Here is a 125,096-nt window from a genome sequence, read left to right on the forward strand (position 1 = left end):
GCTGGGTAGAGAACGGGCATGGCTCTGCCTGTGTACTGGGCGATTTAACAAAGGCACTATTCCCCTCATACCTGCTTTGATACTCCTAGTGCCCCTGAGAGGTAGGCATAGTCCCCATTCCACAGGCAGGACACTGAGGCTCAAAAGGCTTAATTAAGTTACTTGCATAAATCTGATCCCACAGCCTAAGTTCTCTCTATTATATTACTCTGCTCGGAAACCTTCCACCTTCACAGCCTGAGGACTGACACGGGTTACTGGGTAGTTGATTTGATGTATGAAAGGTACTGTGAGTTGATAGCGTGGCCCCTAAATGTCGTGAGGAGGCCAAATACAGATTTGGTTTTTATTCTCAGCTATTTCTAAACCAAAAGAAATCACCAGCAGGGCTCTTTAAAAAAAATTAAAATGAAGAGAGGCTGATATTGCCGTACATAATAAATGTTATCAGAATTGAAATATTCATTGCTTTAGATATTGCTGAGGAAGATGAAGTAGAAAAGATGTCATAAAGCATCTCAGAGCTGTTAAGCATGTATTTGCTTAACCAGTTATTCGTGCTTTCTTCTGGTAGTTCCCAGAGATCAACGTGAGAGACTATTTTCCTGCTCTAGAACTAAATTGCTAATGACCCAGGGGGCTTTGGGCTCTCTCTGGGAAAGCAGCACAACTTAATTGTGCTTGAGTGTCTTTTAGCTTCTCCCGAGCCATCTCCTGCTGAGACAGGACAGTGACCTAGATCGGCCCAGCTGCTTGGCTTGCTAGAATGGCAGTGCTGGCCCCAGGTGGCCCCAAACGTTTTTATTCTTGTGAGCAAGTTTTAAATGTGATGGATTAGACACACAACATTTATCACAGGACTCTCCCAGCCTGCCCCAGACTAGTTTACTCTTAGTTCCTGCGTGTTTGTGTGTCATCTGTGTGCATGTTATGTGTATATATATGCCTGTCGGGAACTCCTTTCCATTAAGAACTGTTCATTGTGCTTATTTCAGATTGAAGAAGAGCTGGCTGCCCTTCAGAAGGAACGCAGCGAGAGAATAAAGTACCTATTGGAAAGGCAAGAGCGAGAGATTGAAACTTTTGACATGGAGAGCCTCAGAATGGGATTTGGGAATTTGGTTACATTAGATTTTCCTAAGGAGGACTATAGATGAGATTAAATTTTTTTGCCATTTACAAAAAAAAAAAGAAAGAAAGAAAGAAAGAAAGAAAACAAAAAAATTCAGACCCTGCAAAACCACATTCCCCATTTTAACGGGCGTTGCTCTCACTCTCTCTCTCTCTTACTCTTACTGACATCGTGTCGGACTAGTGCCTGTTTATTCTTACTCCATCAGGGGCCCCTTTCCTCCCCCCTCCCGTGTCAATTTTCAGTGCTGGCTGAAACCTGGCCATCTCTTCTATTCATAGTACACGTCACAGTATCGATGTGATTCAAAATGTTTCAGTGAAAACTTTGGAGACAGTTTTAACAAAACCAATAAACCAACGACAACAAAAAAGTGGATGTATATTGCTTTAAGCAATCACTCATTACCACCAATCTGTGAAAGTAAAGCAAAAAATAATAATAATAATAATAAATGCCAAGGGGGAGAGAGACACAATATCCGCAGCCTTACACCTTAACTAGCTGCTGCATTATTTTATTTTATTTTATTTTTTTGGTATTTATTCATCAGGAATTAAAAAAAACAAAGTTTTATTAAAGATTGAAAATTTGATACATTTTACAGAAACTAATTGTGATGTACATATCAGTGGTGACATATTAATACTTTTTTGGGGAATGGGGGGTGGGTGGGGTGAAGAGATCTTGTGATTTTTAAGAACCTGCTGGCAAGAGTTTAACTTGTCTTGAGCATATTCTGATTGTATCATAATCATTTTCTGCTGTTGCAGAGGATGTGAATACACTTAAGGAGCTCACAGAATCCCAGTAGCACAAATTGGGCTTTGGCAAATCGTGTATTTTGTGTATAGAAGGAATTTAAGGAGAGGTATTACTTATTTTCATATTGTATTTTAACTGTTTCTCTGATCAAATTTTTTTACTCCCTCCTCCCAGTCCTCCCCACCTCCCTCCTTTTCCAATTCAGTATTTGGAGTTCAACACTGTCTCTCAATCAGATCATCTTGATCTTTTTTCTTTATTTCCCTGCCCCTCCCTAAGTCCCATATCTTGGTCATAAATATTGCATTATTCACACTTTCAAACTGTGTATTTTCTTACAATAAAAAATGATGAAAAAAAAAAGGCTTTACTTCTTTTGCATGCACTTTAAAAAACAAAACATTTTTCAGGTTCCAAGGAAGAGCATGGTAACTGTCAGAGCTTTTAATTATATTTGTAAATAAAAGTGTTCATCACATTGCCTTGCTGTGTTATTGTAGCAGGAAGTTTCCCTTCTAGGTTCATCAGCTCCTAAAGCAGAGGGAGAGCTGCCCTCCAGAAGCTGTTCTCCATGGCCCCTCAAGAAGAACCATTCAAGATTTTCAGGTAAAGCCATGTCTTCCAAGTTCTTCTCCAGGGCTGAAGATGGGGTTGCACTGTCTGAAGTGGTCAACTGCACCTTTTTACCCTTAAGAATAGAAGAAGGCACATGTGTGCACATGCACGTGCACACACACACGTGCACACACGTGCACCCACAATGCGCCAGTCCTAGGACCATGTATTGCTGAGAGAAGTGAGGCACCTTAAAGAAAAGCAGGCTATGAAGTAGACATTATAACCAAATATTTGAAATGATCGTACTGTAATAGTAGATTCCCCCACCCCTCTAGTCAGCTTTTACTAGAATAACTTTATATACATGACAATGAGGTAGTAAAATCTGTAACTTCTAGGAAACGGTTTTGGGGTCAAGACAATCTCAGTAAGATCTCATTCTCTTAGGGTTCTGAGTCCTAGTCATTGAAAATTAATCTCTAGCATGATGACTTGAAGACCACAGTTGAATTCTGCAGGATATTCAGTCATCACAGACAAGTGTGATGAGTCATGTTCACTGTGACAGACTAACCCAGAGAGGTATACTCCGGAACTCACAAAATGATTATCAACATGGGCTAACCCCAACCGTAAAGGCTTTAATAATTAACACCCAGTTTCCTGAGCCGCTTAGGTCATTAAAGTTTCCATATTAGGTACATCAGAAAGTAATATTGGAAAGGACTCATAATTATCCACGAAAAATAGGTAACCTTTATTGCATTATGTTTACCATGTGATAGAAGTCTACACTAAGCATTTTGTAGATGAGGAAATAAGCTCAGATCAGGGTAAATGCAGGGAGTGGAGTCTGAATCGAGAGCTGTCCAATTTCTGAACCCACACACCTAAGAATAGTCACACTGCCACTCAAAAGGACATTAAATCAGTAAGAAAAACTTCTTGTTTATTTCATCCACTTCTGTCTGTAGTGAAAACTGTCTAGCTAGCTTGTGTAAAGTCCTTATGTTTGTGAGGTTATAGGTGCTGATCTTTATAAAAGTTCCCTCTCCACAAGTTTGTCAGTGATGTGTCCAAGGTAGAGTTATCAGAAGGAATGTGGGTCTGTGCTCCTGACACCTGGTACAGACTAAGTCTTCCAACTCCCTTCTAGTACCTGAGGCAGTGAGAATAGACAGGGACCAGAATAGTAGCAAGAGAACAGGTATAAAAGAAGTACTGGGACGGGAGCAGAGAGCCATTGTCTGGTATTATTCCAGCATATACAAAACTCCCCTGAGTTAAAAGAATTGTTACAGGTTTGTCATAAATATTATAATGGCTGCTTACCTTTGATTTGCAACTATTCATTCAATGAATATTTACTGCGCACCTTATATGTCAGGTACAATGCCAGATGCTTAAGCTCTGTCAGTGTATCTCAAACAGGTAAAGACCCTCACCCTAATGAAGCTTACATTAGAGGTAGGAGGAAAATGGTAACACATAATAATTATAATTTTAAATGATCTTACATGGTAATAAGTGCTATAGATAAAGGAAAAAGGAAAGAGGAAGAGGGGTCAGAAGTGCGAGGAACAGCATACATTCAGCTCATTCATTCAGGAAATATTTATTGAGCATCTACTGTGTCTGGGGATGTAGTAGTAAGTAAGATGGATAGGGTCACTACTCTGCTTAAACTCATGGTTTAAATCTCCACTGAAAGAAGTAAATAAGCAGTGGACTAATTTAATCAACAGTGGGCAAAGACAAGCCATTACAATGCAAATGCTGGGTGCGACCAGGAGTTTAAAGGAACTGAAACAATTACAGTCATAGGGAATATCAGAGAATATTTACCAGTGATGTCTAGTTAACAGCAAAAATTTACTTACTGAATTTACCACTGACTGTAAATATTTGATTAAATATTGAAAAAAGTATTCCTGGGCAACTGGAAACGTGCCCATGTAAGAATTCGATATACCTCTCTGATTTTAATTTTTTTAAATAAATTTTGCCATAGAAATGATAAAACAAAAAAAATGTTTTGTTGTTCTAGTATGGCATAGCTGTGTGCTTTTCCTGCTGATTACAACTAAAAAGTAGACAAAAATGCAAGAGCAACTATCTGAGGATACTGAGAAATAAAAGCAGGTGGATTGTGGAGAAGCAACCTAGACAGAGGAATGAAGGCAAAATAAAACCATTCTCAGATGAAGAAAAATTAAGAGAATTCATTGCCACCAGACCTAATGTACAAGAAATGCTAAAGGAAGTTCCTCATACTGAAGGGAAATGATACTTGAAGGAAACTTGGATCTCTGGGAATGAAGGAAGAGCAACAAATGGTAAATATCTAGATAAATATAAAAAAGTTTTCCCTCTTATAGTCTTTAAAATACATTGAAATATATACATATATATATATATATATATATATATATATATATATATATATATATATATACTGTGTTGAAACCAATAAATATAACATTGTCTGGGGAAGGTTTCACTGTATGTAAATACAATCCATATGACAATTATAACTTAAAGGTTGGGGATTAAAGGACCCATATGGTTACCATGCTTCTGCATTTTACATGAAGTGATATAATTCTTATTTTAAGCAGACCATGAAAAATTAGTTATGTATATTTTTAACTCCTAGAACAACTTACCAAAAAGAAAATGCAAAGAAGTAATAGCCAAAAATCTAGGTCATGAATTAAAATATTCAAATAATCCAAAAGAAGGCAGTAAAGGGAGAACAGAGATACAAAGAAAAAGAGGGACAAACAGAAAACAAAATGGTAGACCTAAATCCCACCATATCAATAATTACATTAAATATTTACAGAGTGGATAAAAAAGGACTATACACTGCCTATGAGAGACAGACTAAATATAAAGACACATAAGTTGAAAGTACAGTCATCCCTCGGTATCTACAAGGCATTGGTTCCAGGACCCCTGTAGATACCGAAACCCATGAATGCTCAAGTCCCTTACATAAAATAGTGTAGTATTGGCATACAACCACACATCTACCCATATACTTTTTTTTTAAACATCTTTATTGGAGTATAATTGCCCCACAATGCTGTGCCAGTCTCCGCTGCACAACAAAGTGAATCGGCCACATATATACATATATCCCCATATCCCCTCCCTCTTGCATCTCCCTCCCTCCCACGCTCCCTATCCCACCCCTCTAGGTGGTCACAAAGCACCGAGCTGATCTCCCTGTGCTATGCAGCTACTTCCCACTAGCTATCTATTTTACATTTGGTAGTGTATATATGTCAGTGCTACTCTCTCACTTTGTCCCTATCCATATACTTTGAATCATTTCTAGATCACTTCTAATACCTAATGCAATGTAAATGCTATGTAAACAGTTATCAGCACATGGCAATTCAATTTTTGCTTTTTGTAACTTTATGGAATTTTTTTAAAGTATTTTCAACCTGCAGATGGTTGAATCTGCATATGCAGAACCCACAGAAATGGAAGGCTGACTGTAAATGGATGGAAAAAGTGCCATGCAAATAGTAAAGCATAAGAACACTGGAGTGCTATTTTATTTATTTATTTATTTATTTGGCTATGTCGGGTCTTCATTGTGTGCGGGCTTCTCTCTAGTTGTGGCGCACGGGCTCCAGGGCGCATGGGCTCTGTAGTTGTGGTGCGCAGGCTCCAGAGCACATGAGCTCTGTTTTGTGGCACATGGGCTCTCTCATTGAGGCGCGCAAGCTCAGTAGTTGTGGCATGCGGGCTATGTTGCCCATCGGCATGTGGGATCTTAGTTCCCCAACCAGGGATTGAACCCGGGTCCCCTGCATTGGAAGGTGGATTCTTTACCACTGGACCACCAGGGAAGTCCGTGAAGTGCTATTTGAATATCAGCTAAAATGGACTTCAAGACAAAGAGTATTATCTAAGATAAAAGACACTAATAATGAGAAAAGGAATCATTTATCAAGAAAACATAATATTAAATAGAGAAATAGACAACAAAATTATAGTAGGAGAATGTTAACTCCCCTCTCTCAGCAATTGATACTACAGACACAAAAATAAGAAAAGACACAGATCTGAACAACACTATCAACCACCTTGATTTAACTGACATTTATAAAACATTATATCCACAAGCCAGAATACACATTCTTTTCAAATATACATTATATTCACCAAGTTAGACCATATGCTGGGCCATATAAAATACTCTCTGACCGAAAAGAATTTTTTAAAAATTAATTACAACAAAATATCTAGGAATAAAATATCTAGAAATTAACACACTTCAAAATAAGCCATAGGCCAAAATGAAATCACATATGAAAATAGAAAATATTTTGAACTGAATGACAAATATATCAAATTGTGAGATGCAGATAAAGCAATCCTTGGAAACTTAAGCTTTAACTGCTTATATTAGAAATCAACAAACTAAAGTTCCACTTTAAGTAACTAGAAAAAGTTAAGCAAGGCAAACCCAAAGTATGTATAAAGAAAGAAGTACTGGGCTTCCCTGGTGGTACAGTGGTTGAGAATCTGCCTGCCAATGCAGGGACACGGGTTTGATCCCTGGTCTGGGAAAATCCCACGTGCCGTGGAGCAACTAGGCCCGTGAGCCACAACTACTGAGCCTGCGCGTCTGGAGCCTGTGCTCCACAACAAGAGAGGCCGCGATAGTGAGAGGCCCGCGCACCGTGATGAAGAGTGGCCCCCACTTGCTGCAACTAGAGAAAACGCTGGCACAGAAACGGAAGACCCAACACAAACAAAAATAAAAATAAATAAATAAAAATTTAAAAAATAAAAAAACACCATCCCTTCCCCTCTACTCTACTACCACTTCACTCCACCCTTATAAAAAGAAAAAAGAAAGAAATACTAAAGAGCATAAATCAACTAAATAGAAGATAGAGAAACTGCCCAAGCCAAAAGCTTATTCTTTGAAAAGAGCAACAAATTTGACAAATTTCTGGGCTTCCCTGGTGGCGCAGTGGTTGGGAGTCCGCCTGCCGATGCAGGGGACGCGGGTTTGTGCCCCGGTCCGGGAAGATCCCACATGCCGCGGAGCGGCTGGGCCCGTGGACCATGGCCACTGGGCCTCCGCATCCGGAGCCTGTGTTTTGTGGCAGGAGAGGCTACAGCAGTGAGAGGCCCGCGTACCGCAAAAAAAAAAAAAAAAAAAAAAAAAATTGACAAATTTCTTACTAGACTTATCAAGGAAAAAACAAATCGCCAGCATCAAGAGTGAAAAGGGGGTTATCACCACAGATCCTACAGACAATAAAAGGATAATGAGAAAAAATTATGAGTAGCTTTATGGCAACAAATTTGGCAACCTAGATGAAATAGATTTACTTCTTGAAAAATACAATTTAACCAAAATTGACACAAGGAGAGAAACTGCATAGCCCTATATCTATTTAAAAATTTTGAATTTGTCATATAAAAAATTTCCCAAACAAAAAACTCCAATTCCAGACAGTTTCACTGTTAAAGTCTAGCAACATTCAAGGAAGAAATAACACAAACCTTTGCAAAACATAAAGAAGGGAGGATCACTACCCAACTTGTTTCATGTATATGTGTAATATCAAAACCTGATGAAGACTTTACAAAAAAAGAAAACTATAGATGACTAACCCTCGTGAGTATGGACACAAAATGCTTAACACAATTTGGTAAATCAAATCTAGCAATGTTTTAAAAGATCAGTAGTACACAATGAACAAGTAAGGTTTATCTCAAAAATACAAAGTTGGTTTGACGTTTGAAAATGTAGTCAACATATTAAACGAATAAGTGGGAAGCCCATATAATCCTTTCAATAGATGCAGAAAAAGCATTTGACAAAAATTCAACATCCACTCATATTTAAAACATACAAACAAACATACCTCCCAGCAAACTAGGAATAGTAGGAGATATCCTCAAACTGATAAAGGGCATCTACAAAAACCTATAGCTAATTTCGTACTTAATAGTGAAAGACTGAAATGTTTCCACCTGAGATCAAAATCAAGGCAAAAATACCCACTTTCACCAGTTGTATTTATCATTATTCTGGAGGGCCTACCCATTAAATAAGGCAAGAAAAGGAAATAAAAGATTAGAAAAGAAGTAAAACTGTCCCTGTTTGCAGATGATATATCTGTTTACAAAGAATCTACAAAACTACTAGAGCTAATAAATGAATTTAGCAAGTTCATAGGATCCAAGGTTAATATACAAAATCAACTATTATTTTATACTAGCAGCACTCAGTGGGAAAATGAAGTTTAAAAAACTGCATTCACAGTTGTTACATTTACATGCCAGAAAGTACCTAGAAAGAAATCTAAAAGAGTTCTAAGATCTCTACACCAGGAAAAAGCAAAAACCACAAGAAGTTGCTGAAAGAAATTTAAAAGAACCTAAATACATTTTTAAAATATATACTATGTACATGGGTAGGAAGACTTAATATTGTTAAGATGTCTATTCTCCCCTAATTGATCTATAGATTCAATGCAATCCCAATAAAAATTCCAGCAAGATTTCTTGTAGAGATTGACAAACTGATCCTAAAATGTATATGTTAATACAAACAACATAGAATAACCACAGCAAATTTTAAAAAGGTGAACAAAATTTAAGGACTTAGTCTGCTTGATTTCAAGACCTGCTATAAAGCTACAGTAATCAGGGCACTTTGGTATTGGCAAAAAGTTAGACATAGATCGGGACAATACAGACAGTTCAGAAACAGATGAATACATTTGGTCAAGTGCTTTTGTTTTTGTTTTTGTTTTTAATAAATGTGCTAAGACAATTCAATGAAGAGAGGAAAATCTTTTCAACAAATGGTACTGGATCAACTGGACATCCATGTGGGGAACATTGAACACTGACCCTTATCTCACTGTCCACAAAAATTAATTCAAAATGGATGATAGACTCAAGTAAAGAATCTAAAATTATAAAACTTCTAGAAGAAAATGAGAAAATCTTTGTGAGCTTGGACTAGGCAAAAGTTTCTTAGAAAAAGTAGGAACGATGAAAGATTTTTTTTTTTACTTTTATCAAAATAAAAAATGTTTGCTCTTCAAAAGACACCATTAAGTCAAAAAGGCAAGCCACAAGCTGACCAGGAGTATATCCACAACACATTTATCAGACAAAGATTTGTATCAGGGTATATATAAGACTCTTACAGCTCATTCGTATGAAAACAAACGCAATAAGAAAGTGAGCAAAAGATATGAACACTTTCCAAAAGATGACATAGAAATGACCAGTAAGCACAATGGAAAGATGCTCAACATCAAAAGTCATCAGGGAAATGCAAACTAAAACCACAATGAGATAACACTATACATCCATTAAAATGTTAAAAAAAAATACAAGTTTTGTTGAGTATGTGGAGCAAATGAAACTCATAAAGTAAAATGGTCCACCTACTTTTGAAGACAGTTTGGCAGTTTCTTAGAAAGTTAAACACACTAAACATACAATCCAGCAATCCCACTTCTAGGTTTCTACACAAGAAATGAAAATTTCTAGGTTGACATAGAAACCTATACATGTATTCATAGCAGCTTTGTCATAGCAAAAATAACTAGAAAACCCTCAAATGTCCATCACCAGTTGAATGGATAAATTGTTACAGCCATACAATCGATAATACTCAGCAATAAAAATGAACTGTTGCTACATGCAACAACATGGATGAATCTCAAAAGCCAAGCAAGAAAAAAAAAAGGAATATGTGCTATATGATTCCACTTCTGTAAAATTCTAGAAAATGCAAACTATAGTGACAGATCAGTAGTTAACTTGTGATAGGGTGAGAAGGAGGGATGAAATACAGAGATGTAAGGAAGCTTTTGGAGGTATGGAATTGTTTAATCTTGATTTGGGTGATGGTTTCTTGGTATATACATGTGTAAAACATCAAATTATATGCTTAAATATGTGCAACACAATGTACTTTGATTATATTCCAATAAAGTTGAAAAAATAAATATTCTACTTGTTCACAGGTTAAGCAGGGAGCTTATCAAGGTAGAATCCCAGAGATGGCCCTAACAGTACTTTCAGAAATGTGATCTTAAGACGATTATAAATTTTTTAGTCCATTTGAGTTTCTTCAAGGAAAAGGTACAATTAGACCAGGGATCGGAGATAAGAGTAGGGTAAGAAATAAAAGATCTAAGATATAAATTCCTGAGTGGAAGGGACACCAGACTAAGAAGGAGGTTAGCTTTCTGATGTTTATGGTCATCAGAATTAGGGAATTGATGAATGAGCTTTAGAGAGCTCTGTTAAAACTCAGTTGTATGTGGGAATTTCCCTGGCGGTCCAGTGGTTAGGACTCCACGCTCCCAATGCAGGGGGTGTGGGTTCAATCCCTGGTCAGGGAACTAGGATCCCGCATGCCGTGGAGTTCATCCAAAAAATAGAAAACAAAACAAAAAAACTCAGTTGTATGTGAATTTTTGTAGAAGTATACATTTGGGAAAGGGGAGAAGGAACTTTTATGGCCTGGTAAATGGATATAAAGAAGTCCATGCTCCCTAAACTTGACAGCCCCTTTATGATTATTCATTCAACTGATGGTCACTGAGACTTCGTTATATGCTGGACATACGTCCGGTGCTGGAGATATTGAGCAGGACACTGGTTGTCCTTGCCTTTATAAAGGGTCCAGGCTAATAGAGGAGATAAACATCAAATTAAAAATTATACACATATACATATTTTAAAATTACAGTTTTAATGTTTCAACAGAGTGGTGCAGGAGAATCTTATGTAATCAGGGAAGGATTCCCTGAAGGTCAGTTAAGGGATACCTAAAGGGCGAATGGGATATTGTCAAAGAAAGTGGAAGAAGCTTCCAGGCACCACTTGTAAAGGACCAAATCTGGAAGCAGTCTGCCTTGTCAAGGGACTGAGAGGCAGCCAGCAAGTTTGGAGTTTAACGAGAAGACAACCGCAAGAAGCTAGAGAGGAAAATGGGGGTCAGGTCATATGGAGCCTTATAGGCCACTTAAGGATCTGATCTCCCTCCCAGAGCAGCTGCAAACTGCTGAAAGGTTTTAAGTGGACACTGGGGCTGTTTAACTTTGCACCAGTTTAAGAACAGAGGCCCTTTGCTCCCTGGCCCAGATGAGGATTTAGGCCAGTACCATCACATTTAAATATTAAAGAGATACCAATCCTGTGTTTCTGAGATCTGGTCTTAGCGTCTGTGTTAATCAGGGATTAATTCAGGGCCTCCTGAGTAATTGCCATGTTTGATATATTTTCTGCCATCAAGTCAGAATGATGAGCAGTTCCCAAGGGTCCAGACTTGTTAGAAATGCTGGGCTCTGGCAGGGCTGCTAAAGTTGCACCGTGATACAGAACAGCCTCCTGTGTCTCATCATTCTAAACCCTACTCTTTTGGTAAGCATATAGCCTTGAGGAAGGCAGGGCCATTTGTAGACATGGTTCCTGTATGTCAATCAGGTCAAGTTAATCATTTATGTGTATTAATTCACTTAATCTCAACAAAAGATCATTTTGTGGTTCTCCAACAACCCTGCGAGGTAAATAAGGCAGATTAATGATTCCCCCTCATCCATTTTTTCACATGAGGAGGCTGAGCCTCAAAGGGAATTTGTGTGCAAGTGAGTGTGGTGGTTATGAGCTGGGCTCTGAGGCCAGAGCTACATTCAGAACCAGAATCATCCACTTCCTAGCTGGGAGTCCTTGGGCAAGTTCTGGTCTCCTTCCAATTTACTAGGTGAAACAGGGTATCCCCTTGCTTCTAAGGTCATTAATGTATCTTTTCATATGTATTACTTTTATGTGAACTTCCTGTGTATACACTTCACCTTTTTGGTTGGGTGGCTGAACTTCTGTACCTGTTTTAAACAAGGAAACTAACAGATTACTAAAATTCCTCATTAATCTTTAGACTCTGTGACTAAAAAAATACTGTGGTTAGCAGATAAAAAGTCTCAAGGAAAATAGAAGTTTAGAGAAAAAGAATAAATTATTTTAAATATACATAAATATCAACTTGTCCAAATGTTTAAAGTTTGAGAAGACTGGTAAGAGGATGGAAAAGCAGGTGCTTACATATACCATTGACATGAATAAAATCAGTGTGATCTTTTTGGAGGGTGATTTGTCAGTATCATAACTGAAAATGTATATACCCTTTGACCTGATGTCAATGCTAGGAATCTACCCCACTAAATTACTCGCGAAAGAGTTTTATACATATAGAAAAATGTTTGCTGAAGCACTCTTTATAATAGCAAATAACCAGAAATAATCTAACCACAGCAGGGGACTAGTTAATTATGGAACATCTATAAAATAGATTATTTGTTCAAAATAACATGAACTGTGGTGACCTGTAATCTGAAGATATATGACATGAAGGTACATTAGTTGGGGGGAAACAGTGCAGAACAATGTATACCAGTATGCACAGCAAGACTATAATTTTTAACGGATAAATATGCAGACATATGCTGATACGAATCTTTGTATTTGCTTCTGAAAGAAAACACAAGAAACCACCGGGCTTCCCTGGTGGCGCAGTGGTTGAGAGTTCGCCTGCCGATGTAGGAGACACGGGTTCATGCCCCGGTCTGGGAAGATCCCACATGCCGCAGAGCGGCTAGGCCCGTGAGCCATGGCCACTGAGCCTGTGCGTCCGGAGCCTGTGCTCCGCAACGGGAGAGGCCCGCATACCGCAAAAAAAAAAAAAAGAAACCACCAACTGCCATGGAGGAGGCTGGAGGGTAGAAGGCATTTTCTTCCTGTACCGTTTGCCTTGTCTTAACCATGTGCATGTCTTACTTCTCCCATTTATTTTTAAGGTCAACAGGGTAGCTGTTCTCTTTATAACTTCTGTTTTACAAAATATTATTTTAAAATTGAATTTTAAAACCCCAAAGTTAAAAAAAAATTATTCTCTACCTTACTCACCCCCAGAGATTATACGAGGCAACGTTTCCAACAGTTTTTTCAGAGAAGAAAGTAACTGCAGCAAAAGGTGGGGAAAGGCCCAGCCCTGCTTACACCTGCCAGGCCTGACCAGGATGCCTCTCCATCACAGACCAGGTCAGTGAAACAGACCTTCAAATACCTTTCCTTTCGTTACATCAAATGGTATCAAAGTAATCTGCCCCTGGCTCCCCTTCCTCTCCCTTTTTTGGTACTGATTCTATATGGATCACAATCAGAACAATGAGACGTGTGGGCTATTTCTTAGTCATTGTTATGGTTTCTATACAGAACTACCAAGGGCGAAGGTTTCCAACCAGCTTCACTCTCAGGTGGAAAAGACCACTTACAAAAAGCAAAGGTGATTTTCAGGCAAGAAGTCTTGTGATTTTTTTTTTTTTAATCTCCAATTTTAATGGTTGCTCCTGCTGTAGTTTAATGGCACATGTACATGTACAAGGACGAGCCCTCTGTATGGTTCCTGAATCAAGTCCCAATTGTCACTGCTGATCAGGGAAGGGGGCTACTCACCCTCAGAGGTTGCCTCTTGACGTCCCACATTTATGAAATCCCACACCCAAAAGGACAAAATATCTGGAGGCCGGATTCAACTACACAATGTTTTTATTTTTATTCAACTATAAGCAAATAGCAGAATTAACACAACATTCAGCGAATCCAGACTGGCTTTTCTTACACTGAAGAGTGATCAATTTAACAGGCTCAGACTTTCGGATTTCTGATGACCTCTCACTCAGCCCTGCAGCTCATCTAGATGGCCAAGCTTTAACAGCAACTCTCTCCCTATTGCTTTTTTCAGTATTGCTCTTTAAAGGAGCCAGAGCAGGACACTGACACCCAATAACCAGCCTGAGATGTATCACATGGGGGGCTAGCAGACGTGCCGGCCCCTGGTTGTCTTTGTGAGAGACAGGGCCGTGAAAACACATGCCAGAAGATGCCATCACAGACTATCCTGGGCTTGGGCTCACAAAGGCAGAGGCAATCAACATTTTCTTTTTTTCAACCTCCCTTAAAGATTCTCTGATGCTCTGTTCTAATACTGCAGACCTGGTCTTTTTACCAGAATTTTTTTCTTCTTTAACGTCTGGGTTGTTATTCTTATATTAACATTTTGATGACCCCATCCTAGTACCAAAATATCCCCCACCAAAACAGAGTTCAAATGTGATCAAAACGTAAACCCCCTACAATTACAGAGGACAGGCAGAAGGAAGTCACCCTAAACCTAAATCTGACCGCTCAGGGCTCAGGCAGGGGGAAGGGGAGAAATCTACATGCATCACTAAACTGAAACACTGCTTGGGGACTCTGGGACCGTGTCCATCTCCTGGCTTTCCTCTACTTCCCAGACAGCTGCTCGTAGAGCTTGGGCACATAGTCATCCCATTCGGCCTGGTAACACGTGCCGGCCACCGGAGCCCCGAGCTCGTACTTCTTGCGGAAATTCGCCACCTTGAATTTGCCACGGTGGTCTCCAGATCGGTTGCTGAGAATGGGCTCATCACACTTCAGTGGCTTGTCCTGCTCATAAACCAGCCAGATGTAGCGGTGAAGGCCTGGAGGGGGAGGCAGGAGGGAAGATGTACACACAGCTAGGCATGTGAGAGGGAGACGTCACCCATTTTCATAGAATGCACCAACTCGGAGGGACCCAGACCACCCCATTTATGAGAGGGACCTAAGTTCAGTGCAGCTTTATTCACAATAGCCCAGAGGAGAAAGCACCCCAAATGTCCATTGATGAACGAATGGATAAACAAAATATAGTATATACGTATGATGGAATATTATTCAGCCTTGAAAAAAGAGGGAAATCCTGCCCCATGCTACCACATGGATGAGTCTTGGTATGGATCTGCGTATGGCATGGAACTTATATGGAGCTACTGAAACTTTCCTATACTGCTGATTAGAGTGTAGAAATTTTCAACCATTTTGGATTTCTATGACCCAACAATTCTACTCCTAAGTATTTACCCAAGGGAAATGGAAACATGCCCATAAAAGGACAAGAGTGTAAACAGCAGCTTTATTCATAATATCCAAACACTGGAAACACAACCCAAATGTCCAGGGAATGGCTACACAAACTGTGGTATATTCGCACAATGGAATACCACTTGGCAATGAAAAGGAACAAGCTACTACCTTGATTCCAAGAGACCAGGCGCCGAAAACAAATGCATACTGCATGACACCATTTATAAGAATACAACAACAGCAAGAGTAATCCGTAGAGAGGAGTCAGAAAATAATTAGCTCTGGGGAAATTTAACTTAAAAGATGCCTTAAGAACCTTCTGGGGTGACAAAAATATCCTACATCTTGTTTTCCATGGTGCTTACACGGATGTGTGCATTGGTCAATGTTCACTGACTAAACGCTTCTGATCTGTGTGTCTTATTATACGTAAGTTATACCTGACTAAACAAATACAAAAAAGAAAAAAGTGAGTTACTGAAGCTTTTTTTGTTAATGAGAACACAGCTCCTGCTTGAGAGAACTGCTTTATTCTCATGGGTGTATTTTGCATAATTAAACTGCCTAATGCAGTTTTATAACTGCCCCAGAGAACTTAAGAGATGCCTGGGAAAGCTGTCCCTCTCCCATCCTCTTATGAGTGCATGAGAGGGACTGGAGCCATCTGAAGCTTCTGGGCCTAAAGATAAAACACAAGGTCCCTTGTCGGGGACCTTCTTATACCTCTTCAGAGTAACTCATGGCTGGACAACATGCACAAGAGCAAGTGTTCTGCTGTGCTCCACTTCCCTTGCTTCAGGAAATGGAAACACCTGTAATGCATGACAGGCAATAACAGTGCATCTCCCACTGTTAGCCTAGGCAGCACTTACCCAACTTGGAGAGGTTCAATACAGTATTCTCTCTCTCTCTTTACATATATAATACATAACCTAAGGCAATACATAATGTGTGTGTATCTTCAATACGGTTCTTAGTAACCAAATCTTTTCAAGATACCACACTAGATTTTCTATAGAAAGATGAAATGACAAAATGCCAATTTTTTATAATTAATTTGGAAACTATGACCATTTCTGAGACCTCAAACAACCCACAGGGCAAAGGCTGAATATGGAATTTAGCTGATTTAACTGTTTAATCCACGTGTAGCTCCCCTGGGAAGTTGTTCTCAGCATTCTGCAACATTGCTTCCTTGGTATCTCTTCACCAACTTCCCTGCTTGCTAAAGGCCTGACAGCTGAGAGGCAGCGCTAAAAGAACATCCATCTAACTGGTACCCAAGGTTCTAGCCACCTGACACTACAGCAGGTCTGAGTGCCCCTGACAGGCAGTTGCCTTAGAGGGGAACCGAGTTGCCTAAAATCTCCACTAGAGGGGGCTTCCCTGGTGGCGCAGTGGTTGGGAGTCCGCCTGCCGATGCAGGGGACACGGGTTCGTGCCCCGGTCCGGGAGGATCCCACATGCCGCGGAGCGGCTTGGCCCATGAGCCATGGCCATTGAGCCTGCGTGTCCGGAGCCGGTGCTCCGCAACGGGAGAGGCCACAACAGTGAGAGGCCCGCATACCGCAAAAAAAAAAAAAAAAAAAAAAATCTCCACTAGAGTAAGGGCTCTCATAAATAAAAATAAAACTCTAAGAACCAGACTACAATTTTGTAGCACTTTTAGGCCAATCCTGATGTGCACCCAGGCTACCCTCCCATCTCCCTCCAAAAGCAGCCTTTACTGACCTGTGCCCTTGGGAGGCCCAGAGCCCACATAATCGGAGAGGACCGTGCCACTGCTGATGTCGTTGCCCTTCATGTTGACCACCAGGAAATGGTGCCATTCCCTACATGGAGGAACAGAAGACCATCAGCACCGCAGGAAGTTATTACGCACTCATGGGCGCAGCCAGCAAATGTGCAGCACGCACATGCTCCACACCAGGATGCAGTGACAGACAAGAGAGATGGCCCCACCTTCTCGGCCAGAGCAAACCTCACATGCCAGCAGAGAGGACCCGGCCACTCCCTCCCTCCTTCCGACTCTCTAGGGCAGGGGTCAGCACACTTCTTCTGTGAAGGGCCAGACAGTAAATGTTTTAGGCTTTGTGCAACACACTGTCTCTATCACAACTACTCAACTCTGCAGCTGTAGCCTGAAAGCAGCCACAGACAGGACATAAATAAATTATCATGGCTGGGTTCCAACAAAACTTTGTTTAGGGATACCAAAATCTGAATTTCATGTAATCTCCACATGTCACAAAGTATTATTTTCTTCAGTTTTTTTCCCCCATTCATTTAAAAATGTTAAAGTCATTCTCAGCTCATGGGGCTGTACAAAAACAGGTCTGGGGCAGATCTAGCTCTCGGCTATAGATTCTAGACTTTTGTTCTAGGGAGTGAAAGGGAGGGAAATGCACACTCAGGCTTAAGCATGGACGTGAACACCCCAAATCGGGTCTATTTCTGCCACCACAGCATGTCCAGTAAGGGACTTACACAGTGCAAGAAGCACTGGGTCACATGTGGGTGACTCACTGTTTCCCATCTTTCCCCAACTTGCCTGTATTTGGGGTCCTTCCTGCTGGGAGCATCCGGGTCTGTCAAGACCAAGGTATACAGTTTACCTGGATCAAGGCCATCCCATGCAATGCTGGTGGGCCGGTTCTTAACCTGTAGGAAGGAACAGATTTGGAGTTTAAGTCAGAAATGCTGAAGAAACCAATACTTTCTTTGACCTCAGATTCCTTAAAGGTCAAGCACAGTAAATTATTAATTAAAGCTCAAGTGTATCGACTCTGTTAAAGAGCGAGGATCTGACATTTAATATACATCATTTATTTTAGTCCCAACAACAATATGGGGCCAGTATCCTAGCATGTTATGAACAGAAAGACGTTGGATCAGGATTTCAACGCTCGTGCTGACTACAACCTTACATTACCTGGAATGACAGGATCTCTAGATTGGTGACCACGTTACCTGGGGCCTGCTAAAGTGAAATCTGAATTAACCAGATATTTAAAAGAGCAGAGAAAATGAGAAAACCAAGGTGGGCAGACGTGGACAGTGAGTCTGGAAAGAGAGGCTGCGAGATGGGCACTTTAAACACCCAAAACAATAAACTCTGTAAACGTCTAAACCAATAAACCATCTGAGCACTGTTTATTCGCACTGTTGCTCTGGAGGTTCGGAACCAAAAACTCGCCACGGCGTCGGGCACCTAGTTTCCCCACTTGCAGCAGCCAGGACCTGGTTAGGCCTCAGCCGTCGGCGCTCAGAAGCCAAACGGTAAAACAAGGCCGTTTACCCTTGAGCCTTCCAGCTGCAGAACGCATTTACCTTTGGGGCGGCTTCACGCTACTGGGAAGAATCTCTGAGCACTGATGCTCACCGCTGCTCACTGCTTACATAATGCGTCATATGCCCTCGGGTGGAGCTTTTACTTCCCAAATTGAGGCCTAAAATCCTGAGCACCGAGGGGAGGCTCTGGGGACGTGTGGGCGGCCACTCCCCACTCCCTCCAGGGGACGCCGCCCTCCCCGCCCCTGCGCAGCGATCTGGGCCGTTTCGAGGCCTATGCCACTGCCTCGCCTCGAAGTCCCGGGAAAACGGGTCAATTTCTTCCAAAGCCGAGCCCCGCCTGCCACGTGCCGGGTTCCCGGGGCTGGGTGGGGGGAGGAGGCGGTCAGAAGGCCTGCGGCTTGGGCACCGCGACCCCCTTCCCTCGGTTGATCCGGCGCACGGAGGTCGGAACGTCCCTCCCCACCTCCACTGGGTCCCCGCCCCTCCGACCTAAGAGACTCTAAGCCTCCAGTAGCTGAACCCCCGCCGCCCTTGGGTACCTGGGTGGGTGTCAGCACTTTGCCCAGCTCGTCAACCTCCGCCCCGCCGTATTTGACCTGCAGCGGGTGCTGCGGCCTCTCGTCCACTTCCTGCAGGCTCAAAGGCCCGGACCATTTGCTGAGGTCCACCGGCATCGCGAAGCCGAGAGGGTCGGACAGCAGGGAAAACTGCGGGAAGACTCACGCAGGGTAGCAGCCCAGCCTCCCAGCACTCTGCAAGCTATACCGAGGCAACGCAGTCACTACGGCCACGGCCAGGGAGCGCATGCGCCAGAGCCACCGCCCCGCCCTGCCCCGCTTCTCCAGTCACCGGCGAGGACGGGCCCCACTCTGCTCTCTGATTGGCCGAACCCAGTAGCGCGGGTCCTCTAGCGCTCCCGGGTCAATGCAGCAGGTTTGGCCTTTCTTTTTGCAGAGGGGGAACGTGCTGCCCGCCGCTGGCGGAGTTCCCAGGAACTGTGGCTGGGCTTGCAAGACTGTTGTTTCAAGAAGTGCAATTGAGCTACCTTTAATTTTTAAAAACTTTTTGCATGATTCTTTGCTCTACTTTCTAAATGCAGAAATGGTATGGTCTTGCTTTTCTCTTGCACTTCTTAAAACAACCTCATTACCCCGCCTCCTGGTATATTCGCGCATGCTCACTGGTTTCCGTAACGCCAGGAGAGGGCCTGGGGGAACTTTTGAGCGTTGTTCTCAACGGGTAAATATATTTGCACGTATATTTGATCTCCCTATCCCCACTTACTCTAGACAAGATTCTTGGAAAAAAATTTTTTTTGAGAAATTTTTTTTTTTTTAACTTGCAAAACAAGGAATGTTGCTCACCATCCAGTTTTAAAAGGATGAAGTCAGCCACTGCAGTCCCTGACCTACAACACACCCTGAAAGGCATACAGGACAAGAACAGGATGAGGCACTGTGTGCCTTGAGAAAAAAAAAAGGCAAAATCCTTAGATCTTATATATATTCTAGGAGAATTTTTAAATGAATCCAGATTCTTGCATCTTTCCATACTTAAAAAGATCAGTGGATCAGGATAGAAAGCCCAGAGATAAACCCACGCACATATGGCCAACTTATCTTTGATAAAGGAGGCAGGAATGTACAGTGGAGAAAGGACAGCCTCTTCAATAAGTGGTGCTGGGAAAACTGGACAGGGACATGTAAAAGTATGAGATTAGATCATTCCCTAACACCATACACAAAAATAAGCTCAAAATGGATTAAAGACCTAAATGTAAGGCCAGAAACTATCAAACTCTTAGAGGAAAACATAGGTAGAACACTCTATGACATAAATCACAGCAAGATCCTTTTGGACCCACCTCCTAGAGAAATGGAACTAAAAACAAAGATAAACAAATGGGACCTAATGAAACTTCAAAGCTTTTGCACAGCAAAGGAAACCATAAACAAGACCAAAAGACAACCCTCAGAATGGGAGAAAATATTTGCAAATGAAGCAACTGACAAAGGATTAATCTCCAAAATTTATAAACAGCTCATGCAGCTCAATAGCAAAAAAACAAACAACCCAATCCAAAAATGGGCAGAAGACTTAAATAGGCATTTCTCCAAAGAAGATATACAGACTGCCAACAAACACATGAAAGAATGCTCAACATCATTAATCATTAGAGAAATGCAAATCAAAACTACAGTGAGATATCATCTCACACCAGTCAGAATGGCCATCATCAAGAAATCTAGAAACAATAAATGCTGGAGAGGGTGTGGAGAAAAGGGAACACTCTTGCACTGCTGGTGGGAATGTGAATTGGTACAGCCACTATGGAGAACAGTATGGAGGTTCCTTAAAAAACTAAAAATAGAACTACCATATGACCCAGGAATACCACTACTAGGCATATACCCTGGGAAAACCATAATTCAAAAAGAGACATGTACCAAAATGTTCATTGCAGCTCTATTCACAATAGCCCGGAGCTGGAAACAACCTAAGTGTCCATCATCGGATGAATGGATAAAGAAGATGTGGCACATATATACAATGGAATATTACTCAGCCATAAAAAGGAACGAAACTGAGCTATTTGTAATGAGGTGGATAGACCTAGAGTCTGTCATACAGAGTGAAGTAAGTCAGAAAGAGAAAGACAAATACCGTATGCTAACACATATATATGGAATTAAAAAAAAAAAATGTCATGAAGAACCTAGGGGTAAAACGGGAATAAAGACACAGACCTACCTGAGAACGGACTTGAGGATATGGGGAGGGTGAAGGGTAAGCTGTGACAAAGCGAAAGAGAGGCATGGACATATATACACTACCAAACGTAAGGTAGATAGATAGTGGGAAGCAGCCGCAGAGCACAGGGAGATCAGCTCAGTGCTTTGTGACCGCCTGGAGGGGTGGGATAGGGAGGGTGGGAGGGAGGGAGACGCAATAGGGAAGGGATGTGGGAACAGATGTGTATGTATGACTGATTCACTTTGTTATAAAGCAGAAACTAATAAAAAATAAATTAAAAAAATAAAAAATTAAAAAAAAAAAAAAAAGCACTAAAATCATGAACTGAGATATCTGCTCCTAATGACTAGCATCAGTCTTCTACCAACATGTATGCTTGATTGCATGTACCCCTTAGCCAAAATCATATATATACTGGCCTCTCCCTCTTCCTCTTCGAAGCAGTTCCTCGGAGCTATTTGAGAGGCTGTCTCCCAGGCTGTAGTCCTCAGTAAGACACAGAATAAAACTCAACTTCCAGCTCTTGTGCTTTTTTTTGGGGGGGGGGGGTCGACAAACCATAGTTACTATTCCTACTTTGTTGACAAGTGGCTCTGCCTCAAAACTGCTCTCATTGTAGCCACCAAATGCTTTCTTTTTCTAAATATGATATGGGCACTATTTAATACTCCTTATCTAATTTGACCTTAGGAGAGCTTTTGATATTGATAACTCCCCACAAGGGAATGAAAAGTTGTCTGTTGTTTTTATTTCCTATTAGGAAATAATACAATTCATTGTAGAAAATTCATATTAAAAAATCCAAAGAAGTAAATACGAATAGCTTCTATTCCACTACTTGGACATAAACATTGTCAACAATTTGGGGTATATCTTTCCAATTTTAAAACTATGACTATAGGGGACTTCCCTGGTGGTTCAGTGGTTAAGAATCCGCCTGCCAGTGCAGGGGACACAGGTTCAATCCCTGGTCTGGGAAGATCCTACATGCCGCGGAGCAACTAAGCCCATGCACCACAACTACTGAGCCTGCACTCTAGAGCCTGTGAGCCACAACTACTGAGCCTACATGCCACAACTACTGAAGCCTGTGAGCCTAGAGCCTGTGCTCCGCAACAAGAGAAACCACTGCAATAAGAAGCCTGCACACCACAACAAAGAGTAGCCCCCACTCGCCACAACTAGAGAAAGCCCGTGCACAGCAATGAAGACCCAATGCAGCCAAAAATAAATAAGTAAAATAAATTTTTAAAAAATTATGATTATAAATACTTTATTCTGTTTATTCACCCAAAAAATTGCATTTACTCTACCATTGTAGAATATCCATATGAAAATGGATCTTCATTATTTTAATGGCCTAGTCTACTCTAGATGCACCACAATTTGTTCAACAAACTTCCTGATTTTGGACATTTATGCTATTTTGTTGTTTTTTCATTTTACAAATATCACTGAAATGAATATGTGTGTGTGTGTGTGTACACTTGATGGATAGTTTTAGGAAAATTTTATTAGACGGATTAGGTAGGTCAAAGAATATGTACTTTAGAGGGATGAATCATAGCTAGTTTACTGTCTACTTAAGTCCAGACCAGAAGCAATGCCTTCAACATGAAACACTAATATGATCGTTGGTTCTTTCCATCAATTGTTCTATAAATGCATTTTGAGAAACTTGTAACCAAAAGAGAAATAGTCCCCACCCTCGTGGAGTATATAGTCTAGCAGTGGAGAGAGGCATTCATCAAATGACATTCAACAAATAAAAAATTACAAAATGTGATCTTTCTCAGATACAAATCAGGTAGGTCCACACCTCACCCTACCTTCCCTAAAGCCCTCTGTGCCCCTCCCCCAACTGCCTCAGGATGAAGTCCAGACTCTTAAAAGAGTCCTGTAGACTTCTTCTACTTCCCTGTGTCTACCTCCTTGCATTCTTCTCTCCAAACACTGAATTTGTTTCATTTCCAACTTGTCTTTCTACCTCTGGGCCTTTGCACATGCTGTTCCCTCTTCTTGGAACACTTTTCCCTCATTCCTCTTCCCCCCACCCCTCACTGTATTCTTGTCCCAGTTCACCTTTACTCATCTTTTTTTTTTTTAATAGTCTCTTCTTTCTTTCTTTCTTTCTTTATTTTGGCTGTGTTGGGTCTTTGTTTCTGTGCCTGGGCTTCCTCTAGTTGCAGCAAGCGGTGGCCACTCTTCATTGCGGTGAGCGGGCCTCTCACTGTTGCAGCCTCTCTTGTGTAGAGCACAAGTTCCAGACACGCAGGCTCAGTATTTGTGGCTCACGGACCTAGTTGCTCTATGGCATGTGGGATCTTCCCAGACCAGGGCTCGAACCCGTGTCCCCTGCATTGGCAGGCAGACTCTCAACCACTGCGCCACCAGGGGAGCTCACCTTTACTCATCTTAAACATCACCTCCACCTTCTCCCACTCATCAAGACTGGGAAATGCCCTCATCTCTGCATCCACATTCAATTTGTCTTTTCTCTTTCTTAACATTCAGAGCATTTGGGATTATGAGTTTATCGTCTGAAACACACCACTACCCACTGGAATATACCCTCCATGAGGGTTATCTCTCTTAGTCACTGGTCTTACCCCCAGCACTTAAAATAGTGCTTGACACACTTAGTACATGATATTATCATTATCATTATTATTATATGAAAATAAGTGAATTTTTAAAAAAAACCATCTGGTTGGTTTCAGGTTCAGATCACTAAAGCTTTACTTTCTAATGAAATATCACTTTCAGAAAAGATAGACTGTTGCACCTGCAAATCCAGTATCAACAGCACCTCCTTAATTAGCGGCAGTTGGAAAAATCAGAGCACCTTTCCTCTCACTGTTTACATTAAACAGCTCTCATCAAATGCTCATGAGATGATAGATGCCATCCCACAAGCCATGTGTTAAAAAAGAAAACAACTCTTTGGTCTGATGAGATGGTTGCACCTTCATAGAAAAGTCTCAGAAGGAGACTTTTTAAAATTTGCTTTGAAGGAATTCCCTGGTGGTCCAGTGGTTAGGACTCCGCACTTTGACTGCCAAGGGCTCAAGTTCAGTCCCTGTTCGGGGAACTAAGATCCCACAAGCCGCGAGTAAATAAATAAATAAATAAATAAATAAATAACTTTGCTTTGAGCACTTCCCTGGTGGTGCTGTGGTTAAGAATCCACCTGCCAGTGCAGAGAACACGGGTTCGATCCCTGGTCCGGGAAGATACCACATGCCGTGGAGCAACTAAGCCCACGTGCCACAACTACTGAAGCTCGGGCACCTAGAGCCCCTGCTCTGCAATGAGAAGCCTGCGTACTGCAATGAAGAATAGCCCCCACTCGCCGCAACTAGAGAAAGCCTGTGCGCAGCAACGAAGACCCCACATGGCCAAAAATAAATAAATAAATAAAATTAAAAACATAAAAAAAGAAATTTGCTTTGAGCTAGCTCTGGGACTAAGCACAGATGCTCACTGGCTATTTAAGAGGTGGGAATGACTTTATGGAGTGCCTGCTAGCTGCAAAGTGCTTAACTGTGCTTATGGAGAAGGTTCTGGAGGCTCATGGAGGGACAGGGAGAGACCTCCTGGATCTTGCCATGCCTTCCTCTGTCTCTATTAGCCTGGGCTGCTCTCTCCACTGAGGAGAAGGAACTGGAACCACTTCCATTAAAACAATGGTTAGAACCAGCCAAACCATATTTACTGGGCGCCTACTGTGTTCAGGTCAGCCTGCTCCCGTAAGGACTGCTCGCATGACCAAATGCATGCCCCCTGTAGGTCTGCGCATTCCGAGGACAACTGTAACATTTACCAAGCACCCCCTGTATGTATGCCCCAATGACAACTATTAACATTTACTAAGCACCTACTGTGTGAAGGTCAGAGTGCTCCAGTGAAGACAACTTCCATTTCCTGACCATTATCACTCCCACATGCCAGGCCCTGACTGAAGGTCTTGATGCTCAGCGTTTCATTTCATCCTCACACCAACCCAATGTGGGAGGGACTGCTATTAACCCATTTCATAGTTAAATAAACTGAGGCTTGGAGAGGTAGAAGTGACAAAGCAGATGAAAGCCCACCTTCCCCCCTAGGCCAGACACAAAGTCCTTAAGCATGCTCTAGCTGGGAGTGCTGGGAATAGGTGAGGCAATCATGGTCTTTGACTCCAGAAAGCTTTCCCCCGGTGAAGGTTTATGCAGGAAATCACCATGAAAACCCCTCATGGCAGCCATGAAAATGCAGCCCACACATCTCTAACTGCAGGGAGAGAAGTTGGTCAGGGCCCCAGGTGCTGTTATCTGCTTTGAGGCCAAGACCACGCTTTGGCAGGCTGCCCCCAGCCCATGACCGAGCTTGGCAGGGTTATTAGCACAGAGCTGGGAGGCTCAGGGCTCCTACGTGGTCAGGACTGGCTTGCCTGTTTCTTTGCAACTACACCTCAGGCTAGGTTGCTTCCTTCCCTGGCTTCCGTACTCAGGCTCAGATTCTCTCCCCATTTTCTCTCACAGCCATCTCTCCTAATAAATACCTTGCACATTGAATCCCATCTTGTCATCAGCTTCTCAGATGACCAAGAGTGACGCTCCCAAGTTTAAGAGACAGTATGAGGGCCACCTGACATAGAAGCAAGCTTGGAGTGTGTGGGTGCTGGGCTTGGACCAGTGGACAGACTGGTTTTGCTAGAATGGGAGATTTAGGTAGGGGCAGATAAAACATAGCAAAAAGGCTGAATAAGCGTAAAGGGACAAGGAAGGGAATGTACTTTGATTTATTTTTTAACCTATAAAAAGTTTTTAAATGTCTTCAATATACAAGTAATCAGACACATAGCATAATCTAAGGGCACAGGAATGGAAGTCAGAATGCATTCATTTCCTAATCCATCACCTAGGATCTTATGAAACCTTGAGCAAGGAGGGCAGGCAGAAGAATGGCCTCTCAAAGATGTCCATATCCTAATTCCCAGAGTCTGTGAATATATTCTGTTACGTGACTAACGGGAATTATGATACCAGATGGAATTAAGGTTGTTAATCAGCCGACCTGAATATTGGGAGATTACCCTCAATTATCTGGGTGGGCCCAGTGTAATCACAAAGGTCCTTAAATGGGGAAGAAGGCAGGATTGTCAGAACAAGAAGGATGCCATGTGAGAAAGACTTACCCAACCATTGCTGGGTCTGCAGGTGGAGGAAGGGGCCAGGAGCCAAGGAGTGCAGGCAACCTCTAGAAGCTGGAAAACACAAGGAACCAGATTCTCCCCTAACGGCTCCTGAATGAATGTAGCCCTGCTGACACCTTGATTTTAGCCCAGTGAGACCCACTTCAGACTTCTGACCTCCAGAACCGTAAGATAACAAAATTCGTGTTGTCGTAAGCCACTACGTTTCTGGTAATTTTTTACAAGAACAATAAGAAAGTTATACAGAATATGACTTATGTTTGCTAAGCCTCAGTTTCCCCCTCTCTAAACTGGGTTTATCAATACCCCTGAAATGATCGTGGTGAGGATTAAATGAAACACAGGTGATGTGCTTCATACACAGCCTGGCACCTCCTAATGGGAAGCTATTACTATTTTTACATGTTCATTATATAAAACTTTATTCATAAATACAAACACGCAAACATAAAATTAATTAACTAATTAATTAGCAATACAACCATCTAAAAGCAATGAACATCCTGCAGTATTTCCTTCCAGACTACCTTCTATGTATATAAATGTGAATATGCATATATGATAGTTTGGATTCAGTATGAACTGGGTCAAATTATACATACATGCTGTTGTATAATTTGCCTTTCTTCACTTATGTCTATAAATAAATTACTACAGCAACATTCTTAATGGTTGTACAGGATTCTATTGTATGGATTGTTGCTTGTTTGCAAACGAAATCCTCCATATGGGAACATTTCAGATGATCTCACTATTATGCTCTAGAAACACCTCTGCAATATGTATCCTTTTACATGTACCTTCATGCACTTGTTTGCTTGTTGTTTGTTTTCTCCTGAGGCTAAAATCATAGAAGTGGGCCAAACATCATTTACATTTTAAGTTTGGGATACCATATTCCAAATCGGGCAGAGTCTCTGTGACTGACCGATTTTTAAGGCAAAAGGAGACCTAGTGATCAACAGGTTTACTCTCTCATGGTTTTCGTTTTGTTTCGGCCAATGGGGGTGGGGCGGCAGTGTTTACACTCTCATTTGTTTTTCAATGTTCCTTTCTATCTCCACAGTTTTATATTCATGCTTTCAACAATATATGTAGACTATCTGATCCCCATAAGAACACAGATCTCATTTAATAGTCTATGTTGAACATTTTCTGATGTTATACATTTCAAAAAATGTTTTTTTTAAAACAACTGCCAGTTACAATGACGTCGTGAATTATTTGATCGTGCATTTGTTGTTAGATGTTGAGACTGATTCTCATTTACCCCTTCACTGGACAGCTGAGGAAACCGAAGTTCAGAAAGGCTCAGGGACTTACCAAAGGCTGACATCCAGCTGAAAGGAGAATCTGTTTGGTCTGTGGGAAGACGTCTCTGCAGAGTCAGGCAGGGCTGGGCACCCAGGAGAGCTTCTGCCAGCCAGAGCGGAGGAGCCAGGCACACCTGCAAATGCCTCCAGAAAGCCTTGTTTTTGCCCAGAAACCAAGAAGTGCCCCAAAAATCCAGGTAAAGACTCAGCCCTGGGGGCCTTTAGGGGCTCCTGGCATATAGTAGATGCTCACTAGTCACTGCTTACTCAGAGTGCTGTCGATGTCTTAAAGGAGGTGGGAAAAGCAATTTTTAAAAAGAAAGAAAAGCAATGTTGTATTTATTGACACACATCTACTGTGAACACTTGCCTTTCTGGACTGTAAATTGTCTGTGTGTGCTTGTCTCGGTGAGGAGCTTTTGTAGGGCTGCTGTGGATAGACTCAAATGAATGAGCCTGTAAAACCACAGGCTGTTTTGTTTGTTGAGTGAGGGCAGGAAATTCATTGATGTGGCTATTCAGTGGAATGGCTTCATTCCAGTTTTACTCTTGTGCTTCTGCTAGAGAAAGTGTTTCATAAGGGAGGCCTGGACAAAGATAAATCTCCCACGTGTGGCCACAGCTTAAGTTCAGAAACTGTTGTCAAGTCCATGCCAGTCACCTGGAAGTGTGACTCCAGGGGCCCAGGCTCTGGCTCTTGGCCAAGCAGATGAACTGAGACATTTTTCTGGAAATTGATCTCCAACTGGTTTCCAGGATTCCACTTGTTAGATTTTTTTTTTATATATATTGAGGTTTTTGCTTTTACTCTACGAGAATTTCAAAGCATTTTAAAACACCCTTTACATTCCCACTGGTATCTTCTGCATAAAATATTTTTAGGAAAGAGTTAGGCAGAAAATTAATTTTTAAAACAAGCAAATTCTAGTTCTTCAAAAAATTAAAAATAGAATTACCACATGATTTAGCAATCTCACTTTTGGAGTGTAGATCCAAAGGAATTGAAAGCAGAGTCTCAAAGAGATATTTGCAAGTCATGTCTACAGCAGCATCATTCACAATAGCCAAGAGGTGGAAGCAACCCAGTGTCCCTTGACAGATGAATGAATAGACAGAATGTGGTGTATACATACAATGGAATATTATTCAGCTTTATAAATGAAATGCTGACGCAAGCTACAACATGAATGTATCTTGAGGACATTACAGTAAGTGGAATAAGCCAGAAACAAAAGGACAAATACTGTATGATTCCACTTATATGAGATATCTAAAATGGTCAAATTCACAGATGCAGAAAATAGTGTTGCCAGGAACTGGGTGGGAAGGAGGGAATGGGAAGTTGTTGTTTAATGAGTATAGAGTTTCAGTTTTGCAAGATGAAAAAGTTCTGGAGATTGGTTGCACAACAGCCTAGTATAAACACACAACAGAATATGATTCAGCCCCAAAAAAGAATAAGTGCTGATACATGCTATAATGTAGATGAACCTTGAAAACATTGGGATAAGTGAAAGAAGCGAGACACAAAACGTCAAATATTTTGTGACTCCACTTACATGAAATATCCAGGATAGGTAAATCCATAGACACAGAAGGCAGACTGGTGGTCACCATGGCCGGGAAGAGTAGGGAAGGGGAGCTTCTGCTTACTGGGCCTTGTTTGTTTTTTTTGTTTTTTTTGGCTGCGTTGGGTCTTCGTTGCTGTGCGCGGGCTTTCTCTAATTGCAGTGAGCGGGGGCTACTCTTCATTGTGGTGTGCGGGCTTCTCATTGCAGTGGCTTCTCTTGTTGCAGAGCAAGGGCTCCAGGTGCACGGGCTTCAGTAGTTGTGGCTCGCAGGCTCTAGAGCGTAGGCTCAGTAGTTGTGGCGCACAGGCTTGGTTGCTCCGCGACATGTGGGATCTTCCTGGACCAGGGTTTGAACCCGTGTCCCCTGCACTGGCAGGCGGATTCTTAACCACCGTGCCACCAGGGAAGTCCCCGGGCATGGGGTCTTATTTTGAGGTTATGAAAATGTTCCAGAACTAGATAGAGGCGGTGGTAGTGCAACATTGTGATGTATTAAACGCCACCGCATTATTCACTTTATTTATTTATTTAGTTTTGGCTGCACTGGGTCTTCGTTGCTGCACGTGGGCTTTCTCTAGTTGCAGCCAGTGGCGGCTATTCTTTGTAGCGGTGCATGGGCTTCTCATTGCGGTGGCTTCTCTTGTTGCGGAGCACGGGCTCTAAGCGCACAGGCTTCAGTAGCTGTGGCAAGTGGACTCAGTAGTTGTGGCTTGTGGGCTCTAGAGCGCAGGCTCAGTAGTTGTGGCACACAGGCTTTGTTGCTCCGCGGCATGTGGGATCTTCCTGAACCAGGGCTCAAATCCGTGTCCCCTGCACTGGCAGGCGGATTCTTAACCACTGCGCCACCAGGAAAGACCCTGCATCATTCACTTTAAAATGGTTTATTTTATGTTACATGAATCTCACTTCACTTAAAAAATAAGCAAATTATAGAAGTCACCTGCAAATATTTGTAGGCTCAGAGGTTGCTTGCAGTATTACTCTGCAAATATCACATGCCTTCAGAGACTGGGAAACAGAAATAGACAGATTAACTGGTATAAACACTGGTGTTGGTTTGCCAGCATCCATTTCTCTTTCGATTAATAGCACCCCACTCTTCCTTTGGGGAACCACCCCTCTGTCACTCTTAGTTCATGTGGTTTAGGAGGGGATGCAGGGATAGTCATGTGACCTAAGGCTGGCCAATCAAAGCATTGCATCCCTCTGGTCTAGCCATTGGTTCAGGGATGCACAGGTGAACGAAGCCAAGCCAATGAGACTCAGTTCCAGGACCTTGGGTGGAACCACTGGGAAGAGGGAATCTGTCTTCCAGCAGTGCTGCTGAGGAGAGAGAATGTCAGCCTGGAGCTGTTGGTGGTAATCTGACCACCGGGACCAAAGAGGCTGCCTGGGAAAGGAGCCAACACAGAGCAAAGTAGCTCTGAGACAGAGAGAGTCATTGTGACATGGTGACATTGACACTGTTTGACACCTGGATGAGCCAAGCATGAAGCAAGATCTACCCCTTGCACTTTTCAGATACTTGAGCCAGCTAATTCCATTTTGGACCTGTGCCAATCTAAGCTGGATGTTCTTCACTTGCAATAAAATGAATCCTAGATCAATGCAGATGATCTGCTCATTAAAAAGGAGCTAGAGGGCTTCCCTCGTGACGCATTGGTTGAGAGTCCGCCTGCTGATGCAGGGGACACGGGTTCGTGCCCCGGTCTGGGAGGATCCCACGTGCCGTGGAGCGTCTGGGCCCGTGAGCCATGGCCGCTGAGCCTGCGCGTCCGGAGCCTGTGCTCCACAACGGGAGAGGCCGCAACAGTGAGAGGCCCGCGTAACGCAGAAAAAAAAAAAAAAAAAAGGAGCTAGAAATAGAAACTAGGTCTCCCAAATTATGCTACAAGTCAGTGAAGCCTCATTCATTCAGACCTTAAGCTATCGAATTAATGACTATTCAAACTGGAATCTTTACCATCTTCACGAAAAATGGCTTGCCTGTGTCTTAAACAAGAGAAACTATAGAATGCCTGGCCTGCCCACAGCCGCTCTGAAGCCCTCATGAGTCCACCCCCTGACCCACCTGACAGGCAATGCACAGGCCTGTCAAACCACCTGTGAACTGGCCTGGTTCAAAAGGATGACCTACACCAATCAGATTCAACCTCTTGAATCTGCATAGTACATAAGGAGAAGCAGGCAGGTGTAAGTGGTAGGAACTAATGCCGAAAGGAGAAGATGCACAGAGAGTGCAGAGGGGCCGTTAAGAGCCTTGGGCAGGCTGGAAATCGGAGGCAGCAGAGAGCGTGGGTAAAGGATTTATAGTATGGAGGAGAAATGGCCGATCGGCAGTGGGGAAACAGCAGATTCACAGAGACAAACGAGCACCTGGAGAAACAGACAGCCTTCCATCTCCAGAACTGACCCGCTCCACGGAAGGGCTCCAGGTGGGTGCCAGACCACCAGCACCCTTCGAGCAAACACCCTGTTCTTTTTTGAAGATTTATTTTTTTGAAGTATAGTTGACTTACAACATTGTGTTAATTTCTGCTGTACAGCAAAGTGATTCAGACATATATATATATATTCTTTTTCATATTCTCTTCCATTATGGTTTATCATAGGATACTGAATATAGTTCCCTGTGCTATACAGTAGGACCTTGTTGTTTATCCATTCTCTATATAACAGTTTGAATCTGCTAACCCCAAATTCCCAATCCATCCCTCCCCCACTGCCCCCCTTGGCAACCACAAATCTGTTCTCTATATCTGTGAGTTTGTTTCTGTTTTGTAGATATTTGTGTCATATTTTAGATTCCATATATAATTGATATCATATGGTATTTGTCTTTCTCTTTCTGACTTACTTCACTTAGTATGATAATCTCTAGGTCCATCCACATTGCTGCAAATGGCATTATTTCATTCTTTTTTATGGCTGAGTAATATTCCATTGTATATACGTACCACATCTTCTTTACCCATTCATCTGTTGATGGACATTTAGGTTGTTTGCATGTCTTGGCTATTGTGAATAGTGCTGCTATGATCATTGAGGTGCATGCATCATTTTAAATTATAGTTTTGTCCAGATATATGCCCAGGAGTAGGATTGCTGCATCATATGGCAACTCTATTTTTAGTTTTTGAGGAACCTCCATACTGTTTTCCATAGTGGCTGCACCAATTTACATTCACACCAACAGAAACTCCTTGTTCTTGAGGTGACCTCAGCACGTCTCAGTGCCAAGAAACCCAAAGAACATGCCCACATTATTTTTATGTTAATCAGGACCTTTCAGTTGCAAGTGACTAAAACCCAGTGCAAATGGAATCTTTAAAAAAGAAAAGTAATTAGTTCCAGTACTGGGATGCCAGTGGGTAGTTGGCTTCAGAAGCATACAGATCCACAGGCTTAAGTGGTGCCCTAAGTATCTGTCTCCCTCCTGTTTCTCAACTTTGTTTGCCTCTGGGCTGGTTTCAATCCCAAGTAGATTCTCCCTTTATGTTGCCCTATGGCCATTGCGGTCAGCAGCTTCTAAGGTGGCCCCAGCAATCCCCACCTCCTGGTATTCATGGTCTTGTGTAATCCCCTCCCCTTGAGTAAGCCACTTCTAGCCAATAAAATATGGCAATGTTAATGGGATGTCACTTCTGTGATTAGGTTACATAAGATTGGGACTTACAACTTGCTAGCACGTACTCTCTATTGCCTTCTTGGCTTGCCGGCTTTCATGAAATCACCTGCCAAGTATAGAAAGACTCACATGACAAGGAACTGGCGGTTGCCCCTGGCCAACAGTCAGTGAGGATATGAGGCCCTCGGTCCAATGTCCCACAAGGAACTGAATGCTGCCAACAACCGCCAAGTGAGGTTGGAAGCAGATGGTTCCCCAGTCAAGACTCCAGATGAATGAGGTGTCCGGTTCCTGGTTAAAAACTAATGTGTGGGCTTCCTTGCTGGTCCTGTGGTTAAGCCTCCACACTTCCACTGCAGGGGCGTAGGTTAGATCCCTGGTTGGGGAACTAGGATTCCTTATGCTGCGTGGCGCAGCCAAAAAAAAAAATTAAAAAACAACAACAGCAAAAAGCAAAAAAACCTATGTGTGATTTCTCAGGCCTGACGGTAGGCAATTCAGAGGGTTTACCTGGCAGACCTCCCAGGGGAAAGCTGCCCCCTTCCTCCACATGCCAGACCTGGTGCACAGACAGCACATTGCAGTCTCTAAGGGAGTTGCAGTCCAGGACTCAGCCCCTCTGACCAGTCATGCTCTTATGCATATTATGCTCCTTCCTTCTTGGGTCCCTTTATCTGAGGTCCTGGGCAGAGGTCCTCTCCAGGCACCGCTGCCCCGGCCTCCTTATTGGGGGTGAGGGGACATGACCTTGCAGACACTTGCTCACTCTGACTCCAGACCAGGTACTTTTCCACTCCAATCCCTCCTCCCTCTACATCCTCACCCCTCCCCAAGTCCCAGGGGCTATAAACTGCTAGAGCCTTTTGTCTGGGATCCTTTCAACAGTGAGACACATATAGGGGAAAATGCAACAGGGAGAGTAGGTACTTTCTCCAGTTTCAGCCGCTTCCCTAAACCATTGCAGCAAGTGATCAACGGCTTAACTCTTTCATTTCCAGCTTGTTGCTTTATTCGGCTACTTGCACACCTGACACTTCAGCGCTCCCTCCCAGCTAGACTATGATCCTGACAAGGAGACCCCAGCTTAGGCCGACATCTTGACTGCAGTCTCTTGAGAGACCCTGAGGCAGAGCCCCTGATCCATAGAAACTGTGAGATGATGTATGTATATTGTTTTAAACTGCAGAGCTTGTGGTGATTTATTATGCAGCAATAGCTGACCAAGGATAGCCACCAACGGCTTCAGGCCTGCGTTCATTCAAGTTAGCAACCCCAGCAGAAAGAGGGGCTCCATTGCTCCACACCTCCAGCAGAAAATAGGCACTGCCTTTCACTAATCCAGACCGGTTCTGTGCCTAGTCCTAACCCCCTCGTTACCATTCTGACCAGCCTGGGTCTTCATCCACTCCCATAGCTCCATCCCAACCCTGTTTGCTTAGAGTTGGGGAGAGGCAGCTTTCCAAAGGAAAATAATTGCATCGATACCAGAAAGGAGAGAAACAGAGGCAGGAAAGCAAAAGCAAGACCTGTTTTCTACAAGTAGCAAGGAAGTAAAGCCCACACCTTCACAGAGATACTGTTAACCAGCTCAAGAGAGCAACTTGCAAGCACCGTGTCAGTAAGCACCTTGCCTGACTACACAGGTAGTACCAATTACCTCCGATACCAGCCACTTTATTAGACTCCATCTCTACTTAACAAAATTTTATTAGCTTACTAGAACTTTCCGCATGCTCCAGAAGTTAAGAAACTCAGTGGACCCTTGAACAACACGGTTTTGAACTGTGCAGGTCCACTTGCACATAGATTCTTTTCAATACATATATTGGAAAATCTTTTGGAGATTTGTGACAATTTGAAAAAACTCTCAGATGAACCATGTAGCCTAGAAACATGGAAAAAAATTAAGAAAAAGGTAAGTCATGAATGCATAAAATATATATAAATATACATATAACATACAAAATATATGTTGACTGTTTATGTTATCAGTAAGGCTTCTGGTCAACAGTAGGCTATTAAGTTTTAGAGGAGTCAACATTTATACGTGGATGTTTGACTGCATGGAGGGGTTGCCCCTAACCCCCATGTTGTTCAAGGGTCAACTGTATATTTATGAAAACACATTAACCTACCACTTATTTTGATTTCCCCAACTTGTTTGAATTAGTAAGGTTTTGCTGTAATTAACATTTGTCCAGAAGTTCAAGGCAAGTGAACAAAGAGATTAGATAACAAAAGGGTGCCCGGCCATTTCCCTGTAGTTGAGTCAAAGTCCTAGAAGGACAATGTCAGAAATACAGAAATATATATGTATATTAAAAAATAAATACATTATCTACATATATAACTTTTGTGAATTCCAGTTTGGAAAGAGAGAGAGAAATTTAAGAAAAAGAAATTTACTTTTTAAAAAAAATCTTAAAAAATCTTTTGGCCATGTCACATGACACGCGGGATCCTAGTTTCCCTGACCAAGGATCAAACCTGTGCCCCCTGCAGTGGAAGCACAGAGTCTTAACCACTGGACCGCCACGGAAGTCCCAAAAAGAAATTTACTTTTTTTTTTTTTTTTTTGTGGTACGCGGGCCTCTCACTGTTGTGGCCTCTCCCGTTGCGGAGCACAGGCTCCGGACGCGCAGGCTCAGCGGCCACGGCTCACGGGCCCAGCCGCTCCGCGGCATATGGGATCCTCCCAGACCGGGGCACGAACCCGCATCCCCTGCATCGGCAGGTGGACTCTCAACCACTGCGCCACCAGGGAGGCCCAAAAAGAAATTTACTTTTAAAATTCAAATTTACTACAGTGTAAGTAGTTTGAGGGGCTACGTGTTTGGCCTTACACACTGACATTGGACTTCTACATAACATATGGTGTACTGTTCTTCTCAGTTTCCCCTGAGACACCTTGACTATGATTGTACACTTCAATTTGCTGTCATGGGAAATAAGATGTGTATTTCACTGAAGTATCTTCCATCTCTCTAACTCAACCCCTCCTCCCACGATTAAGAGTCCAAATAACCCCCCCATATACAAAAATATATAAATGTATATATATATATAAATACATATATATATATATATATACACTATCATCCAATACCCTTTTAGACTAAGATACAGTGGTTCCCACTCTCATATTTGTGCTGAAAAAAATACCTCCAAAAAAGTTCTTTTGGGAGGATATATGTACCTGAAGGAAGGAGATGCAAGAAGTCATGGAGAGCAAAGAAACTGGTAAACATATGGGTAAATATAAATGTGCATTGATTGTAAAAAGCAATAACAGGATGTTCAGGAGGAGGATAGAGATCACGGTTAACTCTAGAGCAGCAGCATCCAATAGAAATAAAAGTTGAGGGCTTCCCTGGTGGTGCAGTGGTTAAGAATCCACCTGCCAGTGCAGGGGACACAGGTTCAAGCCCTGGCCCAGGAAGATCCCACATGCTGAGGAGCAACTAAGCCCGCAAGCCCCAACTACTGAGCCCGAGTGCCATGACTACTGAAGACCCCACGCCTAGAGCCGGTGCTCCGCAATAAGATAATCCACTGCAACGAGAAGCCCACGCACCACAATGAGTAGAGTAGCCCCTGATAGCCACAACTAGAGAAAGCCCACACGAAGCAATGAAGACCCAATGCAGCAAAAAAAAAAAAAAGGTCTCGATTTGATCACTAAAAAATAAAGGAAATAAAAGTTGAGCCACATATGTAATTTAAAATTTTTCAAGTAGTCACATTAAAAATTTTTTTCTTAAAGCAGGTGAAATTAATTTTAATAATATATTTCATTTAACCCAATGTACCCCCAAATATCACTATTTCTACCATACAAGCTGGTGTGATTGCAGGGAAAGTGAGCTTAGAAATCACTTCTCTTTTAAATCTAAAATATACAACATTAACAAAGACTGGGGGCAATGCTCAACTCACACTGTTGGAAGGACTAGAGGGTAATATAACTTTTCTAGAGGGCAATTTAGCAGGATCTATAAAAATTTCACTATGCATGATTTTTTCTCCAATAATAATACCTCTCCTGAGAATTTTTCCTGCAGGAAATCTCACGAGGTTCACAAAGCCTGAACATTGCTATGAAGCATGGGGTGTTCATTGTTTTGTAGTTTGTGATAATGAAAAAGAGGAAACAACTTCAATGCCCATTGAGTGGAGGATTAACTGGATTATGATGAATCCACACTATGGAATCATCATAACTATGGAATACCGGGTAATCTTTAAAAAGCATTAGCTGAACTTAAATGTAGTGACAGGAAGCCAGACACAGAAGGCCATATATTATATGATTCCACTTATATGAAATATCCACAATAGGCAATTCCATAGAGACAAAAAGTAGATCAGTGGTTGCCAGGAGCTGGGAGGTGTAAGGAAGGGAAATGGGAAGTGACTGCCAGTGGGTATGGGGTTTCTTTTTGAGGTGATGAGAATGATCTGGAATTAGTGGTGATGGCTGCACAAACTTGTGAATGTACAAACACCCACTGAACTGTACACCTTATTTAAAAGGGTAAAAAAACAAAAAAAAGCAAGTCGCTTACAAATATATAGTGTGTGATCTCATCTATGCTTTTAAAAAAATCTGTATGTTTACATGTTGTATATAATGCATATGTATATAAACACACAACTGGAAAGATAAACAACAGTTAACTGTGGTTTTTAAAGAGAGAAATAAAGAACTTAAGAAGATTTGTTACAGGGACTTTTACTTCCCACAGGTGGACTGAATTATTTTAAATTATATTTTTACAAATTTTCCTTTTAAGACAATTAAAATATTTCTGCTTAATGGACAAGCAGGAAGGGTTTTAAAAAACAGGAAACTAGAGTAAGCCAAATAATTAGTATGGTCCTGTTGATTCTTTGATATAAAAAATGTAGATTAAATTATAATTTTTATAATTGTAATTGTAAAATATTATGAATTATAACTTATATATTGGGTTGGCCAAAAAGTTCATTCGGGTTTTTCTGTAAGATGTTACGGAAGAACCCGAACGAACTTTTTGGCCAATCCAATAATTATAATGTTATATTTTATTATTCTATTTTATTGATATTATCTTTTATATAATTATAATATTATAATAAATTATAAAATAATAATATACATATTCTGCATGTCCCAAATGACATAATGATATTTATTCAGCTTTCTTCTTTGTCAGGTTCCATGCTAAGCCTCTCATAATGGCTTTCTCTCATATAATCTTCTCAACATATCCTAACGTAAGGGCTATAGTTATCATTCCCATCATTGCCATTTACAACAGAGGAAATAGGCTCAGAGAGATCTCATAGGGAAGCTTAGAAGCAGTGGGCTAGAGATATAATTTTTTTTTTTTTTGGCTGCACGGCTTGTGGGATCTTAGTACCCTGACCAGGGATTGAACCCGTGCCCTTGTCAGTGAAAGCACGGAGCCTTAGCCACTGGACCGCCAGGGAATTCCTGAGATATAAATCTGAGTGTGTTTGATACCAGAACCCAGGGTCTTATCCTGCAGCCAGTTAGAAAAGATTGGAATGCAGGCTGGGAAACAGAGAGCATAAGAAAGTGAATAAATGGCAGTGAGTGTCTCTCAGGCTGTACGTGGGGAATGGGGGGTAATCCGTGGTAATCCAGGCTGGGTGACATCTGGGGACCCCGGGCCTGAATTGAAGGTGCCAGCCAGGCTCTCCGTGCCTCATCGCCATGCCTCACAAAATTGAGGAAATCAAGGACTTTCTGCTTACAGCCAGGCGAAAGGACGCCAAGTCTGTCAAGATCAAGAAAAATAAGGATAATGTGAAGTTTAAAGTTCGATGCAGCAGATACATTTAACCTTGGTCATCACAGACAAAGAGAAGGCAGAGAAGCTGAAGCAGTTCCTGCTCCCAGCTTTGGCAGTGAAGAAGCTGAAATGAACCACGCATGCTGATTTGAACTGTACTAAAATTTTAAAAATTAAAAAAAAGAAGAAAGAAAGTGAAAAAGTCACTAAGGAGATAAATATTGAGGACAAGAGCAGTGAAACTTAACTGTGACTTTATATAAACTTAGATGAAGATGCCCATTTAAAGATGGTCCCCAGAAGACAGGCTGTACCCTGAAGCAGGGAAGATAAGCAACTCCTGGGGAGGCCAGATATCCCCTGGAAGGGGAGAAACTGAACTGATTGTCAAGAAGATAGTTTTGGGCAAACAAGAACCATCTTCAAGATTCTAGAGTTTTGTGAGCAAGAGATGCCAAAATAAATCCTCTCCTGAGTGCTACATTCAGTGTCGCCGTTCATTTCTGTTGGGGCCAACACTCTATTTGTTCACTTACCATTTACTGAATGTCTACCAAGCCCTGTGCTAGACTCTGAAGACAGAGACATGGATGAAACTTGTCCATACCTTCAGAGAGATTCCAGGCTGGAGCAGGAAGACAGACATGTAAAGTGAGTCTTACAATTCAGAGTGGCAAGGGTTCTGATATAAATTTCCACAGGGTGCTACAGGAATACAGGAGAAGGGTACCTGTCCCTGCTGTGTACACCAAGGAAGACTTCTTGGAAGAGGTGACCACTTGAGCCCAAAGAATTTGTGGGAATTAGCCAGGTGAAGGAGGGAGTAAAGGGCATCCCTGGCACTGGAAAGAGCAAGAACATGGGTGGGGGACATGGGGGTGTAGAAACACCATGGCTTGAGTGAAACAGTCATTGTCAGACATTGCTGGAGCTGCAGGGATGAGTGTGGGCTCCAGGAGGGCAAAGCCCACTCTCTGTTCTGTTCCCCATTGTTACTGCAGTATCCAGCATGGTGCCTGGCACACAGTCAAGGTCAGGACTCCAGTAAGGGGTGTGGGAACAGAGGGGAGGAGATGGACTCCAGGGCTGGAGTGTGTGAGTGATTGAAGGGTGTATATGTCTGAAAGGACTTTGGCAATGAACAAATCCGCTGAAAAGTGAAATTTCACATTCCTTGGGGTTTTGCCTTTTGGGAGTTTCCTATTTGTAAAAATACAGATTCATTGCTATTTGACATTGGAATTGTACAACAAAGAATGTTGCTCACCACCCGTTTCTACAAGGATTAAGTCATTAGCCACTGCAGTGATTGACCGACAGTGCACCCTGACAGGAATTCAGGATGAAAACCAGGATGGGGCCCTCTGTGCTTTAGAAAACAGGCCCCTTACGTAGTTAGGGTGTATATTCCAGGAAGAATTTTAATGAACCCAGATTCTTGCATCTTCCCATACATAGTAAAGCACTAAAATCATGAACTGAGATACCTGTTACTTGTGACTAGCAGTAACCTTTTACCGAGATGTATGCTTGACGGCACGTATTCCCTCGCCAAAATCATATGTATACTGGCCTCTCCCTCTACGTCTTTGAAGCAGTTCCTCAGAGTTACTTAGAGACTCTTTCCCAGGCTATTGTCCTCAATAAGGTCCCTGAATAAAACTGAAACACACAATTCATGTTGTGCGTTTTCTTATTTCCATCAACAGAATGGTCAGAAATACATGTTGAGAAGAAAAAGGAGGTCTAGGGTAGTTAAACCTAAAAGTAACTTACTTGTCCAGGAGTCTAACCTTCCATCTCCTTTCTATTTCCACAAATGCCCTATATCTTCTGAAGGCGCCCACCTGGAACCGCTGCCTCTCCAGAACCCAGCCAAGAATCAGGACTGCCAAGCCACAAAAAGAAAGGTCATAGAGTCCACAGCGGAGCAGGTAATTTTCTCATTTAGAGTCTCTGTATTCTTATTTTACCCAGAATTCTAATAAGTTTAGTCAACTGGGTTCCAGGGTAGAGAATGTATAAAGCAACAAATTAAAGCAGCAAATTGACAGGAGCAAGAAGCACAGTTATGTCAGTAGTTACTGATTGTTGGACATCTACTGCCTGCAGGGTACTTTACTGGCGCATGCCTCATCAAATCCACTCAATAACCCCCAGAAACGGAGGCTCCAAGAGGGGTAAATAACTTACCTAAGGACACATGGAAACATAAGCAAACCTGGCAGATAGGAGGAACCAAACCCGTGCTCAGTGCCTAATCCGAAGGAGGAATGAAAGAAACAGCAGTCTGGGGCCATTTTGTGTGTGAGATAAGCCCTTCAAGTTCCCACAGATAGCAGTGTTCAGACACAGAAGGTCATTCCTGGAATCGTCATGAGAAAAGATTGCATTGTGTCCACTGTGCTCTGTTCAGGGTAAGGGAACTATGTGCTACATTTCAGAAATATCAGATAAGTGGGTGAGTTCTGGCTTTGCCCATGAGCTGTGACCTTGAGCACACTGCTGCTTCTCCTCCTCTGATGGTGAGGGTTATTGTTTGAACCAACAATCTCTGAAATTCTTTGAGTTCCAGGCAGCTTGGACCAACTCCTATCTCTTGGAAGACCTTGGCTGTGGAACCCAGAGTCCATTCAGAGCTGAGAGTGCCACCTGGTGATTCAACCTTGTAAGTGAGATTTTTCACTTCCTCTTGTGCCCAGCCAACCCAGTCAATTCCAGTTTAGACCTGCAGGATGGTTTTTTCCCCTAACTCCTTGAAATTGCTTTTAAAATGTTGTGAATATGTGCATTTTCCTGGGAAGAGGGTACATAGATTTTCATCACAAGTTTCTTAATCCTCCCTGTCCCCAGTCCAAGTTTTTACTTCTGTCAGTAAATGTGAGCCCCAGAGCAGAAGTGATTCATTCTATAAACATGGGCTGGAGGCTGTGACTTTGTTTGGAAAGTTATTTTACCTCTCTGAGCCTCAGCTTCCTCATTTGTAAAATGTAGATAAGATTTGTACCTCCTTCTGAAGTTTGCTCAAAGAATAGGAGGAGGAATTCCATAGAAAGTGTGCCTGGCAAGAGCATTATTATATATAATGAGGAAATTTTCTCAAAGTCTTGCAAGAAGTCAGCCATTGGCTGGAAAAGCCAGGATGCAAGTAGGTACCGTGTCTCTGCCAGTTTAGCAGAGACAGGGAATTCTAGATAGGGAATGCAAAAATCTTAGAGTGGAATTAAGTTTAATGCACTTGTCTTTGAGAAATGGGATGGAACTTTTGCAAGGTGGGAGAAAGAATTGAAGCGAACAAAGATCAGATTCTGGGACCCTAAGAGGTCGGGAATTCCTGGCTACACAGCCGAAGGAGTTTGACTGAAATCTTTGGAAAAAGGAAAAATAATGGCATAAAACGCTACCTGACCACGTTCCAGGCCAGTGCCTTGGCATACTGAGAGCCCAATCAAAGTAAAGAGAGGCAGGCTTTTGTAAAATGCCAGCATCTGCTCATAGTAGAGCATCAAAGGAAGCAAGAACAATCTTTATTCCAGAAGACATGAGTGGAATGATGGTTAAGGCAGAGAGGAAACTAGAAAAGAAGTGCCCCAAGTTCTCTGAGTCCCTTAGTGGCTTAAATATCTACTGAATGTCCATCAAGTGATGAATGGATAAACACTATGTGTTATCTCCATACACTGGAATATAATTCCGCCATAAAAAGAAAGGAAGTACTGATACCTGCTACAACATGGATGAACACATTATGCTAATTGAAAACTTTATGCTAAGTGAAAGCAGCCAGTCACAACACATAGTGTTTGATTTCATTTGTATGAAATGTCCAGAATAGGCAAATCCGTAGAGACAGAAAGTAGATTAGTGTTTGCCAGGGGCTGGGTGCGGCGGGTGGAAGGAATTGAGAGTAATAGCTAAAGGGTAAGGGATTTCTTTTGGGGGTAAAAAAAGTCTAAAATTGATTGTGGTGATGGCTGACAACTCTGTGACTATACTAAACATCATTGAATTGTAGACTTTAAATGGGAGAATGAAAGTGTGGTATGTGAAACATACTTCAACAGTGATGTTGAAAAATAACTCGCATTGAACGTCACACATCTGGGTAATCACAATAGATGGATCCTCTATCATTACATAAACTTTGAAAACAAGTGTTAACGGGTATGTAATATTCCAACGGGTGCATGTTAGGTAACCAGCAAAGACTGTAGTCTCCAGAAGTTGGTGAGACTGGTTGTCCCCGGGGAAGAGGACTGAGGCCTGGGGGAGGTGGACAGATGCCTCACTTTCAAGGTATAATTGCATTACAAAAGTGCTTGGATTTTGTTTGTTTGATTTAACTTTTTATTCACAAACACCAATGAAGTATCTATGTTCTCTGTCCCATCTATGTATCATTTTTCCCCTCATTGTTTTGTCACTTTCCCATTTTTTTCTGCTTTAAAAAAATTTGTGGTAAAATACACATAACATAAAATTTACGTCTTGGGAGTCCCGTGGTGGCCTAGTGGTTAGGATTCCGTGTTTTCACTGCCATGGCCCAGGTTCAATCCCTGGTCGGGGAACTGCAAGCCATGTGGCGTGGCCAAAATAAAAAAATAAAATAAAATAAAATTTACCGCCTTAACCTTTTTTTTTTTTTTTTTTTTTTGCGGTACGCGGGCCTCTCACTGTTGTGGCCTCTCCCATTGCGGAGCACAGGCTCCGGACGTGCAGGCTCAGTGGCCATGGCTCACGGGCCCAGCTGCTCCGCAGCATGTGGGATCTTCCCAGACCGGGGCATGAACCCGTGTCCCCTGCATCGGCAGGCGGACTCTCAACCAGTGCGCCACCAGGGAAGCCCTTTTTTTTTTTTTTTTTTTTTTTTTAACCTTTTTAAGTGTATGGTTCAGTGACATTAGGTACATTCACATTGTTGTGCCACCATCACCACCATCCATCTCCAGAACTTTTCATCTTGCAAAATGGAAATGACAGATAAATTAAACATCTCCCCGTTTCTCTACCCACTCCTCACCCCCTCTACTTTCTATCTCCAGGAACTTAATTGCACTAGGTACCTCTCAAATAAGTGGTGTCATACAGTGTTTGTTCTTTTGTGACTGCTTTATTTCACTTAGCACAATGTCTGCAAGGTTCATCTGGACTTTTTAAAAAAACATTAGCATTTTATTAGTTTTCCAGTTAAAAAAACTAGTTAGTTGTCAAAAACACACAATGTCTATTTTAAATATAAAGTTAAGGGGAAAAAGCAGGAATGAAAACTGTAAAATGTCATCACAACTTTGTAAAAAAAAAAAAAAATCACACATTGGAACTCAGCAGAAAAGTTCCTGGTGATGTTAGTGATTACTTCTAGATGATTTGTGGTTACATTTTCTTTTCTTTCTTTGTTTTTTCATTATTCTAGACTAAGCATAACGTGCTCAAGTTTATAATCAGGAACACAGCAAATGCTATCTAAAAAATAGACAACTTCAGGAAAATGCTTCATCCAAGCTTTCTCGGGATACCCTGAGCTTATTAAGTTCTTCTGTCCCCATGAATTCAATCCCTTTGTGATTGCCAATCCACACGTCCCAATTTGGAGTTAGGAAGGTAACATTTATGTTGGCTGACAAATGCACTCAATAGGTGAGGGTGAGAGCAGAGAACAGGAGTTGTTTAGTTTTTTGTTTTTTCCTTTGGCCACGCAGCTTGCAGGATCTTAGTCCCCCGACCAAGGATTGAACCTGGGCCCCTGGCAGTGAGACCACAGAGTCCTAACCACTGGACCGCCAGGGAATTCCTGAGAACAGGAGTTTGATGGGAGAATGTATTCACCTGAGTCATCTGGTACAACTGGCTCCCAGCAGGTCTCCTCCTGGGTAATCCTGTTGTTTCCCACCTTGGAGTCGTCTTATGGGGGGAAAGTGGGCCGTTCCAGAGGTACTGGCTCTGGAGAGCTGACTGTGCCTATAGTTAAGTAATTTCACAGTGATAACTTGTAATTGGCTGTCGTGGAAGTATTTACACCATGGAAATTGGAGGACACTACAATCGCCCTCACTGCCACCAGCCGAGCGTCTATGGTTCCACATTCACCAGCACAGGCTGGGCTCCTTTCATCCTTTAGGATGAGTGAGCCATGCATCTCTTTTCAGCTGCTGGTTGCCCATTTCTCAGGGCACTGGATGATCACTTTCCTCATGCCTCAGTAAGCAGCATTTTATCTTCTGGGGGTGGATCTGCTTCCAAGTCCCGTGGTTCTTTGTCACTTGGAGGCACTGAACTTCAAGCTCTTGGTCTTGAGTCCAGAGAGGAGACGCTGGGCTTCGGTCAAAAATAGATTCATTTCGCAACTCTGTATTTTTCGTTTTCCCGTCTCATCCTGCCAGCTTTGTTTTTGGCCGCGCTTCGCGGGATCTTAGTTCCCCGACCCGGGATAGAACACAGGGCCCCAGCAGTGGAAGCGTGGAGTCCTAACCACTGGACCACCAGGGAAGTCCCCCAGCCAGCTTCTTTTTGGAACTTCGCCTGATTTGGAACTTTCTTGCTACAGCACCTGCACCTCAATTCTTTTCTTCTGGGCAGAAGGCAGAGGAGAGGTGAGAGAATGTGGTGTTTGGGGAAGGGTTAGCAGGCTTTCTTCTCCAGAGAAGAAGCCAGGTTGATTTTGTTGCCCCTGGTTTCTGAGGCACCAGCCTGTGGGTCCCCGACCCATCCAAGAAGGCATGAGTAGGATTTTGACATCCACCTCCTAGTAATGCTTTTTTTTTAAATTAATTTTTTATTGGAGTATAGTTGATTTACAATGTTGTGTTAGTTTCTGCCTGTACAGCAAAGTGAATCAGGTATACATACATATACATATATCCACTCTCTTCTAGACTCCATTCTCATATAGGTCATTACAGAGCACCGAATAGAGTTCTCTGTGCTGTACAGTAGGTTTCCATTATCTTTTATATATAGTAGTGAGTATATGTCAATCCCAATCTCCCTTTTTATTCCCCCTCCATAGTTCTAGTTCTTTAGCTTTATAGCACACGGTAGGCATCCCACTAGACAGACCTCTCAGTAATTCTTGAAGTGAGGGGTCCAGAGCTGGACCTGAGGGGCCAGGCTTCTATCTGAGCTGTTCCCAACTGGCCCGCCCTTTCTGAGCCCCCAGGAGGGGTTGAACGGAGAAGCACGTTGTTGCTAAGAAACCTTTCAGCGTTACCTCTAGGGAGGGGACTTGGCAAGAGGAGTAGTGGGGCGGAAATAATAGGTGGGTGGATGGCTTCAAAGACCCAGGCTGCAGGAGCGCTGGCTCTGGAGTCAGGAAGGAGCCCCACCCCATTCCTCCCGCCAAGACTGTTCAAGATGACACCGCCTCATGGGACTTCCCTGGCGGTCCAGTGGTTAAGACTCTGTGCTCCCAGTGCAGGGAGCACGGGTTCGATCCCTGGTCGGGGAACTAAGATCCTGCATGCAGCACAAGCGTGGCCAAAAGAAAAAAAAAAAAAGATGACACCCCCTTAGACCTGGGTTCAAATCCAGACTCCCCCATTTACTTGAGATGTAAATTGGCCGCTCTGAGCCATATGTCAATTGGGAAGGGTAATGAATGAATGGACACAAAGCACCTAACATAGAGTAAGTTTTTTCAATTCTTGGGAGGTGAAAAATGAAACAAAACAAAAACAGCCATGTGTAGCAGCCTGAGCTGAGAGGTGTTTGAGCCTCATGTTTAATATCTGATTGCAGGATTTAGGAGTCCTGACAGGTTCTGTCGGGGTGCATCTCAAATGACAGACCCCAAAGCGATGCTTTAAAGACTTTTGAGTCCCTTACTTTATCTTCACGGCCATCCCATGAGGTAAACACTGACTATAAGGTGCAGATAGGTGAAACTAGGGCTTTGAAAGACCCCTACCTTGCTAGAGACCCCACAGTGAACCAACCCCCAACTCACCCCCAATGTCACTGTTCTAGGTAGGGCATTTTCCACTGTCCAGAGTGGCCTGAAACACAACTGGATGTTAGGGCAGGGCACTTCCTAACAAGTCCTGTACCAGAGTCAGCAACAGCCTTCCCCAAACCAGAGAGAGTGGGTGCTTCCTGGGCCAGCTCTGTCCCACACTGAGTGGTCTGGAGGCTTCCTTTGAGCCCTGCTCAGGGAAATGCCCATGTCTGCTGGTCTGGTGACATCCAAAACATCCAGGCCGTAAAGAAAAAAATATTGCCTGCCATTCCAGTGCTACAAGGATCAAGCCGCTAGCCACTGCAGCGGCCCACAACAGTGCAACCTCTGGGGAATTCAGGATGGAGAAAAACAGGAAACATTCTGTGCTCTGGATATACAGGCCCTTAAATGGTTAAGATGCATATCTAAGGAAAAATTTCAAATGACCCCAAATTCTTGCATCTTTCCGTACATAGAAAAATGCTAAAATCATTAACTTAAGATGTCTGTTCTTTGTAGTTATCAGTAATCTTTTGATGCTTGACTACATGTTTTTCCCAGCGAAAAAGATCATATACATCCTGGATTGTACCTTACCTCTTCGAGTGGCTCCTCAGAGCTACCTGAGAGACTGTCTCTGGGGCTGGGGTCCTCAGTAAGGTCTCGAAATACAACTTAACTCACAACTTTTACATTGCACATTTTTCTTTCAAGTAGACAAGACCATGGCAGCCTTTGTGTAAGTGACAAGATTGGAACCTGGTTTGGCAGGAATTGGAGTCAGACAGACATGGGTTCCAGACCTGGCTTTACCACCAACCGACTTTGTGACCTGGAGCTTAACTTCCTAGCTGTGGGTTTCTCACTTGTAAAATGGGATTGAATGATTCTTTAGGTCCAAGGGTTGGAGGGAGGGACCATTGAGATTAAGTTTCAAAAACTGCTTTAGAAAAAGCCCCCAGCTATGCAAATATGAGGTGCTCTAATCACTGTTGTAAAATATCCTGTGGGAGGTCGATCCTTGTAGGAGTGGAGAACTGGTCAAGAGACTGTCCATTTGATTCAGCAAATATACCAGGAGGGTGTGCTCTGAGCAAGTCCCCCTGTGAGGCACCACTAGGGTCACAGAAAATTCCAGACCCTCAGCTGAAAACTTGCCACTTATTAATTTTACTTATATCTTGTTAACTTCAGGTGAGGATGTGAGGTGTTTGTCAGGAAAGCTTGAGCAGCTTCAATATCAAAACCAATCAACTTTCATTTGTCTATTTAACAAATATATATCGGGTGGTAACCGAGGTGCCGGGCACGGGGAAGACAGGACAGTGCGTCCTGGACATACTTTACTTTCCATCACCAAGTAAAAGATGAAAAACAGAAACAAAAGGGGGAGAGGAAGGAGGAAAACTTTCAGGAGCTGGCTGAAGAGGTAAAATCATTGAGCAGAAGAGGAAAAAAAGGAACTGTGCAACATCATGGCTCAGTTCATGGGTGAAACATACACTTTTAGTAGCTTCAAGAGGATTTCCTCATGGAAAACGTATTTCAGTAAGGGGCCTTTGGGCAACAGAACGAATGATTTTCTTAATAGCATTGTTTGTTTTTTCCCCAACATTTTTTTTTTTTTTTTTTTTTTTTTTGCGGTACGCGGGCTTCTCACTGTTGCGGCCTCTCCCGTCGCGGAGCACAGGCTCCGGACGCGCAGGCTCAGCGGCCATGGCTCACGGGCCCAGCCGCTCCGCGGCATGCGGGATCTTCCCAGACCGGGGCACGAACCCGCGTCCCCTGCATCGGCAGGCGGACTCTCAACCACTGCGCCACCAGGGAAGCCCTCCCCAACATTTTATGATGAGATGAGTGGGAAATTTTCAAACAGAAAAATCCAAAGAAGGGGAACACTCACATATCCACTTCCTAGAGTCTACAGTTAATATTTCACTGTATTAGTTGCAGTTTTGTTTTTTTCAAGAGGAAGTTTCTGGTAGGGCTGTTTCAAGGATCAGCTCTTCCTGAGTATATCATAACCGTATTTTCCCTAGGACAGAAGGCTGGGATGGGGGTGTGGCAGGAAGAGGGGGATTTTAGGCTGGGGGACTGTAGTTCTCTGGGAACCAGACTGGATGGGGGTGGGGGAACTAAAAAGGAAAAACAAAAAAGCTCCCGGAACCCAGTTCCGCTGCCCTGGCTCTTACTGTGTGGTCTCAGCCAGTTAACCGGAGGACCAGAGTCTCGTGGCTGCTCTTGGCTGGAAGGTCTAAGGGATCATCTTTCTCCTGCTCTAGACTTGTCTTCCTTCTGCAAAGGGTAGAGAAAGGCAGCGATGGCGGCCCTGGCGTCCGTCCGGGGCACAGGAAAACAACTAAGAATCCCTAGAACAGCTAAGCCGAGGGGACCCTGAATTCTGCCCCTTGGCAGCCGACCCCTCCGGCTCGCGACGCTCCTCCGGGTGCCGCATCCGGAGCGCCCGGGAGGTAGCAGCCGGCGGGCCGGGGCGAGGGTGCCGTCCTGTGGCAGCCGCAGGCCTTTGCCCGGCCCAGCCCGGCTGAGTGGGCTCAGGGAGGGACCAGGTTCTGTGCTCCTCCCCTGGCCTGCCCGGACCCGGCTCGGCGCGCCCCGGCGTGCGTCCTTTGCATAAAGCCCTCCTCCCCGGCCAAGGTAGAGGAAGTTGGGCTCCCGCCTGGATGGGCGGGAGGGAGCCCAGCTCCTGTTGTTTTCCGCCAGCGGGAGTGGGTGGCGGGCGCAGGGGGCGGGGTGCGCCCTCCCACCCCGGGCCGGGCGCTCGGGAGAGAGAATCGCGCTCGGAGCCCAGCGCAGGTCCCAGCCCCTGACATCGGGCTCACCCCAAGCATCCTTCCTGGGGGTTGCGGAAAGTGGAGCTACTCTGTCGTTCCGAGGACCTGGGAGGAACACTCAGTACCACCCCAGGGGCCGGAGTCCTTGGGGGCGCACACCCAGCCAAGCCGGAGCCTGCGTTTCCCGAGGGCCCCCTGCCCGCATCTGGGGCGAGATGGCCGCAGGCGTCCGGGCGTCCGAGCCCCGGGTCCTCGTCTGCCTCGGGGCGCTACTGGCCCGCTGGGTCGCCGCAGGTAAGGGACTGCGATCTGGAGGGAAAAGTTGAGTTTTGCCAGTCAACGGTGGGGAGGGAGAGCCGGGGACCGAATTCCCTCCGACTCCGCCGGATCCAGTTGTGCCGCGGCCCCGAAGTCGCCCCGGGAGGATCTTGAGTTTCCTGCTCGCAGCTTGGCTTTTTGCAGGAAGGAATTTTCCCGGACGCTTGATAGAAGGCAAGACATCCCCACCCTTGGAGTGGGCAGCCGGCGAGGCTCGAGGGGCCTGCGGAGAGGTGATGGGAAAATTGGGGAAATCGAAGATGGGAGTTTTGAAGATGGGAAAATTGAAGAGGCGTAAAATGTTTATTTTTATTTTTTTGAAGCGTCGGATGTAAATTCGCGTTCTGGTTTTACGTGCTGCGATGGTTCTCAAACTCGGGGCTCCTTTATTTTCCTCTCCTCCCCCTGCCCAAGGTTGAACTTGCACCTGTAACCTGTGGATTTCCCTGCACACTCCTGCAAGCCGACCTGTGTGGACTGTCGCAAAGTTGTGCTTTTCTCCTTCACTTAAATAACAAAACAAAACGAAACTTTTACTTTGAAATAATTTCATTCAGACTTACAGAAAACTTCCCCTACACTTGACATCGCCTCTTACACTTGACATGATTGGCGAACAGTTCATCTCTGCTCTGCCTTGTAACAATAAAGAATAGAGGGTTGCTTACAAAAACATACAGAATTTTAAAAAGATTGAAAAATTACTTTTGAATTTAATTCACCAGCGAATGCATGTGAGAGGACTCGGGTTGAGGGAAAGGAGATACAGTTTGCCAGAATACTTGCACGGTCCTATTTTCAGGGTTACCCAGTCCAGCACACCCAGCTGATCTTTTGTAGGTTCCTAGAGGAATTGCCCGCCCTACCCCGAGCTTCCTAGCAGCAAGTGCCAAAACTTCCTAATTGTGAGGCTCTCCCATGTTTTTATTTTGCTTTGTTTTTAGCAATTATTTTAAAATAGTAAAATTTCTCATGAGCTAGATTTCTCGTTTAGATGGAAAACTCTGAGGATCTGGCAGCACAGGGCCTGCTTTCCCACGTGGAACTAAGCAGTGGTTACCCATTTTCATCTAGGGCAGGTGACTTCAAATTGGTTCCCCCTCTCCCTGCTGCAGTACTTACCCCTGGCCCACTGCAGCCATGGACATGACCTGCTGGCCCCTCCAAGAATGTACTTAGTGGTCACTGTGCTGTGAGGAGGAGAAGCGGACACACGGTCTCCAACTGGCCGACCCTGAAAGTTAAAGGTGATTGTGTATTCCCTTTTCCCCAGCTGTGTGCAGTGTTTACCGCACTGTGAATATCAAGGGCCTCGGGACATCAGAACCCTGAGCTGAAATCTTTGTACTGGAATGAACTGGCTGCAGCTCACCTCACAGGGACGCTTCCTCTGCTGCCATGCCCAGTTATTTTGATGCCCAGGCCAAGTTCACCTTTGTGTACAGTGCCAGGGGGCTTGCCTCGCTTGATGTAGTTTTGGTTTTTTATTTATTTTATTTTTTAAACTTTTATTATTTTTTATTAATTTTTATTGGAGTATAGTTGCTTTACAATGTTGTGTTAGTTTCTGCTGTACAGCCAAGTGAATCAGCTATACGTATACACGTATCCACTCTTTTTTAGATTTCCTTCCCATTTAGGTCACCACAGATCATTGAGTAGAGATCCCTGTACTATACCTTTGTATTTTTGTTCTTTGTTTTTCAAGTCGGAAGTTGTCTGGGGGGAAAATGTTGTCTTTCTCCTGTCACTTAACTCTGGACAATGTTCATGCCCCCACTGTCACCTCAGGTTGTAAACCTGGGGTCATTCTTGGGGAAAGGTTGGTAGGAAAAAAAATGAATGTTTGGGTACAATGTCAACTCTGTAAATGATAATATGAAGGCAGCACTGGGAAATGGTTGTTTCTATTGCTCCTTCCTTTGGTCCGTATTCTGAATTTAAGGTTGGGGGACCTTCGGGGACCCTCTGGATACCTGGTGGATGACTTCTAGTAACACAAACTGTTACTGCGTCTTATTGTCTCACCCTTCTGGTTGGGAGACCAGAGTAAATTCCTGTGACCTGGAGCATTGAAGACCTGAATGGCAGTCCCAGCTCTCACAATGGCTTGTGTAGGACCTTAAGTAAATCACTTAATCTTTCTGAACCTCAATTTTCTCAACTGTAAAATGAGGGTGTTTAGGATGATCAAGCATGGAACTAGTGCGCCCTCAGGGACCACTCATTCCTTGTCCATGTCAGACATCACTAACTGATGACTGTAATTCTTCTCCACTGAGCCCTGACTCAGCCTGCCCTCGCCTTTAACCCAGCCCTCAGGACTGAAGGATCTCTAAGGTCACTTTCAGTGGTTAAAAAGAATGGAGTGAACAAAGCCAGGAGAAGTGAAATGCCTTAAAATGGTGTATTTTGTGGTTATGTCTTTCTACTCCTTGGAGGAGAAGACAATGTTAGCTCAAGTTCCAAGACTAAAATTTCACCAGGGCTTTTCCAAGTCTTTTTTATTCCTTTGCCAAGGAGCCGGGGAAGGGGCAGGTCTGCAGATCTCACGTTGCATCTGTAATTCTCCCGTATTTCTCTCCTCAGTGGGGATTGCCACTGAGAACTTGGGTTCCCAGGCCTAATTGTTTAAAAATAATTCTCACTTGCTTTTTAAAGTGATTGTTCAGAAGCGTTTCTTGCTGTTTCAGAATCTCTAGCATTAGGTGACATGTTCTGCCTTCCAGCAAGTGGCTTAGAATCTTTTTTTTTTTTCATCTTGCCCTGGCTTTGGGTAATGGTGTGGCCAAAATGGGGAGAGTCAGAACGTCCTGTGGCTCCAGGTTGACTGATCTTTCAGAAGGAGCCCCTTCTAACCAGACAAAAGGCCAAATACAGATAACTGTTACTCTTTCTTTTATAAAAGGGAAGGTATTCCAAAGGCAGGTAGCAGTTAATTTTTTTATAACAACCTAATTGAGATATAATTTACATACCATACACTTCACCCTTTTAAACTGTACAATTCAGGGGTGTTTCGTATATTCACAAGATTATGCAACCATTACCACTAATTCCAGAACACTAATTTATCACCACAAAGAGAAGCCCACTACTTAAGTATTAACAGTCACTCATCACTACCCGCCCCCATCCCCAGACAAGACACTTCCCCAGCCCTAGCTAATCTACTTTTTATCTCCATAGATTTGCCTATTTGGACATTTCATATAAGTGGAATCACACAATATGTTGTCTTTTACGACTGCCTTCTTTCACTTAGCATAGTGTTTTCAAGATTCATCCATGCCGTAGCATTCGGCCTTTTTATAGCCTAATAATATTCCCGTTGTATGGATATACCACATTTTATTTATCCATTCATCAGTTGATGGGCATTTGTGTTGTTTCCACCTTTTGGCTGTTATGAATAACTGTGAGCATGCATATACAAGTTTTTGTGTAGCTATGTTTTCATTTCTCTTGGATATACACCTAGGAGTGGAATTGCTGAGTCATATGATAATTTTAACCTTGTGAAGAAATGCCAAGCTCTTTACCAGTGTAGCTGCACCATTTAAAAATCCTATTAACAATGTATAATGGTTCCAGTTTCTCCACATCTTTGCCAACACTTGTTATTGTCTTTGATTTTAGCCATTCTAGTGGGCGTGAAGTGTTAGGTATCTTACCATGGTTTTGATTTGCCTTTCCCTAGTGACTAATGATGAGCATCTTTTCATGTGCTTATTGACCTTTTGTCTATCTTTTAGAGAAATGTCTATTCAAATCCTTTGACCATTTTTAAAATGTATTATTTGTCTTCCTATTGTTGAGATGTGAGAGTTCTTTATATATTCTGGATACAAATCCCTTCTCAGATGTGATTTGCAAATATTTTCTCCCAGTCTGTGGGTTGTCTTTTCACTTTTTTTTTTTTTTTTTTGTATCCAAACTGTGTTTATTGGGATGGTTTCCCATTCATCTTGATTTAGGGTGCTTTTTAAAAATTAATTAATTAATTTTTAACATCTTTATTGGAGTATAATTGCTTTACAATGGTGTGTTAGTTTCTGCTTTATAACAAAGTGAATCAGCTATACTTATACATATATCCCTATATCTCCTCCCTCAGGGCGCTTTTAATACTGCTTCCATCTAAAGGAGCATCCTTCTGTAAGCCTTGCTTTTCCTCCTGTAGGCTGGCAGAGGAGAGTGGAGCAGCCAACACACAAAACTACTGTTTGTGCATGGCTAAAGATGGTGGTGATTTTATAGCATCCTGGACATTTCACATCCATGAAGTAGGAACTGGGGCTCTGCACCAGGCGCTTCTTCTTGTGTTTCTTCTTCTCCTCTTCCAGAGAGGGATGAAGGAGATCCTTTGTGAGAAGCATGTTCTCGTGGGTAGATCGTCACCGCCAGAAAGGTCTTTTCACTTTTTTTTTTTTTTCTTCGGTACGCGGGCCTCTCACTGTTGTGGCCTCTCCCGTTGCGGAGCACAGGCTCCGGACGCGCAGGCTCGGCGGCCATGGCTCACGGACCCAGCCGCTCCGCGGCATGTGGGATCTTCCCGGACCGGGGCACGAACCCGTGTCCCCTGCATCGGCAAGCGGACTCTCAACCACTGCACCACCAGGGAAGCCCCTTTTCACTTTCTTGATGGTGTCCTTTGCAGCACAAAAGTTTTAATTTTGATGAAGTCCAGTTGATCTATTTTTCTTCTGTCACTTTACTTTTGGTATCATATCTAAGAAAACATGCTTAACCCAAAATCACAAAGATTTATTCTTTTGGGGTTTTTTTCTAAACATTTTATAGTTTTAGCTCTTACATATAGATCTATGGTCAATTTTGAGTTAATTGTTTTGGGTTTTTTTTGACCTTGCCGCTCGGCTTGCGGAATCTTAGTTCCCTGACCAGGGATTGAACCTGGGCCATGGCAGTGAAAGCGCTGAGTCCTAACTACTGGACCGCCAGGGGACTCCTGATTTTGAGTTAATTTTTGTATATGATGTGAGGTAAGGGATCCAACTTCATTCTTTTGCATATGGAAATCTGATTGTCCCAATACCACTGTTGAAGGCAGTTTATTTTGTAATGAAATATCATCTTTCACAAAACCCCAATATATTCACATACTTTGAAAACTTCTGATGTGGTGGGGAAAAGAACTGAATGGAGAAATCTAGACTCTAATCTCATGCTGCTTCCTTCTCATTGTAGGACTTTGGGCCAGCCCACTTCCCTTCTTTGCATCACACTTTTCTCATCTATTGAATGTGACAGCATGAGTAAGAGACCTCTAACAGGTTATGCCCATTATTCCTGTGCCTGTGGCCTCTTTGTATTTGGGCGCTGATTGTGGAGGGGGCTGGAAAATTGTGACACTTCTCAGCAAAACTGGCTGCATTCGCTTCTGTTTACCTGGTGACAGTCTTATGCCAAATCAATTGCCTTAGCATTTGTCAGTCTTTTTTTTTTTTTTTTTTTTTTTTTTTTTTTTTTTTTTTTTTTTTTTTTTTTTTTTGCTGTACGTGGGCCTCTCACTGTTGTGGCCTCTCCCATTGCGGAGCACAGGCTCCGGACGCCAGGCTCAACGGCCATGGCTCACGGGCCCAACCGCTCCGCGGCATGTGGGATCTTCCCAGACCGGGGCATGAACCCGTGTCCCCTGCATCGGCAGGCGGACTCTCAACCACTGCGCCACCAGGGAAGCCCTCTTTTTTTTTTTAATTAAAAAAAAAACGTTTATTCAGCTGTGCCAGGTCTTAGTTGCAGCACGCGGGATCTTTTAGTTGTGGAATGTAGGATCTAGCTCCCTGATCAGGGATCAAACCCAGGCTCCCTGCACTGGGAGCGGGAGTCTTAACTGCTGGACCACCAGGGAAGTCCCAGCATTTGTCAGTCTTGAATGAGCATCAGAATCACCTGGAGGGCTTGTTAAAATGCAAACTTCTACCTTCCACCTCCACCCCTGGTTTGTTTCTGATTTAGATGTTCTGGGTGGGACCTGATAATCTGCATTTCTAACAGTGCTGCTGCTGATCTGGGCTTTTCCTTCTGCCTGGGAACCCCAGCTTCACCTTCACCTGGCTAATTCTTTCCTGTCCATCAGATCTCAGTATGGCTTCCTGGAGGAAACTTCCCTGACAAAAACCACAGCTGGACTTCGGAGCCCCTTCTCTGAGCCGCTGTTGTGTTATTTATCACACTGCATTGTAATTGCCAGTTTATTGTCTGTTTTCTCCACTAGACTGTGAGATCCTGGTGATCTCTGTTTTGCCCACTATTAGCTCCCTAGTGCCTGGCACAGAGCATGCCCCAAAGTCCCCACTGTGAGCTTGTTCTTGCCTGGAGCTGCCGAGAGGTCTTGCACTGGACTTGAGATGGAGAGAGACAGAGAGAGCAGCAGGAAAGAGGGAACAAAGCCAAAGCCCTCTTCCTTCCCCTCTTCTGGATTGCTAGGCAAATAAAACCACTGGGGTCCTGTATCAGTTATCTATTGCCACAACAATGCTGCATAACAAACAATGACAAAATGGCAATAAGTGCTTATTGCTCAAAGGTCTGGCATGGTTGGTCAGTTGGCTCTGCTGATCTTGCCTGGGCTCACTCACATGTCTGGGCGTTCACTGAGTGGCTGAAGACTGATCTAGAATGGCCACAGCTGGGAGGATTGAGACAACTGACAACTTTTCATCCTCCCCCTGGCACCTAAGCTAGGTATGTCCTTCTCAGGTTGGTGGCAGAAAGTGAGAGTGAGCAAGCCCAATTACACCAGTGCTTTTTAAGCCTCTGCTTGAACCACATTTGCTAACACCCCATTGACCAGAGCAAGTCACATGGCCCTGCCAGAGTCAGAGTGGGAGGGCACCACAGAGTGACATGGTGAAGGGCATGGATAGTGGGGGGAGGGGGTTATTAGGGCTGTTTGCAATTGTGATCCACCACAAGTTCATTCCTGTCAGGTACTGGCCAATTATCCCGACAGGGTGGGGCTCTGTGTGTTATTGCATCTCAAAAATGCATGCCTGATTTTTAAAAAAATCTTAATGCAGAGGGACTGTGCAAAAAGGGAGATCAAGAAAGGTGGTAACAGCCTGACCTTTCCTCACTCAGGACTGGAGGCTGTTGTCATTGGAGAAGTTCACGAGAATATCACGCTGCGCTGTGGCAACGTCTTGGGACCGAGGGGCCTCATGACCTGGTACCGCAATGCTTCGGAGCCTGTCTTCCTCCTGTCCTCCAATTCCAGCCTCCCGCCAGCCCAGCCACGCTTCTCTCTGGTGAATGCCAGCTCCCTGCACATCGAGGCACTGAGCCTGCAGGATGAAGGGAATTACACCTGCTGGGAGGTCCTGAATGAGACTCGGTGGTTCCAGGTGTGGCTGCAGGTGGCCAGTAAGTGGTGGGTGGGGACTGAGACTGGCTGGCGTGGCGCTCAGAGCCTGGGACCCGAGGAGGCCTTTGGGGTCAATGGCCTGGGTTTCATTCTGGGCTCTGTTACCTGCAAGCTAAATGACCTCTCATACCTATTATTTCCTCATTTGTATAATGGAGATAAAGGGGATTCTTGCCTCATAGAATTGCTATGAGGAATAGATCCCAGTTTATCTATATAAAGTACTGTAAATGGCTCCTGCCATATTAGTTAGCTTGTTAATATCATCCTCGCTATCAGTCTCATTTTATTATGCAACAAAGTCAGAGTATAACATAATCAAGTCAGACTGACTGAGTTCCAATCCTAAGGCTAGGTCACCTTGAGTAAGTAAGTAGCTTAATATCTCTGTTTTTCAGTAGCTTTGGTTTTTCTTATTTGTTAATTGGGGACAATGCATTGCATACCTTATCAGGTATATGCTCTTACACTGTAGTGCTAAATGCAGGGCTTGGTATGAGCTACTGTTACTACTGTCTTTCCTAAATCAGTCTATCATGTCTGTCAATATATATGCATGAATTTAGAGCAAGGGTTGGCAAATCATAACCTGTGGACCATTTCTAGCCTGTTGCTATTTTTGTATGGCCTGCAAGTGACAAATTTTTTTTTACATTTTTAACGGTTGAAAAAAATCAAAAGAAGAATTATATTTGTGACATGTGAAAATTATATGAAATTCACATTTCGGTGTCCATAAATAAGGTCTTATTTGAACACAGCAACACTCATTCATTCACATGTTATCTCTGACTGCCTTTAGTGCTACAATCTCAGAGCTGAGTGGCTGTGACACTGATTGTATGTCCTGCAGGGCCTAAAATATTTACTCTCTGGCCCCTTCAGAAAAATTTGTTGGTCACTGGTTTAGAGGGATATCCACATTCTATACCCAGGGTGTGTCGTTGAGTAGAAATACCCATGTGATCACTACTGCTCCCTGATTTTCTCATCTATAAATTATATACTCATTCCTTTAGTCAATATGTATTTATTGAGAGCCCAATGCCAGGCACTATTCTAGGCCCTGGGCCACAGGAATGGACAGGTCAGAGAAGGCCTCTACCCATGTGGAGCTGACATCCTAGTAGGAGAAGACAGACAATAAGCAGGTAAACAAATGCATCAGGCAGTATCAGAGTGACAGGTGCTGTGCAGAGAATTGAGATGGGGTGATGCGATTAGATTCTCTGAAACACTTTACATTGGTGGGTCAGAGAGGAGCTTTTGGAAAGAGTGACATTGAAGCTGAATGATACGTAGGAGCCAGTCACATGAAGATGAGAGAGAGGGATCCAGGCAGAAATTGAACTAGTGCAAGATGGGTTGAACATGGTGCGTGTGTGGATGTGGAGAAGGCTGGTGTGGTGGGAACCCTGGGTGTGAGAGGGCAGGATGTGTGAGACATGGAAGGCAGGGCCAGACCATGTGGGGCCGGGTAGGACTGGTGTTATGGGTTGAACTGTGTCCCCCAGACAGATATGTTGAAATCCTAACCCTCGATACCTGTGAACGTGACCTTATTTGGAAATAGGGTCTTTGCAGATATAATCAACTTAAGATGAGGTCATTAGGGTGGGCACTAATTAAAACTGACTGGTATCCTTATAAGAAGAGGAAAATGCATGCAAAGACAGAGACACAGGGAGAATGTTGTATTGTGGCAGAAGCAGAGATTGGAGTAATGTAGCTGCAAGCAAAGGAATGCCAAAGATGGACGGCCATAACCAGCAGCCAGGGAAGAGACAAGGAAGGGTTCTCTCCTAGAGCCTTCGGAGGAGTACAGCCCTCCTAGCACCTGATTTCATACTTCTGGCCTCCAGAACAGTGGTAGAATCAGTTTCTGTTGTTTTAAGCCATCTGGTTTGACTTACTTTGTTAAGGCAGCCCTAGGACACTGATACACCTGGTCAAAAATTGGGATTTTATTCTGGGTGCAGGAGGAACTCCTGGAGCTGTAAGCAAGCAGGGATGTGGTATCATTTGAATTACACGTGGAGAATGGATGTGTGCGGTCTCAAGAAAGACTGGTAAAATAAGAAACAAGGAAACCAAAAGCAACTATACTCCAATAAAAATTAATTTAAAAAGAACTTAAAGAAACTAAAAACAAACAAACAAACAAAAAAACACACAAGGAAGCCAATCGGAGGTATAAGATATTAGTGGCCAGAGCCAGGGTAGCAGCACTGACCTTGGTGAAGATGTACAGGTTCAGAAAATATTTTGGAGGTGCACCAGCAAGATTTGCTGGTGGATTAGAAGTGGAGGATGAAGGAAAGAGAGGCTTCAAGGACACGTCTAGATTTTTGGGTGGTTTGTATGTTTCCCACCAACTCTTAAGTTTTATGGAATTTGCAAATGCAGTGTTTTTGGGTCTGGAGATGCCATGGATGAATCGCTGAATGGCCAGGAATGAATGTGGGTGTATCAAAAAATGTCACCCTATTTGGCCCAGTTCTGATTGGTTCTCACTGTGAGCCCATGGGCGGGTGCCAACAGGCCTCCCTCACTCCAGCTGTCCAACGGTAATTAATAATTCCTGCGGGAGAAGCCCCCCTGCAAGCAGCCCTTCTAGTCTTCCTGGGCACCCTGGTGGCCAGCACCCCGGGGGGTGAAAACAGCAACCAGGCCCAGGCCCTGAGCCCTGCCTTCTGCCTGGAGCCTCCCTACGTGGGTCCCTGCAGGGCCCTGTTCATCAGGTACTTCTACAATGCGAAGTCCAGGCTCTGCAAGACCTTTGCTTACAGCGGGGGCAGAGGAAGCAGAACAACTTCCTGGATAAGGATGCCTGCATCAGCACCTGTGGTGGCTGCAACAGGGCTCAGGAGAGCCGGGCAACTGTGCTCCCCTGAGATGGCAAAGTCTTAGGAGGCCCCAGGGCTGGGCTGCTGCTGCTTCTGAAAGATTTGAGCCTCCTCCTCTACTTCCTTCTCAAACCTGCCTTCCTCAGCAGGACCCTGCCTCTTTCCTCACTGCATCCTCACCTTCATACCCCTCTCCACCATTACTGCACTCCTTGGAGGGGGCAGCGATGGAATTTCTGGCATCCAGTTCTGAGCGTCAGTGGTGGCAGAGGTTTTTTCAATAAAGAGCCCCCTCCCCCCCCAAAAAAAAATTCCTTCGGGACTTCCCTGGAGGTCCAGTGGTTAAGACTGTGCTCCCAATGCATGGGGCACGGGTTCGATCCTTGGTCAGGGAACTAAGATCCCGCGTGCTGCACGGTGCGGCCAAAAATAATAATAATTCCTTCATGTCAGTCTTGTCAATAAGTATCTTTGCTTTTGACCTCAGAGGAGTCAGGTGGCATTACAACTTTTGGGGCTTTTTTTTTTTTTATTATCACTCTCTCCGGTTTATGATGATTTTATCTGACACTGACTACTTATTTTTTTTTTTTTTTTTTTTTAATTTATTTATTTATTTATTTATTTTAGGCTGTGTTGGGTTTTCATTTCTGTGCGAGGGCTTTCTCTAGTTGTGGCAAGCGGGGGCCACTCTTCATCGCGCTGCGCGGGCCTCTCACTGTCGCGGCCTCTCGTTGCGGAACACAGGCTCCAGACGCGCAGGCTCAGTAGTTGTGGCTCACGGGCCCAGCTGCTCCGTGGCATGTGGGATCTTCCCAGAGCAGGGCTCGAACCCGTGTCCCCTGCATTGGCAGGCAGATTCTCAACCACTGTGCCACCAGGGAAGCCCCACTGACTACTTATTAATCATTGGCTAAGTTTATTGGAGGATGGATTAGTTTCATTATTGCCCAGTAGGGAGATAAATGCAAGGTCTTCTTATGATGAAAGTGAATTTACATTAAAAAAAAGAAAACACTAAACTCAAATGGTGTTTTGAGCTCCCTGAGTTACAGTGGTATGATTTGTTTTAAGGAAACTTCTTCATTTGGAAACATAGGGGGTCCCTGACTGGTGTAGGACTTGTTTGTGAAAACAGAACACAGGCTGTCTTAGTCAGTTTGGGCTGCTATAACAAAAATAGCATGGGCTGGGTGGTTTAACAACAAACATTTATTCCTCACAGTTCTGGAGGCAGGGAAGTCCAAGATCAAGGTGCTGGCAGATGCAGTGTCTGGTGAGGGCCTGCTTTCTGGTTGGCAGATGTGTGTCTTCTCTCCTTGGTGGAGAACAGAGAGGGAGGAAGCAAGCTCTCTGGGGTCTCTCCTTCTAAGGGCAGTCATCCCATTCATGAGGGCTCTGCTCTCATGACCTAATCCCCTCCCGAAGGCCCCACCTCCAGATGCCATGACACTGGGGACAGGCTTCAGCATATGAATTTTGGGGGATACAAACGTTCAGTCCATAGCACAGGTGTCCTCCGGTTTCACATACACCAGGGCCCTCTGGAACGTCAGGCCTCGTTCCCATTCCACGAGAGACCCCGGGCCAACACCAGGCCCTTCTGGGCACCAGGGAGCCCCTTCTTGCTCCTCAGACAGTGGCAGAAGGGGAGGCCTTGGCATCTCAGATGGAATTCAGCCCTCATTTCTGCATGGAAGATTTCGGAAAATGGATTAGGCTTGACCCAACCACTACTTCTGGGAGGGTGGTGATGTTACTGAGTGGCTGAGGGCATACGCTCTGAGGCCCAGCTGCCCGGGTTCAAACGCAGGTCCTGCTGGCTGTTGTCTTTGTGACCTTGGGGAAGTCGCTTGAACTCCTCCAACCTTAGTTTTATCATCTGTGAATTCAGGGGTAATGGTGGAAGCTAGGCACAGATTCCCCGCACACATTCTGAGATAACACACACAGACTTCAGCATAGAGTTGGACACACGGTGTATATGCACTTGGTCCATGTTACCTCCATCAACTGGTTAAGGAGGTGATGGGATTCTTGTGGGAAAAATGCATCTCAAGTTCCCATCAGTCAGTACATCTGGGCTTTTCGAACAAGACTTGCGTGCCTCTTGCTTTTCCCATCTTTCTACTGACATGGTTGATAACTTAGTCTCTTAAGGAGAAAAGTTTGGAAATATTCTAACATGGCCTTGGAAGCTAGGGGGAAAAAATCTGAGATGTGGCAAGTTGTTATCTGTACGTGACTTTGTTTTCTTGTTTAAAAAAATTTTTTTTCTTCCAGCTTTATTGAGGTATGATTGACATACAGCACTGTATAAGTTTAAGGTGTACAGCGTAATGACTTGACTTACATACATCATGACATGATGACCACAATAAGTTTAGTGAACATCCATTGCCTCATATAGATACAAAATTAAACAGCAAACAGTTTTTTCCTGTGATGAGAACTCTTAAGATTTGCCCTCTTAACTTTTATATATGACATCCAGCAGTGTTAATTATATTTATCATGTTGTACATTACATCCCTAGTACTTATTTATCTTATAACTGGAAGCTTCTACCTTCATCCAATTTCCCCTCCTCCTACTCTTCATCTCTGATAACCGCAAATCTGATCTCTTTTTCTGAGTCTCTTTGTTTGTTTGTTTTTGAGGTATAATGGACCTACAGCATTGTTAGTTCCTGTTACACAACACAGTGATTTGATATTTCTATACTTTTCAAAATGATCACTACAATAACTCTAGTTATGACCTGGCTCCATACAGAGATATTACATAATTACTGACTATATTCCCCGCACTGGACATTTCATACCCATGACTCACTTATTTTGTAGCTGAAAGTTTGTACCTCTTAATCTCCCTCACCTTCCTCCCCTCTGGCAACCACCTGTTTGTTCTCTGTATCTATGACTCTGTTTCTGTTTTATGTTTTTTCATTTGTTTTATTTTTTAGATCCCACATATAAGTGAAATCATACACTTACGACTTTCTCCATCTGACTTATTTCACTTAGCATAATATCCTCTAGGTCCTCATATCGTCACAAATGGCAAGATTTCATTCTTTTTTTATGGCTGAATAGTATTCCATTGTATATATGTACCACATCTTCTTTATGCATTCATCCGTTGATGGACACTTAAGTTGCTTCCATATCTTGGCTATTGTAAATAATGCTGCAATGAGCATAAGGGTGCACATATTTTTTCTTTTTTTTTTTTTTTTGGCCGTGCCACATGGCATGTGGGATCTTAGTTCCCTGACCAGGGCTGGAACCCATGAACCCTGCAGTGGAAGCATGGGGTCTTAACCACTGGACCACCGGGGAAGTCTCATATCTTTTCTAATTAGTGTTTTCGTTTTCTTTGGATAAATACCCAGGAGTGGAATTGCTGGATTGTGTGATAGTTCTATTTTTAATTTTTTGAGGAATCACCATACTGTTTTCCATAGTGGCTGCACCAGTTTACATTCCAACACCAACAGTGCACAAGGGTTCCCTTTTCTCCACACCCTCTCCAACACTTGTCATTCGTTGTCTTTTTAGTAATAGCCATTCTGACAGGTGTGAGGTGATATCTCACTGTGGTTTTGATTTGCATTTCCCTCATGATCAGTGATGGTGAACATCTTTTCATGTGTCTGTTGGCCATCTGTATGTCTTCTTTGGGAAAATGTCTATTCAGTTTCTCTGCCCATTTTTTAATCTTTTTTATTTTTTTGATATGGAGGTGTATGCATTAAAGACTTAAATGTAAGACCTGAAACCATAAAACTTCTAGAAGAAAACATAGGCAATATGCTCTTTGATATCGGCCTTAGTACTTTTTTTTTTGGATATGTCTTCTTAGGCAAGGGAAACAAAAGCAAAAATAAACAAATGAGATTACATCAAACTAAAAAGCTTTTTGCACAGTGAAAGAAACTGTCAACAAAACAAAAAGGCCAACTACTGAATGGGAGAAGATAGTTGCATATGATATATCTGATAAGGGGTTAATATCCAAGATATACAAAGAACTGTAAGTGACCTTGAATGTGTGAATGGACAGAGATGCTGCAGAAACATGAAGCTGGCTGTATGAGGGCCGGGAGCTTTCTCCCTCCTTACCACCTGGATCTCTGCTTATCCATCAGTGGGCGTTTGGTGCCTCTGCCTTCTAGGGAGTGAGGTTTTCTATAGGCCTGGGGTGATACAACCTGTCTGGAATGGGCACTACAATGTGACTTTGTTATTCATCTCAGGAGTAAGAACTCTGCACTGTTCCTTGTTAATTTAATAATGCAGTTGAAGAGTCTTGGCATTGAGATTGGGACCGCTGCTCCTGAGGGTACAGAAATCCCTTAGTCCAGAGCAGTTCAGGATTGCCACAGCTGTTTATTTCACTGACTTACCTACCCATCCGCTCCTGCCTCCAAGTCAGGTGGATATGAGGTTAGAACCACTGTGTGTTTACTTGCAGAAAGCCTGGAGTGGGTGGAGTGGGTAGCACAGACCTTAACATATTCCAGTAGAATTTGTGCTTCTTTCAAGAGATGATCTCTTAGCCATTGGGGAGCTGAGTGGTACACAATGCCAGACTCTCCCTGTGTCTATTTTTCTCAGGCCTAGCAAGTGTTGAGGGAGCGTTTGAGTTGGTTGGCACATGGGCAATGAGGAAGCTGGTTTATATCAACCTCCAAGAGCCCCTTTGGATTCAGTTGGGGTTTGGAGGATGGGAGGGCTCCTGTTTAGCTAGTGATGTGGCTGCCACTCCCAACTTCCAGGAAAGGGAGTCTCAGGAAAGCCCCATGTTCCCCGACTAACTGGGCCCATCTGATTTGTACTTGTTCTGTGATGGTGATGGTGTCACTGTGCCCTATCACAACATAAGGTCCTAGGGAAAGGGGATGTTGGGCATGCTGAAGAAAGATTGCTGGCCCCGTCAGAAGATGGGATGACCTTTGCCCAAAGATGGATTACCCTGAGTCTTGCCAAGCTCATCTGAAGCAGAGATGTATGCTTGTAAGAGGCTGAGGACCTCTGGGTTTTGGTCTTCTGGACAGAATCAGTGGTCACTAGGGAGGTGGGGAGGCAATGGGGTTGTTATAGTCACTCTATGTTCCATCTCCTTCTTTTTTTTTTTTTTAATTTGGCTGCACCACACGGCTTGCAGGATCTTAGTTCCCTGACCAGGGATTGAACCTGCGTCCTCGGCAGTGAAAGCGCAGAGTCCTAACCACTGGACCACCAGGGAATTCCTTATGTTCCATCTCTAAGTGATATCAAAACACTCTGTAAGTCTCCCCAAGGATCTTGTCCCACTGTGGAACAACAGGTACACCCACTGGTTAGCAGAGGGTAGTCAGTACATTCTTAGGTCATTTTCAAATAAAAATGCTGGTGTGAAGAATAAATGTAGGAAAATAACTTTTCATCTCGTCAGAGAACCCAAGATACGAAGATGGGAATCTCCTATTTTGTGGGTCCCTGAGATGTAAATTAACTCTTTGAGACACTTGACTGGCCAACCTATAGTTATGGTGGGGAAGGAAAGAAGTGAGTTCTGATGTAAGGAATGACTACAGAGAACAGGAAGGCAGCAGCAGTAGTGGATTGTTGTAGAACAGGAATCAAACGTTTTCTGTAGAGGCCAGATGGTAAATATTCTAGTCTTTCTGAGTCAACAGGTAAAAATGAGGATATCATATAAGTACTTATATAACAAGAGATAAAACAAATTTCCACATGTTTTTTGTTGACAAAATTCAAAATATAATAATAACTGAGTATATTTTTTTTTTTTGGGGTGCGCCACGAGGCTTGCAGGATCTTAGTTCCCCAACCAGAGATTGAACCCAGGCCACTGCAGTGAAAGCGCCGAGTCCTAACCAGTGGACTGCCAGGGAATTCCTATAACCTAGTACATTTTTTTGGTAGTGCAGGCCTACTAATGAGAAGAATGGGATTCTTTGGAGGGGGAGGGATAACATTTCACTTAGTTGGGGTTCAAAGTTCGTGTTCTCTCTCATCAAATCGATTGTGGGTGTTCATATGTACATACCGTCTTAGCTTGTAGGCTGTACAAAAACAGACAGTGGGCCATTGTTTGCCGATGCATGTTCTAGAATCAATCTACAAGTATACTACTGTTAATAATGTCAGATAACATTCATAGAACATTGACCACATGTCAAACACCAGGCTAAGTGTTCTGCTTATATTTTCTCATTGGATCCTTCAATAACCTGGTGATAGAAGTTACTCCTGTTCTTTTCATTTCATAGGAAGGACAGGAGAGAGAGAATAGGAGGGAGGGACACTTGCTCAAGGTTGTCTGTCTAGAAGCGGCAGTAGAATTTACACCCAGGTCTGTCTGAATGCAGAGTCCAAGTTCATAACCACTAGGCTAAGGCATCCATCCAAGAAACTGACATGACCAAGGCCTCCATAAGATGATGAACCTTTGTAAACACGCTGTATTTTTATTTATTTGCTGTTTTATTTTTGTTTCCTCTCCTATCTGTCTGTCTCTCTGAGTGATTGCTACCATCACCCTGCAAGCAAAAAGGGCTGGTGGTTTCTGTTTAGGAATATCAGCGGGGTGGAGAGAGAGGTGGGAGGGATGGAAATGGGTACCGCCTTCTTTTTAGTCAGAGTAAGGGAAGAACCCCGGGGATTTAAGAAGATGGTGTCAGCTTTAATTAAGAAAGCAGACTCAACCCAAAAGTTTATTAAAAAGCTGTAACCTTTGAACAGTTAATTCAGAAGGCCCTTCAGGTTCTCTCATTTGATTTTTTTTTTTTTAACCCTTATGCCTACAGCGTTCTCATCCATTCCCTTTATCCAAACCCATGTTTTGCTCAGCATTGTTCTGGTCTAAAGCCCCTCCCAGGGAATTCCTTGGCGGTCCAGTGGTCAGGACTCGGTGCTGTCACTACCAAGGACGAGGGTTTGATACCTGGTCGGGGAACTAAAATCCCGCAAGTCACGTGGCGCAGTCAAAAAAAAAAAAAGCCTCATCCCAGCCAGTTTCTGGGGGTCTTACTGTTCATGACAGGCCTCTGTGGCCCTCCAGACCACAATTTGGAAGACCCAGGTGGTCCAATCTAACACAGTACCTTTGCTGGCCCAGGCGTGGCTACCAATACCACAGAGGTACCCTGTGTTTGGCTGGGTGCTTGCCAGCTGTGGACACTCCCTAGGACCTGCTGGTCCACATACCTACCCAACTAGTCAGCAACAGGCAATGGGATATTTGAGCACCTCCCAAACTACAGTATAATTTTTTCCCCAGACCCTCTGTGGGAGGTGACATGATTCCAGCAAATCATTGCAACTTTTAGGAGCCAGCCCTGACTAGACAAGCATATTGTCAAGAATATTTTCCTCAGAAACCCACAATTTCTGTCGTTATACAATGGCCCCAGAATAGGTGGAAGTAGCTTCTGTACTTTGAGGGGATCTGGCAAAGCCTTTCCTCCCCCTAATAATTTATCCCCTGGGCATATTTTTGTCCAAAATTCTACAGTCATAGTTTTATCCCTATGGCCAAGCATTGCCCTTTCTGGACTCTTCTTAAGAGGAAGTCTCTGGTGGAGGCAACACACTACAGGACTTTAGTATAAATAGGATCAAAGAGGATCTTAGATGCACTGGGTACCAATTGTGGGACGGCCTTTCTGGCACTGTTCTGAGTGCTGTACGATACTAATTCCTTTAATTGTCATGACAACCCCATAAAGTGGGTTCTAGCATCATCCCCATTTTACAGATGAGGAAATGGAGGCTTAAGGGAAGTTAAATACTTTGCCCAAAGTCACACAGCTAGTCAGTGGAGTTAAAAATTGGGACTGGAACCAATGTTTCTTGTCTTTCAGTGTGAAATTGTGCCAGGGGTCCCCAAGACCACCCCCAGCTTCACTGATTCTCTAGGAGAACTCACAGGACAATGAGGACCACGCTTCCAAGAGTCCTCTCCCAGTGCAGTCACATGGGACACACTTAATTCCTCCAGCAACAAGTTGTGGCAACACGTGTGGAATATCTACCAGGGACGCTCGTTAGAGACTCCAGCGCGCTAGGTTTTTACTGGGGCTTGTCACATAGGCATCCTCTGCCTAGCACATACCAAAATTCCAGACGCTCAGAAGGAAAGCAGGTGTTCAGCATAAGCCACACTGTTTGTATAAACAGTTTAGGCCTGGTGAACCCCACTCTTACCAGTTCTGGGAACGGTGGGAACCCCCCTGAAATGCAAGCTCCTAGTTGCCAACCCAGGCCCACCTTGCAGGCAGGCCTTTCTAAGGAAATCACTCAGGCCTGCTATGTTAACTCTTTTTTTTTCTTTTGTGGGCTCTTAGTTCCCCAACCAGGGATTGGACCCAGACCCTTGGCAGTGAAACTGCAGAATCCTAACCACTGGACCACCAGGGAAGTCCTGCTACATTAACTCTTTACGGCACAGATATCCTTTCCACTCATCCGTGTTTTTTAAAAGGGGCGATTTGCATTTTCCGTCTTCTGTAAGGATTTATCCCCTCAGTAAATCTCACGGGATTGCTCAGGAGTAAATGAAAGCATGCCTGAGGGCACTCGGCACAGTGTCTGTCACATAATATGTGGTTGATATTGTCATACTCACTGGCTGCTTCCTGATCATCTCTGTGTCTCTTAGAGCTGGTAAGGGGCTCCAGTGAACTCTTACGCCTTCCCCACCCGCTCTGTCGTTCCCAGGAGGCCCCTATCAGGTTGAGGTCAACATCTCCAGCACCGGCAGGCTCCCCAACAGCACGCTGTATGCGGCCAAGGGCTCCCGGGTGGATTTCTGCTGCAGCAGCAGCTCCTGGCCTCCGCCCATGGTTGAATGGTGGTTCCAGGCCCCGGATTCTAGCACCGAGCCCTTCGGAAACAACCTGACGGCCAGCTGCTTCACGCTGTTACTGATGTCGCAGAACCTCCAAGGGAACTACACCTGTTTGGCCACGAACATGCTCAGTGGGAGACATCGAAAGGTGACCACCGAGCTCCTGGTCTACTGTGCGTAAGCAGTGCTCCCCTCCGCCACTCCTTCACCTTGACCCTTCGTGAACTGCGTGTTTGTGCCTCCCCTTTGTATACAAAGACTTACCTGATGCACAGGTTCTAACATGCTTCTGCAGCTCCCTCGACACACACGTACACATGTCAGAGAGTGTTGCCTCTTCTGGAAGCTCACTGCTAACTAGGAGTACAGGAGAGTCCCTGTGAGTCATAGAGGGGAATTAATGCCAGGTCTAAAGTTTTTTTTTTTTTTTTTTGCGGTACGCGGGCCTCTCACTATTGTGGCCTCTCCTGTTGCAGAGCACAGGCTCCAGACGCACAGGCCCAGTGACCATGGCTCATGGGCCCAGCCGCTCTGCGGCACGTGGGATCCTCCCAGACCGGGGCACGAACCCGTGTCCCCTGCATCGGCAGGCGGACTCTCAACCACTGCGCCACCAGGGAAGCCCTAAGGTTTTTTTTTTTAATTGGGGTGAAAGTATATAACATAACATTAACCATTTTAAGATGTACAATTCAGTGGCATTGGGTCTATCCACAGTGTTGTGCAACCATCACGTTTGTCTAGTTCCAAAACATTTTCATCACCCCAAGTTGGAAACCCCATACCCGTGAAGCAGTCACTCCCATACCCTCTTCCCCCAGCCCCTGGCAACCACCAGTCTGTGTTCTATCTCTATGGATTTGCTTATTCTGGACATGTCATATAAATGGAATCACACCCTATATGACCTCTGGGGCTGGCATCTTTCCCTTAGCATCATGTTTTCAAGGTTCATCTTGTTGTAGCTTGTGTCGGTACTTGTTTTCATTTCTTGGCCTAAGAGTATCTACTGTATGGCTCTACGGCAGTTTGTTTATCCATTCATCTGCTCTCACGCCCTCCATGAGCACAGGCCCTCTAGCGCTGTTAAGAACCAATAGTTCATGAATCTTTCTTTTGCAGGTGAAGAAACAACCCAGTGCACCTATGCACACATTTAGTGGAGGAACACCACTGTAGAAATAAACACAGGGTGCACTCCTAATCCATGCTAACGAAAGGGAGCGTGAGAACGACAATTAGCAGGCAGGGCAATGACACACTTACTTTATACGTTATTCAGCGCCTTTGTAAGTCTCAATGCTGTCTATCATAAATGACATTTATCGTATATAAAGTCATACGTGCTTGTTGTAGGAAACAGATGACTAGAAAGAAGAAAATAATCACTTGTACTCTAACCATCATTTTGGTATATTTCCAATAATTTTTCTTTTAGATGCCACATATCTACAAATAAGATCCAAATTTCTATTTATATGTATTATATAAAATATATAAAGGTATATGGCATACATAATATATATACTATCTACATACATATATAATATATATTATTTTATATATAATTATGAACACATAGGTTACAACAGGTTTCTAATTTGTTAAATTTTTATATATATTTTTAAGTGGTACTTGCACATAGCAAAAAAGAAGTGTGTGTTGAGGTTTGGGGATGAATAAATCTCCCTCTTCCTGCAACTCCCTCTAGGGACCAGCAGAGCCCAGTAGAACTTTCTGTGATGATGGAAATGTTCTCTTCTATATGGTCTAATAGCTACCATGTGTGATGACTAGGAAATGTGAGTAGTCTGATGGAGGAAATAAATTTGTAATTAAATTAATGAAAATTTAAACAGCCACACGTGGCTAGTGAGAAATGCAGATCTCTTCCAAGATTTAACACCCAGCCGAGGAAACCCAACTTGTGGCAGGCACTAATGTGTGCTAGGAGCTATCTCAAGGTACACTAACTGGGGTTGACGTTTCTCGGATACCCTGGGTCTGTAACCCTGAGGGTAATAAGCCCAGTGGCTCATCTTAGTCTGTGATTAAGGCCACGTCCTCTGGTGTTTTGCAGCGCCCCCTCCGTCAGCCCCTCAGTGCTGGGCAGAGCTGTCGCCAGGATTGTTCACGCTGCAGCTCAGCTGTCGCTGGGCCGGAGGATACCCAGACCCAGACCTCCTGTGGACAGAAGAGCCAGGAGGTGTGGTTGTGGGGACGTCAAAGCTGGGGGTTGAGATGCTGAACCAGCCCCAGCTGTCGGACGGCAAGAAGTTCAAGTGTGTCGGGAGCCACATAGTGGGGCCGGAGTCGGGAGCCAGCTGCGTGGTACAGATCAGTAAGTCTGCTTTGCCTTGTCCTGGGGTTCTGGGGTCCACTCACCTTCCTCTTTTCTGGGACAAGCCTTTGAAAGAAGGTCTGGGAGAGAAATCCCAGGGTGTTGGAGTGAACTGAATTCCTTCCATTTCTTCCTTCCTTTTGCTTTTTTTTTTAATTGAAGTATATTGGATTTACAATATTGTGTTAATTTCTGCAGCAGAGTGATTCAATTACACACACACACACACACATAAATATATGTATACACACATTCTTTTTTATATTCTTTTTCATTCTGGTTTATCACAGGATATTGAGTATAGTCCCCTGTGCTATACAGTAGGACCTTGTTGTTTATCCATTCTATATATACTAGTTTGCATCTGCTAACCCCAAATGCCCTCTTCATCCCTTCCTTTCAAACTTTAAAGATGCTGAATGAAACTTCTTGGTTGTAGTCCAAGCTGGTTTTCCCTTGCAGTTTCTAAGTACTGAAGATGGAGCAGTGAACAAGACAGACAAGGTTCATTTACTAGTTATCTCCTGTTGTGGAACAAATTACCCCAGAACTTAATGGCTTCAAACAATAGTCATTATCTCATGATTTCTGTGGGCCAGGAATTCATACAGGGCAAGGTGCTGACATCTTGATTTAGAACTTCAGACTTTCCGAACTGTGAGAATAAATATCTGTTGTTTTAAGCCACCCCGTTTGTGGTACTTTGTTACAGCAGCCTCAGGAAACCAATCCAATGAGTAAGCCAGGGCCAGAGCATGTTGGGTTGTGTTGGCCCTGGTGAGGTTGTCCCCACAGTTTAGGAGGATAATCCTCAGAGGTGCAGCCGTGGAGAGCTGACATGCTGAGGATTGAGCCCTGCTGTGTCAGCAGGTGCTTGTTTTCCCAGGCAAGTGGCATTCAGATGGTTCACCCTTCCCACTAACTCATTCAGCACACTGCTCCCGGGCATCCCCTCTGTGTCAGGTACCATACCTGGCCTTGGGCAACAGAAGGGACCAGGACTCGTTTTCTGCCCTAGGACAGGGCTTGGTAAACTATGCCTCATGGGCCAAATCCGACCCAATTGGCTTTGGGACCATTTTTTAAAAATGAGATTTAAGTCACATAATATAAACGTCACTTTTTTTAATTTTTATTTTTTGGCCGCATCATGCAGCTTGTGGGATCTTAGTTCCCCGACCAGGGATTGAACCTGTGCCCTCAGCAGTGAAAGCTCGGAGTCCTAACCATTGGACCGCCAGGGAATTCCCTAAAATTCACTATTTTAGAGTTTATAATTCATTGTTTTGTTTTGTTTTTTTAGTATGTTCACAATGTTATACTACCATCACCATTCTAATCCAGAATATTTCCATCACCCCCAAAAGAAACCCTAGCAGTCACTCTCTCTAGAAAGACCATGTGAGGGTACTCATTTCCCAGTATCTCCACCAACATCGAGTGTTATTAATTTTTTAGTTTTTTCCTCTTTGCTAGTTGGGATATGGCATATTGTTTTCATTTGGTTTTCTTTGATCACTGGTGGAGTTGATAATTTTCATATGCGTATTGACTTGCTATATATTATCTGTGAATTATCTGTTTATATTTTGTCCATTTTTCTATTGGCTTGTTCATCTTTTCTTATTCCATAAGAGTCAGTTAATTTCATAGAACTGTCATGCACGTTATAGATATTTTTCTAGCATATATGGCTCCTAAACCACATTTCTGCAGTGATGAGCAGTTTCTGATTTTGAAAGGTTCACCTCTGTCCTGTTCTTCTTTTTTTTTTTTTTTAATAAATATTCATTTATTTATTTATTTGGCTCACAGGGTCTTAGTTGTAGCATGCAGGATCTATTGATAGTTGCCTGACCAGGGATCAAACCCGGGCCCCCTACATTGGGAGCACGGAGTCTTAACCACTGGACCACCAGGGAAGTCCCCTCTCAGTCCTGTTCTTTTAGGTTTCTGTGGTCAGAAGGTCTTTGACTCTTTCTTATTAACTTACTATTTGTAATCCTCACAGTAACCTGCAGATTAGGATGATTGGTAAGTTGCAGATGATAACATGTGTGAACTAATTTACCCAAGATCAATTGGCTCGTAAGTGACGGAGCCAACACATAGCCAGGCTGGTCTGACCCCAGCGCACTTGCTTTTATCCAGGTAGTGCTGACTGCTTTCCTGGTGACCTTCCCCACATGATCTAGCAAATCTTTTTGGGTAGGATTTAGGTGCTCAGCATGGTCCCAGGTACTGTGGAGGAATATAGAGTCTTTGCCTTTAAAGGACTTAAACTTTACTTGGAGAGAGAAGTCTGGCAAATGTGAAGCAGGAAATGACAATATCACAAATACAACTGACCCTTGAACACCACAGGTTTGAATTGCGCGGTTCCACGTACATGTGGATTTTTTTCAATAAATGTATGATCTGTATTTTCACTTAACAGATCTTTAAATTAACTCACTGTGGGGAAAAGTTTGTGTCTGATTAGAGACCATAGGATATAGAATCAAAAGAACTAGGGTTTGAGTCCTGATTCTATCCAAACTGTTTCAGCTTCCTGTCCTTGGGCGAGTCATTTATCAATTCCTTTGTTTCTGAGGCAGAGAGAGAGCAGGACTGTGGATTTTTAGATTTCTCGCAGGTTGGTCCCCCAACCCCCATGTGGTTCAAGGGTCAACTGCGATGGTGACATTAACATTTACTGAGTGCAGATAGAGTGCAGGTGCCAAGTATTTTGCACACAGTATCTCGTTCAGTTCTCAATCACCCGGTGAGCTGAGAGCTCGTATTATCCCTCAGAATTAGTTTCCTGGAGCTGCTGTAACAAAGTATCACGAACCTTGTGGCTTAAAACAACAGCCGTTTATTCTCTCTCAGTTCTGGAGGCTAGAAGTTTGAAATCAAGGTGTCGGCAGGGCACTGCTCCCATCAGAGTCTTCATGGGAGAATCCTTCCTGGCCTCTTCCAGCTCCTCATGGCTCTATGTGTTCCTTCGCTTGTGGCTGCATCACTTTGGTCTCTGCATCGGTTTTCATGTGACCTTCCCATTTGTGTGTATGTCTCCCTGTGGCCTCTCCTCTTCTTATAAGATACCAGTCCTTGGATTTAGGGCCCACCCTCAATCCAGGATGATTTCATCTTGAGATCCTTAACTAGTTACATCTGCAAAGACTCCATTTCCGAATAAGATCACATTCTGGGGTTCCAGGTGGACATGAATTTGGGGAGGATGCTCCATTTTACCGATGGTGAAACAGAGGCAGCCGACTTGCCCAGACTGCAAATAGAAAGCAGTTTACACACTCAGAGTAGTACATAATGAGGATGTCCGAAGTGTGTTATGGACAGTAAGTCCCAGGAAGTGAATAAATGATGGACCGATGCTGAGAGAGGGTGAAATTAGCAGAGGCAGCTGGTGGGGTTGTGTTATTTTGCGCTTACCCTTCCATTTTATTTGCAGATCTTGCCTAAGTCTTTATTCCTGTGACCCCTGAGACTTGACCAATAACTTGAATCTAAATATGGGCTCAGGGTTAAGAAATGTGTCTGGAGAAGGGAGCTGACCAGAAGTTTTCCCAATTCCAGGAGCACAGGAAGCAAGCACAGAGCCTGGACCCTTCTCGGACTCTGACACCATCCAGTTCTCCCCGCCTCCCTCTTGGGCACTCGAGCCTGGATGTGCATACAAGTCACCCAACGTGGCTGGTTAAAATGCAGATTCTGACTCTCTTGGTCTGGGTGGACCCAATATCTGCATTTCTAATTGCCTCCAGGGAGTGCTGATGCGGCTGGTCCGAGGACCACACCTTGAGTAGCAAGGTCCTTGCAGGCGAGGGGTCTCTGGATCATTCCACTTGAAAGGACTAGTAGGACACTGAAGTGTAATGCTAGCGTCCACCTCAGGGATCCAGGGCAGTGTAGCCCCCAAGCTGATGAAAAGTCGTGCTTTCGGAGATTCCTGCTGCCCAGATTGATCGATCTATCTATCTATCATCTATCTATCTACCTTTCTTTTCTTTCTTTCATTTCTTTTCCTTCCTTCCTTCCTTATTTCTCTCTCTCTCTCCCCCTCCCTCCCTCCCTCTCTCTCTCTTTCTCTTTCTTTCTTCCTCCCTCCCTCCCCTTCCTTCCTTCTTTCTCTCTCTCTCTCTCCTCCCTCCCTCTCTCTCTCTTTCTTCCTCCCTCCCTCCCTCCCTTCCTTCCTTCCTTCCCTATTTCTCTCTTTCTCTCTCTCCCCCTCCCTCCCCCTCCCTCCTTCCCTCTCTCTCTCTTTCTTTCTTTCCTTCAGCTGTGCCACGCAGTTTGTGGGATCTTAGTTTCCCGACCAGGGATTGAACCTGGGCCACATGGCAGTGAAAGCACCAAGTCCTAACCACTGGACGGCCAGGGAACTCCCCAGATCTCTCTTTATATGGTGTGTAGCCCCTAAACTGAAGACGCCAACTCAGCCTACGATGAGCTGCGGTGTTAGAGCTGCGGTGTTACGGAGCCCCATGTGCGGCGGCCCCAGCAGGTGGTCCGCCTCCTGCAGACCTGTGAGGGCCCAGCAGCACCTGCCCCACCCCTGACGCAGTATCCCTTTAAGTGAAACTCGTTGAATTTATAGGTGCCACACTAGCTGGATGGTGACACAGCTGTCTGAGGGGTGAGTGCTGTGTCTGGCAAAAGTACATGATGTTTGTTTGGGGTTCAGGGGAGGTGCACTGGGGGAATTGTGTGTTTTGCTTTTAATAAAGGAGGAGGGGGCCATTTATCAGACTTTGGTTTGGGACCCCTAAATACAGCCACACTGTTGTCACTGCTGCTGGCTTTGTGACCCTAAAGGAAATTCCGGTTAACCATAAAGCAGGGAAGGAGGGATTTAGCAACATGGGGGGAATCTGACAGTTGATCCAAGAAGGAGTGTCCGCACGTGAGTTTTCTGAGCAAAACCAGGTTTGGGATCTTCTCTTCTGTTAACCTGACCTAGAGAGAGAGGCTTCTGGGTTGTTCCACCCCCACTCCCTTGCCCCTTCCCCCTTCCCCAGATGCCAGCAGTGAAACCCTAGTTTCTCTCTTGGAACAACTGCCAAGGGGAAGCGTGTAGTTTCACTCTCCAGGGCAGGAAGCCAACATGCTGCTCTGTGTCCCTCAGCTGCTGAAAATATGGATTTCATAAATCCTCCCGAGATGAATTTGTTACCCTTCCCGAGAGGGTGTGCATTTTGGGAGAAGGCTTCTCTTGCAAAGGATACAAGTAGATCGCCATAGTAGACCTCATAGCTCCCTGTGTCCCACTTAAATCAGACCCCAAGGCCACAGGAATGCCACATTCTGAGTTTTCTAGGACAGACCTGTCCTAGACAGAAGAATGGCCCCCAAAAGATGTCCACATCCTAATCCCCAGAACCTGTGATAATGTTACCTTACATGGTAGAGGGACTTTGCATCTGTAATTAAGAATTTTGAGATGGGGAGAGTGTCCTGTGTTATCTGGGTGGGCCCAGTGTGATCCCGAGGGTCCTTATAAGAGGGAGGCAGGAGGGTCACATGCAGTAGTGAGAAGTGATGACAGATGCAAGAGGTAGGAGTAATTCAAGGAAGGGACTACAAGCCAAGGAATGCAGGTGGCTCCTTTCTAGCAGCTGAGAAAACAAGGAAATGGATTCTCACCTAGAGCCTCCAGAAGGGACCAGCTCTGCCAACACCTTGATTTTAGTTCTGCAAGATTATTTCGGACTTCTGACCTCCAGAACTCTAAAAGGATAAATTTGTGTTGTTTTAACTGCTAAGTTTGTGCAATTTGTTACAGCAGCAACAGGAAACTAATACAGCTGCCTTCTGTCCCCTGGAACACCCTTGTCAGGCTGTGTGCCCATATCTTATCTGATCAGTATGATTATTATACATAGAAGCTTACAGCATAAGAAGTAAGGAGATGTGGACCACAAAAACATGACTCCTTGGGTTCCATTCTTACATAGAGTGACCAACTCATCTTGGTTTGCCCGGGACTTCACCAGTTTTAGCACTGAAAGCCCCCAGGTCCTGGGAACCCCCTCAGCCTTGCACAAACCAGGACATTTGCTCCCCCTAAATCCTAGCTGCTCACTTATTTAGTCATGTGACTTTGAGCAAGTTACTTAACTTTCTCTGTGCCATAGTTTCCCCATCTGCAAAATGGGGATAACAAGATTGTTGTGAGAATTATTAATTGGGTTAATAAGTAGAATGGTGCCTAGCCCATTGAATGTTCAACAAATATTAGCTTTTATTATTATATGAGACCAGGTGCAGTACAGAAGTTCCTGGAGTTGCTTTGTTTGGAAGAAGTAATATTCTTGAAATTCTCAGACCACCGATTGAACCTCCTTCAACGTTTGTCTTTCTTTACCTTCTTCTGATGGTCAGGGAGCCCCTCCCTTCTCTCTGAGCCCATGAAGACTTGTTTCGTGGGAGGCAATGTGACGCTCACCTGCGAAGTGTCTGGAGCCTACCCCCCCGCCAAGATCCTGTGGCTGAGCAACCTCACCCAGCCGGAGGTCGTCATCCAGCCCAGCGGCCACCACCTCATCACCCAGAGTGGCCAGAGCTCCACCCTCACCATCCGCAACTGCTCCCAGGACCTGGACGAGGGCTACTATGTCTGCCGGGCTGAGAACCCCGTGGGGGTGAGGGAGGTGGACATCTGGTTGAGCGTGAAAGGTGAGTGAAGTGGCCCCAGAGGAGGAGGAGGAGGGCCGAGAGCTTCAGAGGACCTGGCATCAGCATGGGGACGGCTTGGTGCCTCCCTACATGTGGGTCACTGCCATCTGGGAGAAGGCCTGTCTGCTTCCCTGTGGCTTGACAAGGTGGATGGGAAAATTATTGTCCAGTCCTAAATCTCTAACATTTGCATAGGGATAAAAAAGTTATTTAATATCTGTTACATCCTAAAGGAAAAAATATATATATATATTAAAATAAAATATATGTATAAAATAGATATAATTTATATATATATATATATAAATATATATATATATATATATATATATATATATATGTAAATATAAAATGTAAGCTGAGAAACATAATAGCAAAATGAACACCCAGAAAACTAACATCCCACTTAAGATATAGAACAGTGCCAACACTGCTGGAATTACCTGAAGATAGTGTGGCCAGATGTAGAAAACAACAATAGCAAAGCTAAAAAAACAGGATGCTCACAAATTTGTATTTCAGAAAAACATATAATTTTTTTTTTTAATGTACGTCCCCAGTATTGCTTGGGACATACTTATTCAAAAAAAATTATTCATTGTTTATCTGAAATCCAAATTTAAGTGAGCACACAGTATTTTATCTGGCAACCCTACCTGTAGGCCCGTTTCCAGGCTCATCCTGGGCCTTCTGAAAAAGGTAACCACTATCCTGAGTTTCATGTTTTATTTAAGAAAAAATATGCTGCATATGTACACATTTCTACATAATATATTGTTTGTTTTAGAGTTTTGAAAAATGGTTGTTACCATACAAGTGTAGTCTTTTGTAATTTGCCTTTTTTATCCCACATTTTGTTTCCAGAATTTATTCATGCTGATGTGTATAATTATACTTTGTACCTCTGTGCTGCTGTATAATTTTCCATTGTATCACTACTCCACAGCTAAGTTATTGATTTTCCTGCTGATGGATGTTTGTGCTTCTTCTGATTTTTTTGTTGTGATGAACAAACAGTGTTGCTATGGAAACCTTTTAACCAGCCCCTTGTGTACATATACCCAGGTCCCCAGGCAAATATTTCTCTAGAATATTTGTACAAGGAGTAGAAATGAAGGTTAGGTTATGTGCATTTTTATCTATGAGATAACATCAAAGTATTTTCCAGAGTGGTTATACCAATTTCCATTTGCAACAGCAGTCGTTCCACATTTTCACCCACAGATTTTGTGATTTTTGCCCATCAAGTAGGTGTAAAATGAAATCTCATTGTGGTTCTAATTTGAATGTCTCTGATTACTAAGAAGGCTGAGCATTATTTCATATGTTTATTTGCTATTTATGTTTCATCTGCAAAATACATAATTGTGTCTTTTGACGTTTTCCCCTTTCCTATAGATATATAGGAGTTCTTTAGAAATTCCATATGCTAATTGTTAGTTTCACATGTTACAAATATCTCCTTTCAGTTGTCTTTCTTGTTTTCTTTATGGTATCCTTCGATTTGCAGACATTCTTACTTTAATGTTGTTGACTTTATGAATCTGTTCTTATATCATTAGCAATTTTTGTGTCTTAAGAAATCCTTATCTATCCTATGGTCATGAAAGTATTCTTCCATATTTTCTTAAAGCTTTAACACTAACCTTTCATAGTTAACTCTTTAGTCCATCTAGAATTGATTTTTGTGAATGATGTGAGGTAGACATCAAGTTTCCTCCACCCCCCAATTTGGATAACTATTTGGTCTAGCACCACATCCTGAAGAGTTCCTCTTCTACTCACTAGTCTGTCCTATATCAAGTTTCCTTCTGTGTGTGGACCTGTTCTTGGATTCTCTATTCTGTTCTCTTTTTTTAAATATATATATATTTTTGGCCGTCCCAAGCAGCACGCGGGATCTTAGTTTCCCCGACCAGGGATCAAACCCGCGCTCTTAGCAGTGGAAGCGCTGAGTCTTTTTTTGTCTTTTTTTAAAAAATAAATTCATTTATTTATTTTTGGCTGCATCGAGTCTTCGTTGCTGCGCACGGGCTTTTCTCTAGTCATGGCGAGCTGGCTTCTCATTGCTGTGGCTTCTCTTGTTGCGGAGCACGGGCTCTAGGTGCGCGGGCTTCAGTAGTTGTGACTTGCAGGCTCTAGAGTGCAGGCTCAGTAGTTGTGGCTCACGGGCTTAGTTGTGGCATATGGGCTCTTCCCCAACTGGGGATCGAACCCACGTCCCCTGCATTGGCAGGCGGATTCTTAACCACTGCGCCGCCAAGGAAGTCCCGAAGCGCTGAGTCTTAGCCACTGGACTGCCAGGGAAGACCCTCCCTATTGTGTTCTATTGATCACTTCATTGTGGCACCAATAACTCACACTCTTAATTACTATGGCCTTAACAGCAGTCTTGATGTGTGGAGACACAGAGATTTTAACTTTCCAATGTTCTTTTTTTTTTTTCTGTTTTTACTTTTTATTTATTTTATTTATTTTTTTCAATTTTATATTTTTATATAAAATTATATTTTTATATAAAATTAGTTTTATATAACTAATTCTTATTAGTTATCTATTTTATACATATGAGTATATATATGTCAATCCCAATCTCCCAGTTCATCCCACCACCACGCCCCCCCTCCAGTATTCTTTTGCATCACATGCCTTGTTTGATTCCCACAAACTGTCTGAAGTAGAAAAATGAGATCTTTATCTTGCTCTGCAGAGAGGTCATATGCCTTGCCCAAGGTCATAAAACCGAGATAAGAGTAGGATCCAGGCAGAGGAGGGGAGGTATTGCCCTCCTAGCTGTGTGTATCACGTGGCCGAGTCAAGGGTGTGATTTGTCTTTGCAGAACCTGTAAACATCGGGGGAATTGTGGGCACCATCGTGAGCCTCCTTCTGCTGGGACTGGCCATTATCTCTGGGCTTCTGTTGTACTACAGCCCTGTGTTCTGCTGGAAAGGTAAGGGCTTCCCGGAAGGTTAAGGGCTTCCTGGGTCCCTTTGCTGCTCTCTCAGGCTTCTTGAGAGGGTGTGGGTGGGGGGAGGTTGCCCCTGTTATGCTCCCACCTGAAGCTCCATTCAAGAGGTTTCCAAATTGGGTGCAGATGTGCAATAATGAAGCACCTAAGAACCACGCCTGAACACCCTGTCATCTCTCGTATTGGGTCAGTTTTCTCATTGTCCATTCTTTTGTAAATGTTAGATTGATTAGAAACTTCTGTGAGGCCGAAGTGGATATTATTGGATATTAATGTTTTTTCCTTTCTCCTTTCAGTAGGAAGCACTTTCAGGTGAGTGTTCCCTAGACTCAAATCAAAAATCCATTTCCATGATGTCTTCACTGACGTTTTGTTTATAATGTTTCATAAGAACAATAATAACCACCGCCACTGGGAACCTACCACGGGCCAGACACGGGGCTGGGGCTTCCTCAGGCATTATTACAACGCCGTCATAAACTCTTCAGGGTGCTGCTGTTCCAGACAAGTCGAGGGAGGCTCAGTGTAGCAAAAAGCAGCTTCTGCAAGCTCATCCAGGGAGTGAGCGGCTGTGCCTGCAGTTAGACCTGGGCCTGACCTGATTCCAAAGTCTGTGCTGTTTTTGCAACGCCAGACCTCAGGGCCAGGCACATTGCTGGACTGTCATTGAGGCATACAGACAGCATGTACATATTGAGCCCATCATTCATGCATTTATTTTATTTAGTTTTCCTTTTCTAAAAGGAAGAATAAGTCATTGTCTTACAGCATGTTTTGGAAGACTAGTCTGAGCATGCCCAGAAGCCCCTCCCAAAAGGAAACCTCAGTAGGGGCAAAGCAACTAAATGGAACTTATGTATTTAGCCTCCTAAGGAGATTCTGGGTGGGAGCAAAGAACTCTTCTCTTTGCTCCTCTTATCCATTTATAACTATGGGGTATTATTGTTCTGGGACCATTGTTCATAATGAGGGGATTTTATTGTTCTGGGACCATCTTTCAACGGAAAGTGTTACCTTTACAGCCCTGTTTTTGAGGGTCATTCTGGAATGAATCTGTCATTCCCCAGGCTTATTTTTCACAGAAGGGAGCAGCTTGGCATAATGGGAAAAGGTTTTGGAATGAATGGGCCTGGGTTCACATGGCAGCTCTGCCCTTCAAGCCCGTGGCTCCTGGAAAATCCCTGACCCTCTCTGAGGCTTTGTCTCCTCGTCTGTTTCTCAGAGGCGGGCTGTAAGGATTAAATGAGAATGTGATGCTCCTAGGACTGACTGGCCCGTGAAATGTACAGTCTGGCTGGGCAGGCAGAACTAGCAACAAACTAGAGAACAATTCAGTGCCAAACCGCTGGCCGTGGACGCCAAATTCAGTCATAGTTCAAGGCTTCAGGGGGAGGCAGAGGACTTCACTTGGGCCTTGAATAATGAAAAGGTGGAGAAATTTCAGTAAGTGCAGGAGAAATAAGGGCATTTCAGGAAAGGAACAGAGCGTCTGTGTACGTGCTGTGAGGGGAACTGAAATGGTGGGTGCTTGGGACAATGAGGTCATCTGCCTGAGAAGCAGCAGGGTGGGGAGAGGTGGAGTGCTAAAACTCACCCAGCACAAGATACAATTATCTAGACAATCTTCGGCAGCATCTCTCCGCGAGGTTACAATCGCACTGTCATCTCATGACTCAACCAAGTTGAATACATGAAGAATTTTCCATGTTACCAAAGGGGCTGCAAAGAACCAAGTGTTTCCTATTCAGCGAGGGCTGAAGTTGGAGAAAACAGGGTATCTTCTTGATTATTTCTCCCCTTCTGGAAATTAGGAGGCAAGACATGGGTGATGTCATGGTTTTGGTGGATTCAGAAGAGGAAGAGGTGGAGGAGGAGGAAGATGCTGCAGAAGAGGAAGAGGAGGAAGCAAGTGAGAGGGAGGAGTCTCCAAAAGAAGTAACCAAGTACGGCCACATCCACAGAGTGACCGCACTGGTGAATGGGAATGTGGACCGGATGGCCAACGGACTCCAGGCTCTGCAGGGTAAGCTCTTTGTCCTTAGAAGCTCTCTGTGAGGTTGTGGTGGGCTTCCCTGGAAGAAATCTCCAAGGGCTGTCTTTTAAAGGTTGGGAAAGACAGTGAAAGTTTAATCTAGAATCTGAGAATCTCCTGTCAACTACCAACACGCTAATTAAATGGACAAATATTTATCAAGGGCCTGCTCTGGGAAAGGCACAGATTGGTACTGTCAGGCACTAGAAAAGAAAGACCGATGGTGAAGGGCTTTACGAGAGCAGTTAGGGCGAACAGACTAAAACACGAGGGGGAAATGAAAGCAGAAGGAAGATTTAACCAACCCTTTGCGAGGGCAGTAGAGGAGCTTTGGCAAGAAGGAATCTGATTCCTTGCCTGATGAATGATACGTTTACAAATCACAGAACCTCAGGAGAAAGATGAGAGCCCTGAGGGGTGCATTGGTTGGGAGACGTTTTATGGAAGACGTGGGCTATGAGGCACGTCTTTCAGGACAGCTAAGTTTGAATAAGCAGAAAGGAGGGGTGGTCCAGGCGAGGGGAATGGCAGAAGCCGGGAGTGTGGAGGGTGGGCAGTGTCAAGCAGATGTGTCAGAGGATTTTGAGTGGAAAGAACAGGTAAAAGCGGGGATACACACCCCGCCCCACCTGCTCCTCCACAAACTTATCAGTAAAGGTCTAGAAATAGAGGTGATTGAAAACTGATTGGGGGGGGGAGGAATTCCCTGGCGGTCCAGTGGTTGGGGCTCTGCGCTACCACTGCAGGGGGGCATGGGTTCAATCCCTGGTCAGGGCACTGAGATCTCCCACATGCCACGTGGAGTGGCCAAAACAAAAAGAAAAAAAAAAAAAAAAAGAAAAAGAAAAACTGTTACGGAAACAGAGTCTCCCCTATTGAGGTTACTCAGAGTTGGGTCTACTTTTCCCTCCTGTACAGATGACAGCAGTGAGCAGCAGAGTGACGTCATTCAAGAAGAAGACAGGCCAGTTTGAGGAAGACAACTGTCCTTTGTTATCCTGTCTCAAAAGCTTGGAAAGCTACGTCAAAGATGAGTTTTATATTCTGCTTCACTTGACTTGCATCCCTGCCTGAGGACTGAAAACGGTTTGTGGCTCTCAGCAAAAAAAGGAAAACACACACACATCTTTCCTTCCCTTTTTAAAATTTTTTCTAAATTGGTTTGATTTACTGTAAGTTTTCTCAACTATGTTGAAAAGCTTTGGAATGGGCAGTGTGTGGGGGGAAAGCTGCATTTGGTATCTGAGGTGCCCCTGTCGCTGTGCCCCTGGCTTTCTCCAGGTTGACTGATGCTGAGATGGGGGAGGCACTTGGCCTCAGCGCCCTTTGTCACTGTTAAAAGTCTGTAACCGGCTCGCCCTGGCACACAAGGGAATAGTGGGGGGTGATAAGGACACGTCCTTTTTCACTGCCCAGGTGAGCTGAGGAACCAGGCACACGTCAGCTCTCTGGAAAAGGTGAGGGGGGTCAGCTACTGATGCTAATCAGGGGGAGGCACTTTGGTTCGGGTTCTGAGTCGGAAACACCTGGTCTTGAATCTGGACTCCGCTCCTTACCTGTTTCATGGGCTTGGGCAGGTAGCTTTACCTCTCCCCTGAGCCTCAATTTCTTCATCTGTGAAATGGGTGAAATCACACCTATCTTACAGGGTTATGGTGGGGACCAAGGTACTTCAGGATGTGAGTGCCTAGGAGGTGCTCCGTAGATGTTAGTTATCTTCTCCTTTGCCTTCCTTAGCTGAAGAAGAAAAATGTCAACTGTTCAGTTACAAACTGCTGCCTGGGCCTTCCATTCTCTGTAGAATATTCCAGACCAGGGCATCATCAGAGCTCTCCTGGGGATTTTTGCCTCCCTAGAGATAGAATTCTTTTCAAAAGAGTTAGGGGCTGATAAGAGGAAGTGCCTTTCATTAGAATCTCGCATTTTCCAGAGCTTTGTGTTTATAGAAAAGCCTCTTAGGTGATGCACCCTTAGCTTTCAGACTTTCCCGTCCTTCCTTTCTCCTGTGGCTTTGAAAAAGGCAAGGAGAAATGTTTTGTAACAGAGTAGATCAGTTCGTCTGGCCTCGGTTTCTCGATCTTGGAAATGGGAATGGGAAAGCTTGTTTCCTTCCTACTTCTTAAGGGTGTTATGAAGATACGCTGCTCAATAATGCTAAGTTTTTTTTGTTTTTTTGTTTGTTTTTTTTGCGGTGCGCGGACCTCTCACTGTTGTGGCCTCTCCCATTGTGGAGCACAGGCTCCAGACGCGCAGGCCCAGCGGCCATGGCTCATGGGCCTAGCTGCTCTGCGGCATGTGGGATCCTCCCGGACCGGGGCACGAACCCGTGTCCCCTGTGTTGGCAGGCAGACTCTCAACCACTGTGCCACCAGGGAAGCCCAATAATGCTAAGTTTTGAATGAAAATAACATATGATGAGTTTAAGCTGCTGCTGTTCCCTGTACAGTTTAGAGATTTTTTTTCTTTCGAATTTCATCCTAATCTCTTAAATGTCAGGGACCTTCTAAGGGTGTAAAATATGTGTGCTAAACTTGAAAATCTGACTTGAATTTGCACTCTGCAATGTTGCATATCCTGCTCTGATGGGCACGACTTAAAGGGGAACTTCCCTCTCCAATAACAGGACCTGGGACTCTTAAGATGAGAAGTATGTTACCTGCAGGGTTACCTTGCAGGTGTGGTTGGAGCAGGTCCACTTTCTTGGATGAAGGAACTAAACTGAGGGAGTCACTAGAAGTGAGCCCTGTCCCCAGCTCAGAACACTGGGGAGGTCAGAGGCTGGCTGCAATGTCTGCCCGTCAGGGATAGCTGTGACCTGCAGTTCTCTTGTTGGGCTGGGTCTTTCGCTGCGTGGAACCTCACATTCTTAACCACTCTAACCAGTCTAAGTTAGTGTCATTTCAGAACGGATACTTGACAGGTTGTGTTTAAACTCACTGAACACTGAGCTAGTCTCTGGATCCGACAGTCCACCCTGCAGAGGCGACCATATTTAAAAAGGGAAAAAGCAAAGAAACTATTAGGGAAAAAAAAAAAAATCCCTAGCTGGGAATGCAGAGAATGATTTGCAAGATCACTGAGATGCTTCCTGCGACTTCCTCTTCTCCTGCATGCACACCTGACGACAGGGAAATCTTCGGGGTAGGATTTTTCCACTAGTAAATGGGAGCTTCAGGGTCTTGGTGCCAAACATTATTAACCCTTGTCCAGCTGAGCTGTGATCGTTGTCACTTACATCTGAGCCCTGTGTGCACAGATGATATTGCTGGGTCAGTTAAGAGCTGAGGTACTGGGCGGGGGAGGTCTTCAAGCTTTGAGGATTTTAAAGAACTAGGGCTTTTTTTTCTTTTCTTTAAGATGACCCATCCCCAACTCCACCAGTACGTTGACAGCGGGTTACAGACTTTCTGTGGCAAAGACCAACTTGTTACATTGTGCTTTAAAATAAAATCTTATCTGAATGTATTGTGAACTGGAGACGAGGAGATATACTTACCAGAACCGGGAAGATAAATACTTCCAGGCCATCGCAACTGACATTCCTTTTCCTCAAAACCTGGTGGACATTGGGAAAGGGGCTGTCATAATCCTGTGGCTTTGATATCAGCTCCCATTCTCTTTAACTTTTTTTTTTTTTTGGTGGTACGTGGGTGTCTCACCGCTGTGGCCTCTCCTGTTGTGGAGCACAGGCTCCGGACGTGCAGGCTCAGCAGCCATGGCTCACGGGCCCAGCCGTTCCGCGGCATGTGGGATCTTCCCGGACCGGGGCACGAACCCGTGTCCCCTGCATCGGCAGGCGGACTCTCAACCACTGAGCCACCAGGGGCGGAAGCCCCCCATTCTCACAAGCACACACCAACCCTATTACTGCAGCAGGAGAACCCATGATGGAAAATTTCCCTAACCCAGGCGCTGAAACCTGGAAAATCATCCTTGCTGGGTAAAGTTTATGATGATGCAACATGTGCCAACCGGTATTTCTCACCATGGTCCTGGCCAGGAACTGCTGCAAAAAGAACGAAACAGATCCCTCTGCATTATTTACATTTTAATAATTGGTGTGGAGGCGAGGTTGGGAGAAATTCATTCTGAGGTTATAATATGGATTTTTTAAAGATAATGGAATAAAGTTATTTTTAAATAAATGCTTTAGTCATCTTTATTTAGACCTGATTAATAAACTGAAAGATTTGGGGAAGTGGATTTGCTGCCCACAGTTTTTGTTTTTTTAATTAGCTTTCCCAGTATTGGTAACAATATTGTCTTCGTTGTCGTGTTATTCTTTTCCACGACTTGTAGATCCTACCCACCCTCTCATCTCTCCTAAACTCAAGAAATTTGTTCTCCATTGTTTTCTTGCTACATACCCTCAAACACACGCCTCTTTGTGGTCAGATTGTTTTATTTATTTATTTATTTTTGGTGGCGTTGGGTCTTCGTTGCTGTGCGTGGGCTTCCTCTAGTTGTGGTCAGCAGGGGCTACTCTTCGTTGCAGTGCGCGGGCTTCTCACTGCCGAGGTTTCTTTTTGTCGCAGAGCACGGGCTCTAGGTGCGTGGGCTTCAGTAGTTGTGGTTCATGGGCTTAGTTGCTCCACGGCATGTGGGATCTTTCCGGACCAGGGCTCAAACCCATGTCCCCTGCACTGGCAGGCAGATTCTTAACCACTGCGCCACCAGGGAAGTCCCTGGTCAGATTGTTTTTTGTTTTGTTTGCCATGCCCTGCAGCTTGCAGGATATTAGTTCCCTGACCAGGGATTGAACCCGTGCCCTTGGCAGTGAAAGCGTGAGGTCCTAACCCCTGGACCACCAGGGAATTCCCTTGGTCAGATTGCATACTTTCTAATATTAAAGGGCTAGGGTAGGAGTTGTCATGGAGCAGTAGACTGATGGGCTGTCTGAAAAGACAGTTTATATCAGCTGTTGGGTCCTTGCAGCAGTTGGTAGTTATGGAGTTTCTCACAGGGTTCAGCTAATTGTAGTCCCCAGAATGTGTCACCTCACCTCCCACTTGAGGTGGCCCAACTCCACTCCCTGTTCCTGTTCTAGGCCCTTCTCTTGGGTCATTCATCTCTCCTGTTTCTTTACTTCATTCCAAGCTTCCTAAGCTCTAATCAAAGCTGTCCCATTTTCAACTTCCTTCCTTTTTAACCAAACCCATGATTCCTACCTTCACCTCACTTTCCCATTTTTTAAAAAAAATAAATTTATTTATTTATTTAGGCTGCGTTTGGTCTTCGTTGCTGTGCGCGGGTTTCTCATTGCAGTGGCTTCTTGTTGCAGAGCACGGGCTCTAGGTGCACGGGCTTCCGTAGTTGCAGCACGCGGGCTCAGTAGTTGTGGTGCACACGGGCTTACCTGCTCCGCGGCATGTCGGATCTCTTCCCCGACCAGGGCTCAAACCCATGTCCCCTGCACTGGCAGGCATATTCTTAACCACTGCGCCACCAGGGAAGTCCCCCCATGTTCTTTTTAACCCTGTCCCTCCATTTTCATGTCCCGTGTGTGTTTAATCCAAGCCTCTGTTTTCCCAGCCCCTCATTTTACCTCCGCCTGTTTTCACTTCTGTTCCGTGCTGTCCCTCAGGCTTCCTGGGTCACACCCACGTTCACCCAGCTTGTCCATTTCTGGACCCTCCCACCACTTTTGACCCCTCTTTTTCTCTGGCTGGCTGCCCCTTGCTCTCCGCCCCTTTTAATCGCGGCACGTTCATGTTTTCACCCTCCATTTTCCGGTGGGCTTTTTTTTTTTTTCTGGTTCCCATTTTTTAAGCAACGGCGGCTGACGCCTTCCTCTCACCCTACACTTTTACTCCTCTCAGCCCCTTCGTTCCTCTACCGCGGCTCCCAATTAACCTCTGAGCGCCCCGCCGCCTCAGGTTGCCAATCTTACTCCTCTGCCTCATTTCTTCTCTCCCGCCGGGGTTCCGGGACCCCATCCCCCCAGTTCTCTCCTCAGTCTTTGCTTTTCGTCTCCCCCATTCTCCTGACCGCCGGCGTCTTCAGGTCCCCATTCGGCCCTGGTCCGCCCCCCCCCCCCCGATTTTCCCCCTGTCCCATCTCCCCCCGTTTTCTCCTCAGCTCCCCGGTGCCTTTCCGTACCCCCTTCCTCGTTTTCCCCTCAGCTTCACCGCACCCCGTTTTAGACCCACACCTCCTCCCTCCATCCCCGATCATCACCTGGCCCCCCACTCCGTTCCTCCCATCCCCCCCATTCCCGCCTTCCCCCTAAGCCCCGCTCCTCCCAGGTCTACCAGAGGCGCTCCCTCTGTCCCCTGGTTCTCCCACCCCCATTTCCCCCTCCGGCCCCCGTTTCCCCTCGGCCCCGCTCCCCGACCCCCCCCCCCCCCCCGCCTCGCGTTCACCTGCCTGCCTCCCACCCCGGTTTCTCCCTCAGCACCTCCCGCCCCAGGTTACAGTCTGTCCTCACAGCCGCCCGTTCTCCTCTGAGCTCCGCTCCCCACCCCCGGGTTTTCACCTGCCCCCCACTTTCCCCGGGCCCCGCTCCCCCAAACCCCAGGTTTTTCTCCTGCCCGCGTCCACCTGCCCCCCCACTCCGCTTTCCCTTCGGCCCCGTTCCCCACCCCGCCTCCAAGGCCGACCCTTCCCCGCCCGGCGTCCACCTGCCCGCCCCACGCCGTCCGGCAGCCCGGCTCCCGGGTTCTCTCCAGCCCGCCCCGGCCCCGCCCCCCGCGCGTCCCCGCCCGCGCCCGCCGCCATGTGACGGGAAGCAGCTGATGGCCTCTCCGGGCGGCGGCGGCGGGCGCGGCGGCGGCGGCGGCGGCGGGGCCGGGGCCGGGGCCGGGGCCGGGGCCGGGGTGGGGGCGGGCGGCGCGGGGGCGGCATGAGGGCCGGCGGCCCGGGGGGCTGAGGCGCCCGCCGCCTGCCGAGGGGCCGCGCGCGTCCTCCATGGAGGCCGGAGGTGAGTGGGGCCGTGGCGCGCGTTCCCCGCCGGCGGGGCCGGGCCCGTTCCCTGGGGGGTGGGGCGCGGGCTCGGCCGGGGCGGGGGATGGGGACGGCGGGGGCGCCGGGCCTGGGCTGTCCGCGTCGGCTGGCGGCAGGGTGCGCCCCGGGCGACCAGCTTTGTTTCGCTTTCGCTGTCAGCGGCCGCCACCCCGTCTCGCGCCGCCGACGGGACCCGGGGAGGACGGGCCTTTGCGCGGCAGGGATCCCCATCCCCGGGACATTCCGGGGCGCCCGGGGCCCGACGCCTCCGCCCGGGTGGGACGCGACGGGCGCCAGGCCCTCGGGCGGGGGGATGGTGATACCCGAGAGGGTGGGTGCCCAGGTGCTGCACTTGAGGTCTGGGTGGGTGTCCGCTCTGCTCCTTACAGGCTGTGTGATCGTGGACGAACCGCTTAATCCAAGTCTGTTTTGTAGCTACAAAATGGGCTAATAATAGTATCTGCCTCAGCGGGTGGTTGGGAGCTTCCCAAACTTGTCTGTGCGTGAAAATGGGGTCTGGAATCCCTATTGAAAAAACATATTCCAAGCCTCTCCCAATAGAGACTGATTTGTAGACCCGGGCTGCCGATCCCTGGTGACATGGATGAGGGGACAAGTTTAGGATACACCGATGAGTGAGGTACTTGCCTCTCTCCTTGTTAACAGCTGTCATCAGAAAACGGTGTGGAAGTCGGAGAATATTGGAAGCACTTGGAGGGTCAGCCCAAATGACCATGCAGCCTCAGTGGGAATGGTGTGCTTGTTATGCAAAGGCCAGACCTCAAGATACGTCCTTCAGGCTTCTTCTTTCCAACCACTTTGCCCCTAAACCCCACTAATAGAAATTTGGGGTGGGCTTGTGATGTATTCTGGGAGTCCCAACTCTTGAATATACTTCCATGCTTAAAGGCGGTTTCCTTCGGGGAAATTTCTCAGAAGGGGTCAAGGCCTAGGCTCAGAATTTGTTCCAGAACCTCTTTGTATTCTTCCAGTGAAGTTCAAGCTTCATTCTGGTCTGGAGGATTCTGATCGTGGATGTTTTTGTGTTTCCCTGGCTTCTTTGATGGAGCAGGGATTGTGGGTGGGTGGGTTGAAATCAGGGTTTTCCCTGGGGTGGTGTAACTTTTTAATTTGGGAAATGACATTTCTTTGTTTGCTGGAGTAAGGCATTCAGTACCAGGTGTAGAGGTAGCTCTCTCTGCCTTCCCATCTAGATAAGGGCTTTCTCTTCGGTGAATTTGTTAACCCATAGAACTGTTGTTAAATGGCCCCTACTGTTTGCCTGAAATCTTACGTGAATCTTTTTATAGCTTCCGCTGTCTATTCCATTGACTGCTTTTAGTTTATATCTGAAAGCGATCTGGAGCTAGCCTCTCTTTTTAGCAGGAATCTGTTTCCAGTTCTGGGTTTTTCCTAATGATTGACGACTGTGTTTTGGGGTGTGGGCTGAGCTGTTGAGAGCTGCCAAGCTACCGTTAAAAAAAAAAAAAAAGGCCAGAGTTTTATTCTTTTGAAACTGAATAAAGACCATTGTAATGGGACTAATTGTAATGGACAGCAGTAGATATCTTCAGAGTAGTGGTTAGAATGTATTTATTCATTCAAATATTTATTGAGTGTCTACTGTGGGCCAGGCACTCTCTAGGCCAGCACCGGCCAATAGAAATATAACGCGAGCCACATATGCAATTTGAAATGTTCTAGTAGCATTAAAAAAAAAAAGTGAAACAGGTGAAAGTAATTTAAAAATTATATCTTTGTCAATCCTGCATATCTAAAATATTATCATTATAACATGTAATCATGAATAATTATTGAAAAATTTTAGATTTTTGCTTTTGTACCGTCTTTGAAGTAGTGTGTATCATGTACCTAATGGCCCATCGTAATTGGGACTTGCCACGTTTCAGAAGGTCAGTAGCCACGTGTGGCTAGCAGTTACTGTATTGGACAGCACAGCCCAATAGCAGTGAACAGTTCGGAATGAGGGTGGGGAAGAGAGAAACAACAGTTAACATAAAAAGCAGTAAACAATCAAGAGAAGTTGTGTGAGTGATAAAGAAAATTCAGTGGAGTGAAAAGAAAGTGACTGGGCCACGTTGGATAGTGAGGCAAGGAAGGTCTCTGAGAAGGTGACACCAGCACTGAGGCCTGAAGGGTAGACAGAGCAGCTGGGCAAGGATCTGGGGCCAGCCAGGCAGGGTTTTCTGAACGGATGGAACATCTCATGTAGAGATCTCAAGGCAGGACAAATCAACAAGCTTCCTGCCGGCCAGAGTCATTCATAGCTTCTCTCTCTCTGTGTTCAGGCAAATCTCCTTTCACAGAAGAGGCCCATGGTAAATGTCTTTCCACTCTGCCTGATTATCCAAACGCATCCCAGTGTTTAAGTAGAAAACTCGGATCCATAGGCCTTTTCAGCAAGAAGGGCCAGGGCAGGTACAATCCCAGATGAAGCTGGATCCTCTTGCCTCTGGTTTTTTCTTTTTAAAGTTCTGGACTAATTATGGCTTTCTTTTCCAGCAGCCAAGTTTAGTTTGGGCCCAGCCTCCTCTTCAGAAGCTCCGTAGTTCCTTCTTTTTTTTCTTATTTTAGTCCTTGGATTCTTGAGCTTGAAATAGCAAGAGATTAAATCCCCAAATCACAGAAATAGAGTGTGAAATCTGGGTATGGCTTATGTTTAAGAAGCATTTCATGTAAAATGTTTGGCAAAGGCATCATAATAGTCTAAGGGGCTTCATTTCATTTATATTATAGAGAGATACCATGTATATTTATTCCACAAATATTTACTGAGTGCGTGCTCTCTGCCAGGAACTCTGCTAGGCACTGGGGATAAACATACAAGGTCCCTGTTCTGTCGGTGGCATTGATGTCCTAATTGGAGGGAGACGGATAATAATCATAATGGTGATTGTGCCGTAAAGAAAATAAAGTGAGGAGTTATGAAGGACATTGACTTGGGATCAGAGCAGGGCTCTCTAAGGAGTTGTCATTTGAGCCGAGACCTGGATGAAGAGAAGGTGCCAGGCATGCAGGCATTCCAGTCTAAGAGAATAGCTGGTGCAAAGGCCCTGAGGTCAGAACTAATAGAGCATAGTCAAGGGGTGAGAGAAGGCCAGTGTGCAGGACTTCTAGGGCAGGGTGAGGATTTTATTCTAAGAGTGATCAAAACTGATCACTCTGAAAGATGAGGAGAATGGGTGGTTGGGGGCCAGAGGGGGAGCTAGGAGAGCAGTCTCCTAGCAGAGGGAGCTAGGAGGCTGCTTAGTGAGAGATGATGTTGCATATATGAGCCAATGTTGGTGAGACGGTGTTGCATAGGTTAGAATGGCAGCCATGAGATGGAGGGGAGTTAGGTTTGGCAAGTCTTTTGGAAGCAGATGCAGTAGAACTAGTTAATGGATTTGGTTTGGGAGGTAAAGAAAAGAGAGAAGTCAGGGGTGGCCCCTTTTCATATTGTGTGGAGCCTCCATGGTGTCGAAAGGATGGATAACGTGCGTATTGTGGAGGGAACGAACCAAGTGTGAATATTACCAGAATGGAATGAAGTCAGGTGAAGAAAATGTACCTCCAGATCAGTCCATGTCGTTTAATATTTGACTCCATCTGGCTTCTCAACCTCAGCACCACTGACATTTTGAGCAAAATAATTCTTCATTGTAGGGGCCGTCCTGTGCACTGTAGGGTGTTGAGCAGCATCCCTGGCTTCCACCCATTAGATGCCAGTAGCACCGCCTCTGGTTACAACAACCAAAATGTGTCCAGACATTGCCACATGTCCCTAGGGGGCAAAAGTGCCCCCGGCTGAGAACCACTGGACCCCATGAGGAGGCATTAACAGAATAAGGCTCTTTTACCTTAAGAAGATATCTAGAAATAATGGGAATAAAGGCCACGGGGTTGCCACATAACACTGAGTCTTGTTTTGGATTTACAGTGTAAAGTAACTTCTTACCGTGCAGATATTCACATCCAGAGGATTATGCTCAGATACACAAGTAACTGTGTAAGTGAAAGGATCGCCTGTGCAAACACATACAGATTTCTAGGAGGAATTACCTGGGCGTATACAAATGCCAATTTAGACAGATCTGATATATTAAAACCTAGATTTAAGCATAGAACCTCAGGGAATGAATATTCTCTTTACAAAGGAAACTTCCTTAAATTTTCTTTAAATAACAAAGTCATAAAGGCTTAATATGATTTATTAAAATTCTATTTAAAGACAGAATTTTCAGCCATACATTTATTTCATGAAACAAGATATACCCATGTATTTTCCTATAATGCATATGTCAGAAAAAAAATATACGTATAAATATTATATACATATATGCATGTCTACCGTCTGTTTCATTGAATCCAGGATATCATGGATTGTATTGCCAGTATGTGTCACTGAAAAAAATACTGCCTATTTAACTATGAAAAGTCATCGCTTGACACATCCTGATTTTAACAAGGTCAAACTGAGAAGACTTATAAAGATGTGTCCTAAAATATACGAAATAGGGGCTGTTTAAATTAGTATCTATCTAGTAACAGCTATAAAAAGGTCAAAGTCTCAAAACTGCTAAAGTGGAACATACACATCAGACAGTGACCTCATTCAGGATGGAAGCCAGTTTTTATATTCGTATGTAACGCAATCATAGCGATCAAAAAATCAGTTCTGAAGGCCATGAACTTACAAGCTTTGTCAGCCATTGAGAATCTTCCGCTGGAGGAGAGCCTGGAACTGGGGACTGCCCTTCAGGTCGAGGAAGAAGCACCAGTCCAGCCCCCCCCCGCCCCCCCCCAAAAGAAACAAGGATTGAATCGGCTTGGCGTTTGAAGGCGGCTGCGTAAATTCCCAGCTGGGGGTGGTGTTGGGGCAGAGGGAAACTTGTCACTACAGGAGAGAAAGAAATAAGGAGAGTGGGACTTCCTTCCGCTTTGATAGTGTGAGATCTAGGTATGCTTCTGCGTTGCCAATCTCAGTGGGATTCTCATAAGCAGAAAATGAGTCTAGGTGTGAACTCAGATGAGCTACTTGGGGCACGACAGGGAGGTGTGTGTGGCCGGCGTGTGGCGTGCAGGGAGACAACCGGAAAGGGAAGGCTGGGGCCGGTGGGGTGGGTTGGGAGGCCGGGTCTCAGCTGCCTTTATCTGGTAGGCAGGTGGGAGCTTTGGAATGTATTTGAAAGAAATGTCGTGATGTGATGTGCGTTTCAGCTTCAGCAGGGCCCCTGGGGGCAGGAGAAAATGCATCAGGAGAGTCTTGTAAAAGATGGGGCCAAGATGGGAGGAAGGTTTAGGCCAGAACAGAGAGGAGATGGAAGTGGGAGGCCAGATCAAGAAGTCTGAGTGACAGGAAGCAGGGCCAGTGCTGAACATTTTAGCCTTGATGATGGGGGAGGATGGGGAGTGAGAGGGAGCCTGTGAGTTTCAGATATTCCTTCTTTCACCTGCTTCCCAGTAGCAGGTTCTTTTGGAGAGACCTTAAGTGCATCTGAAGGCTTCCTGATCAGCACCGTCTGATCCTTGCCTGGCCTGTCTCCTTTCTTCCTCTTCGGGCTTTCATAGGAAAATGAGGCCTCCCTTCACTGGGTTCACTCTTACAAAGGTTACTCTGAGTCACGGTTAACCAGAAGTCAGGAGTGCCAGAACTGAGTAACCCCACTGGAATTCAGCCTGTGGCTACTGTTGTTGTCTCAGGTCATTTAAATGACAACTCCCTCCCAGAATCCGGACTGTCACTTTTTGCCATGGGGAGACCTCGGTGGCTTTCCAGTTTCTGAGTCAGCAAGGTGGTCAGGGGCCCGGTTCTGCCCTTTCCCTCGAGGTGAGGGTGCTTGTTTGAAGCATGCTGTCTCCTGCCCCAGAGGAGCCACTGCTGCTGGCCGAACTCAAGCCCGGGCGCCCCCATCAGTTTGATTGGAAGTCAAGCTGTGAAACGTGGAGCGTTGCCTTCTCTCCGGATGGTTCCTGGTTCGCCTGGTCTCAAGGACACTGCATTGTCAAGCTGATCCCCTGGCCGCTGGAGGAGCAGTTGTAAGTTCTTTCACTCCCAAGGGAATGAGGGAGTCCTGGGGAACTGAGCGCTCTCCCAGATGACTCCCTGCCCGAGAGCAGGAGAGGGAAGGTGGCCAGAACAGTTCAGGAATTGATCAGTGAGGTTTCCAGGGTCCCACATTCTGTACCTGGGAAAATTAACTGCATCAAGATTAGGTTAGCCCCGAGTTTTTTTTTTTTTAACAGCTTTACTGAGATATAATTTATATGCCATACAATTTGCCCATTTAAAGTGTACAGCTAGAGGCCCAACTGGGTAGTTAGGCTTGATTATTCGGCAGCTGCTGATTAGGGATGATTCCCCCTTACCAACTAACTGTATTTTAAATTTCTCTAAATTACCTGAGTCCTTTGGAGGCAAATAAACTTGTCTTTCACACAAAAAATAAAGTATACAGCTAAGTGACTTGAGAACATTCACAGAGTTGTGCATCCATCACCATGATCAATCTTACAACATTTTTGTCACCCCAGAAAGAAACCCTCTAATCCCCCTCTGCTCTCCAGCCCTGAGCAGCCTCTAATCTACTTTCTGTCTTTATAGATTTGCCTATTCTAGACATTTCATACAAATCGAATCATACACTATGTAGTCGGTTGACTGGCTTCTTTAACTTAGGATACTGTTTTCATGGTTATCCATGTTGTAGCATGCTTCATGACTTCATTTCCCTTTACTGCCAAATAATGTTCCATTTTATGGAGACACCACATTTTGTTTATAAGTGTATCCACTGGTGAACATTCAGGTTGTTTTCACTTTTTGGCTTCTTTAGATAATGCTTCTGTGAACACATGTCAAGTTTTTGTGTGGATATATGTTTTTGTATATGTTTAACTGGTTGAGGAACTGTCAGACTGTTTTTCAAAGTGGTTGCACCATTTTACAATCCCACCAGCAATGTTGGAGATTTCCAAATTTTCCACATCCTCACCAACACTTGTTATCGACTGTCTTTTTTTTTTTTTTTTTTTTTGCGGTACGCGGGCCTCTCACTGTTGTGGCCTCTCCCATTGCGGAGCACAGGCTCCAGACGCGCAGGCTCAGCGGCCATGGCTCACGGGCCCAGCCGCTCCACAGCATGTGGGACCTTCCCGGAGTGGGGCACGAACCCGCGTCCCCTGCATCGGCAAGCGGACTCTCAACCACTGCGCCACCAGGGAAGCCCTCGACTGTCTTTTTGATTATAGTATAGCCATCCTAGTGGGAGCAAAGTGGCATCTCATTGTGGTTTTGATTTGCATTTCCTTGCTGGCTACTGATCTTGCCCACCTTTTCATGTGCTTATTGGCCCTTTTCATGTCTTCTTTGGAGAAATGTCTATTCAGATCCTTGGTCCATTTTAAAATTGGCTAGTTGCCTTTTTTATTATCAGCCAAGTTCAGTTCCTGATATTAACTAGCTTTTCTTTCTCTGGGCTGCACAAGTCCCAGTATCTGAATGCTGTGAGCTCCCAGTCAGATGGCCCAGCATCAGTATTTTTTTCATTTGTCACAGGGCAACTCTACGTCTGTATTTATTTACTCAGCCAACAGTTGTTGCAGTCTTCCTTGCCTGACCCAGAGCCAGGGGCTGAGAATCCTGAAATAAATCAAACATGGCCCCTGCCCATGAGGGTCTCATTTGTTTTGCTTTAAGCATTTCTTACAAGTAGCACGTTAGATTTAAGTTTTTTGTAAGTTCAGTCTGAAACTTGTTGCCTTGATAATAGGTAACGCTGATGAAAATTTGCTGAGATGGGTACTCTGCACACTGCTGGGGTTGAGGAGTATAAATGTATGCACTTGCTGGAAGGAAGGCCATTTCGAGGACCTTAAAACTGTTCTTCCTGCGATTAGGAATCTCAGAAATGGGGTCGTGTATTTATTTATTTATTTATTTTACAATTTTTATTGGAGTATAGTTGATTTACAATGTTGTTATTTTCTGCTGTACAGCAAAATGAATCAATTATACATATACATATATCCACTCTCTTTTAGATACTTTTCCCACATAGGTCATGACAGAATATTGAGTAGAGTTCCCTGTGCTATACAGTAGGTCCTTATTAGTTATCTATTTTATGTATAGTAATGTGTATATGTCGATCCCAATCTCCCAATTTATTCCTCCCGCCACTTCCCCCCGGTAACCATAAGATTGTGTTCTACGTCTATGACTCTATATCTGTTTTGTAGATAAGTTCATTTGTACCATTTTTTTATATTCCACATATAAGTGATACCACATGATATTTGTCTTTCACTGTCTGACTTACTTAGTATGACAATCTCTAGGTCCATCCATGTTGCTGCAAATGGGAGGTCACCCATTTACATACACTGATTTTCAACATGAAATTAATCATATGATAGTTAAAAATCAGAAATAGCTTAAAATCTGGTGATGAGAGAATGATTAAGGAAATTGTGGCATTGCTGTATATTTTTGTAGCCATCAAAGATTGTTGTGTGTGTTTTTTGTTTTTGTTTTTTTATCACAATTTTCAGTTCTATACTCAGTTTAATGGTAATGACAAGATCATTATTTATTGATTCCCCCAGTCTAAATACAAGGGACTCAACTTCATATCCAGACTTAAATCTGATGTAGATTTATAGTCTGAAAAAGTATTTTTTTTTTTTTTTTTTTTGCATTACGTGGGCTTCTCACTGCTGTGGCCTCTCCCGTTGCGGAGCACAGGCTCTGGACGCGCAGGCCCAGCAGCCATGGCTCACGGGCCTAGCCGCTCCGCGGCATGTGGGATCTTCCCAGACCGGGGCACGAACCCGTGTCCCCTGCATCGGCAGGCGGACTCTCAACCACTGCGCCACCAGGGAAGCCCCTGAAAAAGTATTTTTTAAAAAGGATAAAGTGGGAAATCTTTTACTTCCTTGAAAATCACTCTTGTATTCAAATATATATATTACTATACATAAATATATCTTTCCAATATTAGGGAAAATGTAAATTTGAGCATTAACCCTTTATGTGTATCTTTTGTTTAATATAATGAGGGAAATATTGTTTAATATGTTAAATGAGCAGTTACTTGTTTTAGCGAAATATCACACATTTTGAAGAATAATAACTTGAGGAAATGCTTACAGTACAAGGCTTACTGAAAAAAACAAGCTATGAAAGCAAGCTATGAAACTGTATTTGGAGTATGATCCCAGATTTGTTTTTGAATAACATGCGAATGTACACATAAATTAAAAATTCATCGTACAGTGTTTACTGTGGTTAGAGTGGTATTAGGATCTGGGTAATTTTTATAGTTTTCTCATTTCCAAAATTTCCCCATGTTTCACTATTAATTTTATAATTTAAAATAATTGTTATTTTAAAAGTCCTTTAAAAGGGGAAATCTGGGGCCTTTATATTCTTGTTAGGATTGTTACACATTTAAAAAATCATATAATGAAGTGCTTTTGATATTGAGCAAATAACTGATAATAACTAGATAAATATACTACTACTTTTAGAAATAAAATTTTCTGAAAATTCAATTTTGATGAAGTTAAATTCTCCTAATGACTGTCCCTGGCCCCAAGCGGTCCCCTCCCACAGTTGTGTCTGCTACCTCCCATGTAGCTCATCCCTTGAATTCATTGCAGACTCTGAAGTCCAGGGCATGTGCTGAACACTAGACTAGGACACCCAAGACCTGACTACTAGTTCCCATTCTGCCCCCGATTTTGTGACCCCAGGAAAGTTATCTCTACCCCTAACATGTTAAATTTATGATAGTAAAATAAATTACTATGTCAATGAGCCTTAATTCCTTATGGAATAAAGTAGCTACAGATGTATCCCTTAATTCAAATACAGAAATCAGGATTTTATATAAAAAAAAAAAAGAAAGGTAACTTTGGAGGTTCTGAGCTGGCCTACAGAGCTCTCCGCATAGCTTGCCTTTTCTGTGCTTCTCCCCTGGGTGGCCAACTAAGGCCCCCGAGTCAGGGCCGGGCAGGTCTTCGAAGTGCGTGTGTCGGCCTGGCTGGGGCCGGATGTGGATTGGGCGGGCTTCATTGAAAAGGCATTCAGTGTCACATTTCAGATGTTCTGTCCGAACAACAAATTTTCAGACCACGTTTGGCCATTTAGACCAGGGGTCGGCACACTTTTTCTATAAAGGCCCAGATAGTAAATATTTCTGGCTTTGGGGGCCGTATGTCTCTGTCAAGACAAGTCAGCTCTGCTGCTCGAGCATGAACGCATCCCTAGGCGAGAGGTGGGCAGACGAGCCTGGTGGAGGTGGGAGACGGCTTTGCGTACAGAACAGACTACCCTCCCGGGCACACTCCTGCAGCCTCTGCTTTAGAATGATAGACTTTCAGAGCCGAAGGAGCCCACATTTGCCCCAGTCTCTCCCTTCTAGTTTTGTAGGTGAGCTTGCTTAAAATTCTTTAATGTATTTCGATGATGCGATTGACAAAACTATGATTTACTTAACTTTTCGGGAACAGATGTAATACAGAAAGAGGTTCCGCTGCATGTATGTTGGCTATAGGATTTTTCATGGAAATGAGTCCCAGCTTTATCATCACTCTTTCCCCCAGTTCGATAAACCACGGAGTGTGGTCAGAGCCACGTAGCAAAGCAGGACTGAATACTTACAGTGATAAAGTGTACCGCAGATAAGTGTTCTGCGTTTGCGGGCCGAACCCCAGGACTGTTTAACTGCTCATGCCTTTGATAGATTGTCTGCGAGGCAGAGTGGTGGGCAGGGCCCTGTTTCTTAGGGACGGAGTCTTATTTAGCTTGTCTGGTCCTGTGTTTCAGCATAAGTAGAAGGTAAAGGAAAGGCTTGGGCCACGAGATTTTTGAGGTCAGCATGTCCCTGAACAAGCTCTGAGTTCTTTCCTTGACTGCCCTGCTGGTTGGTTCCTGGACTGGATGTGCCCTCAGAGAAGTAAATGAAAGAGGCTCATTCATTGATCGGAGCAAAGTGAGTGAAGGTGGAAATGAGCATGTACCAAGCAAACTGTTGGCCTGAAAAATGGGTTTATTTTCCTGCTCCTTGGGGACTTTATAAGCTAGAGCTAAGGGGGGGTATATGAGGCAGAAGAGTGGCAGATGGTTATTCAGGCTCTAAGTTCTGTCCTAGTTCCCACCTACAGCATGCTTGCTTTCTCATGAGAAACATGGAGTGCGTCTTTCCTTCCACGCACCCAAACCCAGGAGAACTTTCTGAAGAAGCAAATGGCTCCCTGGAGCATCTGTGATCTAGTTATCCCACAAGGCAGGTCGCCCCACTGCAGGGCTGTCACAGATGGGATGAGCCACGGCCAGTGAAGTCTCTGTTACGCGAATTCTTAAAAAAAAAAATCAAGAAGAAAGGTCGTACTAGAATTCACTGAAGGCCTATTTGTTTCTAGGATTTCAAAGGCTTAGATACCCCAGAATGAAAAGTCGATTGACTTGGTGGCAATTTCAGACTCATTAAGAACTCTCTGCTTTCCCCAGCATCCCTAAAGGGTTCGAAGCCAAAAGCCGAAGCAGCAAAAATGATACAAAAGGGCGAGGCAGCCCAAAGGAGAAGACGCTGGACTGTGGGCAGATTGTCTGGGGCTTGGCCTTCAGCCCGTGGCCTTCTCCACCCAGCAGGAAGCTCTGGGCACGCCACCATCCCCAGGTGCCAGACGTCTCTTGCCTGATCCTTGCTACGGGGCTCAACGACGGGCAGATCAAGATTTGGGAGGTACAGACAGGTAGGTCATTTCCCGCTGGGATCAGGCCCCAGGGGGCTCTCATGCGCATTCCGATCAGGGACCAGAGGGGCCGCCAGTTGGCTGAGGGGTGTGGCTGTGACCTGTAGACCAGAGCTGCCTCTCCCCCTGATCGAGTGCCCCTCTGTCTCACGCTAGGGCTCCTGCTTTTGAATCTGTCTGGCCACCAAGACGTCGTGAGAGATCTGAGCTTCACACCCAGTGGCAGTTTGATTTTGGTTTCTGCATCCCGAGATAAGACTCTTCGTATCTGGGACCTGAATAAACATGGTATGGAGGTGACGGAATGACTTGGCAGCCCCAAAATAGTGTATTTGCCCCTCTCTCTACTTGACCAGTGTCATTTTATCCAGAACAGTGTTTCTCAACCTTTTTTCTGTTATCGCCTCCTAAGGAGACTTTTTAGACATGTTTTTCCTAGTCACCCCCCAGCCCCCTCACCACCCGGGAGATTTTCATGCCAAAAAATACATTGAATATCTCTTCAGGTACTGGATGCGCATCTGTGCTTTGTACATAAAAAAGGTCAGATTTTTCTGGCCATCAAGAACCAGTTTTCATCCCTCTCGAAAACACATGGTGTAGAATAGGTTTTCTCAGCTGTGGCACTCTTGCCAAACTGGGCTGGATAATTCTTTGTTACGGACCTTCCTGTGCATTCCGGTGTGGAGCAGCATCCTTGCCCTCTTAACCCGTGAGATGCCAGTAGCACCTTCTCCAGTTGTGACAACCAAAAATGTCTCCAGACATAGCCCAGTGTCAACATAAAGGCCACAGCCTCCCCTGGTTGAGAACCACTGATCTGGAAGAAGTCATCCATGTTGGGTACTTCCTGTTAGAAGTAAAGTTTCTTTGTACGGTGGAATCTAGAAGAATCCTCTCAGGTTGGGGTGGGGAGGGGGGCGGTCAGCCTTAGTGCAGTTCTGCTCTAAGCAGGACTGTATCCTGGAGCAGCCCGACGGAGAATCCCATACATCTCTGGTGTTGCTCCTCAGCTGGGAGGGTGACACAGGGGAGGGGAATTGGTTGCCGGGCCATTTCTCCCTCGCAGGCGTGGAGGGAGGTGGAGGAGGAAATGGGGACCTGGGCGGTCCATGAAGAGCACCCTCGTCCCTGATGACACAGAGCCCGAGCAGTGACTCTGCAGCTCTCCACACCATGAGAGGGGCCCCGTCCCTGCCCTCTCAGAAACGAGCCTGATAACTTGTCAGGCAACTAAGGAGGTGCTCGTGGTGTCCTCACCTGACGGCATCGAGTCACGCAGCGCGCCCTGGGTCCTGTCTGCCCGTCGCTGTGGAGCTTGTGGCTGTGTGGTCTGAGGTGGGCCTGCTGACTGGGAGTGTGCTCAGACGCAGCGCCTTTTTTAATGAGCGTCGCAGGCACCTTGCCACCCTCTGAGGCAGGGAGGGAGGACTCGCTGAAGGGGACTGAGTGGGCAGAATGGACTAGGCCAGTTACTAGGGCTTTTCAAGGAGAGGAGGGGACTAAAGTAGTGTCCCCAGGCACGGGGCCCTGCCCTCCCACCCTGCCTTGATTTATTCACTCACACCTACCCCGGGGGAGCAGGTATGCTTCTTACTTGAGAGCTGAAGAAACCATGACTGACTTTCATAAAATTTATTTCTATATACCCACACATACACATGAATTCTTAAATGCATATGTATGACCATATACATTCTTCCCCCCTTTTTTGAGGCTTCTCCCCCCAAACTTTCTCATCCTCCCCTCCTTTGCATTCCTCCATAATCCCCCTGCAGTCCTGTCACCCATGCTAAATAAGATCCTTCCATATTGCCTTCCATATTTTTCTCTATACTTGCATAATCCTATTCAGACACTCACTTTTTTAAAAAATTAATTTATTTATTTTTGGCTGTGTTGGGTCTTCGTTGCTGCACGTGGGCTTTCTCTGGTTGCGGTGAGCGGGGGCTACTCGCTACACTTCGTTGCTGTGCGCAGCCTTCTTATTGCGGTGGCATCTCTTGTTGCGGAGCATGGGCTCTGGCACATGGGCTCAGTAGATGTGGCTCACAGGCTCTAGAGCGCAGGCTCGGTAGTTGTGGCCGCATGGGCTTAGTTGCTCCATGGCGTGTGGGATCTTCCCGGACCAGGGCTCGAACCCGTGTCCCCTGCATGGGCAGGTGGATTCTTAACCATTGCGCCACCAGGGAAGTCCCAGACACTCACTTTTACATTTATGGATTTGGGGGTCATTGTTTCACAAAAATGGAATCATATTCTTCACATTTTTTCTGCATTTTTCTTTTTTATTAGACAGTACTCCATGGAAAATCTAGTTCCTTAATTTCATCTGACTTAACAGGTGGAATACTACCCTTTATTCATCCATTCCTCTGTTGATGGGCATTTAGTTTTTTCCCAGATGGAGATCTGGAGAGATGACGTGAGTGACCTAGGGTTATGTGCTGAGTAAACAGTGGAGCCAGGATTCAAGGCTGAGTTTACCTGCCTCCAGAGCATGCGGCCCTAATTACGCTGCACCACTGCTCATCCAGGCATCCTGGCGAGGGTGGGAGGAGGGTGAGAGTGGGATCCTTGTGGCCAGGGGGAAACCATTACAGAGCGTAATGGACAGAGAATTGAAGGTAAACGCTCTCAAATTTGGAAGGATGCTTCAGAGTAACTGAGGTGGTTGGGGGACCTGAAAAGAGTGTTCTCTGTTATCAAAGGAATGTATCAGACCTGATCTGTGAACAGCCTTTGTCCCACTGACCTTGTGGATTTTGGTGAAACAGTAGGTAATGATTTCCCTTGGGCATTATAACGTCATGTTAATAGATTTCAGGCATTTAAATGACAAATCCTGTCCTATTTCTTTCTCTGCGTTTAAAAAGGGGCCTGTGGGCTCAGCTGCTAGAGAACCGCTGGCGGGGCTGGGGGGAGGCACCGCTGCCGGTTCTTCAGGCTTTCTGCTCTGTGGTTTTGGGAGTCGGCTCACCGTGTGCTCCATTTCTCTGACAGGTAAACAGATTCAGGTGTTATCGGGCCACCTGCAGTGGGTTTACTGCTGCTCCATCTCGCCAGACTGCAGCATGCTGTGTTCTGCAGCTGGGGAGAAGTCGGTGAGTCTCAAACTTGGGGTGCCCTTTGCTCTGTTGCTTCGGTTCAGGGAAGCGGCCTCATGCGTGAGAGGGTAAGTGAGCCAGTGTCCTCCAAAGCCGCCTGCAAATCAGCCCCAGGGGGAGGCACGCTGCCAGACTGAGGCCCCTCCTTTTCTGATTTGCACTTTGACTCAAACCAAACGAGAGGAGGTGTTTGGAAGCAGATCGCTCCCATCATGTCATGGGAGGGCTGTTTGCCTTCACAAGATGGGAAAGCCATGTTTTTTAAATTTCTTTCCCCGTTGGAGTCTACGATTTTAAAAGTTGCAACCCACATGTGGATCCAGATTTCCTTTGAACCATCTAATTTGAATCCACCTAATTAGGATTTCCATTCAAATCATAAAATGTACAGTAACTCGTTGAACTTTGTCCTGAAATCCTGTCTATTATAACAAAAGTGCTAGAAACCCAGGAACAGTTTGGGAACCGATTGTTTGAGTTTTACATCTGCATTGAGCTGTTGTTTGCTGTGACCGACTTGGGAAAGTTAAGAGTTCACTATTTGGTACAGCTCAGGTGGTTAATCATTGATTTGAGGTTTGGAACTATGTGAAAGTGAGAGTTTTCTTAAAGGAAAAAAAAGAAAATACTTCTTTTAATGGTTCTCAGGAAGGTTTCAGGTAAGGAGCTAGGTCAGACCTACAGCCGTGGGCCAGATTTCTGTGGTCCTGTAAACCAGAGAGGGGTGCCAGATGGCTCTGTTGGGTGACCAGGAATTCACCTCTGACCCGTATTTTTGGTTTCAAGTGAAAGGACAAGGTAGCCCTTGACTTAGGTCTTCAGCATGCATTGCCCTATTTGCTAAGAGCGCTCAGAAGCAGGACCCAGAAGCCTCCCCTGAGCCATGCTGGCTGCTGTCTTCCTGAGGTCGGTTGGTTGATTCTCCCCTAAAGTAAGCTCCTTGAGCATGTCTGTTGGTTATGTGCCTCAAGAATTCAGACCTGTCACTTTATTTAGGCCAGTATGACATGTTCTAGAAGAAACATAGAAAAGGGGCTGGAGAACTTAGCTTCCCCTGGCTGTGCGGCCTGGAGAGGCAAGGCTGTGCCTTCTCACTGTTCACATCCTGAGCACTGTTTCAGCCCTGACCAGGCACCTGTTCTTCCCACAGGTCTTCCTGTGGAGCATGCGGTCCTACACATTAATCCGGAAGCTGGAGGGCCACCAAAGCAGCGTGGTCTCTTGTGACTTCTCCCCCGACTCTGCCTTGCTCGTCACGGCTTCTTACGATACCAATGTGATCATGTGGGACCCCTACACTGGCGAGCGGCTGCGGTCACTCCAGTAAGGACTGCCTCCCTGCTTCTGCTTCCCAGTGGGGTGTTCGATGGGAAACCTGTCTTGGTCCAGGACACAGTGTGTTCGTACTTACTCTAAGGCACTGGTGTGCAGCAGTGTTTCATTGTCAATTCTCACATTAGCCCCGAGTGCCTTCGAGTCTCCGGCTCTAGGAGGCTGTCTGTACTGCTCTGGATCCCACGTTCTGAAACCTCACAGTGACTCTTTCTTTCCACTTACTAATAACTGTAGTAACAGGTTCAGAATGATCCTCTTATTGAAACTGGTATTTCCAAAGTGAATTTTCATGTTCTCACCAACTTGGTCTACTTTTCCCCTTTGTCTCTGTTGTTTTCTGCAGCAAATAATAGGTAGTCCTATAATTATCATGTATCTTAGCCTAAAAAAGACTTTCAGTTTGTACCGTGGCATTAAAGCGAGGGCTGACCTACTTTGCATAAGGAAATTAACACAGGGAATATTAGTAATCCTTCAGCCTCCTGCACGAGACACTGGAGCTGTATGAAATGCAACTTGTTTCCAGTCGTCTTTTCCAGTCTGCAAATCCCCAGGTTTTCCACATGGGGTACGAGACGTGTCTGGAACCTTTTTGTGGCCATGGCACTTTGGCCTCCTGCCTGGGGATGAAAGGCGGAGGGCGGAGGGCAGCCATCACTCCAGGCCCACCTACTGTCCTGTGTCCTCCTCAGCCACACCCAGCTCAGCCCCCCCATGGATGACAGCGATGTCCACATCAGCTCCCTGAGGTCTGTGTGCTTCTCCCCCGAAGGCTTGTACCTCGCCACGGTAGCGGATGACAGGTAACGAAGAGAAACCTCTTTCCGCGGCCTCAGAGCAAGTGTTGGAAAGGGCTTGTAGCATCACCCTTGGGGTCTGGCCCCAGGTCTGCTGACACGTCCCTTTCTCCTCCAGGCTCCTCAGGATCTGGGCCTTGGAACTGAAAACTCCAATTGCGTTTGCTCCTATGACCAATGGTCTCTGCTGCACATTCTTTCCACATGGTGGAGTTATTGCCACGGGGTATGTATCTGTTAGCCGAACAGATGGGTAGTGATTTCTGCTGTGTATTCCATGTAGTTTTTTAAGGAAAGAAAGCATCTAGAATTTTCTTGCCTGTGAGGAAGCCTTTAAGGAAATCTGAGATTACATAAAATTCTGATATTCTCTTCTGCTAATACAGTTTATCATTAACTCTTAATATTTAACCTAAATGTCAACGTGAAAGATCTACAATTCATGCTACCTAACAGGCCAAGTCTGCAAGGAAGCAGAAATCAAGATGATGCAGCATTTATATGGGAAACCATTTAGGGCAGAGACCACCTTACAGGGAACATCTGTAATTCAATAGGTGGCACTCTTCCCTGTTACATTTGAACCCATAGTATGATTTATAAAGGGCTGTACTGACAGAGACAGCACTTTGGAACCAGAGGTGTCTTGAGTTCTCCTGCTGCCCTCAGCAGCCTTAATTACTCAGCACCACAGCCTTCACATCTATTTCCAAGGTCCAGGTTGCGTTTCACTCTCGAGTCTCCTGCCAGTGCAAGTGAGAGTAGAAACATTGATATCTGCCCCAATGAAAACATACATTTCCAAGGTCTGCCGTAATGCACTGGTTTCCGTCTCATTTCAGGACAAGGGATGGCCACGTCCAGTTCTGGACGGCTCCTCGGGTCCTGTCATCACTGAAGCACTTATGCCGGAAAGCCCTGCGAAGTTTCCTAACAACGTACCAAGTGCTAGCGCTGCCGATCCCTAAGAAAATGAAAGAGTTCCTCACGTATAGGACTTTTTAAGCCAGTCTCCATAGTCTTACTTGTTTCCTCTGTAGCAGGATAAATCTTCCTGACAAGTAGCTGGAGCAATGGGCCAAACATCTGGTCTTGGATTGAAATAGAATCTCTCTTTGGATTGTGCACAGAATGTAGCAAAACCGGATTCCAGTGGCCTCGCCAGGAGTCTCTTCCCCATGACGTGTGAGGGTCAGTCGTAGAAGAGGGATTCCGCTTCCGCAGTGACGGAGCCTGACCTTAACCTTCAGTTCACTTACGCACAGCAGTGCTGGACCCTCTCTGGTCATTTTGATTCCAAGAAGTTTCCACTCCCTCGACTGGAGTGTGGCTTCTGCTGAGTGTCCGTCGTTGATGCAGATGCAGAGGAGGTGTCGGTGAAAGTTCTCTCCTGCTGGTCAGAGCCGCTTTGATGTGGGCAAGGGCTTTCCTTCCTCTGACCCACAGGACAGTTTTCACAGAGCCGTCTAGTGTGAGATATTACTTAGCTTAACTAAAGTCCAGGTGACTCAGAGGCCGTGCTCCTGATACAGACACTAGACTTGTTTTGTTTTTTTTTTAAAGAAACAATGATGTGCATGTGCCGGAGGCCAGATTTGTGTGTCATGTTACACGGGACGTATTCCTCCACTGCATGACTGTATCAGTGGCTACTGAGTTATCTGTCAGTTGTTTGCCAGTTAGCATATTTATTTGTATTTTCTCAACAGATATTGAGGTACAACTGTGTTTTTCTCAATGGTATCTAAAAACCATAGTACTTAATTCCAACAGTTGTGAAGATGTCTCTTAATTGTGTGAAGAATTGGTGTCGTCATCATTTCAGCTGATTTTCTTCTGTACAAGATCTGACTTGACTGCTTCACCTCATTGGACTCATCAGCCAGTCTCAACTCTGCCCCTAAACACAACTAGCTCCTTAAAAGTACTGTTCTTCGTGGCGTATAGTTATCTAATCAAGACACCTCATTCAAACAAAATCTGCCTTTGGAAAATTTAATATATTTTAAATTATTTTAAAAGAAATGCAACATCTTATCCTTTGGCTTTCTTACTAGGTGCTTTGTGGAGGCCTGTGTACCATGATAAAACGTGTTGAAAAAGCAGAGGAGTCTCTCCTCCGCTGCCTTTGTTGCCGAAAGAAAAACATTTCAAGATGAGAGGCTTTCATCGAAGGAAAGAAAGTTAAAAGCTTTTGGCTTGCCGTTTCATTTTTTCCATTAAGGAAAAAAAAATCACCTTTTAAAACCAGTGAGTACAACAAGACAGCTGGGAATGGATTGGGCAAACTTAAGTTTTGTGGTTATCTTGAAATATCATGTACAGTGTAGCCGCCTCCTTGAGCCCCTCACCCCACCCCCAACCATTAGCTTCACACTTTGCTCTTGTCCTTTGGCAGCGAGGCCTACGTGTGTGATGCACATAACCGACTTCTCCCTTTTGATAGTATAAGAATTGGACACCTTTATAAAGAACGGCCTCCAAAGAAAGTTGATTCTCTGATCTCAGGGACGGAGGAGGCTTTTTCATATAAATGCAAGCTGAACAAGTCAGAGTCTGTATAAACTGGCTAAGGAAAGAGGAGTCACAACGAGCTGCTTTATTTCTGTTGTGCAGAACACTGTCACACACGCAGCACAGATGCTCGCAGACAAACTGCATTACATTTAGATTAAATATGAAGAGTCTCAGTCCTTTCAGCACTTGCAGGTTTAGAGTCAGGCTTAGTCTCATGTGCCCTGGGTTAAAACAAGCCAGTGTTGAACGACCTCTGGCCCCAATAGCATCATTTAAAGTGAATGTTTTCACTACTGTCCACACCACAATTAGGAACCTGCTAGCAACTCCTCAGCTTCAAAAGGAGAAATTAAAAGGCCAGTTTTAAAGTAAGAAAGAAAATTGAGTCCACTTTGTAAGAGTATAATAGTATGGGCCAGAAATCCATTAACACCTATTTAAAGTAGCGCCACAGATTAGATTTACAAACTTAACTCTGAAGATGTTCTTTTTACCTTGAGTTGGAAGACACTTGGGCTGTATTAGATGTGAAAGCCTGATATTCCAAATGGGGTAGCCCATTTCCTATCATCCAGGCACTGAAGGGTAAAAGCCTTTAGGCTAAAAAGGTTTTGCTTCCCCCCCCCTTATAAAACACAAATGGGCAGGGCAGTGAGAGAGCTGTACCGTAAAACTGCTTTGTACCTCCCTGCTCCAACCGGCCACAAACACGGTACTTTGGGTACATGTCTGCCCACCCACGCCTGGAACAATTTCCCGAAACTGGGGGTGACTGTGTCCCCTGCTCTCCAGTCACTGCTGGGCCTGAGAATAGGCAGCAAGTGGTCCTCAGCATCTAGGCCTCTGTGACAATCAGGTCTCTGGTGACTTGAAAGGCGGCAATGAGGGAACTCAGCTGAATCTTCTCATTGGTGCCAACAGAAAGTCTGTACCTAAAAGAAATCAAACGAGGTAAGAAGAGAGAATATCACAACAGCTGCCTTTTGAAGAGAACAGCAGCAGTCGGACTGAAAGTTGGCCAGAGAAGGATAGGAAAGAGGTGAGAGAAATTCATCCTGGGCAGCAATCTTGTACACGTCCCCTAACGTTTTCTTTGTGCCTCAGACACTCCTTTATAAATTTGATTCAAACCGGGGGCGGGAGGAAATATTAAATTAAAAAAAATTGTTCCCAGTAGCAGGTTCTGAACTTTGTTCAAGCTCTATACAGATATGCAAAATTTATGTGATTAGGCATTATTTCTTCACCAGCAAAATGCATCGAGAGGAATTATAATTAAGATTCCCTTCCTCCTAATTCACTGGGAAGTTTGGCTGCCATATCTGTGGTTTTGTGGTCAATAAAGTAAGACACTGGTATTTCATCTCGCCACCTTTCAAGTGCCCAGCCACTGAAAGCAAAATCATGCTACTCACAGTGTAGTGATAAGAAGTGACCTAATTGGTATGTCTGAAAGCCAACGACGGCAAATTAGTTGGCTTACGTGGACATCTATTTTGAACCTAGTGCTTTTGTCTACTTAAATGATAGCTGCCAGCTTCACTAGGGGCTAATTGTGTTTACTGAACCAGGCAAAGTGGAAAATTGAGTTTATGTTTACTTTCCCTGCAATATGCTTTCGTATGCCAAAAGGCCTTAATAACAGCTGGATAGCTGGCCATCCCCAAACGACCTAGATGTCTGAACTGAAGCAGGCTTCCCAAATAACAAGAGCATGTCTAGAACCAAGGTGGACCAGGCCTCTGAGGTCGAAGGAGAGGCCTTTATCTCAAATACGTAACCGAGCTGTACCTGTCTTTGTGTTTATCCATGTTCTTTACATAAGCAGCTCACACCCTTCCCTGTGCTTCGTTCAATAATTCCAGCAAAAACTAGACGCTACTGTATATGAATGATTTAGACAAAACAGTTGAAACCAAGCAAGGAGAAACAAAAAACTCAACGGGGAAAAAGGAGGAAAAGAATTAAAACTGGGAAATAAATACTCACTCAATGTCCGCCATTTTGGTCAATAAATGTATTCGAACTGAAGATGGAAAGTCAACTGGGGGAAAAACAAGCAAATGAGTGGGGTCTGTCATTACCTACTATATATAAAAAAAAAAAAATCACAGAAGACAAGTATGAGTTTCCACATGAGATACGTAAGACTAACCTCTTGAGGCCACAGATCTCAAGATACCACACCTCTAGGAGGTAAAAATTGCATAGGTTTTCATAGTTTTTATTCATTTTAGTCTTCGTAGGGTAGCCAAAAATGAGCAGGTTCCAGAGCGATCATAAGATGGAAGAGCCATCCACACTGCCCTGGTTAGCACTGGGCCGCTCTGTAAGTTACTGTGAAAGCAAAGTTCTCACTTGCTGTCCCAATTTTAAAAACAAACATAACCACTGTAAAGCAATTATACTCCAATAAAGATGTTAAAAAACCAAAACCAAAACATAAATAATTGATTTTTAAAAGTCGATTCATGCTCAGCATCCACGAAGTGCAGAGCTGGGCCTGAGCCAACCATGTTCTTGGGCAGAATTTCACATGCCAGCCAGCCAGGGAGAGGCCTGGAGAGGCGCTGGCAGAACAGTGTTCGTGGACCCAAGGGTCTGCAGGGGGCTGCTGGGCAGGCGGAGCTTCTCCGCAAGGTTGAACAGCACATCACTTAGAGCCCAAAGATGCACTCGTGTCTGGTTCTCCCCCAAAAGGGCCAGCTGGATGGGTCTGGGGTGATTCACATGTGCTCTCAAGGTAGAGAAGCAATTCTCTGTACAGGACATACGACCAAGTGTGGAACTAAAGATGGTTTAGCTGAGGCTGCTTTGGTTTTGTGAAGCTAGATCTTCCTCCTCCTTTCTTTTTGGGGAAAATAGCCTTTTAGAAATACAGACTCCAACATACTGCCGTAAAATACAAACCCTTGGAGGAAATAAGTTAGCCTTTAAGAGTTTCTTTCCTCTTTTTCCCCAGCATTCTAGAAGTCAAGAGTATTGTGGGGGCTTCCTTGGTAGTGCAGTGATTAAGAATCCACCTGCCAATGTAGGGGACACAGGTTCGAGCCCTGGTTCGGGAAGATCCCACATGCTGCGAAGCAACTAAGCCCGTGCGCCACAACTACTGGGCCCGTGTGCTACAACTATGCGCGCCTAGAGCCCGTGCTCTGCAACAAGAGAAGCCACCGCAATGAGAAGCCCGTGCACCGCAACGAAGAGTAGCCCCCGCTGGCCACAACTAGAGAAAGTCTGCGCACAGCAATGAAGACCCAACGCAGACAAGAATAAAATAAATGAATTTATGAAAAAAAAAGTATTTTTGGAACAAGGTTTTAAAAGCAAGACACAGACACACAAATATTGGATTGGCCAAAAAGTTCATTCGGTTAGTGAATGTTGTTCAATAAAGTTCTTCGCAAAAATTAAGTGTCTCTTACTTAAACCTGAATGAACTTTTTGGCCAGCCCAATAAAAAAAGAGCAAAACAAAACTGAAAATGAGGGGCCGGGTTTACACCTCTTCATTCCTGTTTCTGTTTCCAAAACGAAGCGTCACGTTCCCTCTCCAGCCACCCTTAACCCCAACGCGTGCCACCTTCTGCATAGCTTCTGAACTGGGGAAGAACCTAGGTTACCTCTGTGCACGAACAGGTGTATCTCTGTCAGGATGTCATGTAATGCCAACCCCTTTAGAGTTTTCAACTCCATGATATCTAGAGAGGAGCAGTTAAGGCAAAGGGAACAAATTCCAGAACAAACACTGCAGAGAATGACTTGAAAGTAGGGCTTTTCATACCAACACAGCTGTTTCCTTCAATCTGAAGTTGCACGTGTTGGACCCCAGTTCTTATTTTTCTGTTTTCATCTCCATTAAGGGAGATGAAAGATACCTCTGTCTAGTAGAGAACAGAACCAAATGCATTGCCCAAAAGGCTTTCCATCACTACACCTAGATTTTAATTTCATAGCAAAACAAGAGTAACACTAACTGCTTGAAAATGACTGCACCTTCCACCCAAGGTCTAACTGCTTTCCTCCCATCTGTGAGTTAAGTGGCTTCAAGCCATACCCAGCTCAGGGCCCTACAGGAACAACTTGGGGCATGAAAGACAAGTACCCATCCCCCCCACAGACATCTTGCTCCCATGACAAGCTGAAAGGTGTCCCGTGCAGCCACTTGTCTTTTGCCAGTAGGGTGTAGGTGCTGCCTGCAGCCTGAGCTTGTGAGGACACGTTCAGGCCTTGGGCACCTAATGCACTGACCGAAGGACAAGAGAAAGGATACTCCTGTAGGCCGTGGTGAAGTCCTGATTCAACATCCAGTCCAGAATGTTGGCGATGTCTGACTTGAGTGGGTGCCCTGTGCAGGTGTAGACGGTCTCCTCTGTCACCTTCCCAAAGGCCATGTTGGTGCTCTGGGCAGACAGGGGGAGAGTCACCACGGCTGCTGCAGCCACTGAGCTGCAGGAGGGTCAGGAGGAAACTGCGGAGGCAGCAATGCGGGTGGGCACGGGAGAGCTCGAGCCCTGTACTTTTTACCCTGCTAAGAGCTGGCCACATCAGAGGAGGCCACTGCTTTGTTGGCTACGTTATTTTGCAGAGTCCTTCCCTATCTTTCCCTTATTTGCATCAAATTATTCTTTCAATTAATCAAATCACAAAGGTGGGTGTACATCTGTGACATACTATGAGATGTCTTACCAGTTCCAGATTTCTGAATTAACACATCGGTCATGCTGTTGCTTATGTCTTTCTTGAAAAAGTATTCTGAAGCAACAACTCGAGATGTGCTACGAGCAGTGCCCTACCTGCAAGATGTTCAGAGCCCTTCGCATGTCTCCACTGGAAAGAGTTACGAGCGCTTTCATCCCGTCTTCACTTATGTCAACTCTGAAAGGAAACAGGCAGGAGGGATATAGAGGCCCTGAGAGCACAAATGCTCCCCGAGGGAACACGATGGACTGTGATGATTAAGGCTTTGAAACAATGAAAGAGAAAAAAGGGAAGGACGGAGTTAACGATACTCTCCTGATTTACAGGCTCCAGAATTTGTTCTGGCTACTGGGGACGTGGGCCTTACGTGAGTAGTCACAGCCCAGTCCAAGTCTAGCAAGACCACCATTTGCGGCCAAGCATTGCTATGTTGAGCAGGTAGCTTTGAATTCTGTTCTCTGGAGAGGAGAGGGCGCTGGCGAGATCTGCGCTCGCGGAGCCCAAGCACCTGTCAAATCAGCAGCAGCTAGGGCTGCCTACCTGCTGGGCATCTGATCACACAGAATGTGATGTCTCAGGACTTTCCCTGCTAGTCGAGAAAGGCTACAGGCATTTTAACGGGAGGGACCTGGCAGCGTGCAGTTTCCAAAGACAAAGAGTAGGAGGAAAGCGGGACCGCTTCTAGGGTAGGATGATGGACGCCAGGAAGGAACCAAATGACCTTTATGAAGAATGTCTGTGAGCTACCAGGGTGGCCGACACACAGTGAGGTTTACCCTGTGCCAGGCTCTCCCGAGTTGTTTACAAACGTTACCGCCTTCAGACGTACCAGTAGCCGCCTTATGTGACACCCAGTCCCCAAGGCCCCCCTTTCCGTGCTTTTCAACATACTTACTTCTCTTCTTCTGCGACATGTTCCAGGCGGGGAACCATGAGTTCAGGGGTCAGGGGACCGAATCGAAACCTTGTACACCGGGACTGCAAGGCGGGGATGATCTTTGACAGATAGTTACAGATGAGGCAAAATCTGGTATTTTCAGTAAATTTCTCAATCACTGGCAAGGGAAAAGAAAACCACCTCACGTCCATCCTGATTCTTCAAGGGACCCAGAAACCCTGAACTTTCCTATGGGCACGTGAAGTGGGGAATCAAGAATGCAAACAAGCGGGAATGCTACTGGAGCGAGAGAGGGTGAGCCTGGACACCAACCACTCTCTCCCCAGAGCTGATGAACACGTCACCTCCACAGGACTGAACAAAATGCTTCCTTTTTCGTGACTGGCTGTGATTCAGGCACTCTTGCCATTCCATTCCACTAAGACATGAAATTCAGCATGCCTGGCCTTTTGCATAAAATTCTATTTGGCAAATGGATGATGTGCCACCTTCTACTGGGTGGGGGAGGGGGATGGCTTTCTGCAGACTTTCCAGTGGACCTTGTCTCGAACCCTTAGAGCATTCGAGAAAGCATTAACCCGAATTCAGAGATGCCTATGACACCAGTTTCATCCTGTAGGCACCAACGTTCTCACGCTGGGATCTGCCCAGACTGACTCTACAGAATAATAAGACACTGAAGAAAGGTGGCCAAAGCCTCTAGGACCAGAAGATATTCTGACTTCCTCCTCCTCTTCCTAAACATGGGCTGCAATCCACTCCTGCCCAGAATTCCTAAAGATCATCTTCTCTCCTAGCTGTCTACCACAGAGTCTTAATGAGAGAGATTAAGAATGTCCTTGCAAAGAAATCAACTGCACCAGGCCCCTTAAGGCCAACAAATCACAGTATACTCTCCTTTCCTGGCCCAGTCATTCTCCTGGCAAGTAGGGAAGTCATGTCAGCTTTCTGAGTGCAACTAAATTTCCAGTGTTATTTTCCTGGCTATATTGTATCCAACGGTACCAACAGCAGAAAGACCTATCTAGCAGTTTAGAAATGAAAGACTTCCCATTCCCTCCCATCAAACAGTACAAATTCCCAACCCTGAAATTGAACCCAGCGGAAAAGGAGGATGAAACACCAGTGTCTGGTCATACCTAAAAGTCCCCAAAAGGCTCATGTCTTTACGCTATTAAAAGGGGTAACCACCGGTATAGAGATTTTTGTCTAGGTCATCAGGTGGGATACACAGTGAAAGGTATACAGAGATTTCACTGGGCCAGAAGATGAATGAAAACTGAAAAGAAGCCACGTCCTATCTCCTGTCCAAAGTTGCTAACTCTCCTTCCAGAGCATTCCTCAGCCATACACACCGTACACGGCTGTGCTCCTCACCTCTCCGCAAGGCGTTCTGGGCGTCCTGAGTCATGGCATCAGCTTCATCCAAGATCACTAGTTTAAAGCCTTTCCTAGGAAAACAAATGGTACCACCTAAAAAGCCTTCTTCAATCTCCCTTCGACTTCCAGGCCCAAACCTACACCTTCACATTTGTGCCATCAGGCCCTGGCTCATGAAGTTCATTTCTCCTAGAACTCTGACCAAAGCAAACATCTGTGGTCAAAGGGCATGGGGGTCTAATTTCTGTATTTGTGTTAGATTATGTCCTCTGACACCTTCATCTTTCTCCCACCCAGTAGCCTCTCATTCTATTCTAGTGCTGCTTTTTCCTCTTTTTCTTTTTTTACCACCATCCTAGTTATCCACCCTGATCTCAATTCATTTTTGTTTAAATTCAAACTAGCTCCTCCAGTCTTATGATGTAATGAAATTAATGCTTCCCCAGAGAACTTGCTAATATAGATTTAGATAATATTTTGTTTTAATATTTGCATTTTAATATGTCTTACCACCATTCCTGTACTTTATCTCTTTTTCATGACTGCTTTTGACAAAGCCTCTTTCTTTTCCCCTTACTTTTACAAACTGGCAAAGGAGAGGATTTAAGAAATTAAACTCTATCACCTCACTGATCAAAATCTTTAGGGAGAGAAATTATGCAAAGAATTCTTACTTAAATATTGTCCTTGTGCTAGCAAAGCTCAGGATTGGTCCCCGAACGATATCTATTCCTCGGTCATCTGAAGCATTCAGCTAAATGTGAAAGAGAGAAGCCAAAACAAATAGAAAACATGTTGGTGTGCTAGCTGTGAATTAATGTATCTTTTCATCAATCCTGCTCAGCAAGCTAGGTCTCTAGTTCTAAGGACGGATAAGAGATAATCATTAAAAATAAGATGACAATTATATTTAAAACTTACAACTCACTAGATCATTCCATTATATTCTGAAAGGCCATTCAATGCCTGTCTTTCCTCCCCCTTTTGAGGACAATCACTGACATGCTCTGGGGGGAGTAATTAATTGGCCTGGTCACGGTGAACAGCACCTCTGGCACGAGCAGAATGATGCTAATTTTAGCTACCACAACCCAGAGCAACCCAGAAGTTACCAAGTTTTTAATACAATGAAGTAAGAACACTGGTGGCAGCAAGGTTCTATAATACAAAAGCAAGTTAAAGTTTTTTTCTTACAATAGACAATGTTTAGAATTTCGTAAGCTAAGTATATCGTTTGAGTCCTAGTAGTAAACAGATGGCATACTCAAATTCAGTAATTTGAAGAGAATTAAATGAAGAGAGAGTTTAAAAGGTGCTGGTGAGGTGTGGGGAGACCACAAGGGCTATGCAATACCTCAAGGCCTACTGGGACCCCCAAGTCTTAAGGGGTTGGTGGGGGAGTGGTGCTGGCCGTGGGTGGGGGGTAAGGCTGCGTGCTGTGTCCTGAGGGTGGGGAAGGCTGTGTGCTGTGCCCTGCAGGTGGGGAAGCTGTTGGCCTGTGGTGACCCCCAGGGGAGGACCAGGCATCCTTCTCCCTTCCCCAACCCCTTCCAGGCCCTTGCTGGCCAAACCCAACCAGGAGCCAGAGGGCAAGAGAGCTCGCAGTGGACACAGCTCAGCCTTCCAGGGTGGGGCAAGAACAGCATGGAGCAACATGCAGAAGGGATCTGGGGGCACATGGGAGACAGCCATCAACCGAGCAACCACTGAGGATCTGGGTAAAAGTTGGCAACAGCAAAGAAAGACACCTAGTCCTACCACTGCCCTTTAGCTTGTACCAGTCCAGGCAAAAATGTCAATTACAGAAAAAAAGTGAATTAAAACATCTTATGTCTCCTTCTTTCCCAACCACCAGCAGGGCAACTAACTTGTAAAGTAAAACAAAACTAGCAGAACAAAAAGTAAGAGGCTGGCGTCCTTCGAGAGTAACAGTAAACCTCCCATTTACCTCCAAGACCATGGAGCCAAATTCCTTATCTTTGTACAGCTGTTTAGCACAGGCCAGGATGGTGGATGTCTTTCCCGTGCCTGGAGGACCATAGAGAAGGAGGTGCGGCAGGCGGTCCTCGCTGATAAACTTCTGAACTGAAGGTCGGGGGAGAAAGAGAGAGGCCATCAGGCTCTGGGAGCTGCCTCATTCACTGCAGGCCCGAGTTGGGCTGAAGGTACTTCAACCATATGTTCAAATCTGGGTCAGATGCAGGAATGAAAAATCTGAAGGACTCAACTCTTAAAGCCACATCCCATAAAGCTCAATCAGATCCTTCAAAATTAGTACTCAGTAGAGACAACATTCCTAAGAAGTGTATCCAGGTCCTTCGACTAGGATACCAGCCGCTGACACATGGATACTTACTGGTACTCAAGATGTCCTGATGAGAAATGAGATCATCCAGTGTCTGTGGCCGGTACTTTTCAACCCTGAAATACAACTTAGCATTGATTCCAACATATATAAAGGCAAGAGCATTTTGTTATGTGCAAAAGAATCCTTTCATATCCTATAACTAAAAGAGAAAGAGATACCAAACCCTTTAACAGTGGTTCTCAACCGGGGCCATTTTGTCCTCCAGTGAACTCTTGATAATATCTGGAGACATTTTCCACTGTCAAAGCTGAGTGGGGGGTACTACCGGCATCTGGCGGATAGGCACCAGGGATGCTGTTAAACATGCTGCAATGCACAGGACAACCCCCATGCCCTCCCCCGCCACCCCACATATCTGGCCCCAAATATCAATAGTGCTGAAAAACTGCGCTCATTTCATCTTACCAGCTGTCTGCCTATAATCTCAACCTGGATGGGCACCTAAGTTCATCCAAAATTGAACTCATATCCAAATATAAATTAACAGATGAATGGATAAATGAATGGTGGTATAGCCACACAAGGGAACGTTATTTGGCAATAAAAGGAAATCAATTACTGATATAAAAAGCCAGTAATGGGACATCCCTGGTGGTCCAGTGGGTAAGACTCTGCACTCCCAATGCAGGGGGCCCAGGTTCGATCCCTGGTTGGGGAATTAGATCCCGCATGCATGCTGTAACTAAGAGTTCAAATGCCGCAATGAAAGATCCCACATGCTGCAACGAAGATCCTGTGTGCCACAACTAAGACCCGGTGCAGCCAAAATAAACAAATACATATTTAAAAAAAAAAGAAGAAGAAGCCAGTCACAAAAGGCCACGTATCGTATGACTCCATTTATATGAAATATCCAGAATAGGCAAATTCATAAGAGACAGAAAGTAGATTAGTGGTTGCCACGGGCTAAGGGAGGGGGGAATGGGGAGTTGCCAATGGGTACGGGGTTTCCATTTGGGATGATGAAAAATTTTGGAACTAGATAGTGGGATGGTTATACAACATTCTGAATGTACTTAATGCCACTGAATTGTACACTTAAAAATGGTTACAATTGTGAATTGTATGTTATGTATTTTTACTACGATAACAATAAACTGAAAAGAAACAACTTGGAGTTTTCCGAAATCAAGTCAAATCCATTCGGTCTTTAAACCATCACTAAGACACAGTTGTGTAAGCAGGATGGTTAAGAGTGCAAGCTCTGAATCTGGACCAGCTGGGTTCACATACAAACTTATTTTCCAACTCTGGACCTTAGGCAAGTCATTTAACCTTTTGGTAAAACTGGAATAACAGTACCTTCTTCCTAGTGTCTTTGTAAAATTCAAACATATAATAGGGTGCCTGCTAATCTAATAGAAAGTCACTTAAATAAAAGTTAACTAGGGAGCGTTGTTACCATCATCATATTATTCTAGTTTAGAATCTGACCAATAATCGTACCAAGAGAATATTTTGGCAAGAGAGAATATTTTGCCACGGAGGTCAATGTAGTGTCAGAAGACACAAGATCGAACCCCTGTGCTGTCACCCAGGTGGGACCCTGGGGCGGCGGGGCGAGGTCGGGCCGGAGACCTGCCACTTGCCCACTCCGGCCACCACCTCCCCGCGCGGCCGACCCCCTTCCCCGCGGCAGCCGGGCCTCCTCCTACCAGGGCAGGTTCCTGATCTTGCCCCCCTCGGGCTGCTGCTGCTGCTGCTTGTGCGCTGAGGTCTCCATGACAGGGTGACGAAGGTGGCTGGGTCCGGGGGGCTTGTCGCCTCCCCAAGGGGCCTGCACCGCGACCAGTCAAGACCTGACCCCGAGACCCACGTACTTACAGTTCGCGCGCAAACGCAACTCTCGCGAGCTTTAGCTGCTTGCTTCCGACTTCCTCCCTCGGTCCCGCCCCCTCCCCGTTGCTAAGGCCTCTGTTGCCTGGTTACCGGGAGGCCCTGGCAGTCAGCCTCGTTCCAACTCCGCCGTTCTAGCCGAGGCTGCCCTCTCTCTGGTGCGGCGGGGCGTCCCGAGCCCAGCGAGCCCGGGAGCAGGAGAGGCAAGGCCACCCCTTACAGTTCTGGAATACAGTTGCCGTATGAAAAAAGGCTCCAAATACTTTTTTGGCCCCAAAGCTGGGAGGTGAGTACTTCAAATTGAAAAACAATTCCAAGCACAACTCCAACTCCAGTCCGTCTCCCAAATCCATTTCCTTCACCCAACAAAATTTACAGAACCGACCGACCTCCAGAAACAACTCCAGAGCGAAAATAAATAAATAAGTAAGTAACTTCCAGTTAGGTTAATATGTGTAACTGGAAAAGGCTAGTTAGTAAGCATAGAGGACAGGCTGCCTCTCATCTCAAGCTACTGAGGAGAATCGGTATCAAAATGTTCGCATTTTTTTCTGAGGTGAGGGGATTATGGACCACTTTTGTTTTCTTCTATTTTGCTGGTCTGTATTCCCAGCAATGAGTATGTATTACATCCATAATTAAGGTGTTTTTTTTTTTTTTTTTTTTTTTTTTTTTTTCCGGTACGCGGGCCTCTCACTGTTATGGCCTCTCCCGTTGCGGAGCACAGACTCCGGACGCGCAGGCTCAGCGGCCATGGCTCACGGGCCCAGCCGCTCCGCGGCATGTGGGATCTTCCCGGACCGGGGCACGAACCCGTGTCCCCTGCATCGGCAGGCGGACCCCCAACCACTGCGCCACCAGGGAAGCCCTGTTTTTTGTTTTTTAACATGCTGAGAAAGACAACAATCCTGGGAGAAGATGAGGCTGGACCGGGATCAGAAGAGTTCTGATTCAGAAGTAGCTGCTCCTTGCATCTTATTACATCACTGTCACCTGTTTTAGGAGTAGAGTAGAGGGACAGAGGACAAGTACACGATGGCAGTTATGGCTTCACCCTCGCCCCTGCCTGGGGAGTCAGAAGAAGGGGGTCAGATGGTGCTTGTGATGTGACAGTGCCCCTGCTCTCTGCTTCCTCCTGACACTGGCTGTGCAGGTCGCTAGGGTACCACTGTTCCCGCTCAGCTTTGGGCAGGTTACTTCTCTCCTCATCCAACCATATCTACTCCAAGATGGCTGTGAGGATTAGATGAAATAACATAGGTAAAGCATCTGGTATATTCCACCCGCCTCTCTCTTTCTCTTCTAGAAAGCTCTTCACCCATCCTGTTCTTGTCACAAATGTTTCCTCTCAAACAAAACCTAAAGAATTGGCTGGTGTGACTATGCCGGGGAGGGTTCATTTTATGTGTCAACCTGACTGGGCCAAGTGATGCTTGGAGAGCTTGTAAACATTATTTTGGGGGAGCGTCTCTGAGGGTGTTTCTGGAAGAGATTGACATCTGAAGTGGGAGAATGAGTAGAGCAGATAACTCCCATCAATGCAGGTGGGCGTGATCCGATCCACTGGGGTCCTGAATAGAACAAAAAAGGCAGAGGAAAGGTGAATTTGCTCTCGTTTTGAGCTGGGACATCCATCCTTTCCTGCCCCCTGGACATTGGTGCTCTTGATCCTCAGGCCTTTGGACCAGCTTTCCTGGGTCTTCAGCTTGCAGACAGCAAACCGTGGGACTTCTTGGCCTCCATAATCATGTGAGTCAATTCCTATGATATCTATGTTATATAAATATCTATATACAAATATGAATATATCTAAAATATATTTTAAATTAAATAATAGTATATATAATGTATAGTGATATATTAATATTTGTTGTATGGCGTATAATATAAAAATATTTTAAAATCTACATAAATATAATACATAGTATAAGTATAAATTATATTTAAATATACTTGTATTATAACATAAGTATAAATATAATATATATATGTAAATACGATTGGTTCTGTTTCTCTGGAGAACCTTACTATAAAAACCATAAACTGGGCTTTATTCAACTGCCATGGTAAGAGCCATGCTGCTAAGGGGCTTTTGCAGTAGAAACATGATGCCACCACCTCCTTGAGCTGGAAGATGCAAACAAAACTTGACCAAGTTCTCATAAAACTGTGTGCACTTGCTGTCTAGTTTGCCTGGAGTGCAAAATTCTTGTGTGTGACATTCTATCTTATATTTATGAGGTCGTCTACTGTGGATTGTAAGCTCATTTGATTTCCTCACCATTGTACTCCTGGTGCCTGGAACCGTGCCCGTCTCAAAGGACGCACTCAATTTATAACTGTTTGATGAAGGAATTAATGAATGCTAATAGCTAATGTTCATTAGGCAGTTACTATGGGCCAGACACTGTTCTAAGTGCTTTTACATTCTGTATGCATATTCAGTTGTTGCCAGGAACCCAGGCCACTATTATTATCGGCCCCATTTCATAGGTATGCTAAGTAACTTGCCCATGTTCAGACTTGGTGTAAGAGGCAGAACTGGATCTCACCAAGATGGTGTGATTCTATAGCCCAAGCTCTTAGCCACTCTGGTGGTGGCTGGTGTGGTCGCTGGACCAGCAGTGGCAGCATCTCCTGGAAACTTGTTAGAAATGCTCATTATTCTTCCCCCCACCCCAAAACCACTGAATCTGAAACTCTAGGGGTGGGCCCAGCTCTCCGTGTTGTAACAAGCCCTCTAGGGGATTCTGATGCACTCAAGCTTGAAAACCACCGCCTTATATTCTACTACTTCTTAGTCTTGGAGCTCCTCAGGACTTCACTTTCTAAGAAAAAGAATGGGTACTAAAATGAGTTTCCTGGGAAAACAAAGGTGTCCTAGTAAATGTTATTTGTGTGTGGTTTTGCTTCTGTTTTGCTATTAACTGAAGGTATAGTCCTTCAGGCAACTTAATTACTATCTCTTTGGACCTCAGTATTGGCATTCGTAAAATGGGTGGGGCTGAACTAGAGGGAGGGTTAATATTAAAAGCACCAGAGGATTTTAAAAAATTCCAGTGCCAGAAGTCCAGTCAGACCAATTAAATGTGGCCTGGGGGTGTGACCCGGCAGTTGGCATTATAAAAGGTTCTCAGTTGATTCTGATATTCAGCCAAAGTTGAACTACTGCCCTAGGCTAAGCCAATCACAGCAAACCTCGTCCCCTGATTGGCTTAAAGGGTGAGCCTGTGATCCAGTTCTGCCCAATGAGATGTAAGAGAGAGTGGTGGTGGAGGGAAGGAGCATCTGGGAAACTTTTCTCATTACTTTGCCGATCTTTGCACAGATGATCTTTAGCTTTTCTCCCAGTGCCAAAACTCTATCACTTTAAAGAGAAAGAGGGAGAGACCTGAGTTCCAAGCTCACATGTCTTACAACTAGCCTGAAGTTAATATATAAAGGAAGAGAGTTGGGTGGACACTATGCCCTGCCTCAAGGGGGCAGAGTTTATACATGAAAGATTTAAGCAAAAAAGGATTGTAGCTCACAGTCAGTTAGAATTCTGGAGACCCCCGCTTGGAAAATGGAACAGAGACAGGCCGTGGAACTGAAACCATGGTCAAAATTACTCCACGGAATGATACTAGTAAGAAAACTGTTTTTGCTGCCGACTTTCAGAGGCTACTGCCCGCCCACCCCACGCTGACCCTACAAACTGGATGTTGCTTTAACCATTTCTACTGTCAGAAAGAATTCAGTTCTCTCCTGTACTAGAGTCTTCCTAAAGTTAGTGCCACATTAAAAACCTGGGGAGGGACTTTCCTGGGGATCCAGCGGTTAAGACTACGCGCTTCCACTGCAGGGGGCGCGGGTCCGATCCCTGGTCTGGGAACGAAGATCCTGCATGCCACGTGGTACGGCCAAAAATTAAAATAATAATAATAATAATAAAATAAAAATAAAAACCTGGGGAGACATGCCTAATTGGCCAGGCCTGGGTCCCATGCTAGTAAGTACCAGGTATATAGCTTGAGTAGTGGGAAGTGACATCTGCCTGCCACCAAGACTTGTGAACTGGTGACATCCCTGAATATAGGAGAGGGATTGCAGCCGTAAGGATCACACCTGGCCACTACACCAGTACTCAGCCATGAGGGACGGCAACCAAATGGTGCCAGCTCTTCTGACTTTTCAAGAGAAACCAGAAACTTGGATTTGTATGTGAAATTCTTGTATGTTAAACATTGACAACTAATTTAAAAAAAGCTGCTGGCGAAGCAAAAACACCGTCAGAGCACTTGTGACTTTTGATTTCTCAA

General features: G+C 44.8%; 6 protein-coding genes, 1 long non-coding RNA gene and 1 pseudogene across 8 annotated transcripts in view; 5 read left to right on the top strand and 3 right to left on the bottom strand.

Annotated features, from left to right (window-relative positions):
• Positions 1–1,614, top strand: part of TAOK3 (TAO kinase 3) — a 189,068-nt gene extending 187,454 nt beyond the window's left edge. Inside the window, exon 21 of the mRNA XM_079716978.1 lies at positions 996–1,614. Within this exon, the coding sequence (XP_079573104.1) occupies positions 996–1,157 (162 nt within the window). The 3' untranslated portion in view covers positions 1,158–1,614. The remainder of the gene's footprint in view (positions 1–995) is intronic.
• Positions 1,615–14,056: 12,442 nt separating this feature from the next.
• Positions 14,057–19,416, bottom strand: PEBP1 (phosphatidylethanolamine binding protein 1; the record flags this gene model as incomplete). The annotated part of the gene is made up of 4 exons (XM_079717108.1): positions 14,057–15,024; positions 17,180–17,280; positions 18,000–18,109; positions 19,282–19,416. The coding sequence occupies 4 exons, from the start codon at positions 19,414–19,416 to the stop codon at positions 14,807–14,809; spliced, it is 564 nt and encodes a 187-aa protein (XP_079573234.1). The 3' UTR covers positions 14,057–14,806.
• A 19,508-nt stretch (positions 19,417–38,924) lies between these two features.
• Positions 38,925–39,136, top strand: LOC307061948 (large ribosomal subunit protein eL38-like; annotated as a pseudogene). The gene has a single exon. The product of its transcript is annotated as a large ribosomal subunit protein eL38-like (transcript).
• Positions 39,137–49,943: 10,807 nt separating this feature from the next.
• Positions 49,944–84,286, top strand: VSIG10 (V-set and immunoglobulin domain containing 10; the record flags this gene model as incomplete). Its single annotated transcript, XM_079717726.1, has 9 exons — positions 49,944–50,022; positions 57,151–57,432; positions 69,009–69,311; positions 71,219–71,479; positions 77,864–78,157; positions 80,998–81,108; positions 81,423–81,438; positions 82,938–83,149; positions 84,077–84,286. 9 exons carry the CDS (start codon positions 49,944–49,946, stop codon positions 84,130–84,132), a joined length of 1,614 nt encoding a protein of 537 aa, XP_079573852.1. The 3' UTR covers positions 84,133–84,286.
• Positions 50,065–54,425, bottom strand: LOC307061887 (small ribosomal subunit protein eS27-like; the record flags this gene model as incomplete). Its single annotated transcript, XM_079717262.1, has 2 exons — positions 50,065–50,269; positions 54,178–54,425. The coding sequence occupies 2 exons, from the start codon at positions 54,423–54,425 to the stop codon at positions 50,065–50,067; spliced, it is 453 nt and encodes a 150-aa protein (XP_079573388.1).
• An 11,665-nt stretch (positions 84,287–95,951) lies between the features above and the next one.
• WSB2 (WD repeat and SOCS box containing 2) lies at positions 95,952–108,104 on the top strand (the record flags this gene model as incomplete). The annotated part of the gene is made up of 8 exons (XM_079718215.1): positions 95,952–96,139; positions 101,616–101,860; positions 102,017–102,148; positions 104,864–104,964; positions 106,118–106,290; positions 106,995–107,105; positions 107,218–107,325; positions 107,942–108,104. The coding sequence occupies 8 exons, from the start codon at positions 95,952–95,954 to the stop codon at positions 108,102–108,104; spliced, it is 1,221 nt and encodes a 406-aa protein (XP_079574341.1).
• Positions 108,105–109,211: 1,107 nt separating this feature from the next.
• LOC307061765 lies at positions 109,212–112,874 on the top strand. Its single transcript, XR_013811200.1, has 3 exons — positions 109,212–109,349; positions 110,538–110,655; positions 112,579–112,874. It is a non-coding gene; the product is annotated as an uncharacterized lncRNA (long non-coding RNA).
• Positions 109,693–120,682, bottom strand: RFC5 (replication factor C subunit 5; the record flags this gene model as incomplete). The annotated part of the gene is made up of 11 exons (XM_079717057.1): positions 109,693–110,548; positions 111,606–111,660; positions 113,236–113,313; positions 113,886–114,015; positions 114,409–114,490; positions 115,209–115,368; positions 116,589–116,662; positions 117,266–117,345; positions 118,540–118,676; positions 118,948–119,012; positions 120,615–120,682. 11 exons carry the CDS (start codon positions 120,680–120,682, stop codon positions 110,452–110,454), a joined length of 1,026 nt encoding a protein of 341 aa, XP_079573183.1. The 3' UTR covers positions 109,693–110,451.
• Positions 120,683–125,096: the final 4,414 nt, after the last annotated feature.

This window comes from Hyperoodon ampullatus (genome assembly GCF_949752795.1).
Source record: "Hyperoodon ampullatus genome assembly, chromosome: 13".
Taxonomy (NCBI): domain Eukaryota; kingdom Metazoa; phylum Chordata; class Mammalia; order Artiodactyla; family Ziphiidae; genus Hyperoodon; species Hyperoodon ampullatus.